General features: G+C 44.3%; 10 protein-coding genes across 15 annotated transcripts; 5 read left to right on the forward strand and 5 right to left on the reverse strand.

The window, feature by feature from the left end:
• The first annotated feature begins 11,776 nt into the window (after nucleotides 1-11,776).
• LOC131282476 (dnaJ homolog subfamily A member 4-like) lies at nucleotides 11,777-14,022 on the forward strand. Its single transcript, XM_058311952.1, has one exon. The coding sequence runs from the start codon at nucleotides 11,998-12,000 to the stop codon at nucleotides 13,195-13,197; it is 1,200 nt and encodes a 399-aa protein (XP_058167935.1). The 5' UTR covers nucleotides 11,777-11,997; the 3' UTR covers nucleotides 13,198-14,022.
• Nucleotides 14,023-14,214: 192 nt separating this feature from the next.
• LOC131293845 (retinol dehydrogenase 13-like) lies at nucleotides 14,215-15,710 on the reverse strand. The gene is made up of 3 exons (XM_058321901.1): nucleotides 15,542-15,710; nucleotides 15,191-15,457; nucleotides 14,215-15,121 (listed from the first exon to the last, which is right to left on the reverse strand). The coding sequence occupies exons 1-3, from the start codon at nucleotides 15,616-15,618 to the stop codon at nucleotides 14,470-14,472; spliced, it is 996 nt and encodes a 331-aa protein (XP_058177884.1). The 5' UTR covers nucleotides 15,619-15,710; the 3' UTR covers nucleotides 14,215-14,469.
• Nucleotides 15,711-16,100: 390 nt separating this feature from the next.
• LOC131281308 (protein FAM136A) lies at nucleotides 16,101-16,914 on the reverse strand. Its single transcript, XM_058310586.1, has 3 exons — nucleotides 16,733-16,914; nucleotides 16,453-16,644; nucleotides 16,101-16,381 (listed from the first exon to the last, which is right to left on the reverse strand). Exons 1-3 carry the CDS (start codon nucleotides 16,817-16,819, stop codon nucleotides 16,232-16,234), a joined length of 429 nt encoding a protein of 142 aa, XP_058166569.1. The 5' UTR covers nucleotides 16,820-16,914; the 3' UTR covers nucleotides 16,101-16,231.
• A 931-nt stretch (nucleotides 16,915-17,845) lies between these two features.
• On the forward strand, nucleotides 17,846-30,738 carry LOC131282620 (zinc finger protein 260-like). 5 transcript variants are annotated; one of them, XM_058312128.1, is made up of 16 exons: nucleotides 17,846-18,685; nucleotides 20,960-21,115; nucleotides 21,986-22,124; nucleotides 22,189-22,266; nucleotides 22,622-22,705; nucleotides 23,128-23,211; nucleotides 23,620-23,703; nucleotides 23,972-24,055; nucleotides 24,464-24,547; nucleotides 25,094-25,177; nucleotides 25,277-25,360; nucleotides 25,812-25,895; nucleotides 26,262-26,345; nucleotides 26,659-26,742; nucleotides 27,656-27,866; nucleotides 28,286-30,738. In XM_058312128.1, exons 1-16 carry the CDS (start codon nucleotides 18,671-18,673, stop codon nucleotides 29,136-29,138), a joined length of 2,292 nt encoding a protein of 763 aa, XP_058168111.1. In that variant the 5' UTR covers nucleotides 17,846-18,670; the 3' UTR covers nucleotides 29,139-30,738. The 5 variants fall into 5 exon arrangements, with proteins under 5 accessions (XP_058168111.1, XP_058168112.1, XP_058168113.1 ...); XM_058312129.1 differs by lacking the exon at nucleotides 26,262-26,345; XM_058312130.1 differs by lacking the exon at nucleotides 23,128-23,211.
• A 5,883-nt stretch (nucleotides 30,739-36,621) lies between these two features.
• On the reverse strand, nucleotides 36,622-48,143 carry LOC131283461 (potential E3 ubiquitin-protein ligase ariadne-2). Its single transcript, XM_058312772.1, has 6 exons — nucleotides 47,686-48,143; nucleotides 39,760-40,114; nucleotides 39,147-39,453; nucleotides 37,548-37,916; nucleotides 37,187-37,450; nucleotides 36,622-37,107 (listed from the first exon to the last, which is right to left on the reverse strand). The coding sequence occupies exons 1-6, from the start codon at nucleotides 47,756-47,758 to the stop codon at nucleotides 36,961-36,963; spliced, it is 1,515 nt and encodes a 504-aa protein (XP_058168755.1). The 5' UTR covers nucleotides 47,759-48,143; the 3' UTR covers nucleotides 36,622-36,960.
• A 1,195-nt stretch (nucleotides 48,144-49,338) lies between these two features.
• Nucleotides 49,339-51,544, forward strand: LOC131293953 (uncharacterized). The gene is made up of 3 exons (XM_058322002.1): nucleotides 49,339-49,697; nucleotides 49,763-50,699; nucleotides 50,771-51,544. The coding sequence occupies exons 1-3, from the start codon at nucleotides 49,339-49,341 to the stop codon at nucleotides 51,518-51,520; spliced, it is 2,046 nt and encodes a 681-aa protein (XP_058177985.1). The 3' UTR covers nucleotides 51,521-51,544.
• A 1,245-nt stretch (nucleotides 51,545-52,789) lies between these two features.
• Nucleotides 52,790-115,249, reverse strand: LOC131281794 (formin-binding protein 1-like). Its single transcript, XM_058311144.1, has 11 exons — nucleotides 115,130-115,249; nucleotides 69,623-69,738; nucleotides 60,628-60,681; nucleotides 60,021-60,456; nucleotides 59,758-59,936; nucleotides 59,485-59,674; nucleotides 55,395-55,741; nucleotides 55,174-55,317; nucleotides 54,642-54,793; nucleotides 54,366-54,526; nucleotides 52,790-54,284 (listed from the first exon to the last, which is right to left on the reverse strand). Exons 1-10 carry the CDS (start codon nucleotides 115,178-115,180, stop codon nucleotides 54,366-54,368), a joined length of 1,830 nt encoding a protein of 609 aa, XP_058167127.1. The 5' UTR covers nucleotides 115,181-115,249; the 3' UTR covers nucleotides 52,790-54,284.
• On the forward strand, nucleotides 108,500-109,939 carry LOC131281795 (keratinocyte proline-rich protein-like). Its single transcript, XM_058311145.1, has 2 exons — nucleotides 108,500-108,627; nucleotides 108,970-109,939. Exons 1-2 carry the CDS (start codon nucleotides 108,500-108,502, stop codon nucleotides 109,937-109,939), a joined length of 1,098 nt encoding a protein of 365 aa, XP_058167128.1.
• Nucleotides 115,250-118,179: 2,930 nt separating the features above from the next.
• On the forward strand, nucleotides 118,180-119,853 carry LOC131282884 (tRNA N(3)-methylcytidine methyltransferase Mettl2). Of its 2 annotated transcripts, XM_058312428.1 has the most exons (4): nucleotides 118,180-118,316; nucleotides 118,552-118,755; nucleotides 118,828-119,115; nucleotides 119,187-119,853. In XM_058312428.1, the coding sequence occupies exons 1-4, from the start codon at nucleotides 118,198-118,200 to the stop codon at nucleotides 119,503-119,505; spliced, it is 930 nt and encodes a 309-aa protein (XP_058168411.1). In that variant the 5' UTR covers nucleotides 118,180-118,197; the 3' UTR covers nucleotides 119,506-119,853. The 2 variants fall into 2 exon arrangements, with proteins under 2 accessions (XP_058168411.1, XP_058168410.1); XM_058312427.1 differs by having other exon boundaries at nucleotides 118,552-119,115; nucleotides 119,187-119,848.
• Nucleotides 119,536-121,206, reverse strand: LOC131282885 (uncharacterized). The gene is made up of 4 exons (XM_058312429.1): nucleotides 121,119-121,206; nucleotides 120,367-120,840; nucleotides 119,922-120,304; nucleotides 119,536-119,856 (listed from the first exon to the last, which is right to left on the reverse strand). The coding sequence occupies exons 2-4, from the start codon at nucleotides 120,757-120,759 to the stop codon at nucleotides 119,673-119,675; spliced, it is 960 nt and encodes a 319-aa protein (XP_058168412.1). The 5' UTR covers nucleotides 120,760-120,840; nucleotides 121,119-121,206; the 3' UTR covers nucleotides 119,536-119,672.
• Between the last annotated feature and the right edge of the window lie 690 nt (nucleotides 121,207-121,896).

Below are 121,896 nucleotides of genomic sequence, written 5' to 3' on the forward strand. Positions count from 1 at the left end.
GATATTGGGAACATGGGAGCAACGGGAGAGGAAAAGAAATTCCAACGATCAAGGTCGTTTACGTGTTAGAGGCGGCCTAGGATGTTCTTCGGATTTTAGTGCCAGAGGCATAATGGTGGGATTATCTTGGCAAAAAGTGGAGAATCAAAAACATCGTCCACATCAAAACAGCGAATGCTGAAAAGGTGTTAAGAAAATTCGAGCAAAATGTTACGATCATCGGAACAAAAAAGAGAAACTCATTAAACGAAACTTATCTGGGATCAGAGGCGCATCATAGGGTGAGCATACTAAACAGCTGCTTGGGGCCCGAGCTTTCGAAGGCCCGGTACTTTTGATCCATATTTTTTTATATTTTAATGTTTGTATTCTTATTATTGTGCCGAAAAAGTTGCTTGTTTTATCAAAAGTGCGATGAGTTATGGATTTACTTCCGAATGAAAATAAATGAAGAATATATAAATGTGAGAATGATGCAAAAAGACTATCTGAGTTGTGTTTCGTTTGAGAAAAGATCAAACGTCGTCTTATAGTTTTGTTTTTTGTAAGAATTAAATTATAGATTGGTGCACTAATGAATACAAAATAGATCAGTTTAAAGACATTATTAAAGAAGAGAAAAATTCACAGAATAGTTTGAGAATAATGGACATATTTTATTAGCAAAAGTAATGCCCTACACTTAGAAGAATAGAATGCACATGTCCAAGTACAGCAATAATGCATAAAATCTTACTTTTTGTTTTTAACTTTCAGACTTTTCAGTTACAAAGCGACTAAAAAATTATTTTATTGAAAAGTTAAAACATAACTTGTGGCTACTTGCAGTCCTAGAACGCTTATTCCACCGTAGTCTGGGATTGGGAAAATTAGTTGTTCTATGGAAGTATAAACACTAGATAATTATTATCCGTAAAGTCGGAATTTATATCATGCGAGAGGCAATATTAGAACCTTATGTAAATTTTTAAGTAGCTACAGAACTCACACAAAATCCTCACATGTGATTGTTCATTTGAAATAAAACTTAACAAATCAGACCTACCATAAGGACCACTACTCGTAACGCGTTAGTAATCACTCTGGCGCCAATTACTGCTGCTTCTCAGTGTTGCTTCTGTTTGGCTACCCATTTGCCACGTGTAAACCACCCTGTGTCAGTCTGATCATCACTAGATTTCGCGCCCGCACTTGGATGCGTGAAGTGAGAAATACCTTCATTAACGTTGTTTTGAACTGTCTCGCCCGGCAGGCACCACGGCCATTACTACAATAGTAAATTTAAGCCCAAACAAATAGCCACTAGCTGGGTGGTTTCAAAACAAGATCCACCAAGCTACAGCAGGCAGGAGGATCCCTCGACCTATTTGGGCGGAAAGAATGTCAAGCTTCAGTGGACGGCTGCGCCGCCAACAACGTCCGAAGTGAGAAAAACGCTTCGCATCACTCACTGTGCCCCATCGCTGGCGTTTTGATCCGCGTCTCGTCTCGGGCGACTGTCGCCAACAGTCAAATCAGGTCTGGCGCCATAACCCGGATTGAAATTTTTGACTGTCAACCCGCTCACATCCACCTACCTCAGGCAACATCTCTTCTATTCGTCCACAAAAAAAAACGTTATACCATAGGCAGGAACACTGCTCGTCGTCGACCGAAATGCTCATCGTCAACTTTACGGTCAGCAGGCGACGATGATCTGCGAGCAATCATTCGAACGATCGGTTGCTGATGATGAGCGCCTGCAAAGCGATAGTTGGAGCCGAAACGCCGCGCTAGCGTTCTCAAAATGTGATAAAGATTGGAATTAAAAGATTTCATACATTTTATTGAGCCGTTAAATTTGGTATCCTGCCATCGCGGGTGTTCATTCGGCTTACATTTATTTATATAACTAGGTTAAAAATAGAACCTGTCTTTATATTTCATTTTTTTATTGTAATAAATCGTATTTACGTACGCATTTATTGCAGTTTTGAGAGGAAATTCTAATATTTAAACGTGCTTATTTGCAAAAAACTTAATCACGAAGGTTGAGAAGTGATAAGTGGCACACAATTTACAATGAAATACAAATTTGTTAACTAGAAAAAATGTTTTTTATAAAGGGTTCTCTAAAACGAGACTCAACTGAGGATCCTAATGAAGCATAATAAATTGGAGTTCCCAGCGTGCAAAAACAGTGGTCAAGCGTCACAGTAAACGAGTCTCAATGGGTATAGGAAATCGTCGAAATCGATTCTAATGATCGCCACCTCCTACGGCTGGTACGATTCTTAGCAACGAGACCTTTTAGATTTAAAATTGCTTCATTTTTATGATGGGATTCTAAACCCTCGCTAGCCCTGCTGCCACCCGCGTGCTGCGCGACTCATCGCACAGAACGCGCTGGCACCTCCGGGAGAGAACACTCCAGTCGCTGCTAGCCCCTCCTAGGCCAGAAACCAGAATTTTGAACGTCCTTGGTGACCTTTTCAACACGGTCGCATCCGCGAACCTCGGGTCGCATTCTTCTGCTCGCACACCACCGCGAAACACGCCGCCATCGCAGATGGGTACGCCGATGGGTAAACCGGTTTGCCGGTCTTGAAACCGGAGCTTTAACGGAGTATGGTAAACAGGGAAGTGTCTCGCTGCGGGCTGGGGATACGCCGGGGACAGTGAAAAAGCAGCATCAAGACAAGATCGTCGCATCACGAGTATTATCGATAGCGATTACGTTGAGTTTCACTTTAGCCATGGGGCAGACGATAAATTTTAAAGCTTCGCTCCGTGGCATTCATCCGTTTTATAACATGTTCTATTCCATTTCAACTGAGAATTTAAGCCGCTGAACGATTTTGGCTAACGATGCCGGCCGGCTAGCACGAACTGTAGAAGTTAGGCACGATCCAGCAGAACAATTATCATAGCGAAGAAATTAATGTCAAGCATCTTTATTTTAATTCCAAATAACGAGTCTTATAAGTTTTGAACAATTCATGGAACAAACGCTGGCAGGATGGTCCTGGTTAACTGTGTTGTCTCAGAAGCCTAGTAGAATCTGAACCGATCCGCATAATTTGACAGTCTAGACTTGGTCACGGTACAAATTATTTTAAAAACAAATGAAATTTGGAAATCGAAATGATTTGAAGTCGAACCACGCCGTCGAGGGAGCGCCTTGGCACTCGTGGTTCAATCTTCTAACCAGCGTAACCGCGAACCCTCAATGTATTTTATAGCTAGTTCAGTTTTGACCTTCACCTTTTCACTTTATCAATTCCAGTTTCGACAAATAAAAACTCAAATATTACTCTAAATTACACTCAAATCGTTACGCCTAGAGTTATGCAATGCCTGACACAATAACAGTTTTAAACAACCCGAAACGCGTTTGAATTTGGGTAGGTTAATCAAATCCTTATGAAGATTTGAATCTTTCTAATCAAATCCGATTTAAATTCCGGATTTATGAATCCGAGTCCATCAAACAGTTGCGAGACGGTGTAAACCAGTGATGTCAAACTCGTTTCACCTCGAGGGCCGCATTTCCTTCCAAAATAGGTTCGCGGGCCGCATTTCCTCCCAAAAAAGGTTCGCGGGCCAAACCATATAATTGATTGGATTGATGAAAACATGTTCTTATCAGTGTGGTTTGATCCAAACATTCAATCGTGTTCAACACCTTCAAATTTTTAAATATTATATTATTTTTTATAAAATTTACAACTTACAGTAAAAGATAAGGTTACTTTAACACTACAGTCTGTTCTCGAGTTATTCGGTTCTCGACTTACGCGGATTCGGAGATACGCGGTTTTCAAAATTTGACAGTAGATTGGGTTTATTACATCGATTTAAATTCCTGAGATGTACAACCACACGAAAAAATGTGTAAATTACACATTTGCATAACTTACGCTTTTAATTTCGTTTGTTCCAATTTATGTAGTTTGAATACGCTTGCATTGCATTCATATTAATGGACAAAGAAAAATTTTGAATATTCGATGATACATGTACAGTCTGTTCTCGAGTTACGCGGTTCTCGACTTACGCGGATTCGGAGATACGCGGTATTCAAAATTTGACAGTAGATTGGGTTTATTACATCGATTTAAATTCCTGAGATGTACAACCACACGAATAAATATGTAAATTACACATTTGCATAACTTACGCTGTTTATTTCGTTTGTTGCAATTTATGTTGTTTGAATACGCTTGCATTGCATTCATATTAATGAACAAAGAAAAATTTTGAATATTCTATGATACATGTACACAAGAGCTCGATCTCTTAACTCCTAGTATAAACTATGTGTCAAGCAATATTCGAGATACGCGGAAATTCGAGATACGCGGATTTCTCTGGTCCCCATTATCCGCGTAACTCGGGAACAGACTGTACACAATAGCTCGATCTCTTAACTCCTAATATAAACTATGTGTCAAGCAATATTCTGTTGTGATATGTGCTCGAAATGAAGCCGAGAACAGCTAGCATGCGACTACAACGTTTTATTGAAATCCACGTTCTTATATACAAAGCTCATGAGACCGCGTTCACACATAGTTGTTGTGTTTACGTATTCGGATAGTTCGGTACTTGAGTTGACACGTTAACACCCCCACACAATTCTAGGATCCTAACTATCCTAACCAAAGACAAAAACAATATAATTCAAACAATCTTATTGATTTACTCCCTCTCCAATCCTAACTTAATACAGAAACCTTTGAAGAGGTTTGGCGATAGACCCTTTGTCATGATATCAGCTTGTTGCATCGATGATGGCATGTATATGATTTCAATCCGCTTTTGTTGTACAAGTTCCCTAACAAAATGATATTTTGTATCTACATGCTTGAGACGCTTTATGTCTTTGGAATCTTCCGCCACTTTCATAGTCGATTGATTGTCTTCATATAGGGGTACCGGATCTGTTATGGACAACCATAAATCTTCTAATACGCGCAACACCCAAATGGTGTGACATGATCCAGTGCACAAGGCATTCAACTCTGCTTCCGTTGATGACAATGAAACACTTTGCTGTTTTCTGGTCAACCAACCTACAGTATTTCCGAAAAGTTTCATTATGTATCCAGAAATTGAACGACGGTCGGATACGTTGTTTGCCCAATCCGCATCACAATAAATTTGCAAAATCGGTTCATTCCTGTCAGCTCTGTATACCATTCTAACATTCAAACTACCTTTTATGTACCTTAAAATACGTTTTAAATGAATCCAATGTTCCTCGTTAGGGCATGATTGAAATTGGCTAAAGTAATTTACTGCCGCTGAAAGATCGGGCCTTGTCGTAACTGACGCATACGTGAGACATCCGATCAGTTCACGATATGGTTTAGATGTTTTCTCACTTTCCTTTCCTTTACTTAATTTCAATCTGATTTCGATGGGTGTGGATATTGGTTTACACTCGGTCATATTAAATCGTTTTAATAATTTTTCAAAATATTCCTGCTGACCTATACTCATTAGTCCTGCACCAATATCTCTTTCTATTGTCATACCTAAAAACGTGCTAACTTCCCCATCATCTTTCATTTCGAATTGTTTTGCACATTTTTGTTTTATTTCTTTCAGTGTATCTGGTGAATCACTCACAAGCAAAATGTCGTCAACATACAAAATGAGTATTATTTTTACAGCTCCTTTCTTTTGTGTGTAAAGACACATATCGTTAGTACTACGCACAAACCCTATGCTTATTAAGAAATTATGAAATTTTTCATTCCACGCACGAGAAGCCTGTTTCAATCCATAGATTGAACGATTCAATCGACAAACCAATCCTTTATCCTTCTCATAGCCTTCAGGCTGCATCATGTAAATTTCCTCGGATAAATCGCCATTTAAGAAAGCAGTTTTAACATCCATCTGATGGATATGCATTCGTTTTTCGTTTGCTAATGCCAGAACCATACGTAATGTATCTAACTTGGCAACAGGTGAGTAGGTTTCAGTATAATCTATACCTGGCTTCTGAGTGAAACCCCTAGCAACTAATCTCGCTTTATAAATGATTCCATTATTATTCCCACGTTTTATTTTAAATACCCACTTGCAGGATATAATTTTTCTGCCTTTGGGTGGTTTTACCAGTGTCCAGCTGTCGTTTTTCTGCATCGCTTGCATCTCGCTGTCCATGGCGGATTGCCATTGTCCCCAGTCATCTCTTTTCTTCAGTTCGGCAATTGAGCTTGGGATGTCATTGACGAAGCTCAGTGCATTAAAAGCATAACCAGCATAACTCATATCAAAATCTTCATGCCACTTGGGAGGTTTTATTTCACGATGCGAAACCTCTTCTTCGTCAAAGGATTCTTCATTGTTGTTCACTAATGTCTCATCAGCACTGTTGAAACTAGTTTCTAAAGGATCTGCTTCTAACTCTTCTTCTTGTTCATCATCTTGTACAACAACCGGATTAACTTCTTTTGGAATTACCACCTCACTTTTGCCAGGATAGCGTCCACTAGAATTTTCCATAAAAATCACATCACGCGAGCAACTAATACAGTTTTTCTGAGGATTCCAAATACGATAACCATTTGCGGAATATCCGACAAATATTCCCTTCCATGACTTTGCATCAAACTTTCCACGAAATTGTTTCGGTATATGCACAAAAGCGTCCGATCCAAAAACCTTTAGGTTCGCAACGTTGGGTTTCTGCTTATTCCACAACTCATACGGAGTTTTTCCAATAGCAGCAGCAGGGCTTCGATTTGCTAAATAAGCTGCAGTTTGAACTGCCACACCCCACAACTTTTTGTCAAGGCTTTTGTCTTCCAACATAGAGCGCGCTTTTTCTACGAGGGTCCTATTCATCCTCTCACTTGTACCGTTCTGTTCAGGCGTGTACGGATTTGTCCATTCCATTTGTATACCTCTTTGTTTGCAATACATTTGAAATTCACGACTTTTGTATTCGCCACCGTTGTCGCATCGAATTTTGGAAACGCGCACACCAAACTTTGCACACACCATGGCCTCATACTCACGGAATTTCTGGTAAACCTCCGCCTTTGTTCTCATCAGGTACACCACGGAAAATTTGGTGCAATCGTCGATGAACGAAACAAAATATCGTTCACCGTTAATCCCATTGTTCTGCATCGGACCACACACGTCCGAGTGCACGAGTTCCAGGATTCTTGACGATTGTTGTCCACTCCGCATAGAAAACGATTCTCTTGTTTGTTTTGCTGTGATACACGCTTCACACACTTTGTCCTCTTTTCTTGAAACAGCACTGTTCGGCAACCCTAACACCATATTATTTTTCATGAGCACTTGCAAATTTTTCGAACTGAGGTGTCCGTACCGACGATGCCACAAATCGTATGCTTCCGGAATTTTGCCACTGAACAAAGCACGATTCGATTTATTTTGATACAACTCTACTTTATAGAGATTTCCACAAATTTCCCCGGCCAAAACTAATTCCGAGTTTCTGAACACTTTTATTTTGTTTTTCATGAAAACGACCTTAAAACCTGCGTTTTCCATTTTTCGCACTGATAACAAGTTTACTCTTGCTTCCGGAATGTATAATACATTTTCTAAATTAATTTCACCAGAAATTTCACTGTGTACATTTTTCAAACGCGAAATGTTTCCCCGGTGGGTAGCTATAATGCATGCACCTTCTTTTGCCACTGCAATATTCATGGGAGATTCCATTTTATTAAGCTCGGTGAAAATTTCTTTATTGTTCGTAATGTGCTCCGAAGCACCTGAATCCACAATCCATGTGGTTATCTCACAATCACTGATTGTCCCAATCATGAAACACGCATCATTTTTCACGTCACGTTTTCGTTGATTTCCTCGCGCATTCAAGATCCTACAGTCCTTTTTCATATGGCCTATTTTACCGCACTTGTGACACTTTCCAGGAAATCGTTTTTGTTCCTTTCGTCCGACGAACGCCGCCGAAGGCCCATTGTCACTATTCACAAGACGTTCACTTCTTTTACATTCTTCGGCCATCAAACGTTGCTTCACAAAATCAACGCTTAAATCTTTTTCAGGAAGATTTTCCAAGGCTGTTATCAACGGATCATACGAGTCCGGCAGGCTAAGAAAGAGTTGCGAGACGATATCCGCCTCTATCAAATTCGCACCTGCTGTTCGGAGCTGCCGTACCAAGTCTTCAAATTCATGAAGATGCGCGCGCATGGAGTTTCCTTCATGCATCCTGAGTCGCCCGAGTTGTTTTCGTAAAATTGTCTGGTTAACCACAGATTTCTTTGCATACACTTCATTTAGACACGTCCACATTTGCTTCGAAGTTTTAGCATCACGCACTGTTTCTAAGCATTGATCTGCTAGGAAACCCACTAACAGGCACTTTGCTTTTCGATCGGCAATATCGAATAATTCCTTTTTCTTGGCGTCTTCAGGAACATCATCAGTCAGTGTATGTAAGACACTTTCTGCATCCATCACCATTTTTACGCGGAAACTCCAATTGTCGAAGTTTCCTTCACCGCTATACCGCGGAATACCAAGAATAACTTTTTCCATGGTGACTGGGCCCATAACCTGTTGTGATATGTGCTCGAAATGAAGCCGAGAACAGCTAGCATGCGACTACAACGTTTTATTGAAATCCACGTTCTTATATACAAAGCTCATGAGACCGCGTTCACACATAGTTGTTGTGTTTACGTATTCGGATAGTTCGGTACTTGAGTTGACACGTTAACATATTCGAGATACGCGGAAATTCGAGATACAGTCTGTTCCCGAGTTACGCGGATAATGGGGACCAGAGAAATCCGCGTATCTCGAATTTCCGCGTATCTCGAATATTGCTTGACACATAGTTTATACTAGGAGTTAAGAGATCGAGCTCTTGTGTACATGTATCATAGAATATTCAAAATTTTTCTTTGTTCATTAATATGAATGCAATGCAAACGTATTCAAACAACATAAATTGCAACAAACGAAATAAAAAGCGTAAGTTATGCAAATGTGTAATTTACATATTTATTCGTGTGGTTGTACATCTCAGGAATTTAAATCGATGTAATAAACCCAATCTACTGTCAAATTTTGAAAACCGCGTATCTCCGAATCCGCGTAAGTCGAGAACCGTGTAACTCGAGAACAGACTGTACGCGGATTTCTGTGGAACGCAAAAACCGCGTAACTCGGGAACAGACTGTATTGTGCATTTTGATTTTTAGTAAATTTAAGATATCAAATAAGTTCCAGCTAACTTATTGCTCCACATCTATTATTTTTTAAAATGCTCTCGTAGTTCATGACGTTTGTTTTGTATTTATTATAACACTATTTATTCGCTTGCCTCGAAAATCTATGTGAATTTTTTGCTCTTGTCAACCGCAATATATCGGCGTGATGTGGATCAAAGTTGTATATCACTTTCTTAAAGAAATTGTTTAAATTGAAGTTCATCCAGTTCTTTTGCAATTCTTAATTCACCAAAAAACATTCAAACAAAAGCTAATAATCAAAGATCCAAACATTCGATGTATTGCTTGAAAGGGGCCGCGGGCCGGATTCGATATTCTTGCGGGCCGGATGTGGCCCGCGGGCCGTATGTTTGACATCCCTGGTGTAAACCAATCAATGCCGGCGGGGTAGGCTACATGAAGCCCCGGCCTAGATCCTTGTCATCCTACTGTTTCACAATTGTGTCTGAAGCTATGGAAAGCGCAATACAGGCATTCTTTTCGAATATTCGAATGCTAACGGTTTTGTTTAAAAGTACATTACGGTTTAAACTAATCATGCGGTGGAGGTTGAATGCGGGGATGTTTACATATTACTTAACCATGTAAAATATACTGCAGAGGATAGACAGCAAGAACACAGCGAGCGGACTGCGCTAGTCAACCGAAAAAGGGAGGGGTGGTGGTTTGCTATAATTTTTTTTGAAATAAATGGGGCCCTTTATGATTGCGTAGCCAAATATTAACGGTCCACATAAAGATTCAAATAATAGTAGGACGAAACTAAAAAAGTAATATATCACAAATAGGGGGGTCCGCGACAGCCGAGCGGTAGCGCCGGTTAGAAAATCGGCCCATGAGGGCCGGGGCTCACCAATTCGACGGTGTGGGCTCGAATCCCAACCGAGTCCGAACCCTCCCTTGTTTGAGAGGACTGACTATCCACGTACAACAGCGAAAAAAGTCTCGTAAACCCTTAAATGGAGCAAGAAATGACCAAGAGGTATTTACGCCAAGAAGAAGAAAAAGATATCACAAATAGCATACATTTAGGAATATCGTCACACAAGTGGTGTAACCACAGCCGAAAAAACGAAGGCCATGGTCTCATTTACTCTTTTACCGCTTATACCCTTATTAGACGAGGAATTTATCTGTCATATTTTCCCAGATGTTTTCTGCCAAACGCGTTTGATAGAGACATTCCTTTCTCAAAATTAAGGGTATTAAGGTAAACTTTGTGAGCGAATGTACCTAAAAGAGGGTGCCCATGGCGCAGCGGTAGCGCGAGGAAACACCACACCACAGGTGTGGGATCGAATCTCGAGTCTGTCACCCTCCGGTATTACGAACGGCTGACCACCGATCTATAATATACCGTCTTTCGGTCACACAAACTCTCTTCGGAGAGAGGCCTTGTCCCACTAGGGGATGTCGTGCCACATAAAAAAAAAAAAAAAAAACAAATGCCGTTGTGTGAACCGTTTGAATTGAATGTCTCGTTAAATTAAAGATATGGTTATACTGGAGCAGATATACAGCATGAACTCTTTCATGCATTACTTGCATGAGTTTATGAAAATTTGGCTGCGCTCGCTGTGGGCGCGCCGCAGTTTCAATCTAATTTCGTAACTCATTGGTTTATGCTGTCCACCTTGCCAAGTTTAACCGATTAGTTCAAACCATTACAGCTTCTAACGGAAATCCAACGGTTCAAATATTCAAACTGAAATGATGTGCCCCCTGTTGCATAACTTTCAGGCGCAAACGTTGAATAAATGATTACGATGCGACGAGTAGGGGGCCTCATTTGGGATTTTACCCAGAATCAATCACTTTGTCTTTACATTGAAGTTGAGTCAATTCAGAGCAAAGAGATTCAGAGAATCTAATCAAATTTCAATCAATTCAAATCTATTCGAATCCCAATCGAAACAAATCTGATTCGAATCCGTTGAATGGGATCCAAATCTTTAGAATCCTCGAGTCTTCCGATCCCGATTCTGCCAACACTTTTGCTGTTTCCGAAGATTGCATAACCAAACAAAGATGCAACATAGTATATTAACTTTTCAACCATGAAAAGGTGAAGTAATTCACATTGATGAGTCTCAAATGAAGCGTAAAACATCTTCACGGATGCTTTGAAAAGGCTAAATGCAATCCGTTTTGTTTGCCAAAGTGAAAAAAAACCATGCGATGCGTCATTGTTCAGTACGAAAAAGACTCGTTTGCTTAGTGATGGGAAATGAAGGTGATCGGAGGAAGTGGTTCGGAACTGGACTATTTTACGAAAAGGAGCGGTAGAATCACAAAAGGATTTACGAGTATCAATGTACTGAATGTTAGATTGCTTTTATTTATGCTTGAAATTAGAGTATTAAGAGTTTATATCAGTTTCACACACTTTTAATACTCGAATTCGTTGATGTTATCCCGATTTTATCGAAGTAAAAACCTTGTTGGTCTCCTATCTATGGAACTGAGTGCACCGCGTTCTCAAATCGATTCTTCTCTCTAGGTACATGACCAAGTACACCCCTCGAGTCTATCTCCTCATACGCGATTGAACACGGAACGACGAGCAGAATCGTGAAAATTCGAGAAGAAAAAAGGTCGAAGCGGCCGTCCATTCCCAAGTAGCCGTTTTCATTGCATTGTGTCAATCAAGTCAACTGTATTTTGCAGCTTTGCCACGCGTGAATTGCATCAGAATCTTTCTCAGAAAGCATAGAATCCAAGCAGCAAAAAAAACTAGTGAAAAAAGCAAATAAGAAAAATGGTGAAAGAAACGGGATTCTACGATGTGCTTGGCGTTAAACCAGGTTGTTCACCCGAAGACCTGAAAAAGGCGTACAGAAAGCTGGCAATGAAGTACCATCCTGACAAAAACCCGAACGAGGGAGAGCGCTTCAAGCAGATCTCGATGGCCTACGAGGTGCTGTCCGACCCGGAAAAGAAAGCGATCTACGACGAGGGTGGCGAAGCAGCCATCAAGCAGGGCGGTGCTGGCGGCGGTGGCGGTTTCCACAGCCCGATGGACATTTTTGACATGATCATCAACGGTGGTATGGGCGGCCGTAGGGAGCAGCGTGGACGTGACTTGGTGCATCGACTTACCGTTACACTGGAGGATCTGTACTGTGGAGCAACCCGGAAGTTGTCCCTGCAGAAGAACGTCATTTGCGACGGATGCGAGGGCATCGGTGGTAAGAGGGGCACGGTACACAAGTGCACACAGTGCCAAGGTACCGGTATGATTACCAAGGTGCAGCACATCATGCCAGGTTTCTTGCAGCAGAACAAAGTTCCGTGTCGTCCCTGCGCCGGACAAGGCGAGGTGTTCGACGAGAAATATAAATGCAAAAAGTGCGACGGTCAGAAGAAGGTGCGAGACAAGAAGATACTGGATGTGCACATCGAAAAGGGAATGCGCAAGGGCCAGAAGATCGTATTCAGCGGCGAGGGAGACCAAGAACCGGGCCTGCAGCCTGGCGACATTGTGATAGTACTGGAGGAAAAGGAACACCCGATCTTTAAGTGCTCGGGTATGGATCTGTTCATGGAAATGCGGCTAGAGCTGTCGGAAGCGTTGTGCGGCTTCACAAAGGTCATCCAAACGCTGGATAAGCGGAATCTGGTCATTTCGACGCGCCCCGGCGAGGTCACAAGGCACGAGGAAATCAAGTGCATCCTTGAGGAAGGTATGCCGCGTTACAAGAGCCCGTTCGAGAAAGGACGCTTGATCATCCAGTTTTCGGTCGTATTTCCGGACTCGATACCGGTCGATGCGGTGAAGCTGCTCGAACGATCCCTACCGCCGAGACCATTCGAGGAGATCCCGCAGGACGTCGAAACGGTCAACATGGTTGAATTCGATCCCGAGCAGGATTCGCGCAGCCAATACAAGAACGCCTACGAGGAGGACGAAGACGAGGGCGCTCCAAGAGTGCGGCTGCAGCAGTGTGAATCGAGCTAAGTTCGTTAATGACGCTGCTCTCTTCCGCTCGGGCACAGTGTGTTTGTGACTGCGCACAGCGACCTAGATATTGCCGAATGCGGCAGAAGCGCGCGGGTAGGGACGAAGCCACAGCAGTGGGAGAGGTATTGGGTGGGGATGGATTGTATTCAGATTATATTTTTTTTAGTTGTCCAGGATCATTCACTAATATCCACAAAATTACAGAACGGTACGCGAATGTACTCGTATTCCTTTTTCGAAAATCATTTGAATAAACTATTATTGGGCTGTTTGGACAACGTAGCCGCAGTTAACCAAAAACTAAAAGACACATGGCAAAATAAAACAAACACATTAAATGAGAAAAGAACAAATCAAGCGATGTAGACGCAACTGGAACGGCTATTAGATGCACAGGCAAAGGCATCCAAGGACCTTGGAACAGAGCGGTAGAACCCAAAATCACCCTAACTACCAACTAGACGTAAAGTCAATATTATTTAAAATCCCCTTTGCACCATATTTCCATAACAAGCCACAAGATTACCGAACCAGATCATTACCCTAATATAAAACGAATAGCATTCGCATTGGTTCCTTCGAATAAGTGCAAGCAGTAGACACAATAGCAGATACGCGACTGGAGACTGTCTAGTATCCTTCCATTTATCCCATCTATTGGCTGAAAATCATAATGCTCTTGAAACCTACGTTTACCAATTGACCTAACTTTCCGTCTCCGTATCTTTTTTTTTCCTAGACAAGAAAGTGTCTTTCCATTGTACCGTCTTTGTACGTTTCATACGACAGAAACGAAATAAAATTTCATGTAGCAAAAACAGGCGTATTTAGTAAATCGAGTATCTGTGAAAGAAAGTGTGGCATTTGCTTGTGATATAACATGCCACTCCTCATGCCGTAATTCCAACCGACGTAGTGACATTTTAACGTAGACAACAAAAACTGATTTTTTTGCCATTTATTTTAGGTAGAAGAACGTTCGATATGGGTGGAAATTATATAGCAATAGTCTACCACTACCAGCTTATTTGTCTTCTACGTGTGCAATAACAAAAACAGAACATATGCAACGTTTCAAGTAGACGTAATAGTTATTTTCGAACATTCAATAGAGTATGCAATATCGGTGATCATAAAAAGCCGAAACAGTATTACTGCTGCCTAGCCTGATGCCGATTGGTTAGAACGGTCTGATTGGTTGCTTCGTTGATGCTGCTTTGTCGTAAAAATAACAATATCTTTATCGTTATTCATACGAAGAATCCGTTGTCAGGAAACTGCCGCGGTTCCGGTGAGTGTGCCCGTCCACTTCTCACTAACGGCCCACAGCCATTTGGCCACTCGTTCGTCCTTCGCTTGCTCAGCAACATCTTTCGGGGCGCAATCGCTAAAATACTGACCGGTCACCTTCTGCAGGTCTGGATCAAGTGCGGCATAGAGCGTTGTTTGTGCACCGTACAGGGGTGACTTCAAGAACGGCCACACGAAAGGTTTGACAAATACGGCCGAAAACCAGCTGTTGAAAATGCCCATGTGTCGCATCAGCTCCGTATCGACGATACCAGGGTGTAGCGAATTCACCGTAACACCCGTACCCTCCAGCCGTCGGGCGAGCTCGCGCGTAAACATTACGTTTGCCAGCTTACTCTGCTCGTAAGCCTTTGCCTCGTCGTAGGAATTTGCGCTGTTCAAGTCTTCGACCGCAATACGACCACGCGTGTGCGCCAAACTGGACACAACGACAATGCGGCTGGGCGCACTAAGCTTCAACTGATCGAGCAGCAGGTTCGTCAGCAAAAAGTGGCCCATATGATTGACGCCGAGCTGCATTTCGATACCCTCTTTGGTAAGCGTGCGGGGGCAACGCATCACGCCCGCATTGTTAATCAGAATATCCAGCCGCGGTTGCTCCGCTTTGAACCTACGAACCAAAAATTAGCATTTACCATTACGTTGTTACATAATGCAAACATCACCCTTCATGGCTTACTGTTTCGCAAACTCCCGGATGGATTGCATTGAGGCGAGATCACATTCGCGGCAGTACACCTGAGGATTTCTCGTGTCCAGGACTATCTCCTGACGAGCTTCTTCGCATTTCTTCATGTCCCGACATGCCATGTACACATGTGCACCGCGGCGGGCCAGTGCATGGGCAGTTTCCTTCCCGATGCCGGTATTTGCTCCGGTAACGATAACCACCTTGCCATCTGCCCTTACATCAGTCTTCTGGAAGGACGCACCTTGCATGTAATCCCTGCAAGTATATACACGAGCATTACAGTTAGTATACAGTTTTTTGGGTGCAAATTTTGCTTCTGCCTTCACAAAAAATACTTACTTCAACAGGACAGTGCCGCCAATCAGCGAACCGATAGCGCTCGACGCTAGAATAAATTTGTTGCGAAATATCGACATTTTGCAGAATGTTTAACAAATTGTTTCCCCTCAAATCAAACCATTTAATTCATGTTTTCTACTTCTATCGTCTCGAAGATGACGAATGAAGGAGAAATCGATATTTTTTGTTTACGAATCGCAAGGGTGATACCGTGTTGCCAGAAGGTATTCAATCGTATCATTTCAACAAACGACTTTTTTTTAAAAAAAACCTTTACCATGTAAACGCAGTTTTAGTGCAGAAATGTTCACTTTCCTTATGATATCAAACAAAAAGGATAAGTGTGGTTAATATCGTTCGAAATTGATTAATAATTAATAAAATACATGGTTCCGCGGGTTCCGGGACTGCCGAACGAAAACGCCGGTAGAAAATTCGGCCTACGATTACGTCAAAGAAAAACAACATAAACAAGTGAATTTATCAACAGCTAGCTGAATACATCTATTAATTAAAAGCTTATGAGATCGCACAAATAACGTATCAACACTATCGCCTCTACATTGGGAGATAAACTTTTCTTGTTTTATTCCGTACAAATGCAAAATAAAAATGCTATACCGAAGAAACATTGCACAGTTCGAAGAACTATCAAAAAACGCTTAGTTCGTTTGCCTGTAAAACGAATGTTTACTGAGTTGCCCGGCTTTGTAGAACTTTCCGCATGCTGGAAAACATATTTGGCAGGATAGCCACATGCTTGTCGACGCATTTTATCGCGCAACGTTCGAATTCGGCAGTGTACTTGGCGATATCGCCCTCCGAAGGATTGGATCCCATCTGCAAAACATAACAACAACAGTATTATGAATTAAACCCGTAAGCATCATCCTATCTGGGATGAAACATACCTTATCTTTAATAGTGTCATTACAATCCATAACACATCGCTGAAGACGGCTGTTGAATGAATTAATTTCGGTTTCTACGTGCTGTTGCGCTCGTTGGGCAGGAATGGAGCAACGTTCAACGCACTGTTGCACAGTGTCCATAGAAGAATTTGTATCCTTGCAGCACCGGGCGGCACAGTCGTGCATATCGGCCTTCAAAGAAACAAAAGATATTGGAGATGCACATCAGTACGATGGAGCATGGAGCCGGCAAACTAGAAACGGTGCATTTGATATTTACTTGCATTTTACGCAGCACATTTCGGTCGAGATCGTCCAGTTGCTTCGTAATCTCCATTTCTATCCGCTGCTTCTGTTGCTCAATCATTTTGCAGATTCTGACGAAATTCGGTCCGTTTTTTCCTGAGACAACAACTTTGGTGCCGCTATATTTGCCGATTTCGTTGAACTTGACAGCTATATTACATCACACAAGTTGAGCGACCCGTTGCAAAGAATGTAAACAGGCGAAAACAGTGCTCAAGTTCATATAGCGGCGAAATTGTTTCAATCATTTTTTTTCTTTTATTTCATGCTCAGGTATTCGTGGAGAAAAATAATAGCTGCTCAATAGCTTTTAAGCTATTTTTTCTCCTTTATTTCGGGGGTCGTTTTCTATAGTTATTTATCTTCATAAACAACGTGGTGTACTTTCAATGTTTCACCACGTGGGCATCCTGTCACCTGTCAAACATCGATCCTGTGAAGTGAGTGAAAACATCTTCGTCTGTATATCTTGGGAATCAATGTTCGCCTACCGATAGTATGACCTTTCGCAAAATATCCTAGAAAATACCGTGTCTTTCTGCCTTGGTTGCATTCACTAGAAAACGGGTTAACTTTCATAAAAAAACAACAACGTTTTCGATTCTTTGCGTACGTACTGCATTGTTAGCAGTTTATTCATGTGGTCCTGGAAAAACTACAGCGTTCCGCTATACCGTTCAAGGTTCTTAACACCGAGTTGTACTCGTTCAGAGTAGTGTTGTGCTTAATGAATCTTTTGACGAGATTCATTCAGATGGATTGATGAATCTTTGCGGGTTCGAATCGTCCAAGTAATGAATCTTTCATGGATCTGTCTCGAATCTCCACGATTCTTTCATTGACGTGGACCATGCGACAAAAAAAAACAAACGAGGTCCCTCTACCCATTTTAGGCTGATCACTTTTCCTCAGTTAGTCGACGAAAGATTCATGAATCCCTAAAACGCAAAGAATCATTAAAATCCATGAATCTCAATCTGATTTACACAACTCTAGTTCAGAGGCATACACAGCAAAGGTGTGTGATCATGCTGATCGAGCCGACGACGACGTGCGTTTTTTGAAAGCTGCCATTGCAAAGAAGAAAAGAAGCCCGTGCACACGCAGGAAAGCAGTGCAAGAGGTCTCTCGTTTTTCCTTCGATAGCTCGGTTTTTGGGTTTTTAAGTTTTTTCGTTTCATACTGCCGGCCTCCCGCAAACGGCGTTAAGCCATTGTTTCGAGCGAAAAACACTGCCAAACGCAGAGGGCTCGGAAATCGGGAAAAATCGTCCATTATCCTGTACCCGGCGACTCGGCCGACCACCATCACCACCACTACCACCACGAGAGAACGGGCAGCAGCTTTCCAAAGTGGCGGTGCACGAAAGACCGAAAAACGAGAGACCACACGGGCTTGGTTGAGTTAGAGAGAAAAAAAAAGTGTATTATTACCAGATTACCAGATAGACTGGTAATCTATAACCTACCACATTGTAAAGGCAAACTTCCCCCCCCGGCTGACGTAGCGCGTGTATTAGCTCAATAAGTAACATTGTAGGCAGGGCCACACAGAGCGAGTGGTGTTGAAAAAGGACGCACCAGTAGTGCCGCATCCGGAGCTGCTCGCATGTGCCCTCGTGTGTCCAAGTGCGTTGTGTTGTGCCGTCGTCTTAGTCGTCTGTAGGTGACCCGTTCGCCGGACAGGAAACAAAGGAGTCGCGAAAAACGGAACAACATATCGTGCTCCAAACCCGTGTCCCGTCTCCTTCACAACGTGTGCACCACGCAGGAAGTGGTAACGCGGTCCTTCTCCCCGGCGGCGCACCCACCTCCACCAGCACCACTATCTTCATCGCAGCTGTGATATACTCGCTGTCCGCTCCGCATCTCTGACTGCTCGGGTGGCTGTTCCCAGGAGTGAGCCGTGTACCATGTTCTACCCGCTGGTGAGTATGACGTACATGTCTAGTCTAGTGTGACGTTATATGCGAGATCATCTTTTGCGCTGGCTGCGGGTCGATTTCGGGGTATGAAATGGATCGACACGTTTTTTTTTTTTCTCCAACCGGGAAAAGGTATCAAACAACCTGTCGGAAGACGACGGTGCAGGCGGCGTTTCCCGTCGTCGTCGTTCCCGTGTAACTGCCATCACTCATACTCATCCGGTTCCGCCGCAGAACGATGGCGCTCGCTGTGTGTTGTCGCGCGGTGGCTGCGAAAGGCGATGGAGCGAGCAATGGCGATTTTTTTTACGTCTACCATTTTTTTCGCTTCTCTCGCGAAAACATACCGCTGCTCCATCCTGAGCGCGAGAGGACAGCCGAATATTTGTGCGTGCAAGGCAGGAACAGCAGCATCGTGCGGCACGCGGCAGCGGCGACGGTAACGGCAACGGTTACGACAGCAGCGGGCCCGCTAACATCAACCTCGGTTGCTGTATGTGTGCCTCTGCGAGCCGCTCGCCAGCGCCGATGCGGCGTGTGTATGTACGGGCTGTCCTGTGCGAATTGCAAAAAAAAAGGCAACGAAAACGAGTGCGGGTGCAAGAAAATGTGGTTTCGCGAATATCGGCGCGGCCCTCCAACCCTCCGCGTGATGCTGAAAGGAACATGAAGAAGAAAAAAACACCCCTGCAAACCTCCCCGGGTCCTCTTCACGTCCAACAACGGGGGTCGCGAATGAGAAAAAAAGAGGCCCTCCTCGTTTTGCCAAATTTTAACCAATCTTCGCCGACGCGCTCTCGTGCCTTAACTGCCCCCGTAAGGGAGAAAGAGGGGATGTCTTGGTTGTAGATCCCTAGTCCCCCCACGGGGGCCTGGATAGGGTGTAGCGCCTTTCCTTGGGGTCTGCTTGTGCTGTAAATGGTATGCCCACAGCACACCCAAAGCCACGGAGTTGTTTCCGCAATTTTTTTTCGCACACTATCTGGTTTAGTTTCATTTTTTCTACTTTTTTTTTTCTTTTCGCCTTTCTGCATCCCCACGCCGTTCGTACGCTCGATTCGCGAATTTTTGGCAATGTGATCGATTCGCCACGAAACCCCCTCGAGCAGTGGGACTGCAAACGGTGGGGCAGAAAAAAATCAGAAAAATTAAAAAAATATACATGCGAGAGCGAAAGCGAGAGAACACCATGGAAAACGGCGAGAGCTGGATTTTGCGTTTGCCAAAAATGAAACATGAACAAGAAAAAAAAAATAAATACGCCGAAAGAGATAGGAGGTTAGGTTTTGATCCGAGGCGCACGATTTGAGGAACGAGATCGAGTAAAGCAAAGGGTCAAACATGTAGCATAGCAACAGCAGCAAGTCTAGCACTGCGTGGCACCACCGAGAGGCTCCGTCCATAGTTGAGTCCGGTTTCCGGTTCCCTCCTAGACGAACCCCGGATGGACCGGGGATGGATACCGGTCGCGATGATCCACAGTCGCACCAGTCGCGGTAGCGTTAAATTTTAAATGAAAAATTTATTCTCTGCCCCACGGGTCGCTGATGTTTCTATGCATTGCACCGTACACATGAATAAGAAAAAAAAAGAGAAACGCACACAAAGTTGCTCTACCATCGTCGGCATCACCACTACCATCGAGCTCTCAGGTCCCTTCATCCGTTTATCCGATAATAAAAAAAAAACCTTCGTCCTTTCGCTGCCCACTACACCCGCCCGACATTTATTTCGATGCTGCTGCTAGCAAAGGGCTCTCGCGATGCTCTTACAATGGTTGCTTTGCTCCTCTTCATTTATGCTTTCGCTTTCGTCATTCCTTAGCGTGTTCCTATCGGCTTCTTTTTCAGTCATCAGTATGTGTGACGGAATTTGGGAAAGAGGGATTTTTTTTTCTCACTAAAAGATTTCCAACATTCCGTCTAACAACACATTTGTAAAGGATGTAAGTTATGAATGGTTTGGATTCTACAAGCTAGCACCAGCAACCTTTTTAGCATTTATCCGGAAATGTTTGGCCAAATATTTGTTCAATTATGGCACATTCGATTAAACGTATTTTTGGAAGTCCCTTATCTTACAAACGTAAAAAATAGTTGAAGAAAGTAAACACTCAATCGAATGAATGAATTCACGGTGTGGCTCCTTCTTAGAGAGTCAATCATAGGTGGCTGCAATAAGATTAAAAAAATCCTTATCAGAAAAAGAAAATACGCCTATAATCGAATTAAAATAATCTGTTGACGCGAATCCCCCATTTGTTTCACACCTTTCCAGCAAACCACATTCGAGGATGGTGAAATCGAGCTGGGTCGTACGGAAATGCTCAACCACGATCAATTGACTGACAATAAGCACTCGTTGGCCTTGTCCCTCTCCCTGGGCAATACGCTCATCAATCTCAACAAAATCAAGTGTCCACAATGTCGGAAGGTAAGTCGTGTATAGTTGGTCCGCTTTGTTTGGAGCCTTTCGCCATAGTACGTCCTTTAGAACCATAATAAAATTCTCCCACCTGTTCCGAGCAAGGGTCTCAAGCAAATGGTTTTAAAATTTAAGTGTTTAATTGATCTCCGGTATGCTTGTGGTAGCATATAAATTGCATTCTTCGTCCCATCGTGTACCACAATTGTCTTTCCCGAAAGCAGAATCAACCCACTGAACGAGTTTTCCCTTTTAGTTTTTTGGTCTGGAAACCAGATCCCGATTCTGGGACGCCTTTAGGAATAGATCGCTTGGGCAGCGAGAAAATACCCCCTGTAGCATCGAAAAGAAGTTGGTTGAAAGAAGAATTAAAAATAACAAACCTGTTCCTGGTTGTTCCTGTTTTCCCCCTCCCTCTACTTATGCTCCTTCGCTTCCCGTAAGCGATCATCGGTTGATCTTTAGCTCTCCTGCTTTGCGCAGGAAGGTTCAGGTTTGACTTATAGCACGCCAACAATCGTTGCTCGTGATGGTTTCAGCTATTTTAATCCTTTTCAACGGTTCAGCCTTTGCTGGGATCGGTTCCTAGTGGGGGATATTTTTTATGAGAAAAAGACGTTACCTTAACGTGCTGCTGCTCACCTTGTCCTGCTATAAGAGAGAGCATAATAATGCCTCGATCTTACCCTTAATAGCTGTCATTTTTTGACCAGAAAAAAATAGTAAAAGATAAGATCTTCAATTTAAAGTACAATTGGTCCTTGTTAAATGGACAGTTAGGTGAGCTTCACAGGCATTTAAAATAATCAACCCGCAAAGAAGCATTCGTACCGTCCGAAGTACAATGTTTGTATTCTTCTGATTTCCCTCCCTTCGCAGCGTTTTGATACGATGGAGGAAATGCAGCAACATCGGACGAAGCATCTGACGGAGAACAAATTCAAGTGTGAAATTTGTAGCAAAGAATTTCCCAGCCATAGTTCCATGTGGAAGCATACCAAGGCGCACACTGGCGAAAGTAAGTTGTACTCACATTTAGCAAAGTCGAAAGTTATTGATATACTCTGACTCCTTTTTCGCAGGACCTTTCGTGTGCCAGATATGCAACAAGGGCTTTACTCAGCTAGCCAACCTCCAACGACATGATCTCGTTCACAATGGTAAGTTGGCCAGCTCGGCGCAATAGATTTTGTAGGTTCAATTCCGAATCCGTTAATTTGGTAATGATGACAACTTACACAGATTGGTCACAATATAGCATTGATGACATTTTAAAAGTTTGGTTCATACTGATGCCTAACCCGAGCAGCATTAAATCGGATGAGATGGGCATTATTCAACGGTTAATTAAATATAATATTGCATCCTAAACGAGATCATGTCGATGTAACGCCAACCGCATCCGGTTAATGCTACTCGGAAAAGTTTACCCTTATACGATTTGAAAAATTGTGCGACTGACTGCTTCCAATTATGTAATGCGGTACTAATTCTACCATCTTCTCCAACTCCTAGGACTGAAACCCTTCAAGTGTCCGATTTGCGAAAAATGTTTTACCCAGCAGGCAAACATGCTCAAACATCAACTACTTCATACTGGTAAGTAGTGGCAATCGCATGGGGTGGCACTTCGTATATCCTCAATTAATCAAGCGATGGGAACACATTTTACAATCGCTACTACACGCTGTCACTTACGGTATCTATAAATAGCGATCATATTTACTTCTGTCGTTCAAACCTGATTCTACTCTGTGGAATGGTCATTCGGAAGATTTTTTTTTCTCATCTTGCTTATTCCGATGTGTCATGGCAATGAGGTAGATTAACTCACTTCTTTCTAAAAGAGAACTGAAAACTAAAAATTTATTGAAAAAAAAGGATACATTTTTTAAAAGCCACAAAAGCTTTCAGAACTCGAGAGATGACTGTGCTAAACCTGGGTTTTACTCTTGCTCTCTTGCCCCGATCCTTGCTATCGTTCTCTACTTTTTTTTCTCTAACCCCATCTCCAATTGCAGGACTTAAACCATACAAATGTCCCGTGTGCCAGAAGGCATTTTCGCAACACGCAAACATGGTCAAACATCAAATGCTTCATACAGGTTTGCCAGTTTTTTCCATTTTTCTTTTCTTCTACCTCTACTTTCACTTACTTTGCTAGTCAGTTTTGGATCCATTAACCCCTTGTGCTCGATCTGTTTTCGCACAGCTAAAGTTTTGAATTCCGATGTTCTTTTTATTTCAATTTCAATGTTTGTACCATTGTACGTACCCTTAATCAAAACCATCCCGAATGCCCTTTATTGGTTTTAATGTGCGTAGTTTATTTGTTGAATGGTGAACCATCTTTCTGATCTAGTTTATTTTTTCGTTCTCATTCGTTTTCTATTCTTGGTGTGTACCATGACTCATCCATCGCGCGACGTACTGGTTTCCTTTGCCCACGTGCGTATCTTCATTTCGGCGACGAACTCTACTCGCGGTTCCGGCTGGCTTTCCCGCGTACAAAGGTCTGAAGCCTTACAAGTGTCCAGTGTGCGAAAAGGCGTTCACTCAGCATGCCAACATGATAAAACATCAAATGCTGCATACCGGTAAATTGTTTCCCCATCATTGTGCTTGTCCTTTCCCTCTAAAATCCTTCATCGGCGGAACTTTCTCTTCCCGGGGGTGTACATTATCATGATGACAACTTACACAGTTTTGTCACAATTGCTTATTGATGATAATATAACGTTTGGTTCATACTGATGGATAATGTAGGGAAGAGAAAATGGTACGTCTTTCATTGTTTATCCTTTTCGATTAGTTTTATTTTTTCGCAAATTACCTTAGCTAACACGATCTTCTCCCAATTTCCAGGCCTCAAACCATACAAATGTCCGGTCTGCGAAAAAGCCTTCACTCAGCAGGCAAATATGGTGAAACATCAAATGTTGCATACTGGTAAGTAATACAAGAAACATTCCAATTGCATTATTTCCACGATTCACATCATTTCGTGTTTGTTATCATAGCGCCATGTAGAATGTATGGTTTTCCCTCTCATGTGCTGTGCGTTCAAATGTGTCCGATGTCCCCCACAGTTTCCCCCCATTTTTATGTTTCCCGTTCGTGTTCCCCCCGCTGTATGTTTGTGTTTTTGCTATCACTTCACTGATCGGTGGTTTTTCTTATTTTCTTCTCTTTTCCGATTGTGCTTGGCAAAACGTGCATCGTGCTTGCACTTGGTTGCACTACCGTTCTGCCTTCTCTTCTTGCTCCTCGTGTCCATGCCATCTGTCCCGGTCGGTTTCTTCATGATGTCCCATATCGACCGGCTATTATTGATTGAATGCGTGAACAAACGCAAAGGTGTGAAGCCGTACAAGTGTGGCACCTGCGGCAAGGCCTTCGCTCAGCAAGCCAATATGGTCAAGCATGAGATGCTTCATACCGGTAAATCCTAGCGTGTAGTTGCATCACTTACAAACAAAACCAACGCTGACAGAGGATGTACAGTCATTTTGGAGTATACACTTGGTATCGGAGCTAATCTCCTTGTAGGAATTCATTTGATCATGTGCCGAAAACAAATAGGGAATGAGGAATAAGTTGCGACTAACAAGAGTTATTAAAGCTGCCCCTCATTTTAAAGACGGTTGTTCCATATGAAAAAATTAACAATAAAGACATTTATTGATGTACATTGCAATTTTAATTTGAAGAAGAACATCTTCAGCCAATTATAAACCCAATTGAATTTCCCCTTTTTGTTAGCAGTTCTAAAATGTAAAATGTTCTTTTTCCTGATTGTTCGTTTAATCTTTTGTATGTATCCTGTTTTTACTATTTTGTGATGCATCAATAAATTACATTTTTGCCTGCCTCAAAATGGCCTTCAATTTGCCCATTCTCACAACATCATTATCATTTTATTTTGCTTGCTTTAAAGAAAGAGAGATATTTTACTACATGTTCCATTTTTATTTGTTTGTTTTACAGGTATTAAACCATACAAATGTCCAACCTGTGGCAAAGCGTTTGCCCAGCAGGCGAATATGATGAAACATCAGATGCTTCATACGGGTGAGTGGATACCGCCGCCCAATTCAGTTCGGTGGGGTGGCCATTTAGGTTTTCTTCGAACCTGTACGAGTCTAATCCTTTTATCTGTTCATCTTCCAGGACTTAAGCCGTACAAGTGCAGCACTTGCGACAAAGCATTCGCCCAGCAGGCCAACATGGTCAAACACCAGATGCTTCATACCGGTAAAGTATTCGTTAATAAGATAAACATTTACCTGATACTCATACCTCCATTCCTGTCATGTGTTTTTTTTATGTTCTTTATTGAAATTAAAACATTCCAACAAGTGGTCCGACCATTTGTAATTAGCACAAATGTGCCCTCCTTCAGCTGTAGATAGAAACGAAAAAGCATCAATATCAAGTTTATAAACAAAGACGACGCCTTTACTGTTTGCAAAAAATCGAGACACAAACTATTGTGGTTTATGGTACGATTGCGATCGTATGTATAAACTGTGGATGTTTTCCTTGCCATTTGGCCTGTATTCACAACACTTCCCACCAAATTACACACTCTCAAACACACACACACACACACAAACAGAACCTTGTGTTAGACTCCTGTACTTTTCCGTGTACATGCCTTGGTTCTTTTTAGTAATGTCCCAACATCCTCCTTCTCGTCTATTAGGTTTAAAACCGTACAAATGTGGCACCTGTGGCAAGGCATTCGCCCAACAGGCTAACATGGTCAAACACGAGATGCTTCACACCGGTAAATCATTTTTTACTACTTCTATTTTACCTCGCTCTTTAGTCAATTTTCTGTTGTACTTTCTTGTTATGTGTCACGCTTAAAATCTCTGTTTTCGGACACGGATTTTACTGCCGTTCCTTAGCAAGTCTGTGGCTCAGTTGCAACGAGTTGTTGAGTCGTGTCCTTTTTTTTCTCCTTTTCATTTATCTCGTCGATGGTTTTATCTCTCTTTTTTCCATTCTCTCATTCTATGGCACACCGCGGCGTACGTTTTATATATGCAACGCACAAAATCACAAACCCGCGCCCTTCTTCTCCGGTGAAACGAATGCTTCCGTTTCCGACTCGACCCTCGTAATGTGTGTACCTGTCCCCCCGGCTCAGGAGTAAAACCGTACAAATGTTCGGTTTGCGATAAAGCCTTTGCCCAGCAGGCAAACATGGTCAAACATCAGATGCTCCACAGCGGTAATACACATTTTTGCGATTTAATTTACTTCCACCTTCCCGTCCCAAATTAGCCTGCTATTATCCCCCCTTGGGTGTTTGTTGCGTCTTAGTTAACACAGTTTGGTAGTTCTGGTGTGCAGCAGCATGCGCTGTATTCTATGATAGTCACTTCAAACAAGCATAACAGACTATGAATTTTCATGATTTTTAATTTTGTATTTCTATTTCTCGGTATGCGCGCCGTAATCGTTGGGTTCGTTCTCGTTGGGTCACCACGCGACTGGGTAATGTACGTCCACATTCGCCTACATCGCCATCTTCCCGTGAGCAGGAATCAAACCATACAAATGTCCAACCTGTGACAAAGCATTTGCCCAGCAGGCCAATATGGTGAAGCATCAGATGCTCCATACCGGTAATAATATACTATTTCTCAACCCTTCTGTGCTTCAACTCCTATCTAATCCCCAGTTGATGAAAGATTCATCCCTTTTTTAACAAATGATTTACCGATGATGAGTATCAGATCGTGATAAAAGTCGAAAGTAGGGAAAAATGTGGCAAGATGCCCTGCCGGTGGGGTAAAATGCACTGGCACTTCTTTAGCTCAATCAAGCCATTTAGAACAAATTGAATTAATTGGATATGTTCATTGGCGTGTCTCATACATGTGAATTTCAATAAAACTAGGCAGAATACAGCGAATTATACCTGAAATCATCTAAGATTTCCCTCCAAAAGTTTAAGCTTTAACAAATGTTAAAATAAAATATAGCAATCAAACTGACATGGTACCTTTATATGTTACTTAACGAATATTGCGCATAATTAGATTCAGATTCCTAGCATTATAGTTGTGGAGACAAAAATCAAAACATTCTCATCAGAGGGGAATGTGGATCTGCTTATGTGTGGCAGAATGTACTGCTGTAAATGTTAGGGAACACTTAAGTTTTCCATACTTATGCTGAGTGCGTTCGGCCTCACTATCTGGGAAATTTTGGCCCGCAATTTAAAATGTCGCGTGGAAAAGAATGTTCTCAAAAATCTTCGTTCTGTTAACAATTTAAGATTATATAAGGCTAGCCAATCGATTTGTGAAAATTTGAGGTATTTTCCATGAATGATCTGTGATTTCGAAATGGTTTTTAAACATTCAAGAAAAATTGCGGTGCTTAGCAACATTTGCTTAATTAACTTAGCAGATGAAAAACTCGATTTGATGCTCATCCGTTTTTATTTGATACATGTTTGTTCCGTGACAACAATCCTAGTTACCATCTACTTTTTTAATGCTTATTTTTACCTCTTTTTTCATACCCTCGTAGGAGAAAAACCATTCAAATGCAAAAGCTGTGATAAGGCTTTCTCGCAACGTGCCAATTTGAAGAAACACGAAATGGTACATCTCGGCATCCGGCCACATACCTGCCCCCTGTGCACGAAGTCCTACTCGCAGTATTCGAACCTGAAAAAGCATTTGCTCGTCCATCAGAAGCAGGCGTTGAAGCAGCAGCATCAAAACGGGCAAGTGATGGTGTAAGTGTCAGCTGTAGAATTGATTTCTCTTTTCCATTGAGTAGGATAAGGGTATTGGCTGATGCACAACACGAAGGAAACCTTTTACTGAGAACTTTATTTATTGCGGCGACATCATTTATTGTTACAATTAGATGTAATGTATCATTTGATATCAAACATGTTGAGTATTTGTACTCTATGCCCAACGTTTAACACGATTGCCAATTACTAGTACCCTTACCCTATAGTTTAACACACAGCCTTGCTTTTTATGATGACAAATTTCACAAATTTCCTATGTAAACATTGAGGAATAATTTGTTTGGTTCATTCTGATGCACATAAGGTGCATCCAAATTGATAGGTTCGATACGGTTATTGATTGATGGTTAATGATTTTCTTTTCTTCTCTGCTCTTTTTTTCGACCGTGCACTAGCATACTCTACAACTGCCAAACGTGCAAGATGCAGTTCGAAGATATTATCGAATTCGAGCGGCACACAAAGCAATGTGATATCAACAACGGCCAGCAGCAGCATAGCGTGAAGCTGGAGACGATCAAGAGCGAAGTTGACATCGATGGCAGCTCGAGCTCTGGGATGCAGCAGCACCTGGCGACGTCCAGCAACGGTAGCAATGGCAGCGCGATCAACGTTAGCCAACCGCAGCAGCCGCCCCCAACGCCGATGCACATTCCATCGGCCATCCTTACCTCAGTCATTTCGTCGTCGATCGGTGCAAACGTGACTGCACATAACCTTCCACCGACGGCTCACTCCTCCCACGTGTCTCACGTGACCTCTAATGGGGGCATTCTGGGCGGTATACCGCCAGGGCATCCTCACGCTCAGCAGCAGCACACGCCGCCAGGTGTGTCACTTTCGCAGCACATTTCTGCTCACGTCCAACAGCAACAGCAGCAGCAACAACAGCAACAGCAACAACAGGCCCATCAGCAACAGCAGCAACAAGCAGCTCATCAGCAGCAGCAGCAGCAACAGCAGCAACAACAGCAGCAACAACAGCTCTCACCGGTCGGTAGTAGCCACCAGCAGCATTTGGTGCTGCAACAGCAGCACAACCTGCCGATCCATCTGCAGCAGCAACTGTCGCATCATCTGATCGCGTCACACCTGCCACACCATCAGGACCATGCGGCGGCCGCCAGCGATCTGCATCATCAGGTGAATTTCCATCACCCGCACATCTCGCACCTGCCGAACATATCGCACAAGATCCTGTCGCCGCTGTTCCACATTCCGCCGTTCAACAATAACCACAGCACATAATGGAACGCGTGCAAGGGAGCAGCAGTAGCGGGGCGACCGATTCCGGTTAGTTCTGCCACTGGTGTATCCCTTCTACCCACAGCAACGATGCTACCAACTGCAACGCCAATGGCGTCAATGCTGCCCCCCTGCGTCGTGAAGGCGGAAAGGCAGGAGGAAGAGGATGGTGATGCCGCCGGAGGGAGTAAGTAGTAGATCCGGTGAAGGACTCATAAGCTGCACCTTTTGCTGGTGAAACAAGGTGGCCATGGGACGTGTTTAATGCAAGCTTGATCTATCAATGGAAACACAATGTTCTCTAATACTCAGGAGAGGGGGGAATGCTACTAGGACGCACACGAAGCTGGCCCGATCATGCCACAGGTGGTTTTTTTATTGGGAATGCACAAGGCGCACTCCAGTGCGACACAAACACCCACACTCCAGTTAAAACAAAAACTCCCCCGGTCAGCTTCAAGTAGGTAATGTGTGGTCCTGTATTTTGTTTTATTGTCCTCGTCATTATAAGCACTACGGTTACTATTATCCTTGATAGAGATTTTACGATTAGGACAGTTCTCTTTTAAAATGCCTGCCTCTACTACTGCTGTACGCACGCATGTACACTCGCCACATCGCGAGAGGATCTGGATTGTTGAGAGGAGAGTAAACCCCGCGGGAAAGAGTAGGGAGGGTGTAAATCGCATCAACAGCACGTCGCGCACACATCCTAGCTATAGTATTGTCAAGTCATCATGTTATCGTAATAAGGTGTAGTATCCGTTTAACCCTCCCATCACGGAAGGGTGAAGAAGACGAACTCTGCAGCTGTGTATAGATATGTTATATGTATATTTTTAACACACAAAGAGAAGTAAACGCTTGTGCTGGGCGCGTTTAAGAGCATTGGGGCCGCATTAGATTTTAAGCAGCAGTTATAAAGAAGAAGGGTTGATCCGAGCGAGAGGGGAATTCGGGATGCACTTCTTGTGATAGGCGCCGGAGATGTTGACGTTAGTATACCAGAGCGTGTATAGGAGAGTGGCAAGGCAGAACCCACTTCGAAAGTGTGGTTTTGTTCTGGTTAAGTACAGGGCGGGAGAGAGATTAGAGACGAGAGTTACAGTAGAACGCAAGTGTGATAAGATGAAAGTGTGTACGAATTTTGCGCAGGAAGAAAAGGTGTATTAAAAGTTACGGTGGAACCGATGCGCCCCTTCTGGACAGCAACAGCAGCAATCCCCGGCGCTCTAGGGTTTTGGTGTGTGCCACGACTAGGTTGATCTTTTCCGTTTTTTTGTTAGTTTGGTTTTGCTTCTATGACGCCTTTCGGCGTGACAGCGACTTTGTATACTCCATATCACCATTTCCAACCCGGGTGAAATATTGTTTTTTTGCTTCCTTATTATGTACGAAGGATTCGAGGAAACAGAAAATCAAAGGAAAGCATCTAACGGTGTAAAAAGGGATAGAAGAAAGGGCAACTGTTGTGATATAGATTACCATATATAGATTGAACACACAATTTTACCTATACTCGTAACTTTTCGATCGTTTCGTAACCAGTGACCACTGGTTTATTAAAATGTTCTTTTTTTAAATATATATACATATACATATATATTCCCGTGTCGCGGTGTGTGTGTGTGTGTGTGTGTGTGTGGAGCAGATTTTCGACGTCATTCGGAGTGGAAAGGAAAAGTGTGTGTCAAACGAAAAAAGCAAATTAGAACGAAAGAAGACTTAATACAAGAAAGATTTGTGTGATAACAATGGCTGCGCGCGTGGTGGGGTTCTGTCCGACTGGGATAGGATTTTCATTTTGATTTGGATCCATGGGACGTTTGAAAAATATGGTTGAAGGAACTTGGACGAAATCCAAAAGTTTAATGCGTAATACGTAGTACTGAAATTCGTTTGTTCGATTCATTAAGATAATTTGCTACCGTCTCTTTTACGTAGGTTTTCATCAACCGCTTCTAATATCTTCTCTAAGGAGGAGGAGGGGCTCCGCGACAGCCGGGAGGTAGCGCCGGTTAGAAAAGCGGCCCATGCGCGTCGAGGCTCACCACCTCGACGGCGTGGGTTCGAATCCCTATCGAAACCGGACCCTCCCCTGTTTGAGAGGACTGACTATCCACGTACACAAAGGGAAAAAAGTCGTGTAAGCCCTTAACACTCTGACGTCCGGATACACGCATAGATGTAATGGCTCCGTATTAGTTTGCATCCGATCACATCATTTTGGTGTGCTTTCAACGCTGTCTCCTGACACGCACCACAGACTACTGAATGTAAACAAATATCAAATGGAAAGTAAACAAATTACACAGGGCGCGTTGCTGTTCGTACGTAAATTCTAATAAAGATTGAAAAAGAACGATCAAACAGGGCGGCCAGATACGGAGGAACTAGTGCAAACGCGCGCCGGTCGTAAAGCGTTGCAACACCGTGAATTGTGCGGACGTCAAAGTGTTAACGGGCAGGCATGACCAAGAGGTCATTACGCCAAGAAGAAGAAGACGGAGGAAATTATGAAATTATTACATTACGGTTTTTAATGTACTATTGCTTTCCCAAATTGGTTTCAATGAAGTTTTTTTTTTAACTTATGATCCGGACTTTTTTTATGGCGTGGTACTGCATAGGACGGCGTAGGATTTTAAAAAAATTAAATGGTTAAAGAATCAGATATTAGGTTAGCATTGGAATTTCAGTTTTTTTAAGTCACGTAACATAACGCGCCACCGTTAGCGACGCCCTACGAAGCAAGAAATCTCTCAAAAGTCAACAAGAAGGGGATCTTAAAGTCGTATAAATAACCAGACATAAGAAAAGTTTGTGACCAGCATATGCAAAATCATAAAACGATGGGTCTATTGACCATAAAAATTCTCGCAACCATCACTGTTAAACTTCCTCATTAATACTAGTCTCCAGATCGAACCAGGCCGATCGGATATGATTTGTGGTGTATACGGCTCGAACAGGCGCGAAACATGGCAATTTCCCCTCAGCTTGTTTGAAGGACACGAGAGAGAGGGAGGGAGACAACTCAGATGAATCTACAGTAAGCCAATGGACAGGGATAATGAAAACTCAGGAGAACGACGCCCACGGGCGCAGGATGTCATATGTCAAGCAAACATTACTGGTGTCCATTCGAGGGACGAGAGTAGTCGTACTTAGGTGTAAGCGTTATGTTGTTACTCGGTAAACTCAGCTCAGTGTTGGCATCAATATCCTCGAGAGCTCAACAACGGCGTAGGATTCTTTAAGCCAAATTCGGCGGAAACATAGCACACGATCTATTTGGTTCTGTATGCCTGAGATCGTTGAGTTGCTTGCTCTGGCATTAGGTCGCTTTTCTTTTGACCATTGACATGTGAACTACCTACCACATGATGATGATGACTCGCTCAGTCCCCTCGCATGTCTTCCAATGCAGCCAGCTCTCGTGGACCGTTCTCACTTTTCCCTCCAAGAGGGACAACGGGCACTGGTCGTTATCAAAAGGGTCACTTTCTTCTGCAAAGTGATTGTGCGTCGTCGATCCATATCGTCCCATTTTCTCTTAACCTGCCACTGTCGAAGTCATTCCCTAAGCCAGCTGCTTTTCCGAGTTGTTGTATATGTGATGCAGAAAAATATGGCGTACGTGTCCTAGCTATTTTATTTGTTGCATTCGGACTGTGATAGCTTGATCGTGCGCAAACGTTTGCATTTGCGCTAAACTACTGAACCCCTTGCTATTATGTCATATGGACTAAAGGGACATTATTCCCGAGCCCGTGGAGCTTTTGTGCCCCCATGCTCGTTGACACTGGATAAAAAATCACTTCAGCTGGTTACGCCACTTACTTACGAAAGTAATCCAACGTGTTTTTGCTCATTCAAATCCATACGCACAGAGATACCGTACACTCGCAAATACATCCCTTTTGCCATTAATTGAGTCAGTTAGAGATTAACGAGCGTGCTTAGGACGGTATTAAAAAAAAACATGGGTGATAAAGAAAAAGGAATCGTACGATTATTCAACCATATAAGATGGCAATAAAACACAACATGAGCATTGAAATGACTAGAACCCAACATGAGCGCCTAGATAAGATTGAATTAATAAAAAATGGAGAGAACAAAAAACACACAGAACGGAAATGTACTACGGGGTTGGTAGTGAAATGGATAACAGCGCTTAATTTTGAACTAACATAATGAAACGTCCCCTGAAAAACAAGTCCTAAAGAAGGCACATTATTACGCAAAAGGAAAACATTGGCTTGTAGACAACCCATACACATGAATCCATAAATATATGGCTGGAGGTAAAATAAAAAAAAGGAAATATACGCAAACCATAAGTGACAAGGACTATCGAACGGTAGTTTAATGGAACAAAGTAAAATGAACATTGAATAATGGGAGGACACGACACTGTGTACTCGACAAGGCAGACGGATAGACAAAACAGAAAATCACACACAACACTAGTTGTAAGCCACTATACTATATTCCTGGTTTCCCAGAAGTATAAACCGAAGGAAAAAATCATCGTGAGCAGAACAAAAAAAAAACTAAACGTAAATCAAAAGTAGACTTAAAGTAGTAAGATGCAAACTGAAACGCTACATAAAAAATGCGACATCCATAGAGTAGAGTGATAGTTCCCAAGAGATTTTCCAATAAGGTAGCGAACCGTAACAGCTGGAAGCAGGCAATGAAGATGGTTAAAAAGGAAAAAATTTGCTCTAGCCATCGTGCACACAGCTACTTGAAAAAAAAAAGTGGGTCATACTAAAGGGGTGATGTAAAGAAAGGGCAAGATAATAGTCTGATTGCTGCTGCATGGGAAATCGGTGAAAAGAAGTGAGAACAAATGGGACAATTTAATAAAAAAATATACTGTTCTAAACAGTGGGAAAAAAAAAGATTTGAAAAACTAAAACTAAGAAAACATGGTAAAATATCATTCAAGTGCAACAAGTAACAAAAGAAAACACAGTTTTTAAAACAGAATCGACACGTAGCGATACAGATTAAAAAAAGGGTAGCATGAAGTAGAAACAATTTAGAGCGGGAAGAGAACAAACCAGTCAAAAAAGATCGAACAAAAAAAACAGGAGAAAAGGATCATAGAGCAAACTAGACAAAACAAAACAAAAAAAACACACACATCTATCTACCCTTCAGCCTACTGTGTGTTAACATTTATGTGTCCCCGTTAATGTATGCCCTAGGAAGGGTGCTTCGAGTACACGGAATGTGAGTGATAAGAAAAGAACCTTTGTGTGGAAATCTTTGTTTGATCGATCCACCTAGATTAACTTTGATTTCAATGATGGCAGAGTATGTTCTTCTTGGACGGTTCGTTTCTCGTTTGCAGGTTAACACTGGCACAGGGACAGCAAGGAACTAATATTGGTTTTCAAATTTGTTATGAGAAGAGCAGAAAGTTTATATTGGTAACTCAGTCCTTGCACGACACACCTTCCGTAACCGAAGGGATGTTTAAGTATGAGTCGGAAAATCTTGTTAATTGCTATGGGCGGAGGATTGGACCGAGAAGCCGAGATAGGTGACAGGATTCGGTATCAGATCGGGTTGGAGAATGTAAGGTTGTTGGAAAGATCGAATGGATGAATGCCACACAGGAACGCACGGAAAGATACAAGGGCGCGTCCATTGGGAAGTTGCAGCATATGTCCTCGTTTCTATATAGATTTATATATTGTTCTTTGCGTTATGTAAACCTCCTACAACAAACGGCATGCACTCGCACGTGTGCTTATCGAGAGTAGCGTGCCGACATGACTTTTGATCCGCGTGTTAGTTAGGTTAAGTTTGTGACTTATGATTGCTTACCCCTAGATTCCAGTTGTTTCCGGTCGGTGCGCGACGGGAAATTGTTTTGCCTCCCCAGAAATGTTGAGAAAAGAACAAAGCGCCTCGAGAGTTAAACGAAAAAAAAAAAAAATGCACAAACAGTTAGGTCACAGAAATCAACTCGACGACGGAAGGAAGGAAAACCTTTACCTCCGTGCAGGTGGTACGTGAACGTGAGAATAATGCAAAACCCTTCAACATCGCCCCGGGAAATTTTAAGAAAAATTAAAAACACCAGAGTTTAAAACACATGGATAGCTCACGTGTTTGACTTGTGAAGGGCGAGGCAAACTGAAAGGGGTTAGATTTCAGTAAAACTTACTCTGTTTAGTTGTTCGAAAAAAGAATGAACAAAAAAATCAAATATTTTGCTTTATTCATTTCAGAAAGAGAAAGAGAGAGAAAAAAGATGTGCGAGCGCCTTCCTACTATTATTATGATTATTATTAAAATATAATTATGAGATGATTTGTACGAAAAAAAACAATCAATAAAAGAAAGATTACTTACTAGTGAAACGCTTACAAATTGTAGCATGTTTTGCCCTTTTTTCATCCGGATGCGAAGGAAAGAACACATTTATCTATTGCTTTGTCAAAGAATACTTCAACTTAGGATAATAAGTAATTTAAATGATTAACGTCTAAACTTTTTATGAGTGCAACCGGTTTTTACTTTTTCAACTTGAATTATTAAAAAACGGTAAGAGATATCTATGCGAACAAAGAGATTTCGGATTGTCTTAAATTTTCATTTATGTATTGTTGACCGTGATCTTCCAAAATAAAAATAAAAATTGTAGCAAGTAGTAGAATTTTCAACATTTGACCTTGTAGTTTGCCAAGATCCGACATTTCGTGCCCGATTCCGTTAGACCAGAGGTCTCCAAACTTTTTTTTATCGCGGACCGCATTGGGTGGAATAACCGTAGCGTTAGGCCACATTTACCCAAGGAGGAAAGGGTCTCGCGGGCCGTAGTTTGGAGACCCCTGCGCTAGACCATCGGTGCGCTGTGGGAATAACAAATAAAAATAGACGCAACAAGTCAGTTCAAAGTTTTAAATAATAATACAGCGATCGTGTAAAGTTTCGAATTTAATAAAATCGCCTTGAAGCCGTCAGTGTTAAGACAAAGTAGTATGCTGTTTTCTCTTTGCTTTCATGTGTCATCAATATTGAAAAATAAAGAACAATACCATTTTTCTCTTTTATCAACCGGCAAGCCCATCCGCAAGGAGTTGCAGATTGCGACCGACGACGATGCATTCGGCATTTCTTTTCTTATTGCAGAAGAATGTCAGTGTTCGTAAACCAATCGGGTTCCTGGGGTTTATCTATGCAAGCGCCTAAGATCGCAACATATCGGTAGCAGCAATTATCATATGCGCTATAGTGGATTGCGATATATCGTTTACAATATATACCTTCATCATCGTGATCTTCTATCTACAGTATGAAACTGGTTGCGACGGGGAGTGGTGGTAGTGCTTTCATCGGTTTCTCCAGTAAGCTGGACCAATTTCTACGCGACGGCACTCTACTAACTGGCAGCCTTAGATGCCGTTCCATTTTCGGCTCTTCCAACCTACTTTGTCCACATCCATGAAGCAAGCTGCAGTTGTTTCGCTATCGGGTTCCCCGTTGTGTTCCTGGTTTCTCTCTTTCTAGCACTTTCGAGGAACAAACACGGGCGAGCGCACACTCTACCACGATTCGCTTAAGTATTTCCTAATTAATCCTTAACGCAACTACATAGAGTGTACCTATGTACTAATAGTTTCACAAGGGATTGTTTGTGTTGAAGATCGTGTGTCTTTTGTATGAAATTTAATCTAGTAGTAGCTTCTTTTCGGTTCTCCAACGCATACCATCTTCATCGTCCACTCCTAAGATGACGACGACACGACGCCACGGAGGAAATATTGCTGGGTGGAAAGTTCTTTCCCCGTTTTACTGTCTACGAGTCGGCCGGGAAGAAATCTTTCAGTAACGTCGTGCGTCGCTTCTCCGCGATGTCCATCTGGTTCTCCAGCTCACCCCGATCGGTCGTTTCCGCTCGCTCAACCTTCCAGGAGAGGTTTTCAATTTCCGCTTCCAACTGGGCCTAAGGATTGGAGGAGTATTAGTTGTTGCTAACGATGAGACGGATAAACTAAGGTGCTTGAATGGTGCATCCTGCTTACCTGCTGATACTCGAACAGCTCCTTCCGGGAGTCCATGTAGTACGCGTATGGATAGGTATACTGAAGAGTGTAGCGACACTTGGCTAACAGGGCGGCCGCATCGAATAGATGCTGCCAGTCGATCCACGTGCCAAGCCCCTTCATCACCTTCTCGTTGATGCGCGCCTTCATCCGATCGAGCGTTTGCTGCTCGAGCTGCAGCGATTTGGAGTGATTTTCCCACCGTTCGTAGTAGTGAAGGTACTTTTTGAGCGCTTCGCGGGCCTGAAAAATAACGTCAAAAACAAAACCCATCTCGTTAGAACCGTTGGACGACCGCGGGAGGAGTGTTTGTTGGGTTTGTGTGCACCTGAAGCCCTACCTGCGCGTGCACGGACTCATGGGCAATGTTGGGGTTTTCCTTGTAGCGGGAACATTCATAGTACTCCGAGCCATGCGCCTTCCAGTCGCCGAGACACATCCAGCAGAAGTCGTGCTTGCAGTTAAAGCATTGCATATGGTTGCAGCCACCGTTCTTCTCGATGCAGATGTGACACTTTGGGCAGTCCTTCGTGTGGGCGCTGATGTAGTTGGCCGTTTCGCTGTCGTCGGCGCACTTCGTCAGCCACTTGCGGATGATCTGGCAGTCGGTTGGGGCGTGGTAGTCCGTCCCACAGCGGAAGCAAAATGCGGTCTTGCACACCCGACATAACGCCTTTTTTGGACAGATATCCTGGCTCCGGATGATGATCTGTAGTGCGTTGGAAAGGTGAAGAAAAGAAACGATGAAAGGAGTGTTTTTTGTAGCATACAAGTTAGGGGGTACAAGAGTGATCGTGTGTGATTTTTTCTCTTTTAACAATTTGTAGAGCAAAAATAATATTTCATTTTTTTAAAAGTATCAATAACGGAACTTGAATGGATACTCTAATAGGACTACCTTTGGGAAATATTGTATTGTCATATGACTGATGTTAAATATATTTGATATTTACTGCCGGAGGTATCCCACAGCTGAGCGGTTAGGATGGTCAGAAAATCGTATCAAAAGCGCCAAGACCCTTCCTCTACGGCACGGTTTCGAATCCCAACCGAGACCGGACCATCCCCTGTGCGAGAGGGCTGACTATCCTCGTACACAAATTGAAAAAAGTCTAGAATATCTTAACTGGGACTGCCATGACCGAAGACGGTCGTTACGCCAAAGAAGAAGAATATTTACTACAGAAAACTGCAGTCATTTGCGAACGATGAAGATATCTAGATTTATAACTATTTCAAATTAACCATTACTATTAATTATATTAATTTCAAATTTATTAATTTATCTGGTCTTTAAATCTCTTAACCAATCTTAACAAATTAACGCGAACATTATGTAAGACGCGGTTAACCGATTCAGCAGACATATTGAAATCCAAAACAGGAACTGACCAACTGTTCCGTGTTTATGCCAAGTAGAAGGCACCGAGTTGGGTAGTCCGGAAGGGAAGGGTCGTTGCACCACGGAAGACGGTCAATGACTACACGAGTAATACTACGCTGCCCTGCTTCCAAACGAGCGATTCTATTTCTATGAATAAATTACCAAACCACTGACGCAAATTCAATAACAGATAAAACTAGTCTGCAATACAATGTTTCAAGACACATAGCGTCACGGAATTCTTTACATACATGCGATAAAAAACAGAGATGCTTTCGCGTAACAGAGATAACAGAACATTTGAGAACATTCAAACAATTCTAAAGTTGAAGTCATTAAGGTAGGCGACGATCGCTTTTTCGCATCGGAAAACAAGTGCGTATCAAAGCAATCCTCCCAGCAGTATGATTTTCGACTGGGAAAGGCAATTCTTTTCATTCATTCGGAGGAATCATTCTTTTCAGTTGCACATTAAAGTGAACCCACTTTTGCATTATTTGCAATGGGACCCATATTTTGCCCCCAAATTCATTTTCGAAATCTTTTCCTTCTCACCTGACAGTTGGGACCGGGACAGAAGCGCAACTCCGGATGGGACTTGACGTAGTCGGCGAAAGCAAACTGCTGGTACTTGTCGCGCAGCATCGGCCGGTTGAGCAGCGTCAGCACCAGATCCTCCGGGACGCGCACGTCACACCGCTGCTCCATGCACTCGATCTGCGTCGAAATGCCCTGCCCGATCTGAATCTCGAAGTGCATCGCCCAGCAGTCGCGACAGAACGCGTGCTGACAGGACAGCCGGTGGAACTTATCGATGGATTGTACGGTGACGCACACCGGACACAGCTGCGTCCGGTAGCCACTGCCAGCGATGGAAGCGGCAGTGGTGGTGGTGGTAGTGGTAGCGGAGATACTAGTTGGCGAGATGCTACCAGTGCTATTCGTCGTTGTTAGCAGATGACCAACGGCATGTAGTGATTTACTGCTACTGTTACTCGTATTGCTACTGATGGTGTTGCTGCTGCTGCTGGTACTGCTGGTACTACTATTGTTAATACTATTGCTACTACTGCTATTACTGCTGCCCGCCGTCGTCGGAAGCCCCGTATGAGACGATGTTGACGCACCGGATGTCACCGTCTGCACCGGCGGGATAGAGGAGCAAGACGGGACAACTACACCGGTACCCGAGGACGTCGATGGGACGGCAGTGAGGGGCGCTGTGACGGCCGGTACGGCAGCTGCCGTTGCCACTACTACCGGCACTGCTGGCGGTTTGATGCGTGCACTGACCAGCAGAAAGGACGCGTTGTTCCGGTACCGCTCGATCACCTCGGCCGTGTTCCAGCCGTTCGCGTGCAGCAACACCTTGGCCAGCGATGGCGTAATCTGCAGCTGCGTGCTCAGCTTTTCGACCGACTCGTTTAGCAGCTTTTCCACCTCCTCGACGTCGAGACACTCGTACACGAAGTACTCCGGATCGGTACGCTTCGGATCGATCTGTTCGATGTCGCAATCTTCACCTGAGGCAAAAAAAAACATCACCCGATGGATGCGTGAAATGGAAGAGAATAACATAATCAGCTAATTGATCACATGGACCTACACACACACATACACGCATATTTGAGATGAATTTTTAAAAACGTTTCTTTCCACCAGCTTTGTCAAAGAGTGCTTCCCTCTCTGTCTCTCTTTTGAATGTTACTTTTTTAATGACGCTCCACTACGGTTTCGATCCGGTTCGTCCCCTATTGCGGAATCTTTGAACCTGTTTACTATTACTTCTTTTTTCGAATTCTCTCCTTGTAATAGCACCGGCCACCGGACGGTCGAATGTCAAATCGATTGGCGGCGAGGCATAGGCACACCGGCGAGATCCGGATGGTTTGTACCTCCCCGTGTGATCTCGCTGCCATTGACATTTGGTGATCTGTTTTTTTTCTACTTCTTCTTTTCACCTTAGACGTCTAACGGGCATTGGCTGTTGCCCAATCCATGTCCGGCGAGCCTTCCGAGTGTCCGAGCTGACAAGGTTGTTTAGATTTACCATTACGACGGGGTAGAAAACACCATACCGTCGAGTTGCGAATGAGGATTCGGAGACCTTCGTTTTATGAATTCAACATTTTGTTTATATGTGCGCACACAGTGTCGTGGACGGAAATCTGCAACCTTAAAACGGGCCAAGGAGTAAATACATCAGCAGCTACCGATCGATCTACAATCATCCCACACATCTAGGCCATCGGAAGGGAGTTACTTGAGTTGAGGGATTGTTGAGCGGGCAGGCAATGCCTTTCAAACGATTGATTACCAATAAGCACCACTATGGAATACACTAGACTCTCGATTATACTCAGCAAAGGGGGCACAGGATTCAGTAAAATGTTTAAAGGATCAACGAAAAAGGACAAATTAAAACACAGAAGCGTTTTCCATCGGTTTTTAAGAAGTGCTTCGAAAAGGTAAATTACAATAGGGCTGTATATGAGCTTAGGGAAATGCGGTATTGCAAGTTGGGAATCAAGGAGTCTTCGAGGAAATATTTGTACAGTTGCAACAAATTGTTTATCGTGGGAAGTGTATTTCAATAAATATTGTCTCCGTGTATAACGCAACCATTTAGAATACATTTCTTTGTAATCTTGCCCGAATGCTTTTTAGGGGTCATTTTTACCCCTATTTTTAAAACGTTATAACTCATATTTTTGAAGATTTTTCAAATCCGTCAAATGTTACTTTTTAGTATGTTTACATATCTAGGATAATCAAGTTGGTTCTCGGAACTGTTCGAATAGAAAAATCTGAACTTTTTGTTTTATATATAGCTTAGGATTTTAAGAAAAGCCTTTTTTGTAAAAATATTTAGCCATTTTCAAAATATTAAAATCGAAAACAGCGTTGGTGTTAAAATGATCCCCTATTTAGATTCTAGTGTTAAACATGACGAGCAAAATACCTGGAACGACCGTATCAGTAGATAATGGGGACTGTAACGAGTTACGTTGAAGTAAACAATACATGGAAGGCTTAAATTATTATTCGACGTAATCAGAGTAAGTAGCTACAAATCGTGAGACTATAGAGAACGAGAACGAAAACTCTGCCATGCACTTGTTTAGTTTCATTTGCATCTGTTTTGTTTTACTCTTGTTCACCACTCTGGGCTCCACAAGAATACAATGTAAAAAGCGTGATAAAGTAGTTCATTCCAACAACGATGATTGGAGTTATGTAAACCTTAACCTCTAAGCCTCGACAGCGAGGTATTAGGAGTCAATTATACGAGAAGAGTAATGCTGGTTGAAACTACGGGCCTTTCATAACGCTTTCATTTTCCTCTGATCAAGAACTTGAAACCCTTATGATTAAGAAATGCTCCTAAATAAAGACGAAACATGGCCCATTTGTAAGCACAATGATTCCAAAGAAACCGTTTTACAGAATGAAAATGGCATAATAGAATAGAATAGAAATTCCGCTGAATGATTAAATTATGAAACCCCGCACAAGCTGGAAATGAATGTATCCTTTTATCGCACGCAAAAAAACGCTGGGCTAGATGGGAAAACTGCTTCCGAACCAATAATAAAGTGTGTTTATTTTTGTCCCTTGGCAGCAAAGACGGAAACAGCAGTAAAATGTCTTATGATCCTGCGGTAGCGCTGCTGTCGTAATAAACTGGTAGACACTTTTTCTTTCCTGAGTTACGTTCCCTTGCAAACGCCAAAGGAATGGAAAAAGGCTTATCCACAAACCCTCCCTCCCTTCTTGATGCCTCCTCTAAGCCATCATCACGGAATAGATGTACGATTTACATAAGGACATCAAGCGTCGGTGGACATTGTTTCCGGTCAGTACGGTTCGCGCGCTGTCCGTTGTTCGGAGGTTCCCTTGGCCTTGTAGCAAATGTCATCATCTTTCGATGGCACGTGGCGGCCTAGGCAACTGAAGGGGGGTTATGGGGGTACTAAATAGAAAGGGGCTTTGAAAGAGCATACACTACTCGTTTAGCTTCAGTAGTTCTGCTTTCGCACGAGTCATGTCGCTGGCCGTCGTTGTATGTGCTAAATTTATCGCGAACTTGCTACCCCAGACTGGTTCCACCATCCGACTTCTTCTAGACGTTGGCGTCATTGGCGGCAGAGGCTTCATAAATAATGAGATTGCACTGACCGTTGTCCTGCGTGTTTCTGACCTTCCTGACGTATTACAAACGCTTATGGTCCTTGGCAAACGGGGGTAGTTTGTATGGCTTCAGGTGTACTTTTCGTTCCTTATTTTCTTTCCTATAGATGCGCTAGGCCTATACCAATATTATGCAACGCTAAACAACGTTACAAACATGTACGGTTTCGCTACACGTGACGCGCAAAAGGTTATCAAGACTAACATACTTCCAAACGTTTTGAGGATTTGCCCAGTGAAGCGTATTGTAAGAACTTAATCCTCCAATTTAATGTTTGCGAAAGTTTATAAAAGATGAGATAATGAGGTGGCTGTTTTCCAAGGGTTTTGTTTTTAACAACACACCGAATACAATATTTACACACACTCATATTTCCGATCAGATATATCCTATTAGCAATTTCTAAAAAAGAAATATACTATTTTCTTTTTCAAATAAACGAAAGATAAAAAAATTCCATAACAGCGAGCCGTTACAGTCTTATATTTATCTAAAAAAAATCTATTTTATGTAGCCAACATATTTGAGATTATCCAGTTTTTCACTTCGAGAGAAATGAGAAACACTGAGCAGGGGAATAAAATTTACCAGTAAGGAAATCCCTGGTCAGATGCTGTGCAGGGCAAATTCCAATCTGTGAGAAATTCGTAAGAAATTATTCCTTTCTATTTATCCGTGAGCGTCACCAATTTCCGAGAAACGTCCAACAGATGAGGAAAAACCTCTACCACGTGGGAATGGCCCAGGGAACGGCGTTGATCCATCGGCTTTGGCGCAGGTGGAATGAAGCCATTTTGAGGGCAGTTGCGGTTAAACAGTAAGCAAAGTAACGGGCAGGGGTGGTGATTTGAAATGAGATATCGTTTCATCTCATCTCGGCCGCAATTTGGTGCGACCGCAAATTATTGGAAAATTTGCATCCATGTAGGAGGACAGCATTTGATTACCACACAGACAGCGCACAAATACGTTCGGTAGATCCCATAAGTCTTTGGGAAAAAGAAACATTTCCTGAAACCAACAATGACCTAGGAAGGTGATCGAACGGATTATTTTTTTCTGATTAAACATAAAATAATCTCTAAAGGACCTTGGTTTAAACTAAAGCTTTATTGCATAACAAGTGGTATAAGTGAATGATCCGCATAACAAAAAGATGGTTTGCCAACAAGAGTTATTTTCTGTTTGATAATTTTCATTGTAGATCACATCGACTATGGACGTGTAGATCAAATATGGAAAAAATAAACCAGCAACACAGCCTCAAGTGTCATATTTCACACAAATGGTAAAAGAGGAGAATTGTGAAAACTCGAAAAAAATAAATATCACGGCCATGTTACAAAACGCAACTTTCTATCACAATCTTTTCCCACCTTGACACAATAAAAAAACTCACATTGTCATATCCATCTTTTCAAATGAACCAATAAAATTTCTCTTTGCCATATTACCGATAAATAGCAATAGATAAAATCTGTAGCTTAATTTCGTATGAACGAAATGTCTAAAATCTTGCTAAGTTTATGTGTTTAAACAACAATGACAACATTGAAAAGGTAAAATTTGATTTCTTACTGATCTTGAATTTTATCAATCGCTTTCCTTTTCAGTTTTGAAATCACGTCGATCAAGAAAACGATCGTTGTAAATAGGATGTCGAACGATCATCTGTACCGTGGGGCATCGATGGCAACACCATGCATCTTCTCTATCAGCCGCTCTGGGTTGCCACCGCCGTCTAGCTGTCTGGTGACCTCCCGCAGTTCAACGATTTCATGACCGACCCTGCCAAGGCCCGCGGAACCGACGCGGCGTTCGTAGGCGACGACGGAGAGACAAACATTCCACCTCCCCCCCACACCGAGAAAGGGTGCTCGACACCACGTGGGGAATCGGTGCAGGAAAGGAAACGATAAAACCCTTCCCCATTCGCGCACTGTTGCCTGTATGATGTTTACATGAAACACGTGAACTAACATACTATTTTACACATTTTGCCTCACTGAACTTTTTTTTTTATTGAAAACATTACTGATACTCATGGCTATAAAAATCTTTGGCTTCAAATGACAATTTTGACAATTGTGCTTAAAATCTACAGGTTAAATAACGGAAACTTTTCGAAGAAAACAAGTTTAATTGTAATTTTTTGGTAGTACTTTCCCATTATTTAATATTCATAGTTTCGTAGTGAGTATTTATGGGTAAATCCAGCACAAACATTTTAGTTGACCTATTTATTGGTCCGTTAAGTAGCAATAACGAGGCACGAAAGTTTGTAAACTATTTTAACGAAATGTGAAAAAAATTAAAAAAAGTCAAAACAATACTCCATTGATTGCAACTGAACAATTTTTTTTAAAAGCTCTTTAAACGAAAAATGATGACAAAAATTAGGGTCACATTAAATAACTTTAAATAATATAGTGTATAAACATCCCTACTAATTTACTATGGAAAGTGGAAAAAATAAATTTACTAAATTTTAAACTGTTGCTTAAATGGTAAATTTAATCCAGTCCTCAAACTAGAAAAGTTTGCAAACCTCTGACCTGGCACAATATTGACGACATTGGACGGGGTGGTAGTTTATATTTAGAAGCATATTCAGCCCACTCTGCTACCCGTTGCTAATGCAATTTCCATCCTCACGCCAATGATGTGATGGCATGGAAACGCATTTTTGCGAAGCTCACTGAGGCATATTCTTTTCGAAGAAATTAATACAACGCATTTATTAGGTATGTTGTATGATAGTGAAATGTGTGTTCGTGATCAAAACGACCCATTCATCGGAAGGACTGACTAAAAAACATCAACTTATCTGAGGTGATAAGATTTGGTGCGGTAAGATGGTATTGTTTTTTTTTCTATTAATGAACGAAAAAGAGAGACAGACGAAATGATGATTCATTACTACACGGCCAATGCAAACCAAACTTCAATCCGAATGAGTCAGTGACCAATGATGTGGAGATACGTTACGGTGCGCGAAGAAAGTGAAACGGGTTTATGGCAGGTGTCACCAAACCCTTTATTTATTGTGGGACTGGGCGTGGGATTGAAGTGGAAAATGAGCCAAATGACTTTGAAGAAGTTTACTTTTTTGTGCTTCATAGTGCACGTAATTTGTAGTTATTTTATTTGAGTAATACCTTAATTTGAATTACTGCAATTTTCTACATGTAATAAAAACAGTATTTAACTTATTGGAGCATCATTCAATTGCAAAAAACATAACGTACCGTTCAAACATGACCGAGCCCATGTTTATGGCACAACTGTTGGGCAAATGAACTGAAAAACAACGTTACCCGATCGGTGTGGAAAATTGAACTATACAGGGGAAGTGTAAACGTTAATGACGTATACTAATAACATTGATAGTTGAACTAAACTCTCGTCCTTGTACAGAAAAATTTCACGGGCAACCGGTGTGAGAGTGCGATAGACTAATGTTTTTTTTTTTTTTGTAAATTAGTTCGGTACCGCGAGCTGACAGTTGTAAGGCTAACCACCGCTACTTTGACTCTGAGAGGATTTATTTAACAGCATTAATTTAAAAACATCATATCTTGGCACGGGTCCGATAGTTGGTAACAAGTTCTTACCACTCCGGATGGAAGCAAACGTAACTAGAAACCGCTCAAAATATGTTACTAACAAGTTTTCCTGCCCAGATCGCTTAGTTTCGTGAGACCTTGGCCATCGTGTTGCTGATGCGACGGGTCTACTGACCTTGAAGCATCGTCCACACAAAGTGTGGGCTGTGTATTCGGAGGCAAGTTTTAGTGGGTTTTGCACGGCACTACCATCAACAGCCTTCCATCCATGAATCATAGTTAATGTTGATATCATTAGTTTTCTAACATGTCCACAATGTGGAAATATTATCAACCAACGTAACCAAATAAAAGGGCACTATTAAAACCCGTGCAATAAAGCAGAAAAGATTGCGTGAGTAAACCGCGCACGACATTTTCGATAACCTTTTTTGTGGCATTCACCCATTACCACCATACTCCCTTTTCGCCTTGGCAACAAAAATCGGCGCGCCTTTTTGGACCTCGCGGCAGGGTAGCACATAAAAGCGGGCATGTGGTGAACGAAACTCTATGCCATTGACCTCCGCGGGGGCAGTGCTGCATGAAAAGCGAAGCCCAACGAAGGACCCATTTCCAGCGGATGATGCTACACACTCCGATGAGCACGCGGAGAGCGAGGGACCACACAAAGCAACCCAGTAAAATCTCCTCCATGCACACCTGACCAGAAAAAAACATAGTAGATTGCCGGTAAGAGCAATGTTGAGGCACGTAACCCATCTCTTATGCTTCCAAGCCACCGTCTGGTTCACGAAAGGCTTTTTGGTGGGGCGTACGGATATATGGATGCGGCTAACAACCGTAACGATCGCGCGCACGGTACGCTCCCGCCTTGTTTTTCTACATGTGCGGGATCGACAGGGAAGTGAAACAATTTAAACGTAAGTCATTCAGTGTGGGGAATTTGCTCACATGAATAAAATCCATATCTCCCTCGACAAGGGAGAAGGAAACCTATCCGAGGCATGTAGTTTTTAGGGTTACGAAATCGTGATAAAAAGGTGAGGGAATCAGAATCATTCCCTCTGTTGGTAAGACTCATCCCACCGGAGGTCACTGAACGAGCTTAGGGAAAGAAATCAGAGGGGACGGACGGAACGTTTTCCTTCGTGTGCTCTACCGTTCAATCGCGTCAACCAAACCGACCGGAACTGCAAGCAAAGTGCCGTTCGGTGATCTCGAAGCAGGTCGACTGATTGAACATTGGGGCGATTTTGTTCTATTGGCGACGGAGGAAAGAAACGTTGTTGTGACTGAAACATTTAATCTCATCGGACAGTGTACTGTGTCGTACCTGAGTTGTAGTAATCCTCGAACTCGTAATCATTATCGGATGAATACTCCATATCCGACTCCTGGTCAGCCATCGCGCCAGCTTTTCCTCTGACTTCGCAAGCGTTATGTTCGAAGGGCAGGTATTGTGTGTGGTAGATGGATGATTGCAGACCTCCACGGAACCGATTGTGGCTTTGTTTCCTTCTGCAATCTGAACGGTACGTTGTGCTACCAGCAACACTCGGTGCGCTGCTCCTTGAATCACCTTCACTTTTTGCTGCTGCGAAATATTTTCCCACAGCCGATTACTGCTCACACGCTGCTGTGGCCCAACCTCGCACTACTCGCCCACTCTTCGTCTGCCTTGGCGTGTTGTGTGTGGAAAGTTTTCCGCAGCACCTGAGATGAAGATGAAGACAACTTCTTCGATTTCTTCGACGCACGTTTAGTTTCGCTGTGGAAATTTCTTGATACTATGTACACACACAAACAAGCACCGTCCAAAGGTTCGTGACGCCAGCCTCTACTGCGGAAAGGTTATAACCGTGTTTAAACAAATTGCACTATTTTGCGACGTTTTATTGCACCTTCCTGATTTGCTTTCCACGCACAGCAAACAGGAAGCAAAACACACAACATCGAACAAGGGAAACTTTGCTGTTTTTTTTAACTGCGGATTCTGCTGTCAAGCTGACAGTCGCGGGTACAACTGTGATGATGAGGCCCCGTAGGACTATGATTCACGAAACGGCATCTTAATACCCTTTTTAGAACGAACACTTGCCTACGACACTGCGGAAAAAGCGAGCGGAATCGATTTCCCGTAATCAATGGTAAATCTTTGCGCAAACAAACTTACGTTAACGTAGCAAAACATAAATGTACAAATAACTCTCTGCCAAACGATCCGCGTCGTTTGGCGTTCGCGAATGTAATGTTACGACTAAGTTCCGAACATGCAGCTTAGGACCTATACCCAAGATGAATAGAAAATGCCAGGTGGGTTCGTTCCGAACATTTCGCATTGTTTTGATTGACAATCAGTGAAGAACAAACTTGGTAAAAAAGGCACACGCAGCATTCTGCAAAAAGATTATAAAAATTTGGATTTTCTAAGGCGAACCAATGAATTAATTCCTCAAATGGTAGAATTAATCGTAAGGTTTGATGTGTAGGGAGTAGGGTTGAAGAAATCCCAAACTGAGATACGGAATCGAAATAATTGCGTTCCGCGTAGTGATTCCATTTGCCCATCACTCACAAACCTCTACCGAAAAACAGCGTTGACATGTTCAAACTTTTGCTGCAGCTATCAAACTTTTGATTTCGGAAAATGCCACCACGAGGTAGAGGCCGTTACAACGCTTATGCTGCCATCTGTGTTCAAACGAGGACCTTTTTAATTTCGGTCGTCACAGTTGTAATTGAATTGCAGGCTAACAGTTGATTTACTTTCTTCTGTTACTTCTCCCGGATTATAAGTCTAAACAGGATATTATTCGGTTTATTGCAGACCTCTTTGGTCTTTAAAAGAAGATAGTCCCACGGTAAGCCAGTCGGCATAATCATTTCTGTATTGTAGTAGGCACTTCCATTTCACTAACCGCCGCCGCAAGGAGCAAAAGACAATTCGGGTACTTTATTTAATTCGTTCCTCGTTGAATGCCAGGCAATGAATACAAAAGCTTCAAAGAATAGTAAGAAGGCTCAAATCAAAGCGAATATTAGTAATAGTTATAGTATTTCGCTCACCAAAGAAAAAAAGCGACAGTTGATGCGGCAAATCCTTCGACTGGTACATCAGCGCAATGTGTTTTCAGAAGGAGATGTCCGTGTTACGTGCAACTATCTGAACCAGTGCTTTGAACCCGAACTAGACTCTATACTTTTAGCGATGGAGATCATATCGCTGCTTTTGTCTCGCCGAGTGGCGGAGACTGAAGTTATTCAATCGTACCGCAAACTGCTATCGTACGTTTCGGGCATGCTTCACGAATCGAACTGTAGTAAGATTGCTGCTCATTTCACCAGGTAATAAACTGTAAACTCTGGGTTAAAGTCGTATTAATTAAGAAACATATTTTATTTGTTCTCAGTATATCGAAGATGGCTCTGCAAAGTGAAAACATTTCACACGAAAGCTTTCCAGTTTCTTTGATAAAGTGTATCTTGGTACTGATGTGTCGATTACCGGTCAGTCGGGTAAATGAAAGAACCATTATCCTCGAAGCATTACGTACTACCCTGCAATGGGGCAGGCATTCGGCAAAGCTGTACAGTCAATTTGAACTCGGATCCCTCGTAAGAAGTGCGTTTGCTTTTGCGGGTCATCTGCAGGACGACTTTGCTGCGATTACGGAATTAATAGCTTTAGCACGTCATATTCTCGACACCTTCTGCACCCCTCCATCCAACGAAGTTCATCCCGTGCAGGTGTTACTGCGATCTACGTATGATAAAATCTTTACCCGCTTGGTATCTGAATGGACCGATATACGATGCTACGAGACGTTGCTGTACGTGCTCTTCGATCTGCTTAAGCGCGATATCTGCATTCATCTTAAGCTGGAAATTGTCCGGAAAGTAGCGGATGCAGCCGGGGGCGGTATGCGGCGACTGGTACGCTTGCTGGCTGTCCCGAAGCACCTGAGAGTAGAGCATCTACTTTGCAAACTTAAAACTATTCTTACGATCATACTTGCCCATAGTTTGTTCCGGTATGAACCGACGAAACGTACATCCGATTTTCATGTACTTTTAAAGGCGGTCAAAACTATCGTTGATGGTGTTAACTTTGTGGAGCTGGTGAAGGCAAAATTTCTTTGTCTAAATCTTCCAAGGACAGAGCTGACATTCCAATTCGTATGTTTCGTATTTATCGTACGCCACCTTGACCTTCTCGACGGTGTAACCAGTAACGCAAGCATGGAGCTAGATTATGTATACAATCTTATCGCATCGCTCAATATCGTCTATCACAAACGTTGGAATCTTCCTAACTTTCTAGTTAAGCACTTCATAGATGGCCTTTCGGTGAGTTACAACGTTACATGCGTTGTGCAAAAGTAGAAACCTCTACCTTTATGTACATTACCTATTTCCAGCGATTTTCAAAAACCGTTACATTTGAAAAGAGTTTCCCCGACCCGGAGAAAAAGATAAAAGCGATTCTTTCCACCGCCTCAACTACTGCTCGTGTGAATGAGGCGATCGCAAACATATTTGGCCGCCTGCCGCCCACGGTACAACGAATCCAGTGGATCCAGATGCAACCGCACGAGTTTCGCACCAAGTTTATCTTCCATCAGCAGCTGGGCATCCTTAAGGACCGTTTCATCGTGACAGGCGACGATGTGTTGATTCATTCGCTGTTGACCATTTTCAAACCGGATACGCTCATCAAGGTGCTCTCAACCAAACAAGCTTCTCCAATTGCTCGTCGGAATGCATCGGTGCTGCTTTCGAAACGCTCGTTGGCGGAGTCTGCGTTGCAGAAGGTCATGCTGGAAATAGCTCGTTCGCAAGAGCAGCAATCGAATAATGTCGGTGCAATATATGACTGGGTGCGGGCGGTACACGGATCCGTCCAGACGATCACCGATGGATCGAAACGGATGCTCTGGAATACACTGGCCACTATAGACCAGACGGCGCCCCGTAGCGATGAACAGCGATTGTTGCTAGTGGATACGAAAGCTAGCCTACTGGTTAGTATGATGTTCATGATGAAAGACAAGGTTGTAGAATTGCAAATCGAAAGCACCAGAGGCGGCACTAGAACTTCTGCACTTAAGAGGAAACTTTCGAAACAGAGAACGGAAGAGACAAAGAAAGCATTTTCGCTACCCTTATAAATATTTGAAATTTAATACACTTGACTTAATTAATTTGATTTGATCTTACGTTGTTGAAATTAAATTTATAAGATTGAAACTCTAATCGAAAGGAAGTAGTTTGTAGCTTTTAGACTGATAATCGAAAAGAAAAGCATTACACGTAACATAACGTACAATAAAACAGCGTTATAGGTATGCGAACTTGCGTAGTGTATTGAATACCGGTTTGTTTAAATGTTAGCGCTTTTCTTTACTAATTCACATACAATCTCCTTGCAAATCCTTGCTCCAATTTTTGTCCGGCTCCGCGCTATGTAAATGTTAAATTTTGTCCACCAATGTACAGCTTAAACTTAAACCCTCGAATTTGTTATATACTTTTTAGCTAGGTACCTCTTCCACTTTCCGGCATGATCTTATCTTTCAATCAGTTCTCTGGAGTCCAACATTTTTCCTGTGGAGCGTGTTTTTTTTTTTTTTTGTATTCGCAGGCGTGGTAACTTAGCTAAATAGAATCGTTTTATCGTTTGTTCTCTACTGAACAATCAACCGTACCATGCACATTAAGGATCACTTCCAACGATTGAACACGATCACTTAGCATAGTGCATCGTTTTGAATTTGAATACCAATTTCAACTTGAATTTGTAATTTTGACACACTGCTGTACGAAACTGTTTGTTTCGATTCCTCTCTCTAGGCTACTTTATTCTGTAGGCAATTGAGCTCATAAATATGGATGCCATTTTATATAAATATATAGTTTTAGATATTTAAATGAGCTTTTCATACTAGAAGAAAATGAAAGGTTTTTTTTTTTCATTGTAGCGTGTGTTGTTAGCAATGTAAAAGGGTCGCACAGAATGTTGCTGTTACAAAGTTTCCTACTCGAACGAAGTTTTTTCGAATGAGTTGTCCATAACGACGGGTAAAATAGTTTTTTCTTTATTTTTTACATATGCCTGCACGCTTTTGCTTGACTGGAACTTTAGTATATTCAGGTATATATTGAATTTCTCTGCTCTCACTATCCAAGGGCTACTGTCGCTTTAGTTCGTTTATATTTCAGTTCATTGTTTTTCATACTACTATAGCAAGAGCTTTGTAAAGATTAAAGACTCCGTAACGGCTGGTTGTTCTGTTGATATTAAGACTGCTTTAACTTTTTCGGTTCATAAATGTAATGGAAAGTTGGTTGGTTGATTGTTTAATGTTTTATTATTTTGTTAAATGGTTGTTAAATGTTGGTTTGGTTTTTGAATAATATTAAGTTTCATTATTTAAACATATATATTATTGATCGTTCGCTATTTCATACCTTGCCTGTACGCACACACCCGAGAGGAGAGAGAAGGCATGAAGAAAGGAATTGTGGTTGTTGTTTTTGTTTTATTTCTTTTGATTCTGGTACTTTGATTACTTGTGTTTCAATGCCGGCTCACCCTGACGCAATACACTTTAGGTAAATTTGAAACGGAAAGACGGATAAATTTGACGATTAATTGTGCCCGTACAAAACACAAGGGCACTCCCCCTACATCTAGCATATTAACACAGTTCGTATGCTTTCCATCCTCTGTTCACTATCGACAAAAAAAATCGAATCGTTTGCGCGTTTTACTTAATCTTTTACATTTCAATCGCAGCCTTATCCTAAATTTTATGCTACCTTTCCTGCTTCACTTTTACTCACAGTACTCGCAGTTGCAGGGCTGATTAATAATGATGATGATGATCATTACGATATATTAGATTTGATATTAGCTTTAAACTCCATATTTCTCGTGTAGAATTCAGGAGCACAACCGAACGAAGGAAATAATAAAAAAAGGTAAAAAAGACACGCTATAAGACAAACAGTATAGCAGGCGAGGGAAAGACAAAAATTATTGTAAAAAGCTCATCTCGGTTCGCTCGGTACTTATTTTGTAAACAATTGTCAATCTCTACCGGTTACCCTCTACATTCGAGCGATAGAATGCATTTACCTAAGTTAATGGCAATATCATGCGCACATCTGTTCTTCAATATGGTTGCGGTGCTATGTTTCCTATAACGCGTCGCTAGCAAACAAAGCGCAATGATATATTCGTTAATACCATTCTTTTTTTCTTTTCTTTAAAAACAAAGACTACCTACAGCACGAAAGAATGAAAGCTAGCGAAAACGCTCTAAAATATAAACATTGCCTGTCGTCATTCGAGGACGCGTTTTTGCAAGCATGCTTTTTTATCATGTGGGATGATCATGATAGACAGGAATAAAAGTAATTTCCTAAATGTTGTGAGAGTGCAAAACTTGACGTCCTGCCCAGAAAAGATGAGAGCTGTCGGTAAAAAAAAATCTTTCCATTTGAAGCGCTACTTTTGTTGTCACAATGGGCACAGTAGTATCGGGATGAAGTGGTGGGATACAGGAGAAGTGTGAGTGGGGTTTCGTTCCTACAGTTCCATTGTGGTGCCACACAATTATTTTTGGGAGTGAGTAATTTGCGTTGCACGTGTTGCACACAAAATAGTTTTAATATTGCATTTCACCGATGGTCCTCTCTTTCCAGGCAGGGTTCACCAATCCCGATCAGCAGTCAGTATTGCCACTAAAGTTTGTCGACTAAAGCATAATGTGTATGTTCTACGCCTGGCGGCTGCGCTTCTCCTCTTGTGCAGAGTATAACTACATGTAACTATTTACATTTACTGGAGCCATCGCCCTGGAGTCGGGATTTATTGGCGATTCCTCTGTCCAGTTGTTGGAAGGATTAAGGATATTCGGGTGATCAACACTGCCGGAGAAGAGGGGAAAACCAAAACATTAAACTATATCGTCTCATCGTAAATATAATTTTTTCCACAATTGTTCTTACCTACGCATACAGCGTACACTCAATGTAGCTAGTCGGTACAAATCCTTCCTCCCAACCCTTGGAGCTAAACCGCCGGACTCGGGTCCAGCCATCTCCCTGGTCTACTTCTATCACTTGCAGTTCTTCACCTTCCGACATAGGAATGCTACCTTCGCTCGTTGCTGCAATTGGATTACAAAAAATAGACAAATACAAATGGGATTAAGAAAAATCAATAAATGGGGATCAAGTGCCCAGATTGACACCCGATTGGCAACACCCAACCAAAAGTCGTACCATCGAATGGATAGAGCGCCCGGCACGTTCCTAATGGTTGGTCTGCATCGTAGTACTCGTCGTTTAGCGGCTGTTCGTTGGTGCTACCCTGGCCCGAACCGGGCAGTGAGGTGTGCGATGTACCAAGTCCACTTTCCGGACTCGCCGAGCTGCTGTTGATTGTGAAGAAAGGAAGAAAACAAGTGCGAAGGTACCATATTAGTGACGTTTAGGCTCTATCGCTACAGGCGCTGTAGGAGGTGTGTGAGAGCGGGTTTGCGGGAGGAGCTACGATTAGTTGTTGTGTTTACTGTTAAAGGCTGCTTGCTGCTAGTGGCAACAGGAATTTGTTGACAAATTGTTGTACATAAAATTCAAAATCAAAATTTACTAAGACATACGATACGGAGGTGTGTTAATATTGGGATAAAGAAGGAATTCCAAGAGAAGGAAATCGAACTACACACGATCATCGAGGAACTACAACTACATGTCAAAAGCTACGCGGGGTGAAAGCGATAGTAGGAATCAAGAAACAATTGTTCAGTTGTACCCGTTGTTGTTAATGTTAAGCCCATTTTGCGCTTGCTGTACACTACTTTCGGAAGCTGACCTGCTAAGGCTACCGGCATCATCGGGGTGATCTTCACCGTTGTCGTCGTGGTTGTTCTCGTGATTACTGCTACCGTTGGAATGTCTGGAAGGAGGAAATAGTGTATGGGTAAAATAATCCGCCCTTAGAAAGCAACACAAAGTACAGCAAATGATACTCACCTGGATACACGCTGGCCGTTCTGTATCACGCGGTTCGCCTGTGGACTGTGCTGGTTGCACGTTTGACTGTTGGCCTGATCCAGCAGCTTCTGGTAACGCTGCAGCTCGATCCGCAGCCGGTCCAATCGGTTAACCGATTCGTTCAGCTGTTCCTCCACCGTCCGCGGGTCGCCCAGCATCGAGTTGGCCTCGTAGACGCCCTTCATTTTCATCAGTCCATCGCTGGCCGCCTGCTCCTGGGCGACCTTCTGCTGTAGCTCCTGCACCTTGGCGGCAAGCTTTTTTCGCCGTTGCGTCGGTGGCAAATCGCTGAAATCCTCCTTCAAACCGTCCGTCGAAAGGTTGTTCTAGAGAAGGGCGGAAAGAGCGCGGCGGAGGGAAAACGTTAGAATGCCACTAGACTAGGCTTCTCCATTAGTATTTCCTCCTTGTTGGGACAAGGTGAATGTGCTCCAGAAAAAAATGTACCGAAACCTCATGCATAAAGGATTCAAATAAAAATAATTAAATGGCCAATATGTTACATTAAAAAAAACACACACAAAATGTACTCAACGTAATCGAAACAGAAATCATATAAAACAAAAATATCACACGAAAGCAATGGAAGATAAGTACAATATTTACAACACACACACACACACACACACACGCTGTAAACAATTTTAATCGAGCAAACATCAAATCAAACGGAAAATACATTTTGACACACCACGCATCACGCACTTGGCAGCAGGTTATCACACTCATTACCTTAACATTTATGCAGGCTTCGAGAATCTTCTGGGATAATTTAGTAGAAGTGTAGTAGAGTTGGTAGTAGTGGGTGCAATTTTGATATTTTTGCAGACAGTTTAGCAAACGGTAAGTAGCCAGCGGAAGAGGAAGCGCGTGAAACACATCGAAAGCACCACGTTCACAGTTCAGCATCGTCAGCCGAACGCCAGCAGCACGAACCAACCAACCGACACCAAATACGAGGGAAGGTAGTAACCAAAATGCAACGAAAGCAGATGATGTTTAAGAAAAAGGTTTTAGTGTTTTGTTTATAGTATGAGTTTGTGTTTGCATGTAAAGAGTGTTTGAATTGGGTTCATTTAGGTTTCGGTTGGAATGGTAGCATGAAATAAGATAGAGGTATGGAAAAAAACATTGCACATAAGAGAAGCGCACGTAAATAAGCTACACATCTACTATTATGGTTTTAGATCAATTTAGTCTAAAAACGTAAAAATGATGGATAAATAAAGCATACCAAACGGAAATGGTACAATAGGGGATACTTTTTTCGTGAAATTATTAATTATTGAAAATATTAATTTATTAAATCATCAAAATATCGTGGGGTTACAGTAAGAGCGAACACTAAGAACGTGGAATAATGTGACGCATTGAGGCTATAGTTTTAATAACTTTTTTAAATACGAGACATTATTCCTGAGGCAGCAACAAGTTTGAGTATGTACAGATTACATCACTCACGCTACAATAACCTTGCGGGCATAAAACACACACGCAACAGGAAAAAGCTCGAAACCAGACAATGGATTTGAAGAAAAAAACTGGAACAATGAAAAAATAAATCCGCTGCTAGAAGCCGTTGCGTGCGTGAACGATATCAAACGCTTTAGCTGTCGGGTCACGTTTGCAAATGATATCCGCGGACGAAGGACGAAAGGGACGACACGGTGGAGTCCATGAAATGTGTTTCTCTCTCAGTACGGATATCGATTCGCGAAGGGGGTTCGTCTTGTAAAGCTTATCCGTTAATAATGTGACACAATTCGAAGGAACGACCGTCGGTGGTAACCGGAGGGGGTGGTTTTGTGTCTCGCCATTGACGAGCTCGGTTGTTTTGTCGCGACAGTGTCCCACTCCCTCAAGAACTGCTTGCTGATTTTCTATCATTGCCATCCTTAACCATTTGGTTTGCGTACTTATTGTAATTCAATCCGGCAAATCCTTATTGCATGGCGTACCTAACGAGGCCGTTCCTCGGATACGAGACTGCATTTCATTTTTTTTATTTGCATTCCTCTTGTTATGGAGAGTGCGAGAGTATTTAATGAGTAATTAAAAAGGGCTATAAGTTGAATATTATGAACCGACGGAAAGTCCCCAATCAAGAAGAAGCCTTTTTTTTCTTTTGCAGTTCCTGTTTATGTGTCATAACTTATTGTTTGATTTTTGCCTCAACTTTCGTTATCAAACATACATTTTAAAAAAATCGCCTAGAGACTGTTATTGTAAAAAAAACATCCGAATCCGATAGTGGCCAGCAAGGGAACAACATTTGCAAATGAACAAATGAATGCAACTTATTTGCAACATTTAGCGTTTCCCAAAACGTAGATGTGGTTTGAAGATAAGATTAGAGATAAATATAACGAACAAGACACAACAGTCCCCACCCAAGATTTGCGGTGCGGGGTCGAACAAAAACCATACACGATGAAACTCCTTTTGGGGCACGGTGAGTAATCGTGAAAAAATGGAAGATTACTCGTCATTCCTAAGTGAAAATGAGTCATCGGAACCGTTTGTAAATGGTTTCCAGGCGGTTCAGCAAAAAACCGTTTACATTATGCTAACCGAACACCAACGCAATATGCACGAAACAGCCGACCTTCTGTAGGAAATTGTTGGGACTATTTTATATGTATTTTTTATTCTATTGAAGACTTTTTGTTGTTGGGATAGTTTCCAATTTTTCAAGTCTTAAGTAGCCTCCATTAACCAATTTGCAAGCCAATTTTACCCGGAGGTCTTATTCGTGAAACGGAAGGTGCCGATGTCGTTTGTCAAGTGTAACCTACGCTCGTTGGCACAAAGCATCAAGCACTACACCACCCCCTCCCACTGTTTGATGAGTGCGTTTTTCTAACCAAAAGTTTGTCTTAGAGGCCAAGTGGCAAGTGTGCTTTAAAATGGCAGGCAAACACCTATCTCAGCGCCACAGCAGAGGGTTTCCCCGCTAATGAGATGCTTGCTCTTCAAGTGGCAGCACTGTGTCAATTTGTATGTTGAAATGGAAGAATATCTCTAATCTTAACGACCCACCCACCAAGGCACGACGAGAGAAGGAAGTTACGTTTAGCTTGGGCCATAGAAAATGAAGAAAAGACGAAGCCTTAGCAATGATAGATAAGCATAAACGCATATTATGATGAAAGCAGCTGGGACAGCAGCCCGGGCAAGCAAGCTTCACAAGATGTACTGACATTCGCCCATACTAAGCGAGAAGAAGAAGAAGAAGAGGATAAATTCAGGAAAAGTAACACAACTCTAAATGAACAACAGTCCGAGAACCGACATCGTGGAACCCAGTGGAAGTGTGTGCAAGTCTGTGGCAAAGGGCAACACTGGAAAACGATTTTGCGTGCGATAGCTTCAGAAACAGCACCAAAAGACAACAACAACATTAGACAAACGCACACGTGCTTTGATTTTTGAGTGCAATTTCATTTCCGAATCTCCAACGGAACTCGACGGGTAAAATACTCACTCCATAAAAAAAACATTGTTGATACCGCCACACGTGTATCGTCAGTTATCAGCAGGATTTATTTTTATCAGGAAGTTTATTTCCCGTTTCGAAGCATCAAAAGAAAACACGCCGAACGGGTGTTTGTTGTGATTCGGTTAGCATGTTTGACACATTCAGCACCGACCAGAAGAAAAAGGCGCAATCCATTGCATGGCGAATAATAGATGATACGTAAAAAAGTAAATGAATGAGGATAAGGGTTTTCAACAGAATAATGAATGAAATCAATTTAAGAAAAATTTACATATGGAAAAATAAAGGATATAAGAACAATAATTCTTGTAAGACGATAAACATATGTAATTATTAAAACGCAATAAAAATGTAAAGGACGGGAAAGTATAACCAGTTAAAAGATTTGACAAAAACAAAATGAACACACGGTATTGTTCTAGCTGTGAATTAATTTCGATCGCATTGCTTATACAAAAGGAGGATCTTACAGAGGAAGGATACTATACAGATGTTAAATTTTAAATGCGGACGAGAAGGTAGACATATCGCGTTTGCGTTACGACAGGCATACAAGACGGCGAGCCTTACCTTGTTGCCGGTGAAGATACCGAAAATGCCAACTCGTTTTTTCAACTTATCCTTCGTCGTGCCCTTCCCCGTCATGTGGTTCAGTCCGGTGCTGGAGTTGTGGGTCTGCGAATTGTTGGCGGCGTCCGGGTCGGGCTTTGAGAGATCCTCGAACGGTATGTCTCCGGGTGGTTGAAAGCCGGACTGATATCTACGGTTACGACGGTAAAAGGAAAAGATCGTTTAGCGTAAGATCATTGTGTGCAGCCAAGGAAATAACGAGCGTGCGCATACTTCTCTATAACAATCATCGAATCGTCCTTCTCGTTAATCGAATCGGCCGCCTTCACCATACCCTCCAGGCAGCGGGCAATGATGGGCGAAACTTCGTACTCGACATCTGCCGACCGTTTGATGAATTCCTTCATGCCACGTGTTCGCTTTTCGTCCAATTCCTGTAGCCGGTTGAACACCTGCAAGTGTGAAGGGAGGAAACAAACGGACAAAAGATGGTGGGTTAGACGGTTGGATCGACGCCGTGGAATACCGCACCATACCTCAGGCAGGGCCGTTTGGTAATGCTGCTGCTGCAGTTTGTTCGTAATCTGCAGCTGATTGGCGTACTCGCTCTTGGCGTCCTCCGACTGGCTGTTGCGTATGTTCATGTTAACCCGTTGCTTCTCGACATCGGCCCGGCTCAGGTGGAAGTCGGCGTCCGCCTTTTGATAGCCCTCGAGGGCCTTCTCCGCCTCGCGGAACGCCTTCTCGTAGCTCCGCTTCGCCCGCTCAAGCGTACCGATCTGTGTGTGCAGGGACTGGGTCAGCAGGGCGCCCTGGTTAAGCGACTTTTTGCGCTCGTCCCGAAGATTTTTCGCTAGCAGCGTAATGCCCTGCAGCACCTGATTCTGAAGATTCTCCGCCACCACCTCGCGCTGCCCGGCCAGATCGGCCACTTCCTTGAGGACGTTTTTGAAGGCGATCAGCGTGGAAAACCTGTGCGGAAAGGAAGGGCATGAGAATTACACTCGCTGTTTGATTATCTCCGCGTGGAAGTGCAGTTAGATTCGCCAAATAAGTATAATCCACTCTCAGGTGCTCGGACGTTCGTTCTAAGATCCCTCCTCCGGCAGCGAATTGTCATTGATTCAGGTAACCAGTACTTACTCATTTTCTTCGTCCTCTTTGTTCTTTTTGGGTTGGTAGTTTTTCACGAGCCGTCTGCAATAGAGAGATGCGAACGAAAACCACAAGTTAGAGACTTAACGGAATGAGAAGAAACAAAACAATCAAAATGGACAAGAGTAGATCTAGGTTAGAATGGCAGCCTTCGAATGCCTTAGGGAATCATCCGTGACGTAAGAGTCGTCAACGCAACAGCCGCAAAACAAACCACGGATCAAGTGTCAAGCATCAAAAATCACTGATTGGTACCTGTCGTTGGGCTTGACACCGAACCAGGCTGGTCGTGGGTTGGTGTTTTGAGCGGCGAGGGGGGCTGTACATTGGTGCAGCCTTAGAAGGCTGCAGCATACAGCTGGTAAAAGGCAGCATAAAAGAGGGGCAGAAAAGTGCAACAACAATCCTGTAAAGGTGCCATTGGCACAGAAAAAGCCCACAATTACTGACACTCTTTGCGTTTGGGCCGGTTAGCCGAGGAGTCGGTGTCCGTGGCACGATATTCCCATGCCATTTATGTATATTTACGTACACGCCAGCACCGTTTGGGATTTCGTTTCGGAAGATTAGCCTGTTTGATGATCGGAATTTCGTTGCTGCGGAGGTTATGCAGTGTCGGTCGCTGATTGAAGCCCGCTAGTACATTGTCATTAGGTCCGGATCTGTGGCCATTTCAAAGCAGAAGCCATACTTTAACCAGCAATGCGTTGTGTTGACGACAGCTGTAATCACACGCGGCGTTCTTTTCCCCCTTTCGGCACATCCAGTAGAACGGAACGGAATGCAGTTGGAAACGGAAAGCCGCCACCCGATCGGCATTTGGATTAGAACGAAGGTATAAATGACCCGATCTTGCCATCCATTTGAGGCGCACAAAGTGCTCGGTACGTACGACGTTGCAGTTGCATTCCTTTCGCGTGATCTACCGACTGCGGCACAATGATCGTCGTTGTGACGGACGTAGGTTTTGTGTCATCGGAGATGGGTTTCCGTGTGGTGAGCGCGTGGGGTGTAAATTGTTTTAGATGAACGCATGAGCTGCTCGGTGTGTGACAAAACTTTCTCGAAGCAATACAACAAAATGGCGGTTGAAAAATCAAACAGAGAGCTCTAAACAAAATACAATATGTCCTGTGAAAATTCAGTCGCTTCTATCTGATATACAGATATTGGAAACGGGTTAATAGACTGTGACCGGCTCGTCGGTTATCAACAAAATCAACAAACAATCACCCCAATGATTGGGGCAGAAAGATAATTATCTTATCATTTAGCAAATATTTGTCAACGTTTATGATGCGCGAAAATATCGGAAACACGATGATGATTTAATAAAGCGCAATTGGTTATCAAAACCCTCTCTATATTTCTCCCTAATTACCCTCCATAAGTAATGAGATTTACGTTTACGGTTTGCGTGGAGGTAAGCAATGAGCTTCAGTAACGCATGTGAGTTTCAGATCGATAATTAGCATTATCCGCACGCACAACAGGTTCGACTAATCTAATTTCCCGATAACCACTGGTGCGATATGGGGGCATGGCGTGATATACCCCTACCACCAACAGAAGAGGATATCACGCAGGTACTCAGAGGGGACGCATGTGGTTATTTGTTTTTCCTTCGTGCACAATCTACACTGACCTTCTTCAGCAAAACGATATGTAACACTCTATATACTACTGGCCCTGCGGGGGTACTACATACAAAGCAGATGCGTCTAGAGTAACTACCTCTGTGATCAGTTCAACGTTGTTGGGGAGAAGTGAGCCACCGGATCCGTTACACGTTGCACTTTCTAGCCATGCGAACAGTAGCTAGCTGCAGCCACAACAACGGTTGGGGTCTTTGCAGCAGCGATCTTGCCAACACCAATATGTCTATACTAATCATCATTGCCTGCGAACATGTGCGAAGGAGTGCTCACTTTCTACCCACCGCTAGCGGACTGTCCTACAACCTAGGAGGGAAGGGTTTCCAACCAGTATACTGCTTTGCTAGTTCCATGAACGAGATCAATGAAACGGGCGCCACCATGACGATCAACATCGCGAATTCCTTATGATGCGTTTATGATCGCATGCATCGGGAGCGGCGTTGACACATGCAGCACACACAGGCCATCATTTGCGGCAATCATAATTGATACCACACACAAACACACTGGAGGGAGGTTAAAACATACTCGCCGGACGGACATGTTGCATTCGACCGGTTTGTAACCGCTTTGCAGCACCGGGTTCACGTGACACTGATAGGAGTCGGACGGTTGTTCCTGATGACTCGATCGGGTTAGCGTCATTGGAGATTGATTGCTTTCTCTGGGGAACTCGATGGGAGGAGCACGATGGTTCGTGAACATAAATGAAAGTGAATGAATGAAGCGGTCTCGGAACTGCCCTACTGGGTGTGGCGTGTGCATCATGCAACCAAGAGTATTCAGAGTGCATATGGGCATAAGGTTTTAACTGACCCTGGCAACTACAACAACTATAGCGAATCTGACACGCTCCAGTGAAGTGATTGTAAGATCACGAGCATTGAGTTAACGATAATAATTAAAAACAGAATATGCCACCCTCCTCCTCCGCTTAGTCAATTGAGCGTTGGTGGCAATGGCCAGGATCAAACGAGACGCTGCTAGTCGCCGGACACTTGGCGTATCTCGGACCTATGGCGGAATTGGAGAAAGTTTTCGATCTGTGTCCATCGCCGGCCAATCGCCGGGGCCCGGGGGGAGAATTGATGGCCATCGACCGATCAACCGGTCAGCGTCGGGGATTGGAGATCGTTTAAGCATTGAGGCTCATCGAAAACTCATGAACCACAAGGGGGATATCATCGCAGGAGAACCGATATCGGTATGCGGGAAAGAAATCGTTATTGTTGCTTCTTGATGCGTTTGCCGCACCGGCAACATAACCTAGTTTACAGCGTACACTGTAACCTGTCCATCTGGAGGGTGGGATGATGGTCGGCGAATTTTATTTCGCTGCTTTCTTCCTCAGCTCACCGCCAGCCTTACCTGTGGCTCGATGGAAAAGAATCGATAAGCCCGTCCTCGGGCGACGCAGAACAATAGGAAATTTCTCTCAAAAACCCGCTCAAGAAAAAAGGCTTCGTTCGTTCGAAAATAAACAAACCAAAGCCGCACGATCGACCGGATTCGGAGAGTGAGGGTAATTGGAATTCGCGAAAAGTTGAACTGTTTGCCCACATATTTTCTATTTCTTCAACCGGCTTAAGCCAAATGCCCCGCCCCGTCCATCGGGAAGGCATACCGTTCGGCGGTATGTTTTAATGAGTTTTCCGGTTTTAACAGTAAACCAAGATCGGCTAAGATACAAAAAATAATCATTCCACCAACCGATTCCATCTTATGTTCGAATCATTTTATGCCCTTTTTTTATTTTCTTAGTTTGTTCATGGTCGTTATGTAGAATTATGACACAGTACGGTACCGCTAAAGCAAAAAAAAAACAATGATCAACGGAAGAGATGGCGAGATGTAGATTATAGAAAAAGGAAAAGACGTAAATTCCAGACTCTGCCGTCCGAAATAACAAGATTTATCACCAGGTAGCGATCAGTGCCAAACGGAACCGTTGAACGCTAATGCCGGTTGAATTTAAATCATATTGAAGCGATATTTTACGAGACGGCATCGAAAACAGTTTTACTTGCTGTCACAGCAGGGATACGAAAAAAAACGTATCATAATCAAAAGGTAATTCGTTGGAAGGCTTTGAAATTCAAATATTTTGCTTTGACAACGGAATCGATTTGAAAATAAGGAAAGTCCTTGATCTTCCTCCCAACAGGTGTGCGGCATTGTTGTTTACTAATTTTCTCCTTTCGCATATTGATTTTTGATCAAAGTTCCGGAATCATAATTTCACTCACTAATTTAGGCCGCTTAAGGTCTCAATCAAGCGGATTATGGGAAATCTAGCTAAGACGACACAACCCGAATTGCAAATCCAGGAGGTTCCCCAAGGCACGCAGTGGATTGAATATGATTTAGGAATGAAATGGAAACTAAAGAAATCAAGCTGCGTGTAGCGAAAACAGCCAAATTCCTTGTGTCGCAACGGAATTTTGCCGCTATCTGGATGAAGTTCCATTTCGCACGATGCGGCTTTCAAAGCGTGCTCGGTAGCGAGGGTTGAATGTCTCGCCCGATCGATTGTATTAAACCGTCACGTCTTTCGTTCGTGATTGAATTCGCATTCAAACGGTCACGTCATCGATCTTGAAAAGGCAAGTAGTAGGAAAAAATGACTTGCGCATATGAATCATATTAATCGATTCAAAGAATACATTTCAAATTCACTGGAACAATGTATGCAAATTTCTTCGAAATTTTCTTTTTTCGACGTGGTGATTCAAATTTTTCTTAACGGCAAAAAACGAACAATTGCTCAAGAATGCAAGCACCCCCAATGTCTCTACATTTCTTGTTCTCGGCTGACGTTGTTTAGATGCAAACGTAGGCGGACACGGTATGCAGTTTACAAACATTAAGGCTACGTAAGAGCTCTTCGCATCCGCCCAAAAACTCACCTCCACCAGAGCGAATGCCTTCGAAAGCGGAAGCTGAATGAAATGAATCTCAATCGAGCAAATGGGGAGAGACGTGGGAGTTCGTGGTGCCAGCCAGCCAGCGCATTTTCTATTATAAACACGTAAGATCGGTGCGCACGGAAGCCAATGGCCGCGAAATCTTACTTACGGTAATTGGCACGCGCGATGTTGGAACCGAACGCCCACCGCGCGTTCGTGAACTCTTTTTGGAACAACATCAATCTCACTGCGCACGCAAGGAGGAGAAGGAGGATGAACACAAACCATAAAACCAAATAAACCACAACCACGCTGCTTCGGCTTCTCTTACTTCGACTGAGATTTTTGTTTTTGGGTCATTAAGTCACCTAAGTTTGTTCGATTCCGTCGCACTCTCGCCCGAGAAGCGTCTAGAATGGCGGGCATCACTATAGTTTTGTTGAACGTGAATCGGGCAAATTATAAGATAAAATTAGATCGCAAGAGCAAGGTGGAGCACTGCGTCCGGTCACCGTTGACCGCCGGCACATGGGAATGGGACAAGCGGCGATCCGGCAACTGAGGTCGCGAAACGGCAGGTCCTTGCGCTCGCGACATTGATCGCGTTTGAAAACGCGTAATTAATTCGCTCGCGATTTTAACTCCACCCGTCGCTTGTCGGTCGTAAAGACGCCATACTTATTGGAGCGCTACCCCTTTTGATCGGAACGAGAAACAGATTCGAGAAAGTGGATGCCTTTCCGGACTGAAGCAAGACGTTGGCTTAACGCTTTTAGGTTGTGGTAGACAACAACCATCACATTCGACAAAGGCGATCGTGAACGAATTGACAAAATAATCCAAACGGTTGCCGATGGTATATTCTTCACATATACGTTGGACCAGTGGAACTAATCAGTTGGAGGACTTGCAGCGAGACATACCCTTGAGCACCTTTTTCCACGTGGTTGCGTTTGTTGGTGTGATGATGTGACGAAAGATCATGGTCAAACGGGGTGTCCTACACACAGGTCTCCTTGAGGTTACTTGACGCACGCACATCGAATGCGTTGAAAAATAGAAATGCGGCTCAAGAAGATTTTCAATGAGTTTCCAACGCGTCGCGTTCCTTCAAAATGGAGGGAATTATTAAAATCATTTTGCACTTTTCTCCCCGGAATAAATTATGCTGTCGGGGCAAAGAACCTCTTAAACGTTCTTTTTTTTTTTATTAAAATTTACGACAAATTACCCATCGAAAATCGATTCACCGTCGCAATGCCGGCAGATCTGTTCAGATTCAACAACTGGCGCGAGAGCCGACAGAGGAGAAACAAGCCTCGATGATGGGTGCAGCAGTTTTGGGCAAACTTTCGCAACCGGTTCAGCGAACTTGAGCAGTTACCTTGGCCACAATAATGGTGGTGTTGGTGGTTACGATGGTGGCTGCTGGCGAGTTTTTGTCGCCGTTGGGTTTGATCGCTTGTGTTCGTCCATTTGTTTCGTCTCGGTTTCGATCGCTGGAATCAAGCGTAGGATGCTTCGTTATCCCGGACGAAGAACGTTCGTTAGTTGGACTTCATCGCTAAAGCAGGAACACCTAACATTCGGAGGACAACGAACATTACGTCAACAGGCGGCTTCGAACGACATACACACACAGACAGATACCTCGATCGGAAAGGGGAACAATGGGATGAAGGAGAGACATCTCGTCAGACCGGTTTCCCGATTCGGTAACTAGTAGTGTTGCGGGCCCACAGGGGACAGAGACAGGATGGTTTTTAGGGATTCGCAGCCAACGGATGGAACCTGATGCCAAAGAACATCCCTAAGGAAGAAGAACTTGTCTCACACGCCCTCCTCTTGATCTATGTGGCATTACGCCACTACACCACCGGACTCACAGAAGGAATGACTGCAATCGAATTAAACTTATGCCGATGAGCTCATCCTCTCCCACAATCCTCAAAAAGGTGTCGTGCTATAAACAGATTTTAAACAGGGAGTCCCGGATCCCGAAAACCAAGCGGTCAGTTGCGCGAGCCATAGACGACGATGTTGAAACTGTGCACGAACTCTAGCATAGGAGAAGCATGCTAACAAAAAAAACAGGGAAACGCATTTCCGTGTCATCAGGTTCCAATCGGGGTGGGAAGATTAATATCTGCCAGCCTACATGTAAAAAAACGCCGTCGCGGCGATTTGGGACGGAATTTCTCACAGCGGCTAAAAACAAACAATTCGTGTCGTTAAGATTCGCTCCAATTTTTGGAAGTTTTAACTGTAATGGGTCAAACACGACCCAAAGCGCATTAGTAACACCAGCACGTCGGCAAGAAAAATGAAGATTCCGAAATGTAGAGCATCGTGTCGGCTGCAGAACAGTGGTCACGATCTCTCTTCTGGTTACGAATAGCCATATTCTCCGCCAAGACCGATGCACATGTGCTGGGCCCAACCATGGACTCAGGGCGCCGGGGGTTTAGGGAGTAGACAGCAAAATCTGACACACCGAAACCATGACCTATGCTTGCAGAGGTACGTACAACCATCATGGAAGTCAGAACGTCGTGGCTTAACGTCCTTCCCCTTCTGGATTTGGGATGTTCTTGTACTCCTGCCCCTCCCGTCAGTCGTCGCCGGGCAGCATCCGAGCTTTGAACGACCTAAACCAGTCCCTGACCCTTTCGGAGGATGATCGTACGGTGGGGACCAACATCTGGTGCAGCGTCGCGATCCGTTCTACGCTTGCACCAAGCGAGCAGCACAAGCCACAACACAGGGTCGTTTCTTGTCGGTGTCGGCTCGTTTGGTAGCACGCCAAGTCGTTTCTCGCACCGAGAATACCGTGGTGCACTTTTTTTTCTACCCTTTCCTTCTCTAGCATGAACGCATGATGCACAAAGCGAAACGATCGGAGGCTAAACGGAGGGCTTGTTTCTGTTCCCGAAGAAGATACTTTTCGAAACGGCGTAAAGAACGCAAAGCGGGGATACTGGCAGGCCCTCTTCTTAACACTTCTTCCTCCTCGGAATCTGTCCAATTGCCACGTGTGTGTATGCCGCCGGAGAGCGCGTACGTGTCAATGTTTATTTTTAGTCCGTGCACTCTTTGAGATGAGTGTGGAGTCCCGAACCCCAGCAGAGAAGCGGGGATCGAACGTTTGCACGACGTCGTTGTCGTCGTCGTTGCAAGGGTTTTCCCGAGGGTCACGCACGCCGGGGAGCTCAAGGTTTGTGTTGGGAGGTCGAGGGGCACGGAAGGAATCGCTAAAGAAAGGTGGGGGGCAGGATACTGCCTTCTTACCAGAACCCTGGCGTAAGGCACGTAAAGGCAGATGAACGATGGTGGGCGCGTGTCTCGATGTAGTCTGCCCCCGGTGTACTACCGATACGACAAGTTGCGAATGAAGCCGGCGGGAAAGAATACCAATCCGCGAAGAAAAACCTTACATCCCCCCGTGGGTTCGTAAAAAAGAATAAAGTTTTGCCAAAGGTACAAGAACACATCTACCGAAAACAACCGCACCGCTTCCTACATTCTCTGGTGGGTTTTCAATGAATGAAGGAAAAATAAAAAAGAACTACCCAAAGGCAACCCTCGATTTCGTGTGGTTGGGTGCGTCGATTTTCTTTAGTTCTTGCCACTGGCGTACGGAGTCGAGTTTCGACCCCAGAGCGCTGTTTACGCACATGTTTCCCCTTGCCATTTGCGTGTAATTGGAGAATTGTTTACACTCAATTCGCGTCTCGATGATCGAACCGCGGAACAGGAAATGCATCCATTCAGCGTCAGTTCCTGGACGAGGTACGCGGTCTCCCTCGGGCGCTAGGGTTAAGGAACTGTGCGGTTTTGTGGTGCAGCAGTCCACCAACGCGCGAAGGTTAACCCCGCACGAAGGGAGTATAATATTTTGTACTGGCTTTGTACGACGAACGCTCTCTCTGTCCAGAATACGACGGCGGCGCCGCGGAATGGAAATTTAAAGGAGTAAAAATTCATGTCTCCCGCATGCCAGCATATTAATGACGCAAAAACCTTATTTTTTCGCCATGCACGAGATTTACGAGGACCTATAAATACTGGAGCAAACTAAGCGGAACCGTCGTCATTCCGCTTGGCGTTACTCAGCCGTCGTTATCGGGCAAATTTTGAGACGCCATTCGGACTGGATTCGACCAAAGAGCCGTGGCGATGCCTTTCCCACAATGTGTTTGATGCTAAAATAAAATGTATGATTTTTTTTTTGCGTGAACAAGCTACCATCAAAATGGTAAGTAATTTATGACATCAACACGCTGAGAAATATGTTCTGGAGTGGAGCTCAGGTCGTCTCGTACGCGGTTTCTCTAAACACGGCAAAGGCCTCTCTGGATTGTTTACCAGCGTTTTGACTGAAATGCTACTAATAATAATGGTTCGTCTATTGCCGCTTACCTAAGCTTTAGTGCATATTCGACTTCGATGGCACTGCGATCGCGGATGAAGTTTCCAAATCGCTCGAAAAAGTCAATTCCTTTCTGCGTGTGTGTTGCTAGGTTGTCGAACTGGTCCTGTAAAGGGAAGAAAGAAAACAACATTCAATGATCATTGGTGAGTAAAACTTTCTTATGCTGCCAAATGTAAAGTAGGATTATAATCCTTATAGCGTCGAGTCATATTTCAATGTTGAAATTAAGATCTGGAAAACGTATTAGGTTAGTTCTTGACTTAAAGCCGGTAATGTTCGATCTTGAGTCAATCTAGACTGCTGTCACTATTTGAAACTTCAACTTATCTCTATTTGGAAGGTCACCTTCCACCCTCAAAACTAAAATCTGCTTGTCCAAGTTGTGGTTCTTTGCTACACCGGACGTTTTTTTGCCGATGCTGTTTTGGAGTGAGTGGAAAAATAACGCCTGACGTCATGGTCCGCGTTTGGAGCGACAGTGGACCAGCGAACACTGGTTTGCAGCTTTGAATCGAGCTTAGGTGTACGCTATACGCCATCAAGCGATCGCATTCTTTAATGTTCATTCCTCCCTCGGTTGATGATTTTGCAAACGTAAGAATATCATTTCTGCCGCCCCAGTATAAGGCAAACTCAAGAGGGGGAAAGATTAAGATAAGCCCGACCTGGTCAGTTCACTCCGAGATTTTGCCCAGAGCACTGGTTAGTAAGATTCCTTGACGGGATACAAGTCAACACAAGCAGGGTTTTATTTATTAAAGTTCATCCACAGCGTTCTATCAAACACTTGTGCGAAGACATATGGTTGATTGAGGTGAAAAACAAAACCCTCCACACACGATATCGGCGAATTTATTTGCTGAGCTTCCCTCAGTAATGCTTTGCTATCGGTACAATGCGAAACAGTGCCTCAAGCGGCCATTCTGCATGCAGGGTTAATGTTTTGTGTTCACCTTGAGATCGTCAAGAGGTTGGAAAGTTAAAGATCCGCTCCGACACGACCCTTCTTCTCGGAAACGCTCACAAGGTTAACCAGAGCCAATCTTGGCTTCAAATTGATTATGGGATTGTCGGGAACCTGGTCAAAAAAAACTCTATAAAAAATCTCTGTCGCTTTCAGAAAATTTTCTCAGAAAGGATGAAGGATAACTCAAAGCCGGCGAAATGGATTGAAGGTATAGCAGGAATGTTTACCTCAAAACAACAAATTGTATATGTTACGCAAATGCACCCCAGGTTAGGTAAGGATTTAGTTCTGCCGAGTACCTATGGTGGTTGTGTTTGCTCGGGAAAGCTTTTTTATAACTAAATGTTTACCAAACACTGACACGCAGCGCGACAAACAACATGCGTGACATATGTACTGTTATAGAACGTAAGAACAAACGGCCGCAGTACACGGTGGACGACCAAAAATTAAGCTGCATTGTATAACGGATATATACAGTACATTTATTATCACTAGCCAATAAATGAATGTCAGAACAAAATTATCATTCTAAACCGACGCTTACATTGTAGGTGTAGGCAACGTTTTAATATCCCTTTCCTTTTCCGTAACGTTTTATGACGGCGGGCAACAATTTGTAGACTAAATAATAAACAATGGAGAAAGACGAAACCTGGCAGGCTTTGCTGCCAACATGCCACTCTTCATTTCGATGGACCACGGCTCTGGCCAATATTTCATCGCTGTATGATTTAGAGGTCTGAGTGTTACTACCATTTTTTGTAACGGTGATTCCATAAAATTAAAAAAAACCAAACAGGTCCAGAAGATGCAACAAACTTTGGAGCAAACTGTACCGAACCCGAAGAAGAAGAGAGCCAAGAGAACCCATCCGTAATTAGCTTGTATTATACTACTTTCTACAAAACACGGCGAGGCTGGATGGTGCCTGCGTCGAATACATATGTGTTGCAGAAGGTGCTTCCCTCATCGGAAGCCGACGAAAATAGGAAGCGATCGTTTATTAATTCTACACATCGCACGGTTTTACGGTACACGGTTTTCAGCCGATCGCGACCATCAGGCCGTCGTGTGGTCCAGTTGTAGTGTTTTAAAACGGCTAGGCTTTCAAGTCGTTTCACATGGGGTTTTACTGTGGCTAGTACATGATGGTGTACCATCTGGGTTTGCGTTGGTAGATGCCGGATGATTCCAGGAACGCCGAAACAAACACGCTACCGGAAGGCATACTACTGGTGGCCTTTAAAAAACCACATTGTATTACTCACCACCACCATCTTCTTCGTCATCATCAAAACCATGCTCTGGCGTCTGAGAGCACATTTGAATGAATAATGGAGTCGGCGGTAATGGCAGTAGTTCACGCTTCATCCAGGCCTTCGTATACCCTCTTGCCGCAGAACCGATTGTGTTTTTTATTAGCACAAATAGCAGAGAGGATCAATCGGGCTAATAAATATTAGCAACACCGATTGATTTCGGCAGCTACTGCTCACTTCTCGAGTTGGAACGCCAACTCTTCTCATCGGGATTAATTATATCTCTCCTTCCGAGAAACAATACATTTCATCTTCATTTCTTAATTTTATGGCCACGGGGCACTTTTCGGCTCCGAAGAAGATGTTCGCGGTGAGACAAGAGTGATGAAAGGAGGAGATGAAATATCTCCAAAGAAATTTTTCACGATATTCGATATTAATATCATCATATTTCTTACTTCTACCGCTCGGTGATGCTGCTTTCCACCTTTACCGAGTCTTATCTAATGAACCATCGCGTCGGCCAGCGTCGCGAGGAGGAGTTAACCCATTGATTACCATTTCTATCGTTGTCCCATCTCACGGTATTACGCGGCTCAGCCTCTCTTCAGTGGTTTCTGGAAGCTCCCCCTGCTCACCGTCTTTCACCATTTCGTCTAACACCAAAGTTCGAGCATAAATTTCACCTGCATCCCGAGCACAACACACCTGACGACGCGGCCACCGAACGTCCCGTGAAGGCCGGACGTCTTACGAGGTCACTTCGAGTTGGTGTCTCTTCTCCCGAGGGGAGAGTTTCGGGCGTTGGCGATCGGACGGCACACACCGGGAACACGCAGGCACGGGCGCGGAACGATATTTAAATTTGTTAAACAAAACGTATCCACGCCCTACGAGAGCAGAGAGTAACGGCAATTGAGGAGGGGAACGCCACAACGCGACAAACGACAGCTATGGACACGGCGTTCGAAAAATCAAAACAACGTCTCGAAAGTCTTTGATAACCAGCAGTGGAAAAGACCACGATGGCGGAAGCTAGAGGTCCAGACGGGATCACCGCATAAACGCACCCGTAGGTATGTTCATGTAGGCATCTCCCGAGACATCGACAATAAGGAAAAAGGTAGGTTAGGAAAGTTTTTCTTTATGCTTTACTTTCACTTGATGTCAAGCAGAATGACTTTAGATATTTGGAAAGGAATGCTGGAACAGGTATTTAATGATGTCGAATGGCCGGTGTTTGGTAGGACAATTTCTTTCGGTGCCCGAACACTGAACAAATGTACAAACATTTGTTATACTATAACTGTAACAAACCGACATATGTACATCTGAATAAACTCATTAATTCGTATTAAAACCAGCCATCCCTTAAGCAAAACGAAACCGGTCGTCGTTCTTACCCCCCGAGGACAATGTACTTGATCAACTTCTACAGATCATGCTGCTCTGGGAAGCCAGATAACGTGGTTAATATGATACTTATTACTTCAGGGCAGGTTCTGTAACATTCACCACGACGATCGTTTCCTGTCAGAACTAGCAACCTAAATCCGGTGGTGAATGAGTGCAACGCCTGCATTGCGACCAGCCTTTAATGGTTTGCTCAAGCTTATTACCGCCGGGTGCACAGCAATGAGCTGCCAACCTCATAGGAGTCGTATCAATTATTAATATGCAAATGTTGAAAATCCTTTGGGCCATAACTATAATCTCGGGGATACATACAAAAAGGCATCAGTCGTTTACACGCGATCTTGTTTTTCATTTTATTGATAGAGCCAATTCTAGCATTGCGATTTTATTTGCCGTTTAATACCGTTTGTCAAGTAGAACATCGTAACGGTTGTAGAATCAACCTAACCTAACCTAGCAAGAAACGGTTACACGGATATCCCGACGCAATGGCTAGCGGCAACCGCTTCCCAATCCTCGGACGCTCGGAATGCACCGGGAGAATTCAGGTTCGTCGGAATGTACCGGGCATATCGAATAACGACTTCTACGAGCTGCAAGCGTGCAGCAAGCAGCCCGGACTACACGCCCGGAAGAGACGGCCGTTCGTTCGTGACATGCAGGTGATGCTCATCGCAAGTTATGTGGCAGCACAAGTGCGTACTGCCGTCGGCTACTACTACTACTACTACTACCAACCATCGGGTGAGAAACCCGAAAAACTAGTTTTCATTCCTCCTCGCTTCAAGATTGATATGCCCCCGGGGGAGACGAAGGGCAGAAGGGTAGCAAACGGCACGGAACAGGAACTAGTTTCATGGTGTCGTGTTTCGAAGCCTACAGCTTCTTGACAACCACCGGACGCACTGTTCTATCCCCAGTGAGAAAGCTGTCTTGGAGTCGTTCGCAGCGACTCAACAACGCGATAACTTAAATCCCCCGATGTCAAGTACAGTTCTCACAGGGACCTGTTTGCATTGGATGTAGTAAGGTGCAATGGAACTTAGAAAAGAGGGAAGGGACGCAATAGAATTTGGAATATGGGGCGCAACACGAGTGACTCAAGTTCAATCAACGGAACTTTTCCCAGCACTCGACGGGCAAAATTATGTTGTTTTTAACGTCGTTTCCAAACGAAGCCACATGATTACAACACAAAAACACTCTTATCTACAATGTGCCGATATGCTTCCAAAGAAAGTACTTCCTAACCATTACATCCCTCCCAAATTACGCGTTCATTGTTTGTTAGCTCAACAAATGGTATCCAAAGTTCGGATCGACCCGTTGTCAAGTGACAAAAAGTCCCCTCGGATGGAGGTGGAGTTTCGAAACGCTTCATCAGCGGCGAAATGTGGGAACTTAGAGCGTCAGCTATGCGGTTCAAGAGTGCCCGGAATTTCCCTCGCACCAGTCAAGTGTGGTGAATCAGTGTGTGGTTTTGTAACGCAATAGCTGTGACAAAAATAATCTATTACTTTACGAAACGAACATTCTCACGCTGCTTGTACAAAAATCGCGCATGAAAGCATTTAGAATATTTCGCAGGAATTATTTGCTTTTCATATGATGTATTTTAAAGACCGACCTAGGCCTCATGGTGACTACGTGACAAGGAAGTTGTCGTCAACAACACATCAACCCGTGTGGATCATTAAAATATCGACAAAACGTTGTTTACAACCCCGTGAACACACGATGACTGTGTCCGAGGGCACACAGAGACTGAAATAAACTTCATACTGCAAACCCAAACGTGACAGCTAGATCTTGGCCAGCATCGTTTCGAAGGAAGTGTCTATTCAAGTGTGACGATAGCAAACCAATCCTCATGAGGAGAAGCTGTTTGATTTGTTTTATTTGTTCCCATCTTGACTTCGTTTCCTCATTTGCGGTTTCAACTTTCTCCGGTACAATGAGATCGGAACGATCAGCTGAGATTCCCGGTGTTTCGAAACGCCACAACACATATTGTCTGGTAGAACTGAGTGTTCTCCACTCGCCGTTGTTGTGGCCTCTACGCATAAGGCCGGTATTATGACTTTGCGCTGCGCAGTCCATTGGAAGTGGGGACGAGAAATGGAAGAGATTGATTAGTAATAAAGAGTTCGCATATCCCTCTAAGTAAGAAAAAAAGAAATCCGAGGCGAAAAAGGAACCCCACCACCATTGATTAGATAGGCAAGCGCTGGCTGATGCTGAAGAAAGGTCGAAACGTTACAGCAACGAGGTAGGGGTGCCCACTGCTCGAGCTTTTATGCTCGATCTTTCCACCGGACCGGAGGCTTGAGGGCATCCGTGTGTCCACGCCTCGTGTGATGGATGTGATGGTCAATCGGAATAGCGTTTGTTGGACAGTTGGAACCCGAGAGACCCCTGAGAGTTGGTAGGTCCATGCCGAAGTTGGCCGTAACGGGATAGGGCGCGATTGACCGTTCCTTCCATCGGCCGTTCTGCTGAATAGATGTGGGGAAATCTATTTTATTGCTCATTGGACACATGAAGGGTATTTTCTATTCGGCCATCAATGTTAGTTGATTGATGAGTTTGCTTGTGGGAGGGTTTACCATCATTCTATTTTATTTGTTCGTTATACGAGTTTAAACTGGACTAGGTAATTATCGGCTCGGTCGTGTATTTATGTATGGCCCGAGTTGAACCATTTAGCAAATCACAAAATAACGGTGCCGTCCTCAATAATGTAAACACCAATCAATAACGCAAATATTTCAATTATCCGCTACTACATTTTGCAAAGTAAAAACTAGATGTCACATCACATAAAAAATAAAACAAAGTGTGACACAGTTTGCTTCACACATTTTCGATAAACCATGAGTCAATGTGTGTACTGTTTTTCTTTTCCTTTTTTTTTCCAAACTAATTCAAGTGGCACTACTCTGGCGCCTTCGTTAGTGGTGTGAAATCGTAAGCAGAGCCAAAAAAAACCCTAACCCCGCACACCAAGCGTGGCATACCAACCAACCCCATCCCCAAACCGCAAAGTGATCCATCAGTCCCATCTCGCTCGCTTCCAAATAAACTGACCGTCGCCGAAAGCGAAACGAAAAATGCTAAACAAAAACCATCTTCAAACTGCCAAACTTAAATGTATACCGAACCGCAAATAAACACCCTCTTGGATCGCGAGCGTAAATAAAACGTGCCAAACGGCTGGCAACATCAGCCCGAAAACATGCACGCACGCACACGCATGTCGGGCACTGGAGGAGATGGCGCGAAACACACTTCGCCGGCGTCTTGGCGCACACCTAATTGAAAATTCCAATGTCAATGTTAAGCATGGCCTGTGTGTGTCCTCCTGCCTCCGTCAGAAGCCTTGCCTTGGCTTGGAGTCAAGCGCGCCACAGTTGAAAAATGAAGGTGTTAGTGGATGGGTTTTTCGTTGGGCCTATACTGCACATTCGTCTCCGTAGCTTGGTTATTGACGTGGTGTCGATGTTGGAGCGAATGTCATCATGAACTAATGTTCCGAATGAAGAAACAAGTTCTGATTTACGAATCCATATTCGTCCGTGCGTTTCTGTTTCGGTTTGCCAACAATGTAGAATTATCATAAGCTGTGGGCTGACTGGAATTCTAAAGGCGAAAATGCTTATAATTTATAATCAAATGGTTTAGATATGAGCCCCAAAGCCATTCGAAGAAGTAAGACAACCAATTGAATAAGGGACGCATGTTCTTGAGTTAACCAAATACATAAAAAAAATCCAAAAGTTAGACACATTCAGTCGCAACCACTATCGTAAGGGTTTCAGATTTTCATTTGTCCTCAGAAGATTGCTATGCTATATTGCCTATGACGTCATGTTCACAAAACATGGCAATAAACAGCAGAGCAGACTAGCGAATTTAAAAGCCTGCGAGCAACCTATTGATGATCTGTTAGCGACATCATTTGTTGATCTCCTCCAAGCGCGCTTCTTAAGGTTACTCCACATAAAGAAACTGTGACAAGGTTGACCATGCGCAGCTGGTGAATCACAGGCCGCCAGAGTACAACGTACAACGGCTTGCTGTCTTCTGTTCCAAAGCTATAAAACGTTAACTCGACCCCCAAACAAGCTCTATCTATGGAACACCGATCTCCTACGGTCGTCGTAACCTACAATCAACGATCTATACGGGCTAAAGGAAACTTGCACCATGTGATCCTAAATGTGCGAGACAAGGTAGTTGCTTCGGTAGTGGTTCGAAGATGGAGAAGGATTGATGCATAGATTCTCGCCTTCTGGCGGAGCAGGTTGATGACTAAACTTTGCCAAACATAGCTGAAGAAGTTGAACAGCACCCCAGGAGATCGCTGTGCTGCAATGGAGCCTTTTTTTCGTCCGCCTTAGTGGCGCGCGCAACGTTACAACACGAAACAAAATAGGTGTAGGGTTACAGTGTCTCTGGGAGGCACGGGACTTACCCCACCACCACGCATCGTAATAGCCACGATAATTTCAAGTAACCGGCTACTAGTTCCTCGAGCTACTTCTTTGCCACGATCGAACACACTGTGTGTGCGCTGTCCTGTGTCAAATTTAGCAAAACTTAAATCTGCGAAAGCTTATGCAAAACAAAGTTGCTTTCAACAGACAGACACAGACACAAATCCAGGGGGGCATGGTTACGAATTACATAAGAGTGTTCGGCACGCGAAGGAGATCGGTTTGCGGATTGTAACGCAACGAAAACAGCTCCATAACCGTTACTCCAAGATAGGTCATTGATCCAGTTGGTGGAGTAGGGCAGAATTCCGAAACGCTGGAAGATACCAACCGGACCGAGGAGATGTTTGTGCAGCGGGTTGAGATTTACAAGAATGCCCGCGAAAATTCCATCCAGTTAATTTCGATGCGTTGGCAAAGGTCAGGAGTTCCCACGAGCTCCCGGTCTTCTTACATCAACCATGTTAAACACGTGATCCTCCCCCCAGATGATGGGGAACTAACGACATTAATACATTTAGTAGTGTACGGAATTCGACCGTCGTGTGCAAGGCATGCGTGCACGTTAATGCAATAATCTCCGCTCAGCCGTTGATTCCAGCGATGAATTTCAACCCCACACTAATCGAATAAACCCGAACACCGGTCACAACCCCAGCGACCCACCCGTCATTGAGAGCGTGTTCGCAGCACGCGACTTGAGCTCGTCCTCCCGCCGTTGTGTCCGAGGCCCATAAATTAAACGGTAACCCCTGGTGTCATTGGTTGGAAAATTTTGTTCAACAGCAGGGGAGACATACCAGTTTGGGGCGGTCTTCTTCCGCCTCTGTAGCAAAGTAAAAAAAGAGTTTCGTCGGTCAATACTGACCGACCCCACCAACCGTAAACGCCAAACGTGTGGTAATGCCATCAGCCAGCCAGCCATTATCAATTTACAGCAAGGATTAGTACGCACCCTTCCGCATATAACACGGGACCAATTGAGCTGTAAGGGAGGGCTATCTTGTTTCTTGCATCAATCGGCTGTGGCGGGGCTAGTGGATGGTGGTGCAGTAGCGTGGGAGATTTAAACATATTGCATCACACCCGATGAATCTCGACACACCACATGACAGTGAAATTGGTGGTAACACGGCGGTGCTGGTCGAAGTCTTACTGACTTACTTTCGTTTGACTTTAATTAACGATTTACGTTATGGAACGAGTCAAGAAAAGTGGTGGTGGTTAAAAAACGAAAACATTTAGGTCATGAAGCAGGGAGGGGGGTTTTAAAGTCGAGACGGTTGAAGAGGTTGAACAAAATTGAACTGTTTTCAATTACACTCTCAATTATGACCGCCCTGAAGGCTGCCCATCACACACGCACACACCGAAGGGATTGTGTAAAACCACAAGCGGAGTGCAGTGTGTTTGAACACATCTGGTCCGACGTGAATCGATTTGTTTAACCTCAGAGTCTCTGCTGTAAGCCAACGTAAAGGGTTGTTTGTTTCGTCGTAGATGTCACTTTATGAGAGCAAATAGTAATGAAGTTACTGGTTTGGGATGTATTTCTTAGGCTAAATATTCCGCAGGTAAACCTCTTACGAAAAACTAAACCCACCAAGCAAGTTCGTTTAAATCCCTCCGACATGATTTAACCGAAACTTAAAACTTTGCACTAAACGAGGGTAAATGGGAAATTCTCTTTGCTAAAACTCACGACACGAACCTACAGCTGCATAGTGTTGTTATGTAATAGCGTCAAGCCGTGCACTGCGTTCGATTTTTTCTTTTAACTTTTCCACGTTTTAGTTTCTGCCGCAGCTAGACACTTTGAACGAATGCCCTGCACACCCGAACTGCATCATTCATGAGGTACAGTGGGCGACATAGGCAAGGAGAAAATATGGTTGCGCATAGCATCGACCGGACCATGGACAGGAGTACTAATGCGAGATCCATAAAGTGACGCGCCTCACGAGGCGTGGACTTCATTCGCAGTGTGGTGACGTTTGGTTCGAAGGCTGGCATCAACTCCGCAAATCCGTTCCGAAAGTAGTAACGAAGCCGAAACTTCACTAAAAACTTTGGTGATGGTGATGCTGGTTGGCATAAGGTGGAATAAATTATACACAAACCCACACCCCTCGACGCCGGCCGGCCGGCTGGTTCCTGGTGCCGGAGATTGCTTTATGATCGAGGAAACACACAAACCACATGAACGCACCTCTGGCGGCCTCAGGACTCACGGAGGAGGTCGTTCTACCGGAGGGTTTGACAAGCACCCCGATTAGCCGAGCGAGAACGTGTTTTTCCAGCCAGCCTAAGCCACGGTCAGGTTGTCGCCCACCTTTAGGTGAATTCTCCAACGCTAGCTCGGGACTACAATCGCCAATGCTTTGAGGGTGAGTGAGCTAATATAAAGGAAATACACAGGAGAGAATAGTTCCATGTTCACATGCGTGGGACATTTCTTTTTCTCCTTTCCAAGACTATGGCGTGTAGCTCCTGCAACACGAACCGGAGGTTTATTCCCTCCGGATGGTTTCAGGAAATATTCGATTGGACGTTTGGCGCAGTCCGCATAAGACTCAATGTCCTCGTGGCCTGGACAACGTGTAAAAGTTATTTGAAGCTAGGTACTCAACCTAGGTAGGTCAACCGGGTGACGGAAGTGATGAAATATAAACAGTCTCGGTTGTTATGAATTGACGTTGGCTGGATTGAAGCATACACCTACATATTTTTCAACGCGGGTTGACTTTTCAAACATGAAGAATAATTACATTATAAACATTTTTAGAAAAAGTGGTATTTAATTGGTACGTTTCGAACCGTAGAAAGTCATTTTAAGAACACGAGTGCATTCGTTGAACAATTTGTACATCAGATTCCATCTTTTTGTATTTTGCCGTAGTAGTTTAATAAAGCTTTTAATGTTATGTTATGTTTTTAATCGTAGGCTGGATCTTCAAATATACATTTTGAATAAAGAGATATCTCACTGCCTGATTTCAATTGAAGAGATGACTCACTGCTGTCAATTTATTGTATTTATAATGCACCTGCGAAAACGATAGAATAAACTTCCAAGACTTAAAAATTATCGATTAAACAAATTCAATGAAAAAGACACGGCGTAGCGGCCAAGGATATCTTTGTAAGATTTACAATTTCCTGTAGGTTTATTTGCCAGCACCAATCGCATCCAATCGTACCCACACCATAAAACATTCATTTTCCCATTTTAATAAATCTTCCAATATTTTCTCCCCTTCGTAGTTGAACAAGTTACGGCCTCTGTTGCATTCACAAAAGGGGAAAACACCAATGACAAAACAAAAAAGAAATCATAATAATCATTGGACGATAGTATTTCGATTGGTAGACGTGGGTGCGTCGGCAAGCGTGTTCCAAAACAAACTCGTAAACAAGTTCAAGGGTAGGGGAGAATGCGGAAAACTAGACATCCCAAACGGCGCACGGGAAGAGAACATTGAAGAAACACACGCTACAGCACCAAACTCAAATATGTACCCTTCCGTATCCTTCGCTTCACTTTTCGTAGGTATCGAAAGGGGGTGGCCCGAAATTGGCACAGGGAAAGTGTATCGATCGGGATGAAAGTATAACATTCGAACGGGCGCGTCGTCTGGGAGCTAGAACACACGCATGAAAGTGAAGACCATCGAAAGCTTACTACGAATAGCAAAGGACGAGATGAACATCGGTTCCGGTGTGCCGAAAAATGATATACCGAACAGAAAGGACCACATTTGAGAGCCGTCCTCAAAGCGCGCGTCTCACGGGAAAATACTCGATGAGTCATCGATGGAAGGCGAACGGGGATGGAGTACACTGCCGGTGTATAGGTGTCTCATCCCACGGCGACCCGTGAGGACCCAGTTATCCTTGGCAACTTTACGGAAGTGTTTGTGAAACGATCCACACCCGCCGTGTCCCGTACATGCGCACTTATTTGCTGCTGCTACTTTATTCAAGCCGCTACTATGAGGGTGTCCTCAGCCCGAGCCGGAAGCATAGTGGAAATTGCATCATAGACGCTCGAGTCTACACTCGCGCGAGGCGTTACTCATCCAATTCGCAAGATGCTGGCCCTTGTGCCTAAGAGTGTGTGACTCATGCTTCGTTGTGAAATAGCCTTGAAAGGAGGAAAAAATAAAGTGACGGATCACGCTGAGAGCAACGATATGGCGCACTGTGTGTTTGCCCTTAAGAGGTCCTTTCCGCGGCTCTTTTGTTCCCGATGAGTGAAAGCATTTTGTCAACACACTGAGGGAGTGAAATTTTTCTGTAACGCTATCATGATCCGAGGCCAACCATCCTGTTGCGTTGAAAGAAATAAAGAAAGCGAAACACTTCCTCGGCACAATTACTCGCGACGTGGACAGGCGTCGTCTCCGTGGGCAACAGGGACTATAGCGAGTTTATTCGATTGGGAACCCGGAACACACGGTGGGCAGCGTCCTACCGGTCCAGAACGTTACCGAACGATTGAGGAAGTAATGAAGAAATCGGGAAGCAAGCGTGCGCTCCTGTGTGTCCCCCCCTGCGAGATAGTGTGCGCCAATTTGTAGTAATGAAATTCCGCGTAACCGATTGTACCCCCGCGATAAGCGAGTAGCAGTAATCGTGACCGAGCACGCAGAACTGCAGAAGACAGCAGAGCGCTTGGGGATGACAGTAGGAGCATTCTGATAAGCGACGGCGACGAAGACGATGACCGTTTGCAGAATGCCGACCGTCGGGAGCAACGACAGCAGCAAGCAGCAGCAAATCAGTGTCATGTCCGACGAGCTGTTGTTTGTCCTGCCATCATCGTCAAACACGGGGGGGAAGGGATTGCTGCTGCTGTCCGGTGGAGGCTATAGTAATATAGTAATCAACTTATCAGTAACGACAGGAAGACACGAAATGCGACCGGTGCTTTTTGCCTTTCGCTGCACTCGGAAGTTTGCGATGACAAGCGTCTAGCTGACATGACGCAAAAGTGAGCAGCAGGTCGTAAAAAAGCGTGCTGCCAGCTCATATTCGTCAGTATTTCATGTTCGTCAATCGAGGCCTATCAAATCGAAGTCAAACACGCCGATAGCCGTTGGCAGCTGAGACTTGAAAGGCTTCCTACAAAATTTGCTCGGTTCAATATTGATACCTGCCTCCGTTACAGCCTTTGATCACCACCGTTACACTTTATGGTGCAGGCAGTAACTCGTCACAGTTGGAGACATTGTTCCCTGCTACTCCCACACACCCGAAGGCCGGCTAAAGAGGGGGCCTGCCTGTTGCTTTCAAACTAGTTTTCCACTTGTCGTCATGGCATCTTGCTTCTTACGGAAGGTATTTTGAATATTACTTCACAACCGGAACACCGTTTTGGCGAGCGCACATGGCTGGCAGAAATTTAATAGCAAAAAAATCTCCAAATTGAATCCTCCACACAACCTACCTTCTCACTTCTTTAACCTTCGGCGGTAATGGGATTCGGGCCACTTAAAACAATATGGCGTAGAAAAATTGTTTAAAACACTTCCACAAGGGTCGGGGTTTCGATTTCCCGGCCTTTTCCACGGAATCTCTCTCACGAAAGCGTGCTGCTAGCTTAAGTTGCCTGCTAAATGCACCGTTCAAGCGACTACCAAAACCCCATCTGGTGTGTATGTGTCGGTGTGTGTTATGTTGCATATGGGACGAAGGAGCCGAAGTCGAAGAAGGCGAATCATCGAAACGGTAAAAACATGTTATATTCGTAGCATACATTCCACACGGCCGGGGAACCGCTAATCGTGAGCGAAAAGAAGCGTGGCGGAAGCGGTATGCTTACGCACCTGGGCAAAATCTCCATCTCCGGTCGGCGAGGAGGTGTTTTCTTTTTGTTGTTGTTTGGGGGAGAACATCTGGTCCTGGCTGCGTTTGATGTTAACGTGTTGTTATTTGTGGCTGCTTGCCGCCTCGAATCCCTTCGCGAAAGATATAGGATTTTTTCAAAGAGGATTGTTTTAGTTTGTCTCGCTTTCCATCCATTTTATTGTCGTCATCTTTGTGTTATCAATTTTCTGATACATTTGACGAGACTGGAAAGGTTACTGTATCAGAAAAACATAACCTGGGAATTACTAACCGCGTCCCCGCGCAACCGAATTTTATTCAAGTCAGTAAATGTATCGGAAGGGGGTGCCCATGGCGCAGCGGTAGCGCAATGAAACACCACGCCGCAGGTGTGGGATCGAATCTCGAGTCTAGCACTCTTCGAACGGCTGCCCACCGATCTATAATATACCATGTTTCGGTCACCGAAAATCTCTTTGCAAGAGAGAGAGGCCTTGTCCCACTAGGGGGATGTCGTGCCACATAAAAACAATGTATCGGAAGCTTATCAGCTTAAACAAGTTGAGTTTATTCTTAAATTACGAAAAATAATTGTAAAACCTAATTAGGACACCGTTAAACCCATCAGGGCATCGTCAAACCTCGGTGCCAAACGATAAACTCCGACAGGAAATTATAAGCTTGGAAAGCCGTTTGTTTGGATAGACGCAGATTACATATGAAAAACTAAAACAATCCGTCCTGTGGTCTGAAATTTTTCTAATGTAGTATAATGATACTCATTCGAAATTTTCGAATTGGTACCGAGATTTTGTAATGGATGTAACTGTTAATTGTCTAGTAATATTAATATTAAATTTACTGCGAAAATGTGAATTACTTTATAATAATTAAATTAAATTTACTTAAAAAAATTGTAATGCACCCAGTATATAATAATTATTTTTAAACAGCTTACACAGTCATCTGCTATTTTACATCTTGCATCCTGCCATACTGACGTTGGTGAAGAATGTTTGCCAAGTTCTCTCATACGCTTGTAAGCGTTACCAAGCATCCATCGTAACGCTAACGTCCAGAAACAGGAACGCATCGATGTAGAACTCGTTAAATGGGACTTATACCAGCTACTGATGAAGGCACTTTGGTGCCTGTTTGCCTGCGGCTCCAAACGTCTAGTTCAAACACAACCATCGTCCCACCAGCGCATCCCTTAGGGTAATCAATGGCGCACCTTCTCTGTGCTGGTGCGAAGGATGGAAGGAGCTGCCTTCAAATACTTATGCGCGTCCCAATCCCTCGTGGGGGATCCGCTAGGAATCCGGTTTGGCAAACAGTTGACGGAAACGGTAAACGAGCTTAATCGAATGACCAGGCTCGCAAACAGTTGCCGCAAACAGAACCGACGAGCGCCAATTTGGCCGGCGTTGCTTCTTCGGGGGTCAATTTGAGCGCTTAAATTCGGTGTTCGCTACCTCAAATGGTTTCACGTTGGTGAACAACTGTGGTGAACTTGGGAAAGAACACCTCGTAATATGTCCAACGACGTGTGTGACTAGGGAGATAACACTCCACAGCGAAGGTTTAGGTTTAGTAGTTTGCGTAAGCCGTCCGTTATGCATCGTCTCCTAACCACAATGTGCCGCCACCAGCATGGCAATCCAGGATTGCAAAACTGCATTAGCAACTCGCTGGTGTACCACCTTTCAACGTGTCTCCGATGGGGGCAGAATTTAAGCCGAGTGCCGCACGACGAACGCATCCGTTGGGCGACAGCTTCGCCGGCGATGGAAACCCTGGGAAACGACCGATCGAGCCGTCCCATACGGTACACACAACAACAAAGCGTGATGGTGCGTTCGGGTCTCTCCCCGGCAGTAAAACCGCACACTCCGGCGCAGAGGAAGCAACGGTGGTCCATGATTTCGATCGAGACGATGCTTCTCTTCTCTTCGGACGCGAGCGACACAATGAGGGATGTTTTGGGGCGTCCGGTGGCAAGAGGAAGGAATCGAAGACGTTCCCGGTTATGCACCGTCGCCTTGCGTTGGATGGTGATGCTCTCAGTTACGACACACACACACACACACACACACAGAGCCAGCCGTGGGAGAACTCACCGGAATCGTGGCAGGTTTATGATTAGTAAATTTGGTATTGGCTCGCATAATGGAGGCCTCCTCCATTAGTACCGCTGTCTTTTCCACTCGGAGACTCAAAACCGGCGTGTGGCACGTTGGGTTAGGGCGGAGGGAATGTTGGGAGGAAAAGGCTACAAGCGACAAATGGGAAACCATTGGGAGGAAATTATGACAAATTTGATTGCCTACGCTATGGAACCATTTTTCAACACTTTAAGCAACCGATGTTGGGCGGCGTTGGAAGTTACAATTTCCTCTCAAATCTTTCCAACGTGATTTTGTATTTGCATATGTTATCGGCAGCTTTCGACGGATGGAGCAACTGAATGAATATTAAAATCAAATGACTGAGATCGCCTCCGTAGAGCAAAATGTTTCGTATTGGTTAACATTGAAATAGGAAAACGTCTAGCCCGAAAAAATATGTAACACTCCTCGGGTGAAGAAATTACCAACCGCAAGTGAAGTGTTTACCAACGGTATAATTTCGATTTCCATCATCACTTTCGTGGACGCACTTACACACATTACACATTATGCCATTCATTGCCCCGCCGCATTTCCCCGGCCACAATTAAAAGCGACGCGCTCGTAAGTGCGAAACACAAGAGCGAACAAATATTTGAACAAACAATCATCTCCTGCGGGGGCAACAATTTAAATTGTTCATTTCCATTTCTATTTCACCCGCACGAAATGTGTGTACGTACGGTGCCATGCTCATATACATACACACATATTATAGTAGTTGCCAGGCATTATCGTGGAGAAATGCGCACCTCAAGCGTGCGTATCCGGACGGCGCCAGTTCTTGACAGCCGTTTCTCACCATTACGGCGAAAGTTGGCGGTGCACAGTTGTAGTGGGGTTGTGTTTTGGAATGTGTGGAAAACAAAAACAAAACAAATAAATGCACCTAAGAGAGTAAGTAAAACAAAACAGAAAAAAAAAATTACTCAACTACCAACAGGGAAAAGTGGTCAACCCTCAGCCTCACTCGCTGAACATCGTCGTGTATGCACGCATTCGACGCACTTACAACAGACTTTCCTCCTTTGCGATCTTCTCTACGTTTGTATGTGGGAGGAGTTTGGAGGCAAAAATGTGGAAAAGCAAAATAGTACTAATTATAATCATTTTAGCGGTATTTAAATTTGCAAATAGGAATGGTTCGAGTTCAGGTAGGAAGAAAAACAGTGAGAGCAAATGAGAGTGGATGCTGCATTTTGTGGTTTTCTTTTGTTTTAAAGCAAAAACAAACATGGTGAGGAACAATGGCACTGCAGAGTTTTTCATCCGATTATCGATCGCGACAATACAGTCATTGTCATCAATAGGCCATCAACTTCTTTCTTTTGTCACTAACTCATCAGCTTTTGTTTCGTGTTAATCTAGGTTTTTCTCTGGATTTCTATTTGTCCCCATCTAAAAATTTGGTTACTTAGAATGGACGTAACTATGATGAATACTGTTTGTACTAAACATTATTTTACGAAGCTGCGTACAAAAAGGAAATCAAGCTAAATTCTTACAAATCGAAAGATCGGTGCTAAACAACATTTAAAACAATATATGGCAACACTTGTAAATAACTAAAACAAGAGACGTTTACCAGCTGTGAACATAAGTTTATATTCCAGAATTAACCACGACTGTGCGGATTTCGAAACGAGCATACAAAACTGAACTCGAAAAATAGATAAAAAAAGCATGGTTATAGGCTCATGTTAGTTTTAACCAAAAATTATTTTATGTTCATTGTTGTTGCGGTGTAACTATCTAGGAAAACCAAGCTACCCTTTTCATTTTCTTCTTTCCAGCAAGAGACAAAAGCCGATGAGTTAGAGAAAAACTCAGATGCGTTAAAGATATCAGTTGCTGAGCTATTGCAAAACTTGTTACCTTAGAGGCAACACCACTTGCTTTCAAGCTAAAGTTTAGCGGCAACGACTGTGATTAAGGTGACACTTGGCGAACTTGATGCAAAATTTGCGAGTTATAATTTTATTTTTCCCTCAACTTCACGATATGTATGTTGGCTTTATTTAGAGCTATAAGATATATTAAATATTTGTTAAAAATTTAATTTTACTCCTTAAATGTGACATCCAATTATTTACAAATATAAATGAACCGATTACGAGAGTAGTTGGAAAACAATCTTCTATTGACTATCGTCTAGCCTTCCTTTCTAAATAAAAAAAAGACAGTGAGTTTGCCTTATCCAACAGTTGCCGACGATAAATTGACAGTGTCTCCAAGCGATCGTTTCGATGTGATAGGAATCTTCGAACCCTGTATTCAACCGGGATTGAAACAACGAATGTAAAAAGGGGAGTAAGACAACTATTTCCTGCGCCCACGCCACCTGCCTCATAACTCATCATCCATCGCATCTTGTGCTACCTCGCGGACACTAATTGCCGCTGTCGTCGGTAGCTCTAACGAGCCCACCACAAACGCCACCGCCGCTGGTCGGTCGGTCGGTGTGATTTTCCTCGGCGTTTCCACCGGCAGCATTTTTCTATTTTTCATAGCGGTAGTAAACCAAAAAATGAGAGAAAATTCAAATCCCCCACAAACACGACCAGGTCTTATCTTGCCGCTTCTTCGGAGCAGGTGTGCCGGAGGAGAAAATAACGACGAGGAAGTTATTGCACCATCAACGTGTAAACCTAACTAAACAAAAAAAAAAGATGTAAAGGAGAAGAAAATAAAACCACCATAAAACTCATCATTACGTCGCACGGACGCGCCTTCCGAAAGGCTTACAGGGGTGTGTATTGTTTCCAACTCGTCTTCCCAGACAGCAGCGGCAGCAGCAGCACACGCCGGAGAAAATATGCCAACTAATTGTCAATCAATTCCGTTTTCTCGCTCATTTTACTTCCCCACACAGCGGGTGGGTGGTGGGCAGGAAACGCCGAAGGTCAGTTGTTTTCAGCGCGTCACGAACGATGCACTTTCGTTTTTTCCCCTCCTCCGAGCGCGTTCGGGAAGTATGACAAATTGATCTCATTTTGCACTCTCTTTTGCGTCGAACAGGATGTTTACGTTGTTGGCTTCGGCTGGTCGAAAAATATTTGGCCTGTTTGGTGGTAATGAGGGTTTGTTTCCCGCGATCCGGTTTTTCACCTCTTTCCGGCGAAAAGTAAACATACTTTATGATCGATGGTGGGAAAGATTATCGGTTCAATTGAAATTAATTTTTGCAATAGAGATTTTACGTACGTTAACCATACGTCTTTTTCTTGTGCATCATTAATATTCAAAATGAAACCGAAACAGTTCGAAGTGATTTAACAAGGTCACCAAACAAACTGTAAAATATTCAATGCTTCACCCCTGGTTGAGAGCATACACTCAAGTGCGGTTCAAGGAGAAACATTAACATACTGTATTTGTGTATCGTCGTTTATGCCCTTCGATTGGGAACTCTCCTCGTCCTCCACCACCCCGTTTCAAGACCCTTCAAGTAATCGTGTTGATGGCAAGCATTTGCTGAAGGGAGTAGCGGTTGATATAAACATTCTTTAAAGTCGTAACGCTTCGACTTCAAGAATATACCACCAATCTGCAGTACTACAACGCAGTAACGGTCTCGAAGTCGAAGCCAGTTTTGTATGCAAACTACGTTGTCCGTTTCGCTGGCAAAGAAACGTGCTATTAGCTAACATTCCTTCGCCACATCGTCCCCGAAGGTGCAGCTCCTTCCAGCACCCAAGTTGGTTTTACTTTCAACCATAGTTGGGCGTACTTTTTTCATATGCCTGCACACGTTGTAGTTTGCCACCTTCGCCACCTTCTACCATGTCCCATATGGGGAGTCGGACACCCTCCTCCTGGTGGCAAAAGGCACAACCCTCATGATACGAAAAAATACTGTGCAGTTGCCTTGGAATTTATCGTCGCACTCTGCTGCTACAGCAATGCAGCAAAAAGAAATACACGCTCGAATCAATCACATTCCGCCATGACATTGAGAGCGGTGTGTAAACTGGTTCTTACTTCTAATCTCGCGGCCAAACTCCAATGCCAGCTGCGTACTTGCGACTTCCTATACGCAAGCTAATGTCGATGCATGAATCATAATTACTACAATGCGCGTAACTTTGTGATTTACAACCCGAGCAATGATTATCTAGAGCACTTCCATATGCGCGGGGGTAGGTAAATTAAATTTGGTACCTACATTTCCAGGTGCACTCGCACAGGGGTGTTGTTGTGTGTGGGTTTTTGTTTTTGATGTTTATGTAACCGATAGCAAAAACAAAAAAAAAAACGGTAACATCTCCGGGGGAGGTTACGTTGCCACCGGCAAGCACACCGTTGGCCATATCAATGTGCAGTGTCGCTTGTGAAGCACGCGCTTACGAGTCCGTTTATATCATGCTGCTTTTATGAACCGGTAGATGTGCATAGCGCTGGGACCGACCGCAGGGTTCGAAATGAAAACACCAATTAAAATTCTTCCCATGCGTCTCGCGGCCACGGGTGACACTCTTCGAGCTGGGTGAAATTCAGTACCCTGCCCTTTCCACAATAGGAAGCCTAATTTTTTATTCCCCCTAAAGCATACACACACGAGTACCAACCAAATGGTGTCATACTCCCAGGTGATCTCATCACCATTGTTGCCCACTGGCTCCAGAATTGTGGAGACAGTATCCTGCGCAGTTTCACTTTCCACGACCGGGTCTCACTAGAGATGCGAACGAGTAGATATCCGAGACCCACCATCAGTCTGTAGGAGGATGCTTTCTACCACACCGGAAGAGGAGCAGCCAGTCTTTCGGTAGTTGCGGATGGTTATGCAACTGCAATCCGGCATCCGGCACGGGAAGACCTCCGATGGTTCATTATTCCACTCACATCACCCAGCGACGCTGTACCGTGGAGGGCTGCCGTAAGACAATTTGCGCTACTGCGAGTCATTGTTGCCAATTGAGTGGTGAAGAAATCGGAGGGGGGTTCGGCGTTGTGGCTGTGGGGTGTTGTGAAGAAGATACAATTGAAGTTCACCTTTTGCACTGTACGTACACTTTCCACCTCCAGCCGCTTCGAACGATGTAGTCAAGCGTGGCATCAACCCACCAGCGCTCTCGCGAATGGAACTCCAAAGCATCAGCCTGTGATACTCAGAATTTGGGAGACCGGTGGACCAAAAGGTAGGGAGGGGGCGGGGGGAACCCGCGGGCCACGGGCAGAGATTTCGCAATCATACCATCAATTTAATTCACATCTCAGCAATCACACACTCGGACGCGATATGCCCGGTGCGATATGGTGGTGTGCCCACTTATGGCACACCCATAGCTCGGCTAAGAGGCGTATGTATGCAAAGCGGCTACTTTGCCTCTTGTTTGTTACGCAGACGGTGGAAAAACACAGCATCTCGCGACGCATCACAGTCGTGGTGTTCGGTATAAGTTTAATCAATCTCTCAGCCTCCACCTCCGCCTTCCTTTGTGCACTCCAGCGGAGATACGCGGTTCTGCGAAAGGCGGAAGTGACTAATGGACGCTTCTGTGCATAACCTCCCGAAGGTCAGCGCGCAGGGCTGGCTTTGCGGTCCAGAAGAAAATGATGCCTCCCCAATCCTTCCCAGACGGTGTGGACCCCTGGGCGTAAGTTATGGGAAGCCGCCTGTCTGACAGTTCTCGTGTGGCGCTGCCAGTAAATTTGATGATTATCGGAGAAGAAATTGCCCACACGAACAGGCATGGTTTGTATGATTTTCTCCAGACAGACTGGTGGTAGTAGCGAACTGGTTGTTGCTCGGGTACCAAAACACGAAAGAACTCCCCTCGATGTAGGAAACATTAAAATTTACAACCTCACCTAACCAACATGTCCTCACGATAGTTTCCGTCACTTTCACTCGATGTCACAACAAGCGGAATTTTTATAAACAAATGTTTGGTGTTTCGGAACCGTGTAATCCGTTGATGGCAACGTTCCATTTGTACCTTTTTGGAACTTTCGTGTCGGCAGCGCTGGACTGTTAAGATGTAAACGTTGTTTCCGTTGTACATTGTAGGTGGAGTCCATCATAAAATCTTTATAGTTGCCTAATCCGCCACGAAAATGTTATAAGTTTCGCCTCATTTCAAAAAACCAACCCATCCTAGGATTAAATCGCATGATTGTGTCGATTCATGGGGGATACTCTTCGTCATACAGTACAAAATATGCTTTGATTTGTTATATAAAGGATGTACGGATGAATGATTTCTTTCTATAAGCGAATTCGATCCATAACTTATGTAATATCATTGTAGTGGAATATAGTTCAAAATACGAGTAGAATTTATGTTAATCCAAGAAGGTAATAAAAATTTTAACCAATCCTTCTATTCAACGGTGAGTGTTAGTCCTCTGAGCGAATGACTTTGCTGACAACTCTTGGAAGTAGCACATTTCCACATCAACGCTTACCGTCAACGACGCCCCGAGAACCAGTATCCGAGAACGCTGGCGGCGTTAGATTGTACCCTGGTTGGACATTCCACTTGCTGAAGCGTAAGCCTAACGGCACCTTTCAAAAACGGGTTTGTCCCTGTGCAGCCTTGTTTGCCACTCTTGAGCCTTCAAAACCCGTCTATAAGCAATCACTGAAGTTCGAACTCGGCTGCTATTCGTTGGTCTTTGGAATCAAGAACTCACCCTAAGAGCTCAAAACGACCCCATAAAGTTCCTACTTTGTTATCGTTGCATCGCAAAGACAGACTGCGCGCCAAATTACGACCTCCAATCGGGGAAGGCAATTAATCAACAATCCCTTTGCCGGGAGGTATCTCAATCATTCACATCGTGACGGGCACATGGTAGAGGAGAGCAGCCCATAGAATATGCACCAAGGTCATCGACATCACGACATTGTGGGGCTGTATACATGTTGGAAGTAGAAGATGGTGTATTTCGGCCGCGGATCGTCGCTATAATCTGCGACGATCGCTTTATGACTTTTCTCACGAGTGAAGCAAACACACGTGGCATCCCAAGTGGTCACCATCAGGGGGTGGGTGATGATGCAAGTACACGTTCCATCTTCTTCTCGACTTACCTGGAAAGAAACATAACATAAGAAGATAACAGTCAGTTGAGTTGGCAAAGAGGTAAGGCGGTGGAAATAAATTAAAGATTTATAAATGAATGCTTTGAAAGGAATGCCTTCATCGCCATCGGAGAAGAGTTTAATAAAACATAATAGCCTTATAGGTAAACCGACAGGGGCTCACAACAGCATCGCATATCGAATCTCTCAGCTGTAGCTTGCTGCAGTTTACGTGGTATGCCCTCCGCGCAGCCTTCGTTCTCCATGGGCTACAGCCAAAACCCATCGTCATATTCGCCGTGACATGCCACTCATCTCTCTCTTTCTCTCGTCGATTTCGCCGGGACGAAACATCCGGTAAGCCAACGTTGTTGGCGGTAAGAGTTAGCGAGATGAAACTGGGTCATACCGTTTCGCTGAACTCGGTTAGTCAGGCATGACTGCACCGCGAACGCGAATCTCGGACCCTCAGGTGAGCCACAAGAGCAAGAAGGAATACATCCGTGTCGGTTTGCATTCGTCGATGGTATTTTTTGCGTTTGTGTCATGTTGGCCGGTTGTAAAATCAAAGACAGACTCTACAAAAGCAACCGTAGTATCCCCGAAAAGCCCGCTATCCATTATTGCCCATATTGATGTTGTTATTCAAGGGAGAAATGTCTTTCTAAAGAGCTTCGCTGAGATGTGTCTAAGGATGATTCGAAAGTTAGATTATTTAAACGTCCTTTATGAATATTTACAAAAATACCGGAAAGGTAACATAGGCACTGGACAATATTTGGAAAATATGAATATATTGAGAATATGTCCATATCCCACATCAAGAGTTCCCGATGAGACCTTCAAGTAATTCTATGGTCTATGTTTGGATTTAAGAACAACAACCTCTAAAAAAATCACCAGCTGTACAACTAATTTTCACTAACAAATTACGACATGACCGAGTTGATGTCCGTGCATCGGAAGTCATGTGCCCTGTGTTAGCGGCATGTCTCACTATCCCCTAACGATACGTGTTCTGTTCCGCTTGCGAACAGAAACACCATCCAATACTATTTTTAGACTGTTTCAAATACAAAATCCTGCTAATCAGTAAACTCTCGGGAAGAAAGTTTTCATAGATCTATTTCTTCTTTGGCTAAGTTCCCTCCAAGCCCCTTCCTCTCTCTTTCTCCCTCCATCGACAGAGTTCCTAGGCTGTCTGGCGCCTCTAGGTTGAATTCGGCGGGACGTAAAAATACCGTACGCTTTGGATTGGATGGGATTATTTCTGCCCGTCTGCCACTCTGCCCTCCAACAACAAAATGTACCAAGGTTCAGCATGTTGTGGGAAGGAAAGAACGAACACCTCAAAAAAGCAGCGCACCACACATCGCCAAGGAAATTATGTTCTAACGGCCACGCGAACAGATGGTAAGATGGATTGAACCTTTTTTTACTTTTTGTGCTCCTCCGCCATTCTTTCTTACTTGCTTTCTCTCTGAGGGGGTGTTTTCACAATGGTAGACGTTTGCCAAATGGCACAAGAAAGGGACCGAGAACCGATTCGCTCTTCTAAACGCTCTCGGAGGGGAACAAAGAAGAAGATGGACACGCGGAAATAATTAGCATAGGTGCACACGGTTCTCACCCCTCCCTACACCAAATTCACCTTTCAACTCGAGAGCTGAGAAAACCAAGGGGTTTTCTATTCTGAGCGTGAAGAGAACTTCATAGACATCGAGGGCTCCTGGCCGTAAGTCGCCACCGCGTGGCGGCTATAAATATGCATTAGAGGAATACTAATTAAACCAACCGCCATGTAACGGCGATATTAATCATCGTTCTGAATGCTATGCTGCAGCATATGCAACGCTACCTCGTCATCGAGCCACGTGAACCGTATCCAGAGAAGTATCCAGAGAACTTAGGAAGTGGAGCAGGGTGGTGTCAGAGTTTGTGCGTCGTTCTAAGACGATCACCGACGACCGGTACGCACAAAACAAGATCGTATTTGACAACATTAGGGTGAGCAGGGTTAGGTAGTTAGCAAGAAGTTTCGTTGCGTGCGTGAAGGATAAGAAGAAAAAAAAAACCATCCTAGAGCTGCTGTACGTCAGCAGAGAAAGTACAACGACACCGACGCGGCTCATGATCGCGGTCTTCTGCAGTACCACGCAGGGAGTGTAGTAGAAAAGATGGGTGATAATTGGTCCAATTAAGAAACGATCGCTACGTCAACGAAGGCGACGATGACGACGATCATGTAGATGAGCTTCCGGACCCGTTACAACCGGAGGTGAGCAAACGACTTAGAGGAAGTGATCTTTGATACCCTATTCGTAGTTAGAAATTTAAAATCTCAATAAGTCTCTATCAGTACCGGTTCGATATAATCACGGTATAATTAGGTTTAACTCTAGATTGAACTACACATTCGGCTTCAAAATGGTTCCATTGATCCGAATCAACCATCGCCGGGGAAGGACGCAGAATGCATAATATTATGTAAAAGAGTTCTACCAGACTACCACCAGCTACAGCTTTGATTTCACCGAAACTGTCGTGCCCTACATTGATTGGAACGAGGACAAGCATAGGAAGGGGTCCACAGGAGGCGGTTTGCGGGCCTCCATGATAATCGTGTTAATTAGTTCAATCAAATGAACTAAAGTGAACCGTGCATAAGCCAGAGCTTTCCAACGGGAACACAAGCCAACACAGAAGGCCATCCAGATCGGATGCTTATGTTGGACGCTATAGCTTACTTGTCCACCGTGTGTCTCGTGGATTCGTCGTAGTCAGTGAGAGGATTGTGCGCTCGAATAGCTCTAATCAAGCAGCGAAACACAAAGAGACCTGCCTTTCGGTGGAGAAAGTTTAAACTGTCCTTTGCCGAGAGTGTAACGAGAATGGATGTTTGTGCTTGAAGCGTTCCAAGGCAAGAACCATGGTACGGTCCCGACACTATTCTTCGTGCGATTAGAAGCATTAGCATAACTGGTGATTATTTCAAATTGGTCCAGTTCCTGGATTGGGTTGAGGGCAGTAGTGCGCAGTCGGTTGGGAAATGAGAAAGCAAAAAACAAAACGCACACCACATCTCTTTATCGGTCCTAAGGCAAGCGGAAACAATGTACGGCTGACGAGATAATAATGATCTGCTCTTTTTTCGTCCGTCTTTATCTAATGAATCCGATCGAAAGTAGTGCGCGGAAGGGACGGGCGTCTCGGCAACATTCTGGCAGCAATTAAGAACATCTTCTTCAGGCGAACGCCCCACCGGAGTTGATGATTTGAACGTGGCAAAACATCACCGACGCACACACCAACACTCACACATCTGGTGCGGTCGGATTTTGAGGCGTTATGCACCGTTAGAGCAACAGTTACGTTCATTCATTTCTGTTGTTCTCTTCCATCGCCCTAATGCCATGCGAAGGCGAACAACTAAATACGTGCGTGCCTCACAAAACTAACGCCGAAATCAAACAAACAACCTGCCGTGGCCGCCCGGCTGGAAGGCAGCGGAGAGATCCGAACCTGATGTCCGGTTCTCTGCGTTGGCATCTGGGTTGGATTTTAATTAAAAAACGATCTAACAACAATGCGGTACACGCATCGGCATCGGACGTTGCTTTGCAGCAACCGCCGCCGTTCGAATCGTTAAATGGCAAGACGAGATAAAACAACCGCTGGCATGAATCCGTTAAGCGTTGGCCCAAAAACTGGCCCGAATTCTTGATGGGGCCTCCACTTCCCGGTAGTTCACCCCGGCTTGGCTTGGAAATTGGAGAAAGAGGAAAAAAAACAATGTGAGTTCTCAAATCACTGTAAATTGATGGATTAAATGGATGTGCGAAAGATCTACAGATTCTTCCCTCCGATTAATCACACATTTAACAACAAAAAACCTACCCAAGCAAATAGGGGGAACGAAAGATGCGACTACTTTCGGTAACGTCGACGAGCGGTTAATCACGCGGACAGGCGTAGCTGCAATCGAACGCCGTTCATATATTTACCACATGGACCCAGATTTCACCATTACCGGATCGGAGGTGTTGGCAAAGGTATTAGGCGAAAACAAAAACATACTTTCCTCCCGCTTGCCGTCGGCATGCAGAGGCATCCGAAAGAAGAAACCGACAGACGATGGCCAACATGGTACAGGGAGTCCGGAGTTCCGAAGATGCTGCTGCTCTTATGCTGTCCAGTTTTCTTGTAGCCCCTTGCAGACATAACATGGCGAAGGTAATCTTTCTTTCCCAAGCGTAGGTCGTTGTCTTCGCGTGATCTTGAATGGCACTGCGATGAATTCTACAGCAAGAAGTAACGAAGCAATGGAGCGACCTCCGGACCTGATGGCTAGCATGCCATTTTTCCTATCGTTCTTTGTCAGAAACTTTGCATTGCTACGATTCATTGTTGATGCGTCGAAGAACCATAATAAAAACAATGATGCTTTTCTCAACTCTTGGCTACGTCACGTTTGGTGCACCCAAAGGCCCACCAATACTCGCAACATTCTCTGCACTTCCTTCGCTTCATAGTGGGAGGAAAAAGTGAAGTTTTCCATCCGTTTTAATACATTCAAGTTCCTTTTGTTGGTGAAGAATTGCGATCTCACGTTGCAAATTCGCGTGCCGGGGCCGAGTTTCTTCAGCAGCGAATGCAAGAACCGTTAGAAATGTCTTCCAAAGAAACGTAGAAGCTAGCCAGCCAGATTCAAATGCAATTCTGTCAACAACGTTCAGTCGACCGATGATGGACATGTCCGTCTTCCGCCAACAAGGTGTTATTATAGAACATATCGCCTTATAAATCGATTAATTGAACTCTTGTTGGTAGGTTTTTGAAATTCCATATGCAACGTACACAGTCAGTTACAGACTTGTGTGAACAAGGCATGCCTTATTTGTTTGAATAGATTTCTGGTGTGGAGCAAACCCTGAAGCTCGTTTCCTAAGATATGGAGAGCTCTCTTTTGATGCTCAAAATCAATCAAAATACTCGTGTTCAACCCAGAACTATTTTCTATCACAGCATTAAGGTCATACCGTGTACAACGTTCGATTAAACAGCCTGAATCAGACATGGCTGAATCCCTCATGGTTATTGCGTAAAGTCGCATATTATGTTGAAGAACAGCCGTTTGACCCTTATCAAAATATGTTGGAGATAATAATAGAATACGGGTTATACCGTCTGGTAAAATCGGACAACAGTGCACGCCTAGACCGTGCCTTACTTAGGATAAAGAAGAGAATAATGAAGCGAACAAAATAAACTCAACAGATAAAACCCAACGCATTGCGCTACTGCTCCCCTGACCAAGATAAGTGGCCATTACTTCTTTTTCGGGTTGCGCTCCAAATGGGCTCTGTGATCCACTTCGTTCCGTGCTTCCATCTACCTGCCAGCAAACACTCAAGGCGTGATGGGTCGAGACGGGCACTGTAAGTTATGACGTGTGCAAGCCTATAATTTTCACCGTCAACAGCTCCCGCGGGGTGTTAATTGGCGATCGATAGAGATCAATGAAGGAAAATTATCCAAATGGAGCAACTTTGTTGGTATGGGTGTGAAGGAGAATTTCTTTTAACCCCGCGTGATGCATCATGTGATTCACCGTCCCGTGCACCCGACACCCAATCTTAACCCCGGGTGACTGGCATCTCCGAATATACACTACCGGTTCGGAGCAAACGTATAAATATATTGAGCACACTTCCCCCAAATCAAGCGCCCAAAAGTCTGCCACTGTTTACGTTTATGCACTTGCAACAATCTACCAAGCTGCGCCTACAGGTACTTTGGTGGTTCGTGAATCTGTTCCTTGAAACTCGTTATTCTATTTTTGCGCACAGTATCCCTCCGTCACGTTCGATAAGCCAAACATTGTTCTACCAACGGGGTTAGGTTTCGCCTTCTGCTGGGCGAATGCGGAAAAACTAAACAAACTCTCAATCCGCATGTGCTAAGGGACGCCGGCAGCACACAGGGGAACGAACTGTGCCGGGAAGCATGAGATCTAAAGTTAGTGATGTCCATGACTTTGACTTCTTTCAATCCCAACGGTTACCGTCTACGTAGCCGGACTTCATTCGAAATTTGATTCGGTGTATACGCCGCGTCCTAGGTGACGTGGCGCGCGGTTTTTCTCCGGATCGGCCGGAAAAGCGGAAAAGTCAAATAAACAAATGAAAGTCTTAAAGCGAAGAATAAACGAGCCGGCGCGTAGGAGCGAGCCATGAAGGTGCACGCGCACGATTTGTTTGGAGGAAAGAATTTCATTCCTGTTTTCGACAATTGTTTACCCGAGGGTAAAAATGGTACGTCGAAATTTTGAGGAAAAAGAAACACCAGGATGTTATCACTTAAGCTGCTAGATTTTTACATTGGGAGGGGGTTTGCAAAGCGCAGACAAATTGGCGCTTAAGGTGTGGAACGAATAAAAAAATAAATTAAGAGAACTAATGTATCGTTTCATTAGAGATATTAAAGTACGCTTATAGCCAGATTGATCCTCAAAACTCTGCAGACAACTCATCTGGTGATTGTTTCGTTATAAAAAAATTAAACAAGTAACCCCAACCAACAAGGATAACTTGTGACAAAAAATACCCCAGTTTCGACTACTTCTTCCGTTCAAACCATTCAACTATTCATTCCCGCCACATCATCCAGTTCCGCTCACCCACTCATTAACTCTTTGCCTTGTGTCTATCGGTCCTAGCCACGGACATACGGCCAGAGATTTCTGCGGTTCCTGGCCACAGGGCGGGAGTATAATCGGAGGCAGCAGACGGTGGAGGAAACGCAACCCGGTACCAACACACGACATGGTCGACGGCGACAGTGTGTCGCAACTGGCGGCGACCCGATTGGCGAGACCGTTCGTCTGACGTCGACCATCGTCGCGCCGTCAATGGTACTCCAGCGCCGGAGGGTGATAACAACGACCAGAATACCAGCCGTCGGAGGAGAAAAGTGGCAAAATGCAGCCTACCAGGCACGGGTGGCAAACACTGGGTTGAATGCAGGCTACGTCAGCTGCGGTTCCACGAAAAGGGGTACCCTCTGCCCGGTTGCAGCTGCCAACTAACTGTCCCGGATGTCTGAGCCCGGCGACGGCGACGACGACGACGGCGACGGAAATGAAGCAGCACAAAAACGGAAGTAGCTATTTCTTTTTCTTTTGCATCATTAAAGTAAAATTTAATTATGATAAAAGTACTGTGAGAGATAGAGCGTGGACTGGCTAGTACACGTATGAATACAATGATAAGACGAGATTAGGTCCCATCTTAGAATGAATGTATTTTTACTCATAGCCAAAACGGTATTCGAATGTTAGTATTAATTGAGGCACCAGGAATTTGACGTTTTATCAATGACATTTATCATGAACACGTTTAAAAATAAATGCCCCCCCTAGTGATATTTTCAATCATAGACCTTCAAGCGAAAAATGCAATCATCAAACACTCCAGATAAGAAATTCCAATGACAAAAAAGAAATTGAATTGCCTACAACAACCACCCGGAACAATACATCGTTTAGGACCCCTTAGTAACCTGGCGGCACGCATCAACCAAACGCGATAAAATGCATTTTAATTTCCCAAGCGCCGCTTCCTTCTTCGGCAAAGCTGTCGAAGTAAGTTTCTCCGCGGGCAATTAAAACCCAAATTCAGCCAAGAAAGTCACCACACCGACGTTCGGGTTCCCAGCGTACGATAGAGGGACCGAAACCTAAGAAAAGGGTGTGGCGGGGGTAGTGTTAAAGCTAGGCTCATTTCTACCAACACGTATAGGACACTGTTCATCATTCGGATAGCTAGCTGGTCACCCTCGCCGGAGAAGGTGCGGTTCATGAAACAATATCGAATTATCAGCGCGTGCTTGGCTCTAAGCACGTACACTCATATGGTGGATGGCACGGGGGTAGTCCGAAGTTTAATCCAGGGCGCAAACCAATAGACGGAGAATTTCTACCAACAACCGGCTCCAAAAAGATTCACCCAAGCTTTCCCCTTGGCGAATATAATAACAAAACAACTGTCCCCAAATTCACATCAAATCGAAATTGTGTCGAAATGCACAGCCGAGAAATCGCTGCACAATTTCTCACGTAAAATGAATGAAAGGAAACATAAATAAACATAAATATCACAGCAATGGAGGAATTTGTGACCATTGCAGCCAAACTAGAAACAACAAAAAAAAAAGGCCGGGCAGATAGCCATCGTTATCTGTGGTGAAAAATTCACTGCTAACTGATTTAAAATTCGACCCAGAGCTATCGACACCAACTGAAAATTAAAAAAAAACGAGCGCCGGGAAAATGGAGCACGGCAATGGTATTAGGTGCATCTCCAGCAATAAAACAAAAGAAAAGGAGGTTAATATTTTCAGCGCAAATGGTCGTAAATCGAAAGTTAATTTTTAGTTGATGAATGTAATCAAAAAGTGAAAAGACAATTGACAACTTCTGTGCAGTTTGAGTTGTTTTAGGTGAAAACGGGGGGTGGTACTTGAAACTTTGGTGATAATGTTTCATAGCATTTTTCCCATTGTTATCTTGAACGGGAAAGAATGTTGTACCCGTGGGGATCTTCTATCGAAGCCACTCTTAAAAACTAGTTGTCAACTGGCAAACGAATTGTACAAACAGAGGCTTAGAGAAAGAATTAAAGGATAAACAAAGCGATCAGGGACCAACACTCCAACCATGGAGAGTTTAACAGACATTGACAGGCTGAAGGTTTTTTTCTCATCCAAACGAGGGATGAAAGTACAGGACGGTTTGGTCGTTTTGTGCAATCAATCATCATCGTCTCAATCGGAGCTGGGGTTGTTGTCAGCGCCGACTTCACTGGTGACGACAAAACGACTAAACGAAAACGACATTGGATACGTAACATGTGACCGTATCAATAGGGAATAAGAGTCTTCAATACCTGTACGCCTCCTTGTAAAGACTAACTATTCAACAAAATAAGTTAGATTTTTTTTAAATCCATTCAGTAAGAAATGATTTCATTTTAAGTCTGCAATTGGTTGAGAGTGTTTGGCAAAAGCAAAGTGTTCAATCACAGAAACCTTAATGTCGCCACACACGTCGGAGTCCACCGTCCATGCCGTTGGAAAGCAACGGTAGCTAACGAGGGAGCAGATACACGGACAGCGAACATTAGCGTGCCGCGAACACAACGCCACAAATTTGCCGATACCGACTAATTTGATCCATGAAAATCACGTCTCCAAAGGTGCCGTGCCACACACCCCCACACAAAACGGTGGACCGCCACTAAACGATCCGGTGGACAACAAAACACGCGGGCGTCGGAATCGGATTATGCTGGCGGCATATTAAAAACCTCTGATGGGCTCACCCCTTCGGGGCTCAATCGACCGTAATGGCCGGGCGATTTCACCGAACCTTCGCACTTCTTTCCGACAACCGTACGGTAGGGATTAGGGGGGTGCGACGGATGGCAATGATTTCATCATCGGCGGCGGCCATTACGGACCCCGCGCAGCAGCATCATAAATCGATAAAGCTGACCGTTTGCAAAGGGCAGTCACAGTCTGTTCAGCCAGGATGAAGTTCACACCGGAGCGAAATTCTCTATCTCTGACATCCCACGATGGATTATCGAATTGCACCGTACGATTCGAAGCCGGCACCATTTTGGAGGTTTGCGAAATACGCCGCCGAGCGAAAGTGGTGGAAACGAAGATTCGTAGTTGATTGCTTTAACAATTTATCATCCACAGCTCTGGAAAGAAGATGCAAGGATGAGTTGGATATATTTACCACCATTCAAACTAGAGTTGTGTACTTCCGATTCCGATTCATCAATCTGAAAGATTCTGAGCATCGTTTTAGAGATTCATGAATCCCAAAACTTCATTAATGTTAAAAGAACAGAAGAACAGAGAGACCCCTTTTTCCAATGACAGGAGTTTTGAAAGATTCATGAAGATTCATTAAGGTTTGAAGATTCGAATCACGAAAGATTCATATGAATGAATCTCGTCTAAAGATTCATAAGGCACATCATCAGTTAGAATCCCAACTGATTTATTTGCCTTAAATGTGCACTATGGGCAGAATAAGTTGAGCCTAATGTAGTTTTTCCAAACCATAGAATCCCTGTTATATTTTTAATTATATTATTATATTATTCTTTCACGTAAAAATATTATTCTTTCACATAAGCTACAACCTACAGTATAAAAATCCACGTTGGCAACACTAAGATTTAATAAAGACGAATGTAGTACAAAGTCTGAAACAATGTTTCAACCGCAAACACCCCCATCAAAAAGTCCCAGTTCTTACGTAACCTCCAAGTATTAGTACGAAAGGTCTATGTAGCGGTGGCTTGTCTGGGGAAAAACTAGACGAAAATGGCAAACATGAGCACGAGTGAAAACACGGGCAAGAACCAGCCTACCGTACCAGTGCGGTACAGGTCTGTGACTACATAAGAGACGGAATATGATGGCCGACGTTAACTGCACCGGTGAAGAAGTCACCGCCGTCGCCAGTGAACACGTGAGCTAACCGCCATTGCCGTCGCCGCCGCCGCCGCATGTCAGTTGTCGAAAAGTCGTAGTCCAATTGTGAGGAAAAGCAGTCTCTTCGTTTACCCATCACTTCTCTTCTCGTGACACCGCGGAGTAAAGGGAGGATGGTGGGCTTTGGGAATCGAACCGTTTCACGGGGCTTTGGGATGGCGTAACGAGCACTCGCGGCGGCAACATCACGTGTAGCAGCCGTTGATTCCAAACTTCGCAACAAGAGCGCGCTGAGAGGAGAAAGGGATAAAGACCGGCAGCAAGGCGCAACCAACGGTGGCATTTTGAGCGGCCGCGAGCGTTTGTGAAGGGAAATTCGTGTTTATCTCTTTTCTCGGCTCGTGATGGTTCCTAAATTTGTTCGGCCTGTGGAAGAAGTGCCGGCGACGATGGGCAATGGGAGGTATTCGATAATGTAAACAAAACTGTGATGATGCGCGCTATGCGGCAAATACTGGACGAGAGGGTTCAAACTCTGGAGTTGATGGGCAGCAGCATGAATGAATGAGTCGCCGGGTGTATAAATATCGAGGTGGAAAAGTCTATCTTGATGGGGGCTAATGCTGCGGGGTCAACGACCATATTTGGAGCTCCTATCGGATCCACGAGTTTGAAATTGAAATGTTGCCACCGAGGATGGTTTGAATCTTTTCGAAAATGCTGCAACTTCCTACACGCGTTACGTTGGATAGGGAATTATCCGCAAAGGTTAAACTCCGATTGGAATTCGTGAGAAACATTTCCAATCGACACATGACGCAAACGTATGACGTTCGGAGGACAGGAAACGACTAACCACATTCAACCATCACAATGGAAAAGTAACCCTGAACAACAACCAAACAATAAGTAGCAGCAATACACAACAGTCGCTATTGGTTAAGCGCTTTTCCAAAGTCAACAGAGAAAGAAGAAAACAAACACGATTGAATTAAGACTCGAGAAACACGATAAACAAACCCGTTCGATCATTTCTTTGTAAGTTGTAATATGATCAATTCTTAATCTTAAGGTCCATCCAGTGCAACATTCGTCTTCGGCTGTCCAGTATATACACACATGCTTTACAGCTTCGTTAGTAAAGCCATAATCGGCAGCAGTTTATTTTTTCTCTAGTATGCGCTTGTTGTAGATCCTCTCAGTTTACAACCGCTTTTAGCCTTTGATGCATAACTAACACTGAGAGTATTTTTTGCCTGCATTTGATGCACCAGAACAACGCCTTCAAGAAGCTGGTTTATATTTGTCTACTGTAATAGGAGAAGACGCTTCCGGAGATCCTAACCCAACGATGTACGTAACCATGACCCTGATCCGGCGGGTCTAAAAGTTGGACTCCAAATGTGGCATTCGAATCAAAGAGTATTGGTTAAAGTACCCACTTACATCGTCTTGTTTGTTTATTTAAGCCTCAAAAGCTACACCCCGAGCGGGGAGGTCCAAGTGTGCTTTTTCCGGCAATTATTGCACGATAGCAAAGAGAGTCAGCATAAAGATTTGTTCTTTTTTTGAGTGTGGCGTATTATACCGAACGAAAGAAAATATGTAAGCAAACATAACAACGGTGCGTATCCGTGTGATGCGCTGTGTTTTTCGTCTGTTGGAACCGAGTTGTCCAATCTGGTAACACACCCAGCTGGAAACCCCTGGGTGAGCTTATCACACACCATTACGTTTCAAGCGGATAAACACCGACCGGAGTTACAATCCATTCACACACTGCCGGCTGTGTTGTGTTTCCATTGCCAGCCAGGACCGACGGTTTGGCTGGCTTACTGGTTGTGCCATACCGTCACGGATACGAAAGTGCAAACAAAACTCTCCACCGATAACGAGCCGCACGGAATCACGTGCAACCCCCGGGCGCGCGCGCACACATAAGACGAGCCGTGCCAAATAGGCCCGAAGCCCGGCCTGCTGATGGTTGCGACCACCGAGATGACCCATCAGCTCGATATCAGAAGCCGGAGAGATTGCCGGCAAAATGAAACCTCCTCCGTGTGCGAGTGAGCAACTTTCGAACCACATTTTGTGCGCAGTGCTTCAAACGAAGGCAACTTGCAGGATCTGTAAGTGGAGCAACCCTAGCCAAATACCGGACCGTCGAAAGCCGTCCGCTCGGAGGTCTCCTCCTATGTCGACAGCGGTGCGCTGTTAACAGACGAGAGCCGAGGGAGCGGGCGTGGAAAAAGCTGAAGTTCAAAGTCGGCGTCCGAAAAATCTCTCGCGTCCGAGCGAATAAATTAGCGAAAAAATACATTCCACCTTACCGGCATCATTTCACCTCCGACGCTAACCAAACATGGCGAAGTTTTCGCGCCAGTACCCCCTTTGTTGAGGAGGTGGAGAAGTCGTCATGATGACCGAGAGACGAGGAGTTCGTGAAAATGGCACTTTGGAAAAATGACAGCCACATCCGCCGACTGGCTTGGTTCGCTGCCCCTTGTCGGCGATGGACAAAAGGCGGAGGGCAACCAGCGATACGGAACGGTGCCTTCGAGAAATTAAACCAGATCTTGCTGGGAGTGGACAAGAGAACTCCTTGTGTCCAGTAAGGAATATAATGGTGCTAGGTGAGATTGTTATACTCGCATGAATCCAGAAAATCGTTCTGAGAACATTCTGCAGGCTCCATAGATGGGTCCCCAACCTAAGTTCTGGAAACCCACCAGAGCAAGCCTTTGATTTGGGACTGGGATTTAAACAGAAGACCACACAGACTCTAAACTACTGCGCAAAGGTTTAACAAGCGTCATCTTGTCTACTTTTGCTCCTTCCGTGCCGCTAGCAACACACAATCGAGCCCGTTGTGTTTGTACAATCTTCTGTCTACACTGCGCTTAAGTACTCAAACTGCACGCGTGATTTACTGTGCACCAGACGAGTGAGCTTTTCCAATGTTTTTGTTATCTCCGACTTTTCCTTACCCGCCTTCTTTTTTTTTTCTTTTGCCTTCCAAACTCAAAGCATCAGTCGAAGGCGACAGTTCGGTTTCGTTTTGTCAACAGGCGCGTTTCGTTTTGCTACCAGCGCGCTCGGCATTGGATCCACTTTCATCTCGACGATCATGGCATTTCCCAGCCGCGTCGGCGACACGGTCGAGCGATTTTCCTCACTTTGACAAACGCTTGGGTTCGGTCTCAGTGCTCGCTCATGATCACCCGGGCGAACGCTTCGGTGCGCATTGGTTTGAGATACCCGGTGGTACCCCGTTTCGCCTTGAAGTTTGAAGTCGTTGGCTTCGATCATTGCCACCCGATCGGGAATGTACCACAGGGAAGTCCAAGGTCTCTCGCACAAACATCAATGTAACATTGCAACAGGGATATTTTGCAAAATAATATATACATTGGAGGAATTCACCCTAGAGCGACAGCTTCACATCCATCCACACGTCACTTTTGGGAAACAGCGAGGTCCACTAGTTATCCGTTTCGGGAGCGCTTAGGAAACCCTAACCCCTCCGATGCGGCCAGATCTCCTTCATGAATGCATTCTGCGCATACATCTGCACTCCCCATCCCTCCTCCTCTTTTCTACATCCTACGGAAACTATGAAACACTAAACTGTCCGCAATGCTCCATCGAGCGGACGTGAGGAAATGAAGCGTAAATCATTGCGCGCGCTGGCGAAAGCCGCTGAGTGTCTCTCCACCTCGGAGTGCAAACGGAAGTTGAGGCTTTTCATTCGGCGGCGGTTCAGTGAGGTAAAGCAGGGAGAAAGGGGGAATGGGGGGTCGCTTGTACTAACTCAAACGAGGTCACAAACTTGGCGATGAGGTGTCATACTGTGAATGTATGCTCGCTTTCCGCGCTTCCATTAGGCCTTTATGGCGTTTGTGTAGTGAACAGACAAGCGTGAATTCAAATTCCAGCAGTTAGAAAAGAAATTAGGAACTGTTCTTGGTGACAAGCCTTCGACATTCTAGTTTAGTCTGGCCTTGCCTTCTTAACCTGAATATATGATTTGAAATGTAAAAACGTTTCCACTTGATCCAATGGTATATTTGGGAAGCATACCAGCATTAAACAGAGAAGGACGTAATGAATTTCACGGCAACCAACAAACAAGATAACAAAATACTTTCTTTGTTTTGAGTACCGGTCATGCGATCCATCCACACAGTGTTTGTTGGTTCTAGCCTGTATGCTTTGGCCTGGGGCGCTGGATGTTTATAGAAACACTGAGTGAATTTATTAACTTCTGCATGCTGAATACTGGTACTTGGTTGGGATTCACCGGAAATTGGAAGCATTATGTCTAGAGAACTCGAAAGAAAACTACCATAGATCAAATTCAGGCACGATTACTATCAAGTATTAGCGTGAATTAAGCGTTTTTGCAAGCTGGAGTCATTACGGACCTAAGCTCCTAACATAGAACTTGTTTGGAGGGGTTCTCTGACAGCACTGAAACACTTTTTCTTCGGTAGACTCATTCCGAAGAGATCTCTAACTGCACGCATCGGTGTAAACTAATTACGGAAAGCAATCATCAATTTACACCCTTCCTATCAAGTTCTTTCCAATTCACACCTTATCAGAATGTCGCTGAACTTGGTGCAAATATTGCGAAGGTCAGCGATGTGTGAGGGTCCCCAGTGACTGCCAGATTCCTCCATTCAAACCAATTACTAACTCTGGGTAATGGCTGTCAGAGTGGATGCCACACCAGAAGTTCCGGTTAGTTTGATGAGAGTTTCTTATCAGTTTCGTCACCACGGACAAGCCGATAGTCTCCGGGTATAGCGGGTTCGTAATTTGGAAGTTACTCCTCCGCGTGTACCAGGACGCAACAACTGATAGCACCGTTCGATGTTCGATAGTGATCTCGCGTTGATTTCATTGCTGCCACCCGTTGCGGGGGGGTCTCAGCCTTCCAGCGCACGCCGACCGTTTTCGAGGAACCGAGCACCAATTTTGCGAAAATCTTGCATCTTATCAAGGCACCATGTCAATGAATGTCTATGTAGGAATGTCCGGGCTGACATATCGCCGCTCCGGAAGGTGAGAACCTGTACCTGTATAAAAGACCTTGGCAGGCCCTTAGACAGCCATCAGTTCTCTTCTTCGAGTTTCCAACGAAGTCAGCAGCAGCAGCAGCAACAGCAGCACCGAACGACGATGAGAAGTTTACTCCTGTTGGTCGTCCTTGCGACGGCCTCCCAAGCCTATATGGTGCCGCAGAACGCACCATGCTCGGGATCTACCGTTTGCCTGATCAACTGCGTGGTGGACTCGCGCTGCCCGGTGTTCAATCTGGCCAAGCCCGTCTTCCTGGCCGGCACCTCGTGTAGCCGCTTCTTCAAGTGCGAATCGGGCCGTGCCTGCGAGATGGAGTGCCCGGTCGGACTGCACTTCAACCTGGCGAAGGAAACCTGCGACTGGCCGAACCAGGCCTGTTGCGATCCGACCGTCCCGTGCCGTCCGGACCCGTGCCGCCCCGGAAGCGGTTGCGACACGCCCATCGTGCCAATCCCCCCAGCACCCATTGTCCCGCTTCCCCCCTCGGTCCCGGCCCCCATTCCCGTGCCACCGTGCAGCGGCGGCTCGATCTGTCTGATCAACTGCATCGTCGATTCGCGCTGCCCGGCCTTCAACCCGGCCAAGCCGATCCTGCTCCCGGGCCGCACCTGCGACCGTTTCTACAAGTGTGAGTCGGGCCGTGCCTGCGAGATGCAGTGCCCAATCGGTACACACTACAACTCCCGCGAGCAAACTTGCGACTGGCCGCATCAGGCCTGCTGCGACCCGAGCATTGAATGCCGCCCGGACCCGTGCCGCCCAGGAAGCCCCTGCACTGGACCACCACCACCACCTAGTCCGATCTACCCGCCACCGCCGCCACCGCCGCCACCACCACCACCACCACCGCCACCACCACCGCCGCCAGTGCCGGTGCCACCATGCAGCGGAGGCTCCATCTGCAGCATCAACTGCCCGGTCGATTACCGCTGCCCGGCCTTCAACCCATCCAAGCCAGTGCTGCTCCCTGGCCCATCCTGCGACCGCTACCTGAAGTGCGAGACTGGACGTGCCTGCCCGATGTACTGCCCGGCTGGACTGCACTTCAACCAGGCCAAGCAGATCTGCGACTGGCCGTTCCAGGCTTGCTGCGATCCGCGCATTGAGTGCCGCCCAGACCCATGCGGTCCCGGAGGCCCCTGCACTGGACCATCGCCACCTAGCCCGATCTACCCGCCACCACCGCCGCCGCCGCCACCACCACCGCCGCCATCGCCAATTCCAGTGCCACCATGCAGCGGAGGTGCCATCTGCGCCCTCAACTGCCCGGTCGATCCTCGCTGCCCGGCCTTCAACCCATCCAAGCCTGTGCTGCTCCCTGGCCCATCCTGCGACCGCTACCTGAAGTGCGAGACTGGACGTGCCTGCCCGATGTACTGCCCGGCTGGACTGCACTTCAACCAAGCCAAGCAGATCTGCGACTGGCCGTTCCAGGCTTGCTGCGATCCGCGCGTTGAGTGCCGCCCGGATCCGTGCCCACCAGGGGCTTTCGGATGTGGCCAGAGCAACAACAACAACAACAACTGGCAATGGGGTTAAGAAGAGGACGGTGCGTGAAGTTGTTACACGTCGGCGTGGGAACCCCTTTTCCCTTGCCAGCGGTAGCATCAACCTCAACAGTAACGGATAAGTTTGCCAAACTCCCCAATTCCGGTGGCATTTACCTAATCAAGGTGACTAACTAACATATATAGTAAATAAACACGAGCCCCGAAAACTGTACGAGCACATCTTACAACTACAGCAGATTGCGTTGTATTACCATTCCTTACTGGCACATCCGAACACGAGCGGGCTCCGTGGCCCAGGGGAAAGTAATTCCCCGTAAACCAACGGGGTTGCAGGTTCGAATCTCGCCATGGTTATAGGAACATCACTATCAAAAGTAAAAATAAAAATAACACTTGTTCAAAGACACTGTTGGAAATAATACTATACAATGTGTGATCGAATGAATATTATCGTTTCGTTCGAGAAGGCGAGGTAATGAATCGTTCAAGAGGCAATTCTGTTAATTAAAAAAAAAAGCAGAACCATACAAATCACAGATAAGGTTACTTCATTGCTTAGGAATACTTTTTAATTCAAGTGAGTAGATAGATGCGTCAAACCTATTCGAAGTGGTCAGGTAAAGTGTGTACGCACAGGCCGATAACATGAAGTATTTAGAACTTGTGCGATTGTTATCTTATCTATGTTCCTAACATTGCCATACACGCATACATGAAGGATAGATCAAACCATATATACCGAACCTGCCAAAACGAAATGTTGTGTACGGAGTGGAGTGTTTCTACTTTGTAAAAAGTCTTTTGAGTTTAGACCAGGTGGTTGAGGTTTGACACAAATCTCTCTCTTAATCCTCGCACTTCGTTGTCATCATGGGTAACTACCATATGCGTGATAATGTTTGCACTATTTGGCAATAACCAAATTTGAAATATCCTCAAACAATTTAGGATGTAATTTTTTTTTTATTTTTGTCAATGTTTTTAAGCAAGTAAATCTTCGATTGAGTTACCATTTGTAGCCATTATAGTCTCCATACGCTTTCGGAATCCAATGCAGGTCCTAAAATGCTAAATAAAACTTGGATCCATTTCTCTCCAAAAATTATTCAATGTTTCCCGGAGCCTTGTCATACTTGGTTGGCGTTTAGAGTAAGCCTTGGCCTTCATGAAGCGTCATATTGAGTAACCCGGTATACAGGATGGAGGCCGCATATCTTTCGACCAGTACATAAGATGTTCCTGCAACCAGGTTTGGACGCGTTTGGAGGTATGGGACGAAGCTCCATCTTGTTGAAATGCAACTTTTTTGCTACTGCAGGGTTCTTGTATCCACAAAAGAACATAGTTATTTTAAATTTCAATGTGAACAATGGTGTTGATTTTTGTTCTCTATGTGGAATGAAAAACGGATCAATTCACAACCATCCCAAACACCATTACACTAGCAGGTTAATTGGCCCTGATAGAGGTTTTTACACTTGCCGTGCACGTCTTTTACTGCGTTAAAACTTATATAGTGGTCAGTTCCAGAATTAAATACTGTGAGAATGTTGTTGGAGCCCTTGGAGTTATTATGTGAGAATGTTTTTAGAGTCCTTGACCTAGCCCCACAACGTTCCTCTAAGGTCTTCCTTAGAGTAAAATTATTGATACCGAGCTCTTCTGCCATTTTCCTCATCGAATGGACTGAATTCCGTTTGATACTGATCCGCAAAACCCGTCCGAGTAAAAAACTGCCCATTATCTACCTTTGAGGACAGTTATCCAACCTTTTCCCTGTCTAAGACCCTTTCAACGGTCCACCGGGATACTCCTATTATGGCATCGGTAATACATTTTTGCGACATTTGCGCATGAGACTAATCGCAAATACACTGCTACTTGGTCATGGCACAAGGGCTAAACTAAGTCAAACTTGGTTTTTCGTTCACAACCTATTTTGATACGAGTTAAGGATTAAGTGAATGCAAAGAAAGCGAAGGATTTGAATGCCCAGATCAAACGGGAACCATATTAGTGCGATGATGCAAACATTATCACGCATACGGTATACCGAACCTGCCGAAACGAAATGTGAATGGAGAGGAGAAATCAGCTTAATTTCTACGACTTGTTGCAGCTTGCAGAAGAACACCTTTACATCTACTTCCGGTTTCTCAAACAATTCGTTTACGTTTGACTACCATTTCCAAATGAAGTATCTAAATCCAGGGACGCAAAATAGCTTCCGGGGTCGTGCTCAAAATTAGCAAATTCCTGAACTCTCTCCCTTCGTAACCTCATTGTCCCAAAATAGACTTAAGGAGACTGGAATTTACAACACCGCAGCAAAAGGGGGAGAACGGATCGAAACCTGAAAAAGCAATGTCACGCCCACCACCGCCCCAGAGCCTATGAAGCAGTAGGTTCCACGTCTTATCTACGGAGGTGCCTTCCGCTGCGTACAGTTCATTTTTAAACTCGATCTCGGCCAGATATTCCCTGCCCCGGGGCGGTTGTTTCACAACGCTGATAATCGGGTCGACAAGATAGAATGCAATCAGTTCATTGGGGCCAGCCGGAACCTAAACACAACACTAGATAACGGCGGTGATAAGACTGGGCTGTCTTGTGGATGCAACAACGACAACGAAAATTGAAGGAAATAATACCGGAAAATAGGTGATAAGAGAGCGATAAACAGGCCCACATTTAACCGGGGGAGGAAGTGTTTGTTTAATTTGCAATAAAATGTCATCGCCATAAAGGTGAGCCACCGTGTGTAAGTTCGGGGGTCTATCGGATCGAGCCGCATAGCCAGAAAAATCTAAAACCATACAAAATTTTGCACTAATTTCAAATCAGTTAAAGAAACGCTAAGTTATAGCTATTTTCTAGAAGTAATAAGCTCGAAAGGGGTCCGCGACAGCCGAGCGGTAGCGCCGGTTAGCAAATCGGCTCATGAGCGCCGGAGCTCACCACCTCGACGGCGTGGGTTCGAATCCCAACCGAGACCGGACCCTCCCCTGTACGAGAGGACTGACTATCCACGTACTACAACAGGGAAACAAGTCTCGTAAGCCCTTAACGGGCAGGCATGACCAAGAGGTCGTTACGCCAAGAAGAAGAAGAATAAGCTCGAAAGGTTTGGCGGAAATTGAATTAAACCAATACCCTTAAGGGTGCACATTTACTGATACACAAGGGAATGTGGTTTACTTTGCCTTACTGTGACCGAAAAAGGAACCTCACCGGTATGAGGGGTAATGTTATAGTCCCCTGCTGTTTGTATTTCTGCACACTTTTGCAAACCACCGAAGTTTGCACAGCGGAATCGATGCATTACCGTTTTCCGCCATGACATCGACGGAGCGTACCGAAGCCTAATGCGACCAACATGGACCACCAGACCACATTGGGGGAGGAATTCTACCCCTGAGCGGCGGCTTTCCCTTCAGACCCTACCGTCGCGAACACTTCCGGTCGCAACTGCTGGTGACAGAAGGGGTCTGAGAAAGCAGGAGCAGCAAACCGGGTCGGATTCGATTTCATGTTATCGTCCACCATTATGCTGCATGGAGGTTGGCAGGAAAGCATTAAAACACTGGTGAATGACCCCTACAGCTGGCCAGAATGAGAGCGTTGGAAGGTTGGGTTCGGTCAAAATAGTGTACTCGAACAAAATCTCTTTCCAACTCCGCGCTGCTTCGATGTAGTTGTTTGGATGTAGTCGCGTCCCCCGGGCGTCGGCTCCGGAAGTGTGCATGGAAGGGTTTCGGTTGGTAGCGTTGTTTACCTAACGTTCTTCCTCCTCTCTCTCTCGCTCTTGCCATCCCATGACGGACCGGTCACCCCCTATCTCGGCCAGCGCGATACCTTTGTGATCGTCAATTTACCAACAAATAAAAATTCGATTCAAACCCACAGTTGCGACGGACGGTTCATGCGACGAACGCCATTCGAAATGTTTGTTCAAAGACACACCGCGAAGGCGTACGAATACTGACAAGCGGGGTATATCTTAGAACCTGAGCCAAGACGAGATCAACTAGCGATCTCATCGATCGCATTGGGTGTTGTGGGGAGAGGGAATTATTAAACGGGTTCTTTTTTGCTTCCAACTCCGGCCCCAAGCCGCGCATCTCGTGGCGCACCTTCCGCTCGTTACGGAATGGAGCTGCGTTTGGGGTGGTTCAGGTAGGGGTCGCGTGTTGGTCTGTGTGTGTGTCATTATTTTTTTTCCTAATGACCCACCAACACAGCTTCATGTATGTAACAAAAAACCCTCGTTTAAAAACACAAACCACCAACATGCTGCGAAACGAATTGCGCGGCATCGCGGCGTTGTTGAAGTCTCAAGTTGATGGCGACCGAAAAAGGGCAGGGCAGAGAAGGGGTGAACACTTCATTCTGTCGCAGCTATGTACACTGCCTTCCACCACACCTTTCATCTCCCCTCCGTTCCACCTCTTCGTCCATCAGAATCAGGTTATTACAGGTGTATCGGGAGGCAGCGAATTTGCATTCCATCCCTTCCTTCTTGCATTCCCTTTGCTCGAGCGGAGTGTTATTCTTCGCTTAAATACCTTGGCGCACAGCCTCAACGAAGGGGTTGATTATTTTTGTCACAGTGTTTGCCATGGAACCGGTGTTGTTTTTTCTCTTTCGAACCATGCCACTATTAGCGTGTAGACTCTAAATCGATCTGGTATACAAGCGAGGTGTTTCTCTAAGGTTTACAAGAAAAAAATAAAAGGTTATGAAATTTATGGAGGCTAACGCATATAACTGAACTAACATTAAGTTCGAACATGCATTCGATTGTGTTCAACATTTTACGTTTGTTACGTTTCGCACTCAACTACGCGGAGTAAACGGCACTCCGAGTGCCTGATTATTCATTCATTTTTTATTAGCGTGTGGTGTGGAAATGCAACTCCATTTTTTATGCTAAAATTTTTATACTGAAGCTTCGAAAAAAATCTTCTTGATAAGGCAAGTGTAATTACAAATTTCGTTTATATTTGAAAACTGTGCATATTTGATCAAATTGGATTTGTTTACTTGTTTACCCAAAACCAACACAACCAACGTCCATGCTGAACATTGAAACCGCTTCACACAACGCAATTTGCAGTGATAGCAATTCAAAGAGCATTTTTTGTTTCCAACATTAAACGTTATCTTGGTACGTATGATTCATGAAATATTTTTGATAGCATTGCAAATCGACACTTACCCATAGCTCTTTGCCCCACGATGTGCCGATTTCAAGCTCCTGCACCGCCATTGTTGATGTTAATATTATTTCCCTTCCGCTGGAAAACCGTTGATTAGAAGCTAGAATCTGCTAGGTGTATGTAACCGTTTTCTTCTCGATCCGACGCAAGCAGCAAGTAATTTTTCGTAACTCAAAGTGCACTAGATTCCGGAACGATAAATTATTTTTGAATTTACCGACACGTAAGAACACATACGCACACAAACAGGCGGATACACACACAAATGTGCACGAGGGAAAGTAGATCCTTTAATGATCTGTGCTTGAAAGAGACCGCCGCAGAATGTTGGACACTAGATTTTCATTCACGGCCGTTTCATGATGCTATGATCATCATTTCACCGAAACGGAAACCGAACGTAGGAAAAGCCTGCCTATCACCAGCACCCCCCGGGAGGCACCCTTTCGTTGGCCTTTCCTAGCTACTGCGGTTGCGAACGATTCTCGTTTTAGTAGAAGATTATATGTTTCACTCGGGTTTAATCCTGAACCACGGGGATAAACACTACACGACGGAACGATTTTTTAGAGGAGCTGCAAAAGTAAACAAAATTAGATCATGTTATTTGAATAAGAATTCAGAAGCATATCCACTGTTAGCGGGCAAGTGTAAAGCAAGTTTTTACACATCAGGAACTCAAAAAAAAAACACTTCCAAAATCCTTATCACAATTTTGATTCGCTTTGGGAAAAAATATTGAATCGCACAGTGTATCAAAAGTACAGATTAACCGTCAATCGGAAATATTTTTGCAGTTATCTCGCTGATTCTACCTAGTTTTAGTCCGTCTCTCCACCAGAATGTACCAGAAGGACAGGAAACAGGATTTCAGTTTCAGGAGTGATTTTTTCTTTTTCTATCGAAACACTGTTCGCGCACACGCATACCAACGTGGAGTTTTCCATTAGGCGCCTGCTTTGAGGAGTTTTCTCCAGGCGATTCTGCAAACATGAGATTGCAACGATTGCTAAGATGCTAGACACTTGGGTTGGTATGCTGCTGGTTCGCCAATCGCCCACTACCACCATCGCTTTTCTCCGACCGTCGCTCCGTCTACCTCATCGGTCGGATGAAGTGCCCCCTGCGGGGGAAGGAACGAAAGGCGCCCGCGAAAACCGAAGCGAGACAGCGAACGCCGCGGAACACGTTTACACGTTTCGTGTGGTCTTTTTATCCTCCACTCCAATTACTCCTATTCCTTCCATTCGCGCCGCTTTGCGCTGCACCTTAGCTGGTTTCTGGCTTTTCTGTACGTACAGTCTGCACGGCGATTGCTGTTCTGTTTCGTAGGAGCTGCAAAGCAGGCGATGCTGCGGTTGTTTTTGCTGCAGCAACTCGCTTGAAACTCGATTTTGTCGTTGCAAAATCCTCCGCCCTTCCTGTTGACTCACACACCGCTGGTGCTTTGCGAAGGATTTATATTCGACGAGATCCGCGCGAAAGACGGGCAAAAAGAACACCACCGCCAAGCGATACGAACGATTGCAATCTCAGGGCAAGGCTAGGCAAGAAGGGACAAACATCGCGCTGCAAAACAGCGATAACAAAGGTTCCTACTGATCGCATGACAAACGACAGCGCACGGCAGAAGTACGCGGTCACACATCGAGGAAACAGCAAGACTGGAGATTTGTTGATAATTTTCTAGATAACAACAATTTCAAAGTACACGGTGTCGCACTTGCACGGCACAGTGCATCGCGAACAGAACTGCGTGATGAGTAATAGAAACCAAAACACACACACACACGCGCACACACTTCAGAAACACGGGGTCTTTTAGAAGCCTGCAGCGTCTAGTCTATGCTGTCTTCTTCTTATCGACCACCGTGGCATAGAACGACAATGCTTGAGTGTGGCTTTATGTTTCTTCAAATACAAGTTTAAACCGAGTGTTACTAGAATTAAAGCTACTAACTTATATAAAGTCAACAGTACACACCACAAACAGCCCTCGCAAGGTAGAAACAGCTAATTTGTTCACGGTTTTATGGTAAGCTTTTTTTCTTCCAAGCCAACAGAACGACGAGCGACCGCACCTTATTGCAGCGACAATCCAACTCAAACTGCCGAGATAAACGAAACACGGATCGGGGCGATTTCGCTGCGGGAGCAGGATAGTCGTCGGATTAGTGCTATCTCAGATCACTTGCTGTCACAGCTCGCAACGAGCGATTCACGCTAGTGTTGGCAGAATCGGGATTTGGACTTGAAGATTCGATCCCTAGATGGAGTCCAAAGATTCGAATCCCATTTGACGGATTCTAGGTTACTTCGTTACTTGGATCCGATTGGAAGATGAATGTCGTTCAGGAAATTTTTACTTCCAAAGAAAAGTAGCTATTTGGCAGCCAGAAAACTGGTTGCCTTATTGACCGATAGATTTATATAGATCGATACGGTAAAAGCGCACGCGATGCAAAATTCGGGTAGATAACTTTATCGAGAAATAAAAATGTATCGATAGATTCGCGATGCCTAATTCGTTTCCGATAGGCGTTATTGATTCGTTTACATCGTCTCACGACTGTTTGATGGATTGGGATTCGGAATTGGGGATCCGGATCTCCGAATGGATGTGAATCGAAAGAATGGAATCCCAACCGGGAATTAATATTCCCAACACTAGTTACACACGCCAATATAGCGTTTGAATGTGTGTGTGAGAGCTTAGCTTGATTTTCGAAACGTTCGGTGCTGGCAGTGATCGGTTTTTTTAATTCAAAATTGAGATGTATAAACCAAAAATTTTATAAACTCAACCAACTTGACAATAGAATTTCTAAACATAGCTAAAAGATTCATACAGCTCATGTACGAAAAAATCTCATGTTCGAATGTTTGTTTCGAATTAGAAGTTTATTTCAAATATTCTTGTAACATTTTCACAGGGTATGCTGCAGCTGTCAGTTGCATTAGTCATGATCGTATCACGTATAGATTCTAGAGCATATAATAACCTTGGTAGTGTTGCTGTTATGTTTTGGTAACAAGTGTGTTGTTTCAAACGGAAACGAAATAACAAATGAACGAAGCAAGTGAAGAGGCCAGTGTCGCGGTGCAGTCGACTTCCAGCAGCATTCGTCCCCAGTTTGGAAATCGGTTTCTTTCTGCCGACGACAATGTATTCCAGCATAACGCTTGGTAGGATATTGCATTCCTCTGCTCGGATCTTGCCACCCGCGTTTCACACTGTACACCGCTCGTGCGCTTACGAGCACACACGGTACCGGAAGAAACCGGCCGGTGGAGGTGATCGGTTTCTGCGCGATCCTTCTCAAGTATTCGATTTTAACTCATGGTTCGTTATACACCTGCAGCCTTACAAGGAGACTGATCGAAATTTTTTCCCCCCTCTATTCCTCCCCAAACCTTTTAGGGACAACATCCAGTGGGATGACGAACAGGAGCAGGCGGCTTTGGAAGGCGTCAGGAAGAATTCTTCCGTCAAACTTCCCGACGCGGAAGTTGATCGTCTCGCGACGGAGGCCGATCAGAACTGGGACCGCTTTTACGGTATCCACCAGAACCGATTTTTCAAAGATCGGCACTGGCTGTTTACGGAGTTTCCCGAACTTGCGCCATTCAAGACGACCCCCAACAATGTTCCAGAACGAGTGCTCCCTGATGGGGAAACGGTGAAAAATGTCGAAACCCTGGCGGATACCAATCGACCGAGGACAATCTTTGAAATAGGTTGTGGTGTTGGAAACACGGTTTTTCCTATTCTCAACTACAGCCACGAAGGGAACCTGATGGTGTACGCAAGCGATTTTTCTCACCAAGCCATCGACATTTTACGACAAAATCCCGAATACGATCCTCAGCGATGCCAAGCGTTTGTACTGGATGCTACGGCGGAACACTGGGATGTGCCGTTCGCTGAAGGAAGCATCGACATCGTGGTGCTAATATTTGTGCTGTCTGCTATCGATCCAGATCGGTATGTAAAATGTTGCACCAAATTTCAACCGCTAAATCGAAGGTAAACAAAGCAATGAAATTTATTTTTAGTATGCAACACATTGCCAAACAGATTGCTCGCTACCTGAAACCGGGAGGTTTGGTACTGCTACGCGACTACGGCCGGTACGATCTGGCCCAGTTGCGCTTCAAGCCGGGCAAATGTGTAAAGGATAACTTCTATGTCCGCGGCGATGGTACGCTGGTGTATTTTTTCACCCAGGACGACCTGCGGAAGCTGTTCGTGGAAGCGGGTCTGGTCGAGGAGCAGAACATTGTCGATCGTCGATTGCAGGTGAACCGTGGCAAGATGATTAAAATGTATCGCGTTTGGGTGCAGGTTAAGTTTCGTAAACCTTTGGCGGATTAAAATGACAACCCACTGATGAACTCAAATCGATGCTTTTAGTCATGATTTCATTTATTTTAACTATTCTAAAATCTAAACACATATATGAGAATGTTTTCTGTGGGGTAAAATAATGCACATTATTGAGATGCAAGGTCGCATGTAAATGCAGCTGCTTGCAGCGCGGACTATTCTTCACTACGACTGCCGTCGTTGTACAGTTCAATAAAATCGGCAAAACTGTCCGCATAATAGTCGGGCAGTTCGTCCGGTTCGTCATGGGCCAATAGGACATCCTTAGAAGTACCGCCACTAAGCATTAACAGTTTCTGAAAACCGCACCGCGTGCCAAAGCCCATATCTTGTGGAAGCCTGAAAAAACGAGGGATCACTTTAGTGAATAAATGTTGGTCAATTAGAACGTATACTGCACGTACATGTCACCCACAAACAGCACACGCTTTGGTTCGGTAATTTGAAACTTCTTCCGGACCACCTGCGCCAGCGCCTTTCCCGGTTTACCAAGCACGAGTGCATCCCGGCCGGTGGTGCGTTCAAGAATGTCGATAAAATATCCCGGTCCTATCACGTCCATGCTCGAGTCGAGTGGAATCACGTAATCGGTCGCACCGGCAATGAACAGACAGTCGGAGTTCCGCTCCAGGTAGCACTTGGCTTTCATCAGATTCGCCAGGGAGAGGTTCACGTCGATGTCAATCACAACCGCACCGACCTTTGGACCCGCGTCGTGTTGGTCAAAGTAGCTCGAATAGACGCGCACCTGATTTGCCTCCCTGTTGTCGGGGAATCGTTCCTTGGGCTGGAGAACCAATAATTGTATGTAGTTTGTATTTTACACCAAAACAAATCGGAGATGCTTACCTCGTCGAGCACTAGAAATCCTGCCTCCCGCAGATAGTCCTTAAAAACTTCCGTCGCAATGCAGTAAACGGCATCCTGCATGTTGACGGACTTGAGATAGTGGACTGTTGTCAACGCCGGGTGCACGATGTCTTCCGGCTGTGCCTCGATGCCAAGATAGTGGAATTTTTTCCGGTATTCCGCCATCGTACGCATGCCATTGTTAGAGATGAACGCAAGCTTCTTGCCATCGGCTCGCAGTAGCTGCAACGCCTTATCCACTCCGGGGATCGGACCGGTAAAGTTCCACACCACCCCGTCACAGTCGGACATTAGCGTATCGAAGGAATCGAGAAAGGCCCGCCTTTCTTCCTTCGACAGCTGTAGGATGTGCTTAATATTGTTATTCTCCATCAGGATCAACTGTACGCACGGGGTCAAACACAGAGCTTAATTTTATCTATTCGTCGTACGGTGGTTTTCCTTTGTATGTTTCTGAAAAAGTAACACGGGCATGTAAAATGTGCATTAAGTGTAATGTCACGAAAAATCAAACCGCCATTGCTAAAACTAATGATAAAAATACTCTTGTAACAAGCGAACAGCAAAACTATATGGAAAAATAATTTTTTAACCTCTAACTGCGTTCTTCCATGCAATATTATTTCTTGTTTCACAAACACATCAATTTAATGCACTATTTCTTATCCATCCACCTTTCGACACACATGACGCACAAATAAGATAGTTGATAATTCTTCGCTTCTACCAACCTAGGGGGACTTGTTTTTTTCACAATGCTGTCGGTCAGTGTCCTGCCAGCCGGAGGACAATGATGAAAAAGTCATCAGTAGGATTAAGTCGGTATAATTTATTACTGTTTGCCGTTGCACTGTGGAATTAACGAAATATCGATAAGTTTGATTCTGGGTAGTTTTATTTCGAGCAAGGAATGGAGATTTTATTCCAAATTATCGATGTTACTCTTGCTTAATATGCCTCGTAATAATATGCAAAAAGATCAGTCCCAGTATGTTCCAATCAAATCTACATGATGTTGAATTCAATTTGTGCTCTATATATTTTCACCGTTTTTACTTTCCTATATTTTATAAATTTATTGCTTATAGTGTGAAATTTTAATCATCATCAAGCGTGTTTTTTTTAACGAATTCAGTATACATTTATGTTTTTTATCGAAATCCTATAGGATCGTCTAAAGAAGATTATCAAGGCATAACACTATCAGTTATACACATGAATAATGTAATTTTTTGAACGAAGGAAACATATGGATATAGTTTGGAGAAATTTAACAAAGTTTGAAAATTTATAAAGCATGCATTTTAAACTGATTGCAAATCTATGGTCCTTGAATTCTTCAAATTATTTACTTTAGATATAGAAAGTAGTTTAAACCCGTTACAATACCGAGAAAATTTAAACTAAATTAAAAAAGGCTAGAATTTTAAATTTATTGTTCGTAACTTTTCTCGGTTCTAGGAGCACGCTTGAACACTTTTGTTTAAAATAGTATCCTACCAGGTTAAG

Source organism: Anopheles ziemanni, chromosome 2 (assembly GCF_943734765.1).
Source record: "Anopheles ziemanni chromosome 2, idAnoZiCoDA_A2_x.2, whole genome shotgun sequence".
Lineage (NCBI taxonomy): Eukaryota > Metazoa > Arthropoda > Insecta > Diptera > Culicidae > Anopheles > Anopheles ziemanni.

Bases quoted from the DNA above. Each gene is read 5' to 3' on its own strand.
- LOC131282476 (XM_058311952.1), top strand. From the start codon at position 11,998: ATGGTGAAAGAAACGGGATTCTACGATGTGCTTGGCGTTAAACCAGGT.
- LOC131293845 (XM_058321901.1), bottom strand. From the start codon at position 15,618: ATGTCGATATTTCGCAACAAATTTATTCTAGCGTCGAGCGCTATCGGT. The intron at 15,458-15,541 runs GTAAGTATTTTT...ATATACTTGCAG, and splicing joins GGCGGCACTGTCCTGTTGAA to GGATTACATGCAAGGTGCGT. The intron at 15,122-15,190 runs GTAAGCCATGAA...TTTGGTTCGTAG, and splicing joins ATCCGGGAGTTTGCGAAACA to GTTCAAAGCGGAGCAACCGC.
- LOC131281308 (XM_058310586.1), bottom strand. From the start codon at position 16,819: ATGATTGAGCAACAGAAGCAGCGGATAGAAATGGAGATTACGAAGCAA. The intron at 16,645-16,732 runs GTAAATATCAAA...GTTTCTTTGAAG, and splicing joins ATGTGCTGCGTAAAATGCAA to GCCGATATGCACGACTGTGC. The intron at 16,382-16,452 runs GTATGTTTCATC...TATGTTTTGCAG, and splicing joins ATGACACTATTAAAGATAAG to ATGGGATCCAATCCTTCGGA.
- LOC131282620 (XM_058312128.1), top strand. The intron at 21,116-21,985 runs GTAAGTCGTGTA...CTCCCTTCGCAG, and splicing joins AGTGTCCACAATGTCGGAAG to CGTTTTGATACGATGGAGGA. The intron at 25,361-25,811 runs GTAAAGTATTCG...CTCGTCTATTAG, and splicing joins ACACCAGATGCTTCATACCG to GTTTAAAACCGTACAAATGT.
- LOC131283461 (XM_058312772.1), bottom strand. From the start codon at position 47,758: ATGGCTGACCAGGAGTCGGATATGGAGTATTCATCCGATAATGATTAC. The intron at 40,115-47,685 runs GTACGACACAGT...TTTTTGCCTCAG, and splicing joins CGAGGATTACTACAACTCAG to GTGAAGATTGCGACATCGAA. The intron at 37,917-39,146 runs GTGAGAAGGAAA...AACGCACTACAG, and splicing joins GTCCCGGTCCCAACTGTCAG to ATCATCATCCGGAGCCAGGA.
- LOC131293953 (XM_058322002.1), top strand. From the start codon at position 49,339: ATGAATACAAAAGCTTCAAAGAATAGTAAGAAGGCTCAAATCAAAGCG. The intron at 49,698-49,762 runs GTAATAAACTGT...ATTTGTTCTCAG, and splicing joins ATTGCTGCTCATTTCACCAG to TATATCGAAGATGGCTCTGC. The intron at 50,700-50,770 runs GTGAGTTACAAC...ACCTATTTCCAG, and splicing joins ACTTCATAGATGGCCTTTCG to CGATTTTCAAAAACCGTTAC.
- LOC131281795 (XM_058311145.1), top strand. From the start codon at position 108,500: ATGAGAAGTTTACTCCTGTTGGTCGTCCTTGCGACGGCCTCCCAAGCC. The intron at 108,628-108,969 runs GTTCAATCTGGC...GCGCTGCCCGGC, and splicing joins GTGGACTCGCGCTGCCCGGT to CTTCAACCCGGCCAAGCCGA.
- LOC131281794 (XM_058311144.1), bottom strand. From the start codon at position 115,180: ATGGCGGTGCAGGAGCTTGAAATCGGCACATCGTGGGGCAAAGAGCTA. The intron at 69,739-115,129 runs GTAAGTGTCGAT...TTCCCTTTACAG, and splicing joins CGTGGGGCAAAGAGCTATGG to GACCAGTTCGACAACCTAGC. The intron at 54,794-55,173 runs GTACAACTGAAC...CACAATCAACAG, and splicing joins CTTAACATTAACAACAACGG to CAGCTCGGCGAGTCCGGAAA.
- LOC131282884 (XM_058312427.1), top strand. From the start codon at position 118,198: ATGAACGAAGCAAGTGAAGAGGCCAGTGTCGCGGTGCAGTCGACTTCC. The intron at 118,317-118,551 runs GTAGGATATTGC...CAAACCTTTTAG, and splicing joins GTATTCCAGCATAACGCTTG to GGACAACATCCAGTGGGATG. The intron at 119,116-119,186 runs GTATGTAAAATG...ATTTATTTTTAG, and splicing joins TCTGCTATCGATCCAGATCG to TATGCAACACATTGCCAAAC.
- LOC131282885 (XM_058312429.1), bottom strand. From the start codon at position 120,759: ATGGAGAATAACAATATTAAGCACATCCTACAGCTGTCGAAGGAAGAA. The intron at 120,305-120,366 runs GTAAGCATCTCC...TTGGTTCTCCAG, and splicing joins GATTTCTAGTGCTCGACGAG to CCCAAGGAACGATTCCCCGA. The intron at 119,857-119,921 runs GTACGTGCAGTA...TCGTTTTTTCAG, and splicing joins GTGCTGTTTGTGGGTGACAT to GCTTCCACAAGATATGGGCT.